The 144179-nt window shown below is 46.0% G+C and overlaps 2 protein-coding genes across 2 annotated transcripts; both read left to right on the top strand.

The window, feature by feature from the left end:
• The first annotated feature begins 3233 nt into the window (after positions 1 to 3233).
• On the top strand, positions 3234 to 97845 carry LOC138666220 (vomeronasal type-2 receptor 26-like). Its single transcript, XM_069754457.1, has 6 exons — positions 3234 to 3548; positions 21413 to 22204; positions 32635 to 32847; positions 38732 to 38855; positions 91765 to 92650; positions 97734 to 97845. The coding sequence occupies exons 1-6, from the start codon at positions 3234 to 3236 to the stop codon at positions 97843 to 97845; spliced, it is 2442 nt and encodes an 813-aa protein (XP_069610558.1).
• Positions 97846 to 102023: 4178 nt separating this feature from the next.
• LOC138667158 (olfactory receptor 6C1-like) lies at positions 102024 to 103571 on the top strand. Its single transcript, XM_069755454.1, has one exon. It carries the CDS (start codon positions 102181 to 102183, stop codon positions 103057 to 103059), a length of 879 nt encoding a protein of 292 aa, XP_069611555.1. The 5' UTR covers positions 102024 to 102180; the 3' UTR covers positions 103060 to 103571.
• Positions 103572 to 144179: the final 40608 nt, after the last annotated feature.

Raw genomic sequence — 144179 nt, forward strand, 5'->3', positions numbered from 1 at the left:
CAGACCCTGTAGTATAAGACAGCACCCCCATATGCAGACTCTGTAATCTAAGGCAGCACCCCATAGGCAGACCCTGTAGTATAAGGCAGCACCCCTATAGGCAGACTCTGTGGGATAAGGCAGCACCCCTATAGGCAGACCCTGTAGTATAAGGCAACACCCCTATAAGCAGACCCTGTAGTATAAGGCAGCACCCCTATAGGCAGACTCTGTAGTATAAGGCAGCACCCCTATAGGCAGACCCTGTGGCATAAGGCAGCATCCCTATAGGCAGACCCTGTAGTATAAGGCAGCACCCTATAGGCAGACTGTGTAGTATAAGGCAGCACCCCTGTAGGCAGACCCTGTAGTATAATGCATCACCCCTATAGGCAGACTCTGTGGTATAAGGCAGCACCTCTATAGGCAGACTCTGTAGTATAAGGCAGCACCCCTATAAGCAGACTCTGTAGTATAAGGCAGCACCCCTATAGGCAGACTCTGTAGTATAAGGCAGCACCCCTATAGGCAGACCCTGTAGTATAATGCAGCATCCTTATAGGCAGACCTGTGGTATAAGGTAGCACCCCTATAAGCAGACCCTGTAGTATAAGGCAGCACCCCTATAGGCAGACTCTGTAGTATAAGGCAGCACCCCTATAGGCAGACCCTGTAGCATAAGGCAGCATCCCTATAGGCAGACCCTGTAGTATAAGGCAGCACCCTATAGGCAGACTCTGTAGTATAAGGCAGCACCACTATAGGCAGACCATGTAGTATAAGGCATCACCCCTATAGGCAGACTATGTGGTATAAGGCAGCACCTCTATAGGCACACTCTGTAGTAAAGGGCAACACCCATATAAGCAGACTCTGTAGTATAAGGCAGCACCCCTATAGGCAGACTCTGTAGTATAAGGCAGCACCCCTATAGGCAGACCCTGTAGTATAAGCAAGTACCCCTATATGCAGACCCTGTAGTGTAAGGCAGCACCACTATAGGCAGACTCTATAGTATAAGGCAGCACCCCTATAGGCAGACCCTGTAGTGTAAGGCAGCACTCCTATAGGCAGACTCTGTAGTATAAGGCAGCACCCCTATAGGCAGACCCTGTAGTATAAGCCAGCACCCCTATAGGCAGACCCTGTAGTATAAGGCAGCACCCCCATAGGCAGACCCTGTAGTATAAGCAAGTACCCCTATAGGCAGGCTCTGGAATATAAGGCAGCACCCTATAGGCAGACCATGTAGTATAAGGCAGCACCCCTATAGGCAGACTTTGTAGTATAAAGCAGCACGCCTATAGGCAGACCCTGTAGTGTAAGGCAGCACCCCTATAGGCAGACTCTGTAGTATAAGGCAGCACCCCTATAGGCAGACCCTGTAGTATAAGGCAGCCCCCATAAAAAATAAATACTCACCTCTCTTCTTCCTGGTTCCTCCGCAGCTCTGAGCGCCCACTCATCTCCTGACAGCGGGCACCAGTTAGTGACGTCATCGTGCCCGCTGTCAGTGTCGGCGTCGGTAACATCACACGCTGACAGGGGGATGATGGGAGAAGGAGCATAGCGCAGCGCTCCTCCCATCAATGCGATCAGCTGTATCGGCTAAATGCCATTACAGCTGACCTTGCGATGGCGGGCAGCAGAGCAGGGAGATCGCTGCACTCTGATACAGTTACAGTAGCGTAGTGCGGGGTGGGCCCCCTCAAAGTGCGGGGCCCTGGGAACCCGCCCCCTCTGCGCCCCAGTAGCTACGCTACTGGCACAGACCCTAGATAATGACTCCTCTGCAGGCCTAAGTCTTCAGGTCCAGTAGTTGACAAAAAGTGTGGCTGCCCTAACCAAAAATGTGCATGGGCAAGTGTCCCCAAAGGAGAAGATCCAGCTGGCCTACAGTCCAGATGACGTCCCGTGTGGAGGGCAGAGGATAATCTCACCAACCAGAGAGAGAGACAACGATCACTATGACCAGGATGGATGGCCCATCTGTCTCCTCTACCACAAGGCGGGGCACATCACAAAATTCTGTAATTTAAACAAGCAACCCCTGGGGCAGAGGGCCAACCCACAGGAGTAAGACGACTGGGCCCACAAAGCTGGCGAGACAAGTACGTGGGAGGACGGCCCACGTCCTTCACTTCCCCGGAGGAACCACTGCAAGAATATTGAATACTTGCTCCTGGGTACACCTACACAACGCAGCTGGTCATTTGAGGTCAAGTCAGGCGCCATGTTGTGATCAGAAAGGGTGGGTATACATTCTAACCTTATCTAAGTAATTAGTAGAATTAAAAGGGATTTTTCCATTTTCAGACAAGCTTTGTCCCCCATCTGGAATTTGTGTTGTTTTTTTTTTTTAAACAAAACTTTTCTTTAACCACCTTTCTTGGGTCTAGCATTGAGTCTCACTGGTGCTCTAGTGTCTGTAATTGTTTGTAATGCTGACCTCACATTAACCACTCTGCAGCCAATCAGTGAGCTCAGTAGACACCACAAACTGCTGAACTCACTGATTGGCAGCAGCGTTATTCACATAACATCAGTGCTGCAGACAACAACGGAGACAGGGATCAATGACGGAAACTCAGCATCGGACCGAGGGTGGGTGAGTAAAGCTGAGAAACTAAGTTAAGGTTTAGTTTAGAAGTTCTTCACTTCATTTATAAATGTCCTCATAGATAATCTGTTGTCTACTCTGTAGAGAAAAGCCAATGAAAGCGGTTTTGACTCTGATCCTGCTGTGTGTGCTTTGGAGTGAAAGTGCAGAAAACAAGAGCGTTCCGTGTACTTTGAAAATATATGGAAACCAAAATCGATACGTGAAGGACGGTGACTTGATCCTGGGTGGAGTGTTTCAGTTGTTCCAGTTTACATATGGAAGATATCAGCAAATGGCTCCAATATCGCCGCTGTGCTACATGTAAGTGAATGAACTGTCAAGAGTTTACATACAACTTCTGATAAGATGAATACTATACTAGGCATTTAAATTAAACGTTCAGCTTCTGTGCTTATTCAGGGGCTCAGTAGGAAGGGAGTCTTTTGAAAACAGCTTGGTACTGTCTATTAAACAGCATGTAAAGGAGTCAGCTAATTAATTTCATAGCTCACAATTAGTGGCGAACAGTTACGTGTTTTACGCAGCAGTACAAGAAACACATCAAATAATTTGTATTTTATATCATTTTGAACATTTTTTTATTTAAATTTTCTTTTTCAAATTTTACTTTTAACTTAGGGTTCAGATTTTAATGAATACCCCTTTTTTTTCCAGACCATCTCCTCGCTTTCTAAGACATTTCCTTGCCGTTGACTTTGCCATTGAAGAAATTAACCAAAATATCAATATTTTACCAAACATCTCTTTAGGATATGATATTTTTGATTCCTGTTTTTTTGAGCAAACTGCTGTCGAAGGTACGCTGAAAATTTTATCTGGAGGTACAGATTTATATCCCAATTATGATTGCCGCAAAAAGAACACAGTGGTAGCTTTCATTGGACACTTACTTTCTTCATCATCCCAAGCCATCGCATACCTCCTTAACATTTATGGCTACTCCCAGGTAAGTTAGACGTTTCCCTGTTTAAAGCAATTTAAACATTTGTCATTTATTTTTTATTTTTCTTTCCTAAATGATAATGTGTGTTTGGGTGTCCTCATTCTACCACAATGACAGATAAGAGGTAAAAGAAGGGTTAGAGTTATGTCGGATTTCAAGAAGTGTCTGCGACCTACAATAATCCCCTCTTCCTAGCTAAATCAAGCTTGCATGTCTATGGGATGGTCTAAAGGATGGGGGTTCATTTAATTTTTAAACTACATAGGGGAAAGCCAAAATGAAGTAATAATATAATCTACTCCCTGTTCCACCATTGCGGCTCCCACAGTCTCCAATAGACCAGAAACGATGGCATCTTGATCACCAGTCAGATGACCCTGCAGCCAATCAATGCTCATGAGGTTGTCACTTCTGTTCTAGAGGTGGCCGTGGTAAGTATGTCCCGTTTGGTCTTTTTACAGACTTTCTTTGCTCTGTGAAGTGTACCACATAAAAATAAATTAATGTGGCACTGTGGTTTGGAGAAATAGTTTAATAATGTTGAGAGTGAGTGCACACACTCACCTTGGGAGCTGGAGATAGAATCAAATGGTGGGTAGTAGGGTTGAGCGACCTTGACCTTTTTAGAGTCGAGCCGTGTTTCGCGAAACCCGACTATCTTAAAAGTCGAGTCGAGTGGAATCGGCCAATTATCGCGAAAAGTCGGGTATCGTCCGAAACACGAAACCCAATGCAAGTCAATGGGGGAGCATAGTCGGCAGTGAGTGGAGGCCAGGAAAACACCTACACTGCCCATTTTAATGGCAAAAACATCCATTCTTGTTACAGAAGCTTGTCAATCGTAATTTAGCTTATAATAATTGGAAGGCATTTGAAATTGGGGGTCATTTGGCTAAAGTTGTGGGTGGTAGGGCTGGTTCAAGTAATTAGTGGGCCCAGTAAATCTGGACCACGTCACGGCAGTGGAGCAGGGAGAGGTAAGTATTTCAACTTTGCAAGTGCTGTGATCCAGAACAAGCAGGGGGGCCCACTCGTTGGCATTGGCACTGGCACAGGGCCCCTCAAAGTACAGCGGTGTGTTTGCACGGCGGGGGCGCCTCCCACCGACAGCAACACTTTTGCGTACTATGAGAGGCCCTGTGCCAGTGACGTCGCCAACTAGTATTCCTCCCCCCACCTGATGAAGGAACCTGCACCTTCATCTGCACCTTCCTCTATGTCCCCGTGTAAGGTGGTATGGTATGCGGGAAGAGCAACCTGACTTTCAGCAGGGTCACAATCTTGCATGGGGAATGTTGCGTTACGGGTCAGTGTACCAGCAGACTCATCTATCACTGGCTGGGCAATGGGCAGGATGAGGAGGAAACTCAGATATAGGCCCAAAGAATAAAGTGGGCTAAATGCAGTTCAAAATTGGTAACAGGACTAACCAGGGGGCATTGTTTTGTTCAGTGGAGGACAACTGGAATGAGAGGCTGACACAGAGAGTAGGCCCAAATCAATAAGTATTCTAAATGCAGTTCAAAATTGGCAACAGTAGTAAACCGGCGGCACAGCTTTGTTCAGTGGAGGAGAACAGCAAGGAGTGGCAGACACCGATAGTAGGCCCCAACCCAACTAGTAGGCCAAATGCAGTCTAACATTAACAACTACGAGAGCCTGAAAATGGAATTTCAGGACAGGAAACCAGGAGAACAGCAAGGAGCGGCAGACACTGTTAGTAGGCCCCAAACCAACTAGTACGCCAAATGCAGTTGTTCCATTTTACCACTATTTAACAAGAGCCTGAAGATAGAAGCTCAGGAAAGGCAACCTGGAGAACACCTTGGAGCGGAGGACACCGTCTCTACAACCCAGACCCAACTTGTAGGCCTAATGCAGTGTAGTTTGCAACAACTACTAAACGAGAGTAGGAAGATCGAAGCAATGTGGACGAAACCTGGGGAACACCTTGGAGTGTAACACACCCTCTCTCTACACCCCATACCCAATTTGCAGGCCTAATGCAGTGTAGTTTCCAACAACTACTAAACGAAAGTCGGAAGACCGAAGCAATGGCGAGGAAACCTGGGGAACACCTTGGAGTGGAACACACCGTCTCTCTACACCCCATACCCAATTTGTAGGCCTAATGCAGTGTAGTTTCCAACAACTACTAAACGAGAGTCGGAAGACCGAAGCAATGGCGAGGAAACCTGGGGAACACCTTGGAGTGGAACACACCGTCTCTCTACACCCCATACCCAATTTGTAGGCCTAATGCAGTGTAGTTTCCAACAACTACTAAACGAGAGTCGGAAGACCGAAGCAATGGCGAGGAAACCTGGGGAACACCTTGGAGTGGAACACACCGTCTCTCTACACCCCATACCCAATTTGTAGGCCTAATGCAGTGTAGTTTGCAACAACTACTAAACGAGAGTAGGAAGATCGAAGCAATGGAGAGGAAACCTGGGGCACACCTTGGGGCGGCAGACACCGTTAGTAGGCCCTACCAAAGTAGTAGCCCCAATGCAGTTTTAAAATTCCTAGAGGCTGAAAACAAGACTATTGACACTCTGCTTTTTTCAAAGGAGGACAGCTGTATTGAGTGGCGCAGACAGACACAGGTAGTAGGCCTTAAACCAAAAATGTGGCTCACTGCAGTTTAAAAAAGGTTACAGGGGTACACAGGCAGCATTGCTCTGGGCAGCGGAGGACAATTTCAATAGTGGACAGCAGACAGACTTTGTACGCCTACTATTAAAAAAAGGATGCTCTATGCAATTAAAAATAGGTTCCAGGGGTACACGGGCAGCAGTGGTGTGGTCAGTGGACGAGTATTGGAATGAAGGACCGCAGACAGGCGTAGTAGGCCTAACATAACAAAATTAGGTTGTAGGCACTTTAAAATTGGTTCCAGGGGTACACGGGCAGCAGTAGGCAGGTCAGTGGAGGCCTAGTGGAAGGAGGGACCGCAGACAGGCTTCGAAGGCCTAACATAAAAAAATTGTTCTGTAGGCACTTTTAAATAGGTTCCAGGGGTACACGGGCAGCAGTGGTCTGGTCAGTGGAGGAGTAGTAGGAAGAACGGGCCGCAGACAGTCTTCTAAGGCCTAACATAATAAAATTGGGCTGTAGGCACTTTATAATTGGTTCCAGGGGTACACGGGCAGCAGTAGACAGGTCAGTGGAGGCCTAGTGGAAGGAGGGACCGCAGACAGGCTTCGAAGGCCTAACATAAAAAAAATTGGGCTGTAGGCACTTTTAAATAGGTTCCAGGGGTACACGGGCAGCAGTAGACAGGTCAGTGGAGGCCTAGTGGAGGGAGGGACCGCAGACAGGCTTCGAAGGCCTAACATAAAAAAATTGGGCTGTAGGCACTTTTAAATAGGTTCCAGGGGTACACGGGCAGCAGTGGTCTGGTCAGTGGAGGAGTAGTAGAAAGAACGGACCGCAGACAGGCTTCGAAGGCCTAACATAAAAAAATTGGGCTGTAGGCACTTTTAAATAGGTTCCAGGGGTACACGGGCAGCAGTGGTCTGGTCAGTGGAGGAGTAGTAGAAAGAACGGGCCGCAGACAGGCTTCTAAGGCCTAACATAATAAAATTGGGCTGTAGGCACTTTATAATTGGTTCCAGGTGTACACGGGCAGCAGTAGACAGGTCAGTGGAGGCCTAGTGGAAGGAGGGACCGCAGACAGGCTTCGAAGGCCTAACATAAAAAAATTGGGCTGTAGGCACTTTTAAATAGGTTCCAGGGGTACACGGGCAGCAGTGGTCTGGTCAGTGGAGGAGTAGTAGAAAGAACGGACCGCAGACAGGCTTCGAAGGCCTAACATAATAAAATTGGGCTGTAGACACTTGGAATTCTCTTGCAGGGGTACACAGCCCGCATTGGTGTTGTCAGCGGAGGCCGATAGTAATGAGTGTCTGCCAGTTAGTAGTCCAAAACAATACATAAATGTGAATGTCTCGCATTAAAACACAACGAAAACACTAAAGGGTGCAATCATTAGGTACAGGGGTGGATCCTCTGCGTAGTTTCTGACCTACTAATTTGGCGCCAAGTATTTACTTGGGTAAATAGAGGACATTGCCCCTGACTATGTTAAGTACCATCATACATGTCAACACAATGGTATTGTCAGTGGCAGGAATGGAAGGATGTCAGCGCATAGCCTAAACATTGGTGGAAGTGTGAGAGATAATTGTGGAAGTGGTAGAGCAATGTTTGACCTGGGGGTGGGTGAACTCTCTTGTGGCTGACGGTACAGGCCCAGGGCCCCTCATGTTACAACAGTGTGTCTGACGTTGGGTGCACACCACCACCGACAGAGACACTTTATTGTACTATGAGGGACCGAGTGGCAGTGCTGTCGACCAAAAACGGGCACACCCACCTCTTCAGACAAACAGCACTCTCACGGGTGCTTGCGCCAAGTCGCAATACCACGGCCCCGTGTGGGGAGTTTGGCCATTTAGGGAGGTGTAAACATGTCGTATGCTGGACAATCAGCTGCTGCAAATTAAGACATTTGAAAAGTCATTCAAAGTAGTCCACAGGCAAGAGCTTTTCATAGGAAAGCTAGGTGTCGGACGGGCAAGGTTGGGCAAAAGAATTCGAAATCCAGTTGTGGTTCATTTTAATGAATGTTAGATCATCAACATTTTGTGTAGCCAGACGAGTCCTTTTTTCGGTTAATATTGAACCTGCAGCACTGAATACTCTTTCTGATAGGACACTAGCTGCCGGGCAAGCAAGCTCCTGCAATGCATATTCAGCCAATTCTGGCCAGGTGTCTAATTTGGATGCCCAGTAATCAAATGGGAATGACGGTTGAGGGAGAACATCGATAAGGGATGAAAAATAGTTTGTAACCATACTGGACAAATGTTGTCTCATGTCACTTTGAATTGATGCAGCAGTACCTGTCCTGTCTGCGGTCATAGCAAAATCACTCCACAACCTCGTCAGAAAACCCCTCTGTCCAACGCCACTTCTGATGCCTGCACCCCTAACACTCCTGGTCTGTTGCCCCCTGCAGCTCGTGTGAGAACGATCACGGGCGCTGTGTGCTGGGAATGCCTGAAGAAAACAGTCAACAAGAGTTGATTGTTTGATTGCTAATATTAGTTCCAAGTTCTCATGTGGCATAATATTTTGCAATTTGCCTTTATAGCGAGGATCAAGGAGGCAGGCCAACCAGTAATCGTCATCGTTCATCATTTTAGTAATGCGTGTGTCCCTTTGGAGGATATGTAAGGCATAATCTGCCATGTGGGCCAAAGTTCCAGTTGTAAAATTTGCGGTTGTGATTGGTTGAGGTGCAGTTTCAGGCAAATCTACGTCACTTGTGTCCCTCAAAAAACCAGAACCCGGCCTTGCCACGCCACCAATTTCCACTGCCCCCGGGAAAGCTTCCTCATTAAAAATATACTCATCCCCATCATCCTCCTCATCCTCCACCTCCTCTTCGCCCGCTACCTCGTCCTGTACACTGCCCTGACCAGACAATGGCTGACTGTCATCAAGGCTTTCCTCTTCCTCTGGTGCTGACGCCTGATCCTTTATGTGCATCAAACTTTGTATCAGCAGACGCATTAGGGGGATGCTCATGCTTATTATGGCGTTGTCTGCACTAACCAGCCGTGTGCATTCCTCAAAACACTGAAGGACTTGACACATGTCTTGTATCTTCGACCACTGCACACCTGACAACTCCATGTCTGCCATCCTACTGCCTGCCCGTGTATGTGTATCCTCCCACAAAAACATAACAGCCCGCCTCTGTTCGCACAGTCTCTGAAGCATGTGCAGTGTTGAGTTCCACCTTGTTGCAACGTCTATGATTAGGCGATGCTGGGGAAGGTTCAAAGACCGCTGATAGGTCTGCATACGGCTGGAGTGTACAGGCGAACGGCGGATATGTGAGCAAAGTCCACACACTTTGAGGAGCAGGTCGGAGAACCCAGGATAAGTTTTCAAGAAGCACTGCACCACCAGGTTTAAGGTGTGAGCCAGGCAAGGAATGTGTTTCAGTTGGGAAAGGGAGATGGCAGCCATGAAATTCCTTCCGTTATCACTCACTACCTTGCCTGCCTCAAGATCTACTGTGCCCAGCCACGACTGCGTTTCTTTCTGCAAGAACTCGGACAGAACTTCCGCGGTGTGTCTGTTGTCGCCCAAACACTTCATAGCCAATACAGCCTGCTGACGCTTGCCAGTAGCTGCCCCACAATGGGACAACTGGTGTGCAACAGTGACAGCTGCTGATGGAGTGGTTGGGCAACTGCGGTCTGTGGAAGAGCTCTCGCTTCTGCAGGAGGACGAGGAGGAGGAAGGGGTGCGAACGCCTACAGGCAACTGTTTCCTAGACCGTGGGCTAGGCACAACTGTCCCGAAATTGCTGTCCCCTGTGGACCCTGCATCCACCACATTGACCCAGTGTGTCGTGATGGACACGTAACGTCCCTGGCCATGCCTACTGGTCCATGCATCTGTAGTCAGGTGCACCTTTGTACTCACAGATTGCCTGAGTGCATGGACGATGCGCTGTTTAACATGCTGGTGCAGGGCTGGGATGGCTTTTCTCGAAAAGAAGTGTCGACTGGGTAGCTCGTAGCGTGGTTCAGCGTACTCCATCAGGGCTTTGAAAGCTTCGCTTTCAACTAACCGGTAGGGCATCATCTCTAACGAGATTAGTCTAGCTATATGGGCGTTCAAACCCTGTGTACGCGGATGCAAGGATAAGTACTTCCTTTTTCTAACCAGAGTCTCATGTAGGGTGAGCTGGACTGGAGAGCTGGAGATCGTGGAACTAGCGGGTGTGCCGGTGGACATGGCAGACTGAGAGACGGTTGGAGACGGTATTGTTTCCGCCTGTGCCCTAGATGCAGTGTTTCCTACTACGAAACTGGTGATTCCCTGACCCTGACTGCTTTGGCCTGGCAAAGAAACCTGCACAGATACTGCAGGTGGTGCGGAAAATGGTGGCCTTACAGTGACGGCAGGGATGTAGCATTGGTGAGTAGCTTCATTGGCCGAGGGTGCTACAACCTTAAGGGACGTTTGGTAGTTAGTCCAGGCTTGCAAATGCATGGTGGTTAAATGTCTATGCATGCAACTTGTATTCAGACTTTTCAGATTCTGACCTCTGCTTAAGGTAGTTGAACATTTTTGACAGATGACTTTGTGCGGATCAATTGGATGTTGTTTAAAAAAATGCCAGACTGCACTCTTTCGAGCCTCGGATCCCTTTTCAGCCATTGCAGACTGAGCTTTAACCGGATGGACACGCTGTCCTCCAACAGTTTTTGGCTTTGCCACGTGTTTTGGGCAAGATACGGGCCCGGCAGATGGAACCTGTTGCGATGTTGATGCCTGCTGCGGCCCCTCCTCCTCCGCTTCAGAACTACTGCCGCCTGCACCCTGTTCCCCCAATGGCTGCCAATCGGGGTCAACAACTGGGTCATCTATAACCTCCTCTTCTAGCTCGTGCACAACTTCGTCTGTGTCACCGTGTAAGTCGGTGCTAGAGCGTTCGTGACGGGGCAACATAGTCTCATCAAGGTCTGATTCTGGATCAGTACCCTGCGAGGGCAATGTTGCAGTCTGAGTCAAAGGACCAGCATAGTAGTCTGGCTGTGGCTGTGCATCAGTGCACTCCATGTCAGATTCAACTTGTAATGGCCATGGCCTGTTAACTGCTTCACTTTCTAAGCCAGGGACGGTATGTGTAAAGAGCTCCATGGAGTAACCCGTTGTGTCGCCTGCTGCATCCTTCCCTGTTGTTGTTTTTGCTGAAGAGGACAAGGAAGCGACTTGTCCCTGACCATGAACATCCACTAATGACGCGCTGCTTTTACATTTACCAGTTTCAAAAGAGGAGGCAAAAGAGCTAGAGGCTGAGTCAGCAAGGTAAGCCAAAACTTGCTCTTGCTGCTCCGGCTTTAAAAGCGGTTTTCCTACTCCCAGAAAAGGGAGCGTTCGAGGCCTTCTGTAGCCAGACGACGAACCTGGCTCCACAGCTCCAGACTTAGGTGCAATATTTTTTTTCCCACTACCACCTGATGCTCCACTACCACTACCATCATTACCAGCTGACAATGAACGCCCACGGCCACCACCTCTTCCACCAGACTTCCTCATTGTTTTAAAAACGTAACCAAAGTAACTTTATTTGTTGCTGTCAAACAACTTACACGGTGAGCTATAACTTCAGTATGATTTAGATATCCCTTTACAGGTGGGTGAGACCGCAAGGAAAATCAGGCACAATGTTACACACTCTGTTTTCGGTGGCACCAAATGAGAGAGATGCCACACACGCAGGACTGTCACTCAAGCAGAAATTTCAATATTGATCTCCCACTTTTTTTTTTGATTTGTTCAGGGAGAATTTAGAAACCAAATAAAAAAAAAATAGGCTTTCTATGGCCCACTATTTGAGAGAGAGAGATGGCACACCCAGGAGACAAGACTGGCACCCAAGCAGAACGGGCAATATTAATCTCCCACTGTTTTTTTTTTTTTTTTTTTTCAGGGAGACTTTAGAAACAAAATAAAATAAAATGATTTTTTCAGGAAGAATTTAGAAACCAAATAAAATAAAATGATTTTTTCAGGGAGAATTTAGAAACCAAATAAAAAAAAATAGCCTTTCTATGGCCCAGTGCCCACTATTTGAGAGAGAGAGATGGCACACCCAGGAGTCAAGACTGGCACACAAGCAGAAAGGGCAATATTAATCTCCCACTGATTTTTTTTTTTTCAGGGAGACTTTAGAAACAAAATAAAATAAAATGATTTTTTCAGGAAGAATTTAGAAACCAAATAAAATAAAATGATTTTTTTCAGGGAGAATTTAGAAACCAAATAAAAAAAATAGGCTTTCTATGGCCCACTATTTGAGAGAGAGATATGGCACACCCAGGAGTCAAGACTGGCACACAAGCAGAAAGGGCAATATTAATCTCCCACTGTTTTTTTTTTTTTTTTTCAGGGAAACTTTAGAAACAAAATAAAATAAAATGATTTTTTCAGGAAGAATTTAGAAACCAAATAAAATAAAATGATTTTTTCAGGGAGACTTTAGAAACCAAAAAAAAAAATAGGCTTTCTATGGCCCACTATTTGAGAGAGAGATGGCACACCCAGGAGTCAAGACTGGCACACAAGCAGAAAGGGCAATATTAACCTCCCACTGTTTTTTTTTCAGGGAGACTTTAAAAACAAAATAAAATAAAATGATTTTTTCAGGAAGAATTTAGAAACCAAATAAAATAAAATGATTTTTTTTCAGGGAGAATTTAGAAACCAAATTAAAAAAAAATAGGCTTTCTATGGCCCAGTGCCCACTATTTGAGAGAGAGAGATGGCACACCCAGGAGTCAAGACTGGCACACAAGCAGAAAGGGCAATATTAATCTCCCACTGATTTTTTTTTTTTTCAGGGAGACTTTAGAAGCAAAATAAAATAAAATGATTTTTTCAGGAAGAATTTAGAAACCAAATAAAATAAAATGATTTTTTCAGTGAGAATTTAGAAACCAAATAAAAAAAAATATAGGCTTTCTATGGCCCACTATTTGAGAGAGAGAGATGGCACACCCAGGAGTCAAGACTGGCACACAAGCAGAAAGGGCAATATTAATCTCCCACTGTTTTTTTTTCTTTTCAGGGAGACTTTAGAAACAAAACAAAATAAAATGATTTTTTCAGGAAGAATTTAGAAACCAAATAAAATAAAATGATTTTTTCAGGGAGAATTTAGAAACCAAATAAAAAAAAAAATAGGCTTTCTATGGCCCACTATTTGAGAGAGAGAGATGGCACACCCAGGAGTCAAGACTGGCACACAAGCAGAAAGGGCAATATTAATCTCCCACTGTTTTGTTTTTTTTTCAGGGAGACTTTAGAAACAAAATAAAATAAAATGATTTTTTCAGGAAGAATTTAGAAACCAAATAAAATAAAATGATTTTTTTTTCAGGGAGAATTTAGAAACCAAATAAAAAAAAATAGGCTTTCTATGGCCCAGTGCCCACTATTTGAGAGAGAGAGATGGCACACCCAGGAGTCAAGACTGGCACACAAGCAGAAAGGGCAATATTAATTTCCCACTGATTTCTTTTTGTTTTTTTCAGGGAGAATTTAGAAACCAAATAAAAAAAATAGGCTTTCTATGGCCCAGTGCCCACTATTTGAAAGAGAGAGATGGCACACCCAGGAGTCAGGAGTGGCACACAAGCAGAAAGGGCAATATTAATCTCCCACTGATTTCTTTTTGATTTTTTCAGGGAGAATTTAGAAACACAATAAAAAAAAATATGCTTTCTATGGCCCACTAGTTGAGAGAGATATGGCACACCCAGGAGTCAGGAGTGGCACACAAGCAGAAAGGGCAATATTAATCTCCCACTGATTTTTTTTAATTTTTTCAGTGAGAATTTAGAAACCAAATAAAAAAAAATATAGGCTTTCTATGGCCCACTATTTGAGAGAGAGAGATGGTACACCCAGGAGTCAAGACTAGCACACAAGCAGAAAGGGCAATATTAATCTCCCACTGTTTTTTTTTTTTTTCAGGGAGACTTTAGAAACAAAATAAAATAAAATGATTTTTTCAGGAAGAATTTAGAAACCAAATAAAATAAAATGATTTTTTCAGGGAGAATTTAGAAACCAAATAAAAAAAAATAGGCTTTCTATGGCCCAGTGCCCACTATTTGAGAGAGAGAGATGGCACACCCAGGAGTCAAGACTGGCACACAAGCAGAAAGGGCAATATTAATTTCCCACTGATTTCTTTTTGTTTTTTCAGGGAGAATTTAGAAACCAAATAAAAAAAATAGGCTTTCTATGGCCCAGTGCCCACTATTTGAAAGAGAGAGATGGCACACCCAGGAGTCAGGAGTGGCACACAAGCAGAAAGGGCAATATTAATCTCCCACTGATTTCTTTTTGATTTTTTCAGGGAGAATTTAGAAACACAATAAAAAAAAATAGGCTTTCTATGGCCCACTAGTTGAGAGAGAGATGGCACACCCAGGAGTCAGGAGTGGCACACAAGCAGAAAGGGCAATATTAATCTCCCACTGATTTTTTTTTATTTTTTCAGGGAGAATTTAGAAACCCAATAAAAAAAAAAAAATTAATAGGCTTTCTATGGCCCACTATTTGAGAGAGAGATGGCACACCCAGGACTGGCACAGAAGCCCAAAGGCCAATATTAATCTCCCACTGTATTTTTGTTATCAGGGAGAATTTATAAACCCCACAAAAAAAAACTGAAAAATGTAAAGGCTTTCTATGGCCCACTATGTGAGAGAGATGGCACACACAGGGATGGCACTCTAGCAGAAATGCCAATCTTAATCTCCCACGAAAAAAAAAAAAACAGGGACTGTCCTACAATTACTATCTCCCTGCAGTAATCTCAGCCAGGTATGGCAGGCAGCAATAAGGAGTGGACTGATGCACAAATGAAATAAAAAGTGTGGACAAACAAAAAAGATAGCTGTGCAGAAAGGAAGGAACAAGAGGATTTGTGCTTTGAAAAAAGCAGTTGGTTTGCACAGCGGCGTACACACAGCAATGCAGCTATCAGGGAGCCTTCTAGGGCAGCCCAATGAGCTACAGCCCTGAGGAAAAAAAATGTAGCTTCCACTGTCCCTGCAAACCGAAGGTGGTGTTGGACAGTGGAAATCGCTACAGCACAAGCGGTTTGGTGGTTAATGGACCCTGCCTAACGCTATCCCTGCTTCTGACGAAGCGGCAGCAACCTCTCCCTAGGCTCAGATCAGCAGCAGTAAGATGGCGGTCGGCGGGAACGCCCCTTTATAGCCCCTGTGACGCCGCAGACAGCAAGCCAATCACTGCAATGCCCTTCTCTAAGATGGTGGGGACCAGGACCTATGTCATTACGCTGTCCACACTCTGCGTCCACCTTCATTGGCTGAGAAATGGCGCTTTTCGCGTCATTGAAATGCGACTTTGGCGCGAAAGTTGCGTACCGCATGGCCAACCCCACACAGGGGTCGGGTTTCATGAAACCCGACTTTGCCAAAAGTCGGCAACTTTTAAAAATGAACGATCCGTTTCGCTCAACCCTAGTGGGTAGTGTGGCGTGCACTCTTGCCTTGAGAGTTCCGAGGTGCTGGTGAAGTGGAATGGCTATCCCCATAGTAGAGTAATGTTCAATCACTGCACACTCTTGATAGATGCTTGTGAGAATTTTATTGTTCATATACAGATGCAGAAATAACACAATTCAGGTGCAGGGATAAAGAAAATGGTGAGGCGACAAGAACATAACGTTTCGACCCTCACAGGGTCTTATTCATATAGTCGCTGTTTGCAAGGTTCACTGAATGGTATAAAGGATATTCTGATTGCAAAGGAAAGAAATATATCTTGGTACCGTGTTAGCGAGTAGATACATTTTTGTCTTCCAAATCATAACATTATTGACATGAATTTACTTGTGTTAAAAGGTAGCTTCAAATCTCAGAGAGACAGAAGAGTCTGGGAATATAAACTGATGACAACCTTTGACACTCTCACTGCAGGAATAAATGTGTCGCACGGATTTATGTCTTTTTACATCAACTAAGGAACTTGCCCCTCAGACTATGAGGGGTCATCACAACAGAGACCCTAATCACAGGACAATAAAACAATCCTTATCTAAGAGGCGGCCCAATATTTATGAACATAACTGTTTATCACTCATGGTAATTCTGCTTCATGTCACCTGTCTTATCCATGTTTTTTTGTTTTTGTTTTTTTTTCTGTGCTATGTTGTGCATAAATATGTGATTCTTCAGAATTTGTTTTAGTCTTTGCCTGATGAAGAGACCTGTGTAGTCTCAAAAGCTTGCAATTTGTTACCATCTTTTCAGTTGGCCATTAAAAGGTATCAACCACTGAGCACTCTCAATTCTAAATATTTTTCTGATTGCAAAGGACACCTGGGTCCAGGGAAAGTCCGGCGCACCTGCGCCTTGGATTATAAGCTGTAATGCCTTGAAGATAGCATCAGGTCAAGATTCAGAATATATTGTAAGCAGAAGAATGATGAATTAAAGACAATTTTAAGGAAAATGAATATATATATCTATATATATATATATAATTATATTTAACTAGATGGCAGCCCGATTCTAAAGAATCGGGAGTCTAGAATCCATATATACTTTATTTATTCAAATGTAAGAATAATACAATTAATAAATAATAGTAAGAAAGAACAAAAATAATAGGCAGTATATGGAGAAAACACCAAACAAAAGTTCAAAATTGGTGTGAAAATGTCACTGAACCACTTCACAACTAAATATATATAGTTTTGGTAAATGGTATTATCATTTTTTTGACGAAATTCGGCAGGAGCTTGAAGAGCAACGTCACTGGGCCCGCCTCCATGCAGTAGAAACTTGCTGTGAGGTAAAAATTCAAAAATCACACCAAAATGGCGGGCGGAGTGTGTCACAGTACGGCACGTTTCTGATTGGTCGCTCGCAGCAGGCGGCAACCAATCAGACACTGGACACTGTTGACGTCACTTATCTCCGGACATTAGCTCCGGACATTAGCTCCGGACATTAGCTCCGGACATTATCTCCGCACATTAGCTCCGGACATTAGCTCCGGACATTAGCTCCGGACAAAGCCACGGAAGTTGGCACAAATTGCAGGAAGTAGTATTCTAGACAATTAATCTCCGGACATTAGCTCCGGACATTAGCTCCGGACAAAGCCACGGAAGTTGGCACAAATTGCAGGAAGTAGTATTCTAGACAATTAATCTCCGGACATTAGCTCCGGACATTAGCTCCGGACAAAGCCACGGAAGTTGGCACAAATTGCAGGAAGTAGTATTCTAGGCAATTACATATTAGATATATATTTTAAAAAGTTCCAACTGTCAATGTCTGGGAAGAAAAACCTGTAGTCTACCCATGACTTTTTTCTGTTTACTCATTACTATAGCATTATGACCTTCCTAGATTCTGATGACTAGGGCCCCTTCTTGCATAACTCCCGAATCATGAGGCACGCAAAGCAAAGTTTGACCATGTCTACAGTCTCGCCTCAATCCATGACCATTTACCATTTTTTTTACCTTGGCAGGAGGAATTGTCAGAGGGGTGGTAACAGTGTGGAACATTCAGCAGATGCCCAGCACTGCAGTGCATAGACCTATATCCGAGATTGTCCACAGTATCCATGACAGTTGATGAGCAAATCGATTTACGGGACTCAGGTCTACGGTCCAGGTCTAGAGAGGCTGAGAATCTCTTGCCTTTAGGTGTCCCCAGCGCTGCTTTTGATTAGCCAGGTGTGACGGCTAGGGCATCATGCTCATCTCTAGTTGGGACCCATGGATTTATTTTTTGTTCATTCATTCATAGTCGTAGCAGCCAGATATTTCTCATCTTTATGTAGCTGCACTGTCACAATGGTGTTGGGACTATGGGTGCTAACTAGGTCCCTAAAACTAGGGGCGCCCTAGTTTATCCCTGTTCCTCAGATTACTTCTGAAGGTAAAGACACTGAAGCCTCACAATGTTGATCAATTGTTATGTGTCATCTTGGTCTCATGATGTCAAATTGTGAACAGCATAATGTGGAGGTTTGTATAAAAAAACAATTCTAATCAAACCCCAAAATGTACTGGTCGATTCATGAATAAAAAAAACCTGTGGTGAATTTTGCCATTAATCTACTTGTTAGCGAACATTACGTTGTGCAAAAAGTACTGAATTATTGAACAGTTGGACACGTGCACTCAAAAGTTTAGAGATGGTCACATTAAAGTTCATCTGAAAAGTTTGAGTGCATTTTAGGCTCATCCTAAAATTTCTCCAGAAAGTCAAATATCCCTGTTTGTGAGTAATGTATATCTTTATATAAGATTGCTTTAATAGCTTGGTAAACTAGATTTACATTACACAGAGTATTATAGTATGTAAAAGATGGTGGTAAAACCGCATTGCGTGCGGATTGCATAGCAAATCATACGGAATGCCATACGCATGACACTTGTCCAACTTTTCGGCATGAACGATTTTTTATTTGCAGATGTGAGCGAACCCTTATGCTGCTGTCAGTCTCTGACAGTGGCATTTAGTTGTTACAATCCAGGGTGATGGAAAAACAAGTTCCACATAGCTCCATCGATGAAAAAAAAAAGGAGTTATAATTCTCAGAAAATGGTGACATCAACAAAATGTGTTGGTTTTTTTTTTTTTTACAAACCCCTGAAAATGTTTCTCTACTAATATGTAAAATAATTATGAAGGCTTCTTATTGGATTTCTTTAATTTAAATCATCGTGTATCAAATAGAAAAGTACCAAGCTAATTTTTAGTGAATCACCGAATTAAGTACCCAGTCTTGCAAATAAATCATATAAAACATAATCTTTATTTTGAATGTTAAAAGATCAGTCAAGTTCAGAAATAAGGTCACCTACATCTGGGTCTGTTTTTAATATAATCCAATACTTTTGTATAATCTGTCACACTTCTCCTGATCTTTTGTCAAAGGTACCTATAATTCTAACTCGAGATTCTGGGTCCTCCTGCTCCCTTTTCCTCAATAGTGATGTACTATCCCTCGCCCTAGCTCATTCAATATATCCAAGGGGTAAACTTTGTCAACAAATCTATCTCTCAAATCCCAGACCTGACAGTGGAACTTCGAGACTGATGAACAGGGCCATTTAGGGTGAGGGAAGGATAGCCGCCGATGAGTGGGGTTGCCACTCCACAGGTCTAGGGTGCCTGCAGACAGGTATAGAGAAATCAGTAGCATATTAGGGTATGTTTCCACATGCCGGATTACATCAGGATTTGCTGCGGGTTGGACGTTGCATACAGCCGCAGTGTCCAATCCGAAGTGTCCAGATGTTACAGCATAGTGGAGGGGATTTTATGAAGTCATGTCTCCACTATGTGCATGACGCGCCCACAGGGCCATGGGGTACTCTGTACCGGGTCATGTGGTTCACAGGGGGATGTCACGGTGGCGACCCGGTCCGTGGCCCTGGGCATCAACGTAAAAGGGAAAGGTCTTTAAAGGGAATAAAGTTTATGTTTGTGATGCCAAATGTGGTGTTCGGTCAATGGGGACCGGCGCTGCTTTAAGGGGTCCTCTAGGGTGATGTTATGGCAGCTAGATGGTATAACTTCCCACAAGGGAAGTGTATACCCAGGGCTCCTCTGGTGTAGATGGAAGATGGTGGAAGGTGCAGTAAAGAACAAGGACACAGGTTTGCAGTCTCTATACCTTGTTTACTGAAGACTTCAGCATTCACAGTCCAGAGCACCAGATCACAGGGCAGGCAGGGTCTGGCTGGCTTGACGGAAAGTTAGGAGTCCCCTTACCCAGGTGGAAATCAAAAGCCTTCCTCTAGCGCTGTGGTGGTTTAGTCTCTTACTGCTTAAAGCTTCACATAATGTCCTCACAGATGTTATCTCTCTCTCTCTGTCCCCCGGATAGGATAGGACATAACCCATATGACTGGTGGCTTGAGGCTGTTTATAGAGACTCTAGCACACCCGGCCTCTGAGGGGTGCCACCGTGCCTCCTGGGTATTCAGTCGGACAGGTAACGTAGATTTCAGCTGTCCTGCCGGTCTCTGATGTAAGTCGTAGAGGTCCTTACAACCTCGGTGTTCCAGCTACCGGTCTCTGAGCCTCAGAAGGAGGCAGCCTGCTCGGGGCTGGTCTCCCCCTGATGTCCTCTCCTGTGCTTTGGTCTCCTGCACGTTCGCTGCAATCAATTCGGCATTCTAAATGTCTCTTTCCAGGAATTGCTGCACTGCGGCTGCACAGCTCCGTAAAACCTTCCTCTGCCTCAGACTGATCTAGTCTGTTTCCTGGCAAGACTGAACTAACTTTTACTACAGACTACCAGTTATATATATATATATATATATATATATATATATATATATATGGGGAGTCACCTAGCAAGTAGGATCAAAAGCCCCCCCTGGTGGCCTGGAGTGTGAATGTGTTGCATGTTTGTCGTATCTGGTTGCAGTTATCCCTTCTTGCCTTCAAGCATAACATCACTCTCCCCATGAGGAAGGCAATGCTACTGTGATGACCAGGACCCTGGGGCGCCACATGCGCGTCCGCATCCGGCGGCCCTGCGTATCCGGACATGCGGCGCTTTTTTACCGACCGCAGCACGTCTATTTATCTTGAGGAGACGCTCCATCTCCGCAAGATAAATAACCCGGTTTATGAATATGATACGGTGATTCCACATGTGTTCAATGAACACATCCGGAATCACCGCGCGTACAATGGGGGTGGCGCTTTGAGCGGAGCGGGTTATCCGCTGTGTCCAAAGCGCTAGGTTTCATGAACATGGAAACATACCCATAGGGTGATTCCCCCCTCCAATACATACAAAAATGTAGGATTGGAGTCACGATAATTTTTTCATATACATTGAAAAATACACATGATAATTGATCTTTTAACATTCTACATAATGTTTTATATGATTTATTTGCAAGACTGGGTACTTAAGTCACCACAAAAACAACAGAGGGGATCTGTGTGTTTTTCATCATTTCACCCCAATTGGATTTTTATTCTCATTTTTGCATTCATTATATCATAAAGTGCATGATGACGTTGAAACCTAAAACTTGTCCTTTAAAAAAAGCAAGCTCTCATATGGCTATGGGGATGGGAAAAAAACGCCTCTTAGGTCATCTTGATATGTACTTGTTTCCAGCATGTGTGGCATCATTTTTTTCACGAATTTTACACATACGCATTATAACTGATGGTTATCTTCACATGTTCATGTTTTCATTTTCCAAACTTGATAGCCTATTTTAATTTGATTTCGATTTCTAGGTGAGCTACGGTGCCACAGATCCCGTTTTCAGTGATAGAGTACTCTTTCCATTTTTCTTCCGTACTGTTCCCAATAAACAAGTTATGAACAGAGCTTTGGTGAAGTTACTGAAGCATTTTGGATGGACGTGGGTTGGAATTGTCTATTCGGCTGATGACAGTAATCAAAAAGCGACAGAAGAACTGATACCCCTCATACTAAAGAATGATGGCTGTGTGGCCTTTGCAGTGAAGATATACCAGGATGAAAGTTTGGCTTTTGAAAAGGCTATTGGTGTAATCCAGAACTCTTCCGCTAATGTAATCATAGTATTCAGTCCATTGGAACATCTGCTTGTTATGGTGGGCCATTTAGACAAATATGATCAACTTTCTGGAAAGGTCTGGATTTTATCCCATTTTCCATCAGATGAGCATCTTGAAGTTAAAAAGTACATACACGTCTTCAATGGTTCCCTGGTCATCTCACCTTATAGAGGTGAAATTCCAAATTTTAAAGCATTTCTATACGATGCAAACCCGTACAAGTATTCTAACAGGTTAATGAATCGGTTATGGCAGCAAACATTTAATTGTGAAGTTCCATTACCAAATACGTTTTATTTTAATTCTCAATTGTGCAAGAGAAACCAGTCTCTTAGAACTTTACCTTCCTGGAAATATGATGTAGACAATTTCCGACTGACCTACAGTGTATATATAGCTGTGTATGCAGTGGCTCATGCCCTTCATAAAATGTACCTCTTTCATCTTCAGAAGAAACCAGCTCTCATATTCCACTATCCTGGAAAGGTAATGTCCAGCAAGTTATCCAAAATCCATATAATAGCATAATAGAATTAGAGACACAAACATCCTTCTTATATTCCCTGTATAAACAGTACAATAGATTGTGAGTGTGTGCATTTGTGATTAAATGGGCTATCCAGGACTAGCATTTAAGAAGGACAGGTCATTAAAATTGGCGCATTAGTGATCCGACACTCAGCACCTTTACCTGTCAACTGTTATCTGATTTGTTGGTGGCTGGATGCAAAATAAAATAAATGAAGCCAATGCAATGGGGCTCCATGTATGATTTATCGGATGGTTCTGGGCACTGCAACTAATTTAAGTGAATGCAACATAAGGTACTAAACAATGTACAGAGCTTCGCTATTCCGGCTTAGTACATTGTTTACACCCAGCCACCACCGGAGAAAATAAGAGCTGATGACCATGAGTGGAAGGTGTTCGCTTTAAAAGAAACTGGTTCTTAGGCGCCGTTCAGTGCCCGATTGCTGTTATCCCCTCCAATAAAGGATGATTCTAGGTCCCCTTTAGTGTCAGAAGTAACAATTTATCATTATTTGTCATAAAACTGTCAATAATCTATTAGAGATTACTGGATCACTTCGTTCCATCATTTTCCAGGTCAGTGCTCTCTGCATGAATTTCTGACCTTCCAGGATTCCAGTCTTGCCTTATGATTTGCTGATTTAGTATGGTGTCACCTGTGTGCCATACAGCACATGTAAGGGGGCGACCAGACAGCAGGTACCTGCGTGCCGGGTCTGGAACTGAAGAGGCTGCATCCCCTGTTCCCTGGGGGAAGCTTGAGTGAGGCAGACCTTACTCCTGACCGAAGGGGGCGAGGGAATGAAAGGGAAAAGCGCACGCAGCAGGGGAGTTTGGCGCAACAGAGGTCAGTGCGCAGTCAGGCAGCCAGCGCACTCCACTTCCCCTACCCACTGAGTACCGGCACTGCAACAGGGCCCCACCGTTCTCAGAGGGACTGCTGCAAGGAGAGAAGCCGGGCGTGATGCAGCAGTCGAGAGAGAGGGACCGCTGTGCTGAGGGAAGCTGGGGGCATCCGCAGCAGCCAGGGAGAGAAGTGCTCCATCTTGGAAGCATTATTATTATTATTATTATTATTATACATTTTTATAGCGCCATTTATTCCATGGCGCTTTACATGTGAATACGGGGCAAATATAGACAAATACATTAAACATGAGCAGATAACAAGGCACACGAGTACATAAGGAGGGAGGACCCTGCCCGCGAGGGCTCACAGTCTGCAGGGGGTGGGTGAGGATACACTAGGAGAGGGAAGAGCTGGCTGTACGGCTGTTCAGTAGGTTGAGGATCACTGCAGGCTGTAGGCTTGTCGGAAGAGATGAGTCTTCAGGTTCTTTTTGAATGTTTCTATGGTAGGCGCAAGTCTGATGTGTTGGGGTAGAGAGTTCCAGAGTATGGGGGAAGCACGGGAGAAGTCTTGGATGCGGTTATGGGAAGAAGAGATGAGAGGGGAGTAGAGAAGGAGGTCTTGGGAGGATCGGAGGTCGCGTGTAGGTAGGTACCGGGAGACCATGTCACAGATGTATGGAGGAGACAGGTTGTGGATGGCTTTGTATGTCAGTGTGAGGGTTTTGAACTGGAGTCTCTGGGCGATAGGAAGCCAGTGAAGGGCTTGACACAGGGGAGAGGCTGGGGAATAGCGGGGGGACAGGTGGATTAGTCGGGCAGCAGAGTGTAGGATGGATAGGAGCGGTGCCAGAGTGCTAGAGGGGAGTCCAGAGAGTAGGAGGTTGCAGTAGTCGAGGCGGGAGATGATAAGGGCATGCACTAGCGTTTTTGCAGTGTTGCGGTCAAGGAAAGCACGGATCCGGGAAATATTTTTGAGTTTGAGACGACAGGAGGAGGCAAGGGCTTGGATATGTGGCTTGAAAGAGAGGGCAGAGTCGAGGATCACCCCGAGGCACCGGGCGTGTGGGACTGGGGATAGTGAGCAGCCATTGACATTGATGGATAGGTCTGGTGGAGGGGTAGAGTGAGATGGGGGAAAGATGATGAATTCTGTTTTGTCCATGTTCAGTTGTAGAAAGCGAGCAGAAAAGAAGGCTGAAATGGCAGACAGACAGTGCGGGATTTTGGTAAGCAAGGAGGAGAGGTCAGGTCCGGAGAGGTAGATCTGCGTGTCGTCAGCGTAGAGATGGTACTGCATACCGTGGGATTCTATGAGCTGTCCCAGGCCGAAAGTGTAGATGGAGAAGAGTAGGGGTCCTAGAACAGAGCCTTGAGGAACACCGACTGACAAGGGGCGAAGTGAGGAGGTGGTGTGGGGGAGGGAGACACTGAATGTTCGGTCTGTCAGATATGACGAGATCCAGGAAAGGGCCAAGTCTGTGATGCCAAGGGATGAGAGGATTTGTAGCAAAAGGGAGTGATCTACAGTGTCAAAGGCAGAAGACAAGTCCAGGAGAAGGAGGACAGAGTAGTGTCGCTTGCTCCTGGCAGTTAGTAGGTCATTGGTGACTTTAGTTAGGGCAGTTTCAGTTGAGTGATGGGAACGGAAGCCTGATTGTAACCGATCAAAGAGGGAGCAGGAGGAGAAGTGGGAGGACAGTTCAAGATGGACGTGTTGCTCCAGCAATTTGGAGGCATAAGGGAGAAGAGATATTGGGCGATAGCTAGACACAGAGGATGGGTCGAGGGAGGGCTTTTTGAGGATGGGTGTGATCTTGGCATGCTTGAAGGATGAGGGAAAGACACCTGTTGTGAGTGAGAGGTTGAAGAGGTGCTTTAGGGTTGGGATGAAGACCGTGGAAAGGTTAGGGATGAGGTGGGATGGGAGCGGGTCAAGCGTGCAGGTGGTGAGGTGTGATCTTGACAGGAGGGTGGAGAGCTGATCTTCTGTCATGGTGGAGAAGCTGGTTTTGGAGGAGCAGGGTTGAGCAGCTAAGAGGGGTAGTGGGCGCTGTGGGCCAAAGCTTTCTCTGATCGTATCGATCTTCTGTTTAAAGAAAGAGGCGAAGTCATCAGCAGAAATGAGGGGGGAGGGAGGAGGTGCGGGGGGACGGAGTAGAGAATTGAAAGTGTTGAAAAGCTGTTTAGGGTTGTGGGACAGGGAGGATATGAGGGATGAGAAGTAAGTTTGTTTTGCGGCAGTGAGCGCAGACTTGAAGCTGGCGAGGGACTGCTTGTATGCAGTGAAGTGGTCGGCAGAGTGGGATCGCTTCCATCTCCGCTCAGCAATCCTGGAAGCCCGTCTCAATTCTTTGGTCAGGCTGGTCAGCCAGGGCTGCCTGTTAATTGTACGAGTTTTACTATGCATGAGTGGGGCGGCCGAATCGAGTGTTGTTGTTATTGTGGTGTTATAAAAAGTGGCAGCAGCATCTGTGTCATGAAGGGAAGCTATGTCTGTGAGAGGGAGAAGGGACTCAGAGAGTGATTGTAAGTTGAGATGTTTGAGATTTCTGCGAGGGTGAGTGAGTTTGTGGAGTGGGGGTTGCACACTAGGAGAGGAGAGGGACGAGAATGTCAGTAGGTTGTGGTCAGACAGGGGGAGGGGTGTGTTAGTGAGGTTAGTAAGGGAGCAGAGGCGGGTGAAGATGAGGTCCAGCGTGTGGCCATCTTTGTGAGTGGCCTCAGAGGACCATTGAGTGAGGCCAAAGGAGGCAGTCAGTGATAAAAGTTTAGAGGTAGCTGAGGTGAAAGTGTCAATGGGGACATTGAAATCACCCATGATGATAGTGGGGATGTCAACAGAGAGGAAATGAAGTAGCCAGGTGGTGAAGTGGTCGAGAAAGGTGGAGATGGCTAGTTCTGGGGGGCGGTAGATGACAGCCAGCTGGAGGTTGGAGGGGGAATAGATGCGGACAGAGTGCACCTCAAACGAGGGAAGAGTAGCGGAGGGTGGTAGCGGGATTGGAGTAAAGGAGCAGGTGTCGGACAGGAGCAAGCCAACTCCTCCACCGCGTTTGTTGCTGGGGCGAGGGGCATCAGCATTGTGCAGGCCAGGGTCCACAGTGGGGATCTGAAGAAGAGAGGGATGTACAGTGTGTGCCCAGTGACTACAGAGAACAAAGGTGCCAAACGCTTTGGGCCCGTGAGTATAGCGCATGTGCCACATTAAAGGGACTAAGTACGGGACTGACACTTGTGCCCTGAGTTTTGCAAGTTTATATTTGCTGAGCCACGTTGGGCTTGTACAGTACTGTGGCCCGCACCCTTATCAGCCACTGTAACATATGGACTAGGCTCAGTGGAAGATACCGGACACAGACCACTACCGCCAGAAGACGGGGCAATGATGCCCACAAGACCTTATTGGACACTACGCAAGACGTTGCTGGGGCCATTGACTTCCGAGCAGGAGTCACAGTTTGTGGAACTTCTGATACAAGACTTTCATCAGAACTGCCATTATCTGAATTGTTGTTCTTCAACTCACAATATCCTTTGCCATTTGAACTGTTTAATTCCCTGTTTAACCCTTTACCTCCCTGCGTGGAATATTCCCCGTTATTACACTTGTTAACCCTTGCTCTGCATCCTGTCCGTCACTGCATCCCGCAACTTGCTTATGTAACACCCCTGGTTCCTGGTTGTTACAGTGACATTGCTCCTACAGGGAGAGTGATGTCATGCTTGAAAGCGAGGAAGGATCCCGTTTGGCAGGTAATTACAAACAACCCCTGGACGAAGCATTTCATTGCGAAACGCGCGTCGGGTGTGGTGGACTCCTGGCTCTTTCTCCATTACTCGGTAAATATGTGTTAGTGGGCAAAGTAACATTTTGATAGCAGGCGGTGGTTTTTGGATAATCTGCATGTGTTTATACATGGCACATTTGGCCTTTGATATTTAGATTACATGCCTATTTCTAAGTATAATGTTTCTATAACCATTTCCTGCTAATGTACCATGCTCTATATATATATATATAGCTGTTAAAAGCTCACTATGCGCCCCCTTGTTTTTGTAATGTAAGTTATTTGGACACACTAGTGTGCATATGTATGGATAACTTTTTGTAACTTGTGCCAGTTGTCTACCCTTTTTTTTTTTCTTGCGTCTGTTATCCCTCACCTGTTGCCTATTTAGGCTATTTTATGACCATTCTTGGTCTTTTTTTGATATTAATAAAGTGGTTTTTATTATCAATGTGTGGTGCCTCTTTTTGTAGGTGGATATCTGTTGTGAGGCTAACCACCGTAGGGTACATTATAGGTGTTGAGGTAATTACAAACATGCAACATTTTCTTACTCCAGGCCAGAAGGGGGAGCTCTGATCCAGTTTGTGGGTGGCTCCCCTATATATATTCTGGCTGGAGGGAAAGTAGAGTCAGTCAGTCTGTGAGAGAGTCTGAGAGAGGAAAGGGGCCATGCAGATGACAAGATCTGCAGCTTCTGAGAGGAAAGCAGGGGCCGTGCAGACTGAGTTCTGTAGCTCCTGGAAGGAAAGAAAGGAAAGCAGAATAAGTTGTAGAGCGCATGATGGAAAAAAAGAAGCACATGAGAAGTAAGGAGCTGGAGGGGAGCTGCGAGTGGGCTCTCTCCAAGCTGAAGCGCAGATACCTGTAGCCAGAAGACCGAGGTTGTACAGTACTTTATGTCTCACAGCAGAAACCGGCGGACAGCTGGATTTCAAGTCACCTGTCCACCATTACACCCGATGACACAGTAGCACAGAGAGCCAGGGTCATGATAGAGATCCTGTAAAAAGGCTCGCGCTACCTGTCATGCGGGTTAGTGTCCTACTTAAAGGGGGACAGAAAGAAAACATGAGGAAATTGTGAGAGGCCTAAGGCAGCAAGGGACTACAACACCATGCTAGAAGGAAGGCTTCCAACTCCACCTGGTAAGGGGGATTCCCAACTCGCTTCCAAGCCAGCCAAACCACACCTGCACCCATGATCTGGTACCCTGGACAGTCACTGCCTGAATTCTACAGTAAAAAGGTAAAGAGACTACAACCCTGTGTCCTCTGCTTCTTGCTACACCATCTACCATCTTTATCTATATATTGGGAGCCCTGGGGACCCAGCTTCACTTGTGGGAGGCTATACCATCCCTGCTGCCACAGCATTACCCCAGAGGACCCTTTTAAGCAGCGTCAGTCATCCCTGACCGAATATCACAGGTGGCATCCCAAACAATCTTTATTTCCCATTTCAAATCCTCTTTTACTTGGACGCCCAGGGCCACGGACCGGGTCACTGCCACCGTGAAACATCCCTTTAAGAACTGGCCCGGTAATGATTTCCACACGGCACTGGCGGGCGTTCCACTTACACTTGGCGTAGTCGGCAGGATGCATCCCACGGGAGCAGAGGTGGCAGACCAAGCAGGTGCCCCAAGAGTAAGTATACAGCTGGGGGCAATGTTGAGCAACCTCCCAAAATTTACAGGGAGCAACACTCTGTTGTGGGACTGGACTGAGTGAGTCAGGGGTATGATGAGGATGCACCCCATGAACCCCGCAGTGGAGGCGGATGTTGCCCTGATGGTACTGGATGGAGAAGCAAGGTACTCCGTCATGCTACGGCTCCACCACGAGCAAGACACCTTTACCAAGGTGTTACAAATTCTAGAAGTGATGCATGCGGACCCCCACAGACGTTGGAGAATTGCGCATTTGCTTGTTTAGGTGTGTCCAAAGGGAGGGGGAGACTGTGACCCAATATATGAACGCGCTGCAGGAGATTCACACTGCGATCGCTAAGCCAGTTGACGTAGGCGTAGGGCCTCCTGATATAATTCTGCGAGACCAGCTAGTGACAGGCTGTAGAGATTCGCTGCTTAAGCAAGCCTTGCATGAGCGTCTGTAAGCTAACCCGCACATGACTTTCTCAGAGATGGGGGCGCGAAAAAAGAGAACAGGAGCAGGAGACCGCAGCCCTGGCAGGGATGGTCTGGAGCTACGAAGTGCCCACCCCGAACGAGGAAGAGCCAGAGTGGTCCCGGGAATTATGGCAGGGAATGCTGAAAAATGAGGGCAGAAATCGAGAGCCTGAAGGAAGCCCTTGCTGCTGCCTTGGAGTCCAACCCCATACCCCGGGGAAACTTATGGCAACAAATGAAAGAAGCTAGAAGAGATATGTGAAGCATCCGAAAAACTTCAGCAGCAGCCCCAAGACTTAATCCCATATTGTGGGGTGAAGAGCGATTGAAGAGGGGGTATTCCTCCCATGGAGGACGGCGATGCACAAATTAGCACCCACCACATAGGCGCAGAAGTGAGTGCTGGACGTGTGGAAGAATGGGACACCTGTCAAGAGGTTGCCCTACAAGAGACAGCCGATGGCAAAGATTGGCTCACCATTCCGAAGGTCATGGCAACTGGAGAGAGCGCTGCCCCTAGAAGAAATGGTACGGTGAGAGGAGGGGAACTGCACCCAGACGAAAAACAAAGCCACGACATTGGACGCCGAGAAGGGAGGTAGAAGATGTCGATTGTCTATAGTGAGGTGCAAGGCCGGACTGGCCATTGGACAATTCTGGCAAATGCCAGAAGGGCCTGTCTGGTCGTGGGCCGCATTGTCTGCTATGTTGTTAACAGAATCTGTGTTCTCAAGACACCCATACTGTTAAGAGGTGTGACAAAGCACAAAGTGCCAGCAGGCCATAGAGAACATTAGAAATATTGGTCTTGTAGTAGATCTTGCTTCCTCCACCCAGGGTAATCTTACTAATATATCTCATCTGGTGTTTGGGGATGGGGACCGCATGGGCCTGTGTGATTTCAAATGCCAGGGCTGAATTTCAGCCCCAGTCCGTAGCTGGTGAGGTGGCTGTGCTGCTCCGTCACGTGGAGGCGAATCGGGTGGAACGCCAAATTAGATCCAAGGGTCCTGTCTTTGAAGATCAATCCGAAGGAGGGGGAAGTGTCAAGTGTCCCTGAAACGCTCACTCCCATGGTTCCCAATGGTGATGAGAAAGAATCTCTTGCCTCGTTCTCTGAAGTGTATAGTTTGCCTCCCGCCAGTCCAAGGGAAGTACATAGGCCTGAAACTCCAAGAAAGCTGCTTCGTTGAACCTGGACATACTCCCGTTTCCTGTGACCCAACCTGACTCTACCACTCAACCCGAAGTTCCGAGTACCCCTATTGAACAAATTCAAGAGGAGCTTCAAGGGACCATGCTGTGACCATGCTGGTGATTCGCCCCTGTGGAATGCACAGAGCAATATCTTTTGGCAGAATGTGGTGGAAGAGAGGCAGTAATGGATGCGAAAATTGTGGGCATCTGTCCCACCTCCGAAGAACATAAAGGAGCCCAAAGAGTTCTCGCCCATGGAATGGAGAGCTAAAGGAGAGGGGGAGTGTAAAGGGGATGACCAGACCACGGGTACCTGCGTGTCGGGTCCATCACTGAAAAGGCTGCATCCCCTGTTCCCTGGGGGAAGCTTAAGTGAGGCAGACCTTCCTCTTGACTAAGGGGAGCAGGGGAATAAAAGGGAAAAGCGCACACTGCAGCAGAGTTTGGCGCAAACAGAGGGCAGCGCAAGTCAGGCGGCCAGCGTGCACTGCTTCCCCTACCCACTGAGTACCGGCTCTGCAACAGGGCCCCATCATCTGCAGAGGGAACGCTGCCAGGAGAGAAGCCGGGCGTGCTGCAGCAGTCGAGAGAGGGACTGCTGCACTGAGGAAAGCTGGGAGCATCCACAGCAGCCAGGAAGAGAAGTGCTCCATCTTGGGAGCATCAGCATTGTGCAGGCTAGCATCCATCATCTCACGCCACCAACAGTGGGGATCTGATGGAGAGAGGGACGTACAGTGTGTGCCCGGTGACTACAGAGAGAGGTGCAGTGTGCCGCTGACTACAGAGAACAAAGGTGCCAAACGCTTTGGGCCTGTGAGTATAGCGCACGGGCCACATTAGAGGGACTGAGTACGGGACTGACACTTGTGCCCTGAGTTTTGCCAGTTTATATTTGCTGAGCCATGTTAGGCTCATATAGTACTGTGGGACGCACCCTTATCAGCCACTGTAGCATATGGACTAGGCTCATCGGAAGGTACCGGATGCTGACCGCTGCCGCCAGAAGACAGGCATTGACGCCCACGGGACCCTATTGGAAAAGACACTGCGCCAGCCGTTGCTGGCACCATTGACTTCCCAGCGGGAGTCACAGTTTGAGGAACTTCTGATACAAGACTTTCATCAGAACTTCCATTATCTGAACAATTATTCTTCAACTCATAATATCCTTCGCCCTTTTAACTGTTTAATCCCCTGTTTAACCCTTTACCTCCCTGCATGGAGTATTCCCCTGTCATACCTGCTTGCACACACATGTGATGTCCCACGATGTCCCATATGCCGCACTGAGAAACCTGGAAGGTCAGGAAATTTTCACAGCTCCTGTCCAAGGCCAGAAAGCACTGACCCGGATCATGGACTGGATTGTGAGATGGGATCCTCTCCTCACAAGTCAGTAGGATAGATAGTAATGCCTACATCCCAAGGCCTGTGCTACTGTGCCTGGATAAGCATTGGAAAAAATGTGGTCCGTTCCCCTGTGGTGGGGTTACTGCATACAGACTCTCACCAATTAAAACAAACCCCTACCTAATAAAACAGCACTCCTACTTTGACCGACCTGGCTTCTTCATACTTTACACACTCATTACTTAATTCAAATGGAAACATGCAAGGACATTAAAGGGAATCTGTCACCTCATTTTTCACATATAAGCTGCGGCCACCGCCATTACGGGCTTATCTACAGCATTCTGCACTGCTATAGACAAGCCCCCGATGTAACCTGAAAGATAAAAAAAACAAGTTAGATTATACTCACCCAGGGGCAGTCCGGTGCGGTCCTGGTCCGATGGGCGTTGCAGGTCCAGGTCGGGGCTTCCCATCTACATACGATGTCATCATCCTCCTTGCTTTGAGTCACAGGCGTACTGATTTGCCCTGTTGAGGGCAGAGTAAAGTACTGCAGTGCGCAGGCGCTGGGCCTTTCTGAGCTTTCCCGGCACCAGCGCACTGCAGTACTTTGGTCTGCCCTCAGCAGGGCAGAGAATTACACCTGCGCATGAGCTGCGACAGAAGCAAGGAAGAGGACGTCATCGCATGAAGATGGGAGGCGCCGGACCCGGACCTGTGATGCCCATTGGACCCGGACCGCCCCAGACCGTCCATGAGTATCATCGAACTTGTTTTTCTTATCTTTCAGGTTACATCGGGGGCTTATCTACAGCATTACAGAATGCTGTAGATAAGCCCCTAATGATGGTGGTCACAGCTTATATACGAAAAATGAGGTGACAGATTCCCTTTAATGGTCAGACATAGATAACCCCAGCGAGTTTGGAACAGACAAGCACCAGATGCATAACATTTCATGTATTGGTATTTTCTTTTGAAACCCCCACTATATTTTATCCACTATATTTTATGCAATGCTGTAATTTAACAGTAAAACATTTATTCTTTATTTCCTTTAGTTGGTTCGTTTTCTAAGACACGTCTCTTTTGAAACTAACACGGGAGATAAAATATATTTTAATGAAAACGGCGAGACAACAGGCCATCTAGATTTCCTAAATTGGCTAATATTTCCAAATGAAGCTATGGAAAGTGTGAACGTTGGAAGATACTTTTCTGAGCAACTCACTCTCAACGACAGCAGCTTCCAATGGCCACCAAGCAGTTCTGTTGTAAGTTTGTACATAAAGTTTGATTTTTTACTACTTTAAATCTAACGAGTCTTTAAGGATATGCTCATTTTTACAATATGCTTGTATTACTCCAATGCATCTAAAACAAGAAAATGGAACAACTTTGCAAATAGACTTGATAGCAATTCCCTACCAATTTGTGCTTGCAGCTCCTATGTGCAGTGGTGGAAATTGAAGCTTGTTGGCCCCAATGCAAATTCTCCAACAGGACCTCCAACTATCAAAGTTCTTCATGTCACTCTCCATAAGGAGAAATGTTGCCTCTTAGACCCCAGTCCAGAGCCTCTCATCTAGCCAAATTAGTTCTTATGCTTCGTACTGACGAGGGCCAACAGCCCGAAACACCGTGTCTGCGAATTGAGATACTGATTTGGCTTTTATCCTAAGTCATATTGCACGACTCGTTAAAGGGTTGATTGTGACTTGTAGGATCGCTACTTCCAACAGGTGGCGCTATAGAGTTTAAGTCCTCTTTTTCTCAGAAGAGGCAATTTGCATATTATATTTCCCAGAGGAGCATTGAATGGCGAATAAACCTCCTTACCTTGACAAGCCAGTGGTATGTCACTCTCCACAAGTAGAAACGATACCCCTTAGACCCCAGTCCAGAGCCTCTCACCTAGCCAAATCAGTTCTCATGCTTCGCACTGACGAGAACCAACAGCCCGAAACACCGTGTTTGCGAATTGAGACAATGATTTCGCTTTTAACCCAAGTGATATTGCACGACTCGTTAAAGGGTTGATTGTGACTTGTAGGATCGCTACTTCTAGCAGGTGGCACTATAGAGTTTAAGTCCTCTTTTTCTCTGAAGAGTCAATTTGCATATTCTTCACTAATAGTCATTCCATTTTGAATGGCTCCAGTATGCTAAATAAAATAGGATAAAGTCATACAGCTGAGACGGGTTTTAGCCTCCATAGATATGTCAGACAGAACCATGTAGGCTACAGCCCATCAGGCCCAACTTTGAAGACTGTATCCCATTAGAAACTGCAGTGAACGCTGCAGTCCATCTGACTGATATTCTGTAGTTCTCATGTGACATAAGCAATGTTATGAATCACCAGGTGACACAACACTTGGAGAGGAGTGGCGCCAAACAGATAAGTATGCTTTTAACTTATTTAGAACACTAAGGCCATCCAAAATGGCTTGTTTGATTGTAGACAACCCATTTGACCCCTTCATGACCCAGCCTATTTTGACCTTAATGACCTGGCCATTTTTTTTCAATTCTGACCAGTGTCCTTTTATAAGGTAATAACTCAGGAACGCTTCAACAGATCCTAGCGATTCTGAGAATGTTTTTTCGAGACATATTGGGCTTCATATTAGTGGTAAATTTAGGTCGATAATTTTTGCATTTATTTGTGAAAAAATTGGAAATTTGGCGAAACTTTTGAAAATTTTGCAATTTTCAAATTTTTTATTTTTATTCTGTTAAACCAGAGAGTTATGTGACACAAAAGTTAATAGTTAATAAATAACATTACCCACATGTCTACTTTACATCAGCACAATTTTGGAAACAACTTTTTTTTGTTAGGAAGTTATAAGGGTTAAAAGTTGACCAGCAATTTCTCATTTTTACAACAAAATTTACAAAACCATTTTTTTAGGGACCATCTCACATTTGAAGTCAGTTTGAGGGGTCTATATGGCTGAAAATACCCAACAGTGACACTATTCTGAAAACTGCACCCCTCAAGGTGCTCAAAACCACATTCAAGAAGTTTATTAACCCTTCAGGTGTTTCATAACAGCAGATGCAACATGGCAGGGAAAAATGAACATTTCACTTTTTAGTCACAAAATTTTCTTTTAGCAACAACAATTTTTTATTTTCCCAAGGGTAAAAGGAGAAATTGGCCCCCAAATGTTGTTGTCCAATTTGTCCTGAGTACGCTGAAACCCCATATATGGGGGGAAACCGCTGTTTGGGCACACGACAGGGCTCAGAAGGGAAGGAGCGCCATTTGACTTTTTGAATGAAAAATTAGCTCCAATAGTTAGCACCATGTCACGTTTGGAGAGCCCTTGTGTGCCTAAACATTGGAGCTCCCCACAAGAAAAGACCCCATTTTGGAAACTAGACCCCCCAAGGACCCCCCCAGGTGCTTCACAAATTGATCCGTAAAAATGAAAAAGTACTTTTTTTTCACAAAAATTTTCTTTTATCCTCAATTGTTTTCATTTTCACATGGGCAACAGGATAAAATGTATCCTAAAATTTGTTGGGCTATTTCTCCTGAGTACACTGATACCTCATATGTGGGGGTAAACCACTGCTTGGGCGCACAGCAGAGCTTGGAAGGGAAGGAGCGCCATTTGACTTTTTGAATGGAAAATTAGCTCCAATCATTAGGGAACACCATGTCACATTTGGAGAGCCCCTGTGTGCCTAAACATTAGAGCAACCACACAAGTGACCCCATTTTGGAAACTAGACCTCCCATGGAACTTATCTAGATGTGTGGTGACGAGCACTTTGGACCCCCAAGTGCTTCACAGAAGTTTATAATGCAGAGCCGTGAAAATAAAAAATCTTTTTATTTCTCAAAAATGATCTTTTAGCCCGCACTTTTTTATTTTCACAAGGGTAACAGGAGAAATTGGACCCCAAAAGTTGTTGTCCAGTTTTTCCTGAGTACGATGGTACCCCATATGGGGGGAAAACCACTGTTTGGGCACACGTCGGGGCTCGGAAGGGAAGTAGTGACGTTTTGGAATGCAGACTTTGATGGAATGGTCCATGAGCGTCATGTCGCGTTTGGAGAGCCCATAATGTGCCTAAGCAGTGGAAACTCCCCAATTCTAACTCCAACCCTAACTCCAACACACCCGTAACCCTAATCCCAACCCTACCCATAACCCTACCCTTAATCCCAAGCCTAACTTTAGCCCCAATCCTAACCCTAACTTTAGTCCCAACCCTAACTTTAGCCCCAACCCTAACCCTAATTTTAGCCCTAACCCTAATTTTAGCCCCAACCCTAACCCTAACTTTAACCCAACTCACTTTAGCCTAACTCTAACCCTAATGGCAATGGAGGGGGTGATCAATGGGGCAAGGGGGTGATCACCGGGGCAAAGGGCAATCACCGAGGCAGGGGGGAAATCAGCGGGGCAGGGGAAAGATCAGCAGGGGGGGAGATCACCGGGGCAGGGGGGCTGTCAGGCACGGGAGGCTGAGGAGATGCAGGAGCCGGCAGCAGCAAAAGGGGTGATCAGCGAGGCATGGGGGCGATCAGCAGGGCATGGGGGCAATCAGTGGGGCATGGGGCAATCAGCGGGGCACGGGGGCAATCAGCGGGCATGGGGGCAATCAGTGGGGCACGGGGACAATCAGTGGGGCATGTGGGAGATCACTGGGGCAGGGAGGCGATCACCGGGCATGGGGGGCTGACGAGATGCAGGAGCCAGCAGCAGGGGGGTGATCAGGGGGGCAGGGGGTGATCAGGGGGTGTTCAGGGTGATCACTGGGGTGGGGGGTGATCACTGGGGGCAGGAGGGGGCTGTCAGGAGAGGGGGGCAGGAGGGGGCTGAGGAGATGTAGGAGCCTGCAGCAGCAGGGAAGGGTGATCACTGGGGCAGGGGGATAATTACTGGGGCGGGGAGAGGTAGCGGAGGTCAGGGGGATCGGACAGCGGGGGGCAGCAGAGGGGAGTACCAGATGGCAGACAGGCGGCAGTGGTCAGGCTGTGGCAGCAGCGGTGGCAGCAGGCAGAAACCTCACTCTCCAGCTTCCACGGACAGGAAGCTGTCACCCAACCCAATATAACGAAAAATGGAGACACTACGGTTATATGAAAATGGTGCAATTTTTTTTTTTTTTAACAAATTTTTTATTTTTTTTCATCACTTAAATAAAAAAGAACCTAGACATGTTTGGTGTCTGTGAACTCGTAATGACCTGGAGAATCATAATGTCAGGTTAGTTTTAACATTTATTAAACATGGTGAAAAGAACCCCAAAAAATAACTGTGGGATTGAACTTTTTTGCAATTTCACTGCACTTGGATTTTTTTTCCCGTTTTCGAGTACACGACATGGTAAAACCAATGGTGTGGTTCAATAGTACAACTTGTCCCACAAAAAAACAAGCCCTCACATGGCTATTTTGATCAAAAAAATAAAAACTTTATGGCTCTGGGAAGAAGGGGAGCAAAAGATGAAAATGTAGAACCAAAAATACCTCTGGTCGTTAAGGGGTTAAGAGGATAAAAACTTTAATGGGAGTGCTCCTTTAAGGGAATGGATAAACTGCAATGCTATGATCATCCAAGATCATCTCAAGAAAACCACATCTATGGGCATGTTGATCTTTGAAAGCTATGTTTTAATTTATATATGCAAATTATAAATTAAGTGGTCTGGCATGACAGAGCTCTTCACATGCCTCTGTAGGGGATGTGATAGTTTGATGCCTTGTTCCCCTCTCTCTTAACCCACTGTCCAGATGTCATGTGATACTGCTACATTATTCAATGTATTATCAGTTATTTATGTATGGTACTGCTACACATTTAAAGTGTATTACCATGGTTGCGTACAGGTATTGCTACACCCTAGGTGTATTACCTTAAAGACTCTAAATGTATAATATGTTGTCATGGTATTACATGTTTGCACATATACTGTTAGGGAAAGTAAGTGCCCCCGCCAAGTTAGTCTTAGGGGAGTAGTATCCCTAGGTGGCCACTAGATGGAGGCATTATGGCAAATAGTTAGAATAGGAGGGGCATGGTGGGAATAAGTTAGTAAGAGCTTCCTGCTTTAGTTCACTTGGGGCATGGGTGCCCGTGTAGCTCACAGGGCTGGCTAGCCCAGGGCACATTGTGCCCCGTAATGTTCTTCTAGGAAGAGTGGGCTCAGCGGTAGTATACAGGGGGCCAGAATTAAGAACAGAAAGTACAGCAACTACAGGAACAGCAGTGCAGTAATAGTGGGACTACAGCTGCTGGAGAGAAGAAGGCTGAGCAAAGTGGGAGAAAGTGCACCAAGATGTAGAAGGATTTTGCATGGGCCGCCATTCTCAGGACCGGAGCGAAACGGCAGGGAATGCCCCCATGAAAGGCAGAAATACTGGACATTGAGGACACTGTGGGACCGTATAGTACGGACCATCCCGAACGCAGGCTTAGTGACAAGCAAGGGTCAGAGACATTGACGCCCAATGCTGTAACAGTGTGTGCCCTGGATGACAAGTTGCTGAGTAAACATGTTGATGTTGAAGTGAAACCGGACTGTGACTCTCTATTTTTGGAATCGTCTGCAGAAGTAACAGCCCTGTACTGGGAAAACTCTGATGGCACAGAGGAGCAGCACCGAGGTACTTTAAAGGGATGGGGCCAGTGGGTGATACAGGGATAATTGTCCGCCACGAGTACTGCCCTGGCCCCTGACCCTTACACCTCTACCTCCCATGGTTGCTTCATCACTCAGCTCCAGCTTCTTCAGTTTGATTGACAGCTGACTGATTTGTTTGCCTTGTACTTGACATGACACTGACAAACAGGAAATCCCTGCATGGGTTGCAGTTTTCTAACAGCCGCGAGACCTGCAGCCTTGGGGACTCGAACATATTTTTCTAGCACGATGAAGACACTTGGTTAGCACATGAGCATGCTCGGACAAAACCTTTTTTGAGCATGTTTGCTCATCATTAGTGTCGATGAATTTACCTTTCAAAAACCAACATGCCCATATGTGTTGTATAGCAGTTAAGAGGGTTTTATCTGAATATGACAATTTTTTATATTAAGGGAAAAGTAATCAAATATCAGTTTAAAAAATACATTAAACATAATAGTACACATTATCCCCCAAAAATATGCTTTTTGTGTCTTAACCTTGCAGATCCCTCGGTCAGTATGCACAGATAGCTGTCCATCAGGATTTCGAAAATCCGGTCGAGAAGGAGAAGCGATCTGCTGCTACAACTGTGTTCCCTGTTCAGCAGGAGAAATCTCAAATACCACTGGTGGGTAGAAATAGACTACTGTTGTGAGTTCTGTTTTTGGGCTCCCTCTGGTGGTTACTGATGGTACTGGGTGACTTGTCTTTCCTGGGTCTCTGGGTTCCACCTGTTCCATCAGGATATGGGAGTTTCCTATTTAACCTGGCTTTGCTGGCATTTCCTCGCCGGTTATCAATGTATCCAGTGTGTCTTGTTACCTCTGCTCCCTGCTCCTAGAACCTTCTGGTCAAGCTAAGTTTGGATTTTCCTGTTTTGGTGTTTTGCTTTATTTGGTTTTTAGTCCAGCCTGCAGATATGTGATTCTTGCTGCTGGTTGCTCTAGTGGGCTGAAATTGCTCCTCATGTACCATGAGTTGGCACATGAGTTCAAGTAATTTCAGGATGGTTTTTTGAAGGGTTTTTCGCTGACCGCGCATTTCACTTTTGTATCCTCTGCTATCTAGCTTTAGCGGGCCTCATTTTGCTGAAACTGTTTTCATACTGCGTATGTGCTTTCCTCTCACTTCACCGTCATTATATGTGGGGGGCTGCTATTTCTGTGGGGAATTTCTCTGGAGGCAAGAGAGGTCTGTGTTTCTTCTAATAGGGGAAGTTAGATCTTCGGCTGGAGCGAGACGTCTAGGATCATCGTAGGCACGTTCCCCGGCTACTTTTATTTGTGTGTTAGGTTCAGGGTCGCGGTCAGCTCAGGTTCCATCGCCCTAGAGCTTGTTTGTATTTGTGCTTGTCCTTAAGTGATCCGCTGCCATTGGGATCATGACAGACCACATTGAGAAAATGACCCTCCTAATAGTTTTTATTTAAAAAGTGAGTCTAGTTATGTGACAGGGTCACTGGTGCCATATGTTAGGGGAGATATGTGTCACAAAAGCTTATTATCCTTCTTGATTTGAAAGCCATAAGTTTTCCTTCAGCATGATATATGTGGAGAGTAAATCAGTCATTTAAAGGGACTGGCTTTCATGATGAGTAGGTCAGAGATGGGCGGGATGCCTATTCACCATATCTCCACTCAAGGATGTGGTTGGAGGGAGTTAACTCCTTAAGCCCCAAGGGTGGTTTGCACGTTAATGACCGGGCCAATTTTTACAATTCTGACCACTGTCCCTTTATGAGGTTATAACTCTGGAACGCTTCAACGGATCCCAGTGATTCTGACATTGTTTTCTCGGGACATATTGTACTTCATGATAGTGGTAAAATTTCTTTGATAATACCTATGTTTATTTGTGAAAAAAACGGAAATTTGGCGAAAATTTTGAAAATTTCGCAATTTTCCAAATTTGAATTTTTATGCAATTAAATCACAGAGATATGTCACACAAAATACTTAATAAGTAACATTTCCTACATGTCTACTTTACATCAGCACAATTTTGGAACCAAAATTTTTTTTTGTTAGGGAGTTATAAGGGTTAAAAGTTGACCAGCAATTTCTCGTTTTTACAACACCATTTTTTTTTAGCGACCACATCTCATTTGAAGTCATTTTGAGGGGTCTATATGATAGAAAATACCCAAGTGTGATACCATTCTAAAAACTGCACCCCTCAAGGTGCTCAAAACCATATTCAAGAAGTTTATTAACCCTTCTGGTGCTTCACAGGAATTTTTGGAATGTTTAAATAAAAATGAACATTTAACTTTTTTTCACAAAAAATTTACTTCAGCTCCAATTTGTTTTATTTTACCAAGGGTAACAGGAGAAAATGGACCCCAAAAGTTGTTGTACAATTTGTTCTGAGTACGCTGATACCACATATGTGGGGATAAACCACTGTTTAGGCGCATCGGAGACCTCGGAAGGGAAGGAGCGCCGTTTGACCTTTCAATGCAAAATTGACAGGAATTGAGATGGGACGCCATGTTGCGTTTGGAGAGCCACTGATGTGCCTAAACATTGAAACCCCCCACAAGTGACACCATTTTGGAAAGTAGGCCCCATAAGGAACTTATCTAGAGGTGTGGTGAGCACTTTGACCCACCAAGTGCTTCACAGAAGTTTATAATGCAGAACCGTAAAAATAAAAAAATCATGTTTTTTCACAAAAATTATCTTTTCGCCCCCAATTTTTTATTTTTCCAAGGGTAAGAGAAGAAATTGGACCCCAAACGTTGTTGTACAATTTGTCCTGAGTACGCTGATACCCCATATGTGGGGGTAAACCACTGTTTGGGTGCATGGGAGAGCTCGGAAGGGAAGTAGCGCCATTTGACTTTTCAATGCAAAATTGACAGGAATTGAGATGGGACCCCATGTTGCGTTTGGAGAGCCACTGATGTGCCTAAACATTGAAACCCCCCACAAGTGACACCATTTTGGAAAGTAGACCCCCTAAGGAACTTATCTAGATGTGTTTTGAGCGCTTTGACCCACCAAGGGCTTCACAGAAGTTTATAATGCAGAGCCGTAAAAATAAAACAAAAATTTTTTCCCACAAAAATTATTTTTTTAGCCCCCAGTTTTGTATTTTCCCGAGGGTAGCAGGAGAAATTGGACCCCAAAAGTTGTTGTCCAATTTGTCCTGAGTGCGCTGATACCCCATATGTGGGGGGGAACCACCGTTTGGACGCATGGAAGGGCTCGGAAGGGAAGGAGCGCCATTTGGAATACAGACTTAGATGGAATGGTCTGCAGGCGTCACATTGCGTTTGCAGAACCCCTAATGTACCTAAACAGTAGAAACCCCCCACAAGTGACACCATTTTGGAAAGTAGACCCCCTAAGGAATTTATCTAGATGTGTTTTGAGCGCTTTGACCCACCAAGGGCTTCACAGAAGTTTATAATGCAGAGCCGTAAATATAAAACAAAAATTTTTTCCCACAAAAATTTTTTTTTAGCCCCCAGTTTTGTATTTTCCCGAGGGTAAGAAGAGAAATTGGACCCCAAAAGTTGTTGTCCAATTTGTCCTGAGTGTGCTGATACCCCATATGTGGGGGGGAACCACTGTTTGGCCGCATGGGAGGGCTCGAAAGGGAAGGAGCGCCATTTGGAATGCATACTTAAATGGAATGGTCTGCAGGTGTCACATTGCGTTTGCAGAGCCCCTAATGTACCTAAACAGTAGAAACCCCCCACAAGTGACACCATTTTGGAAAGTAGACCCCTTAAGGAACTCATCTAGATGTGATGTGAGAGCTTTGAACCCCCAAGTGTTTCACTACAGTTTGTAATGCAGAGCCGTGAAAATTAAAAAAAAAATTTTCCCCCCAAAATTATTTTTAGCCCCCAGTTTTGTATTTTCCCAAGGGTAAGAGGAGAAATTCGACCCCAAAAGTTGTTGTCCAATTTGTCCTGAGTGCGCTAATACCCCATATGTGGGGGGGAACCAATGTTTGGCTGCATGGGAGGGCTCGGAAGGGAAGGAGCGCCATTTGGAATGCAGACTTAGATGGAATGGTCTGCAGGTGTCACATTGCATTTGCAGAGCCCCTAATGTGTTAGGGCTAGCGGAACGCACCAAATAATAAGACTGATCGTGTACGGTGCGTTCGTAGCCCGGGGTCCACCGTGCAGAGATGGAACCTGCTGCTGAGTAATGACGGACTATATGGCGGTACTCATAAGTATACTCGCATGGGTTAAACTTCACCCAACGTGAAGGAAGCGATCCTGTTGCGTCACAGGATCGCGGTACCGCACATAGAAGGCGAGCAAGCAGTCAGCGAACTTAACCCCAACTAGGATTGAAGTCCGATTAGACCACTTGCTGGCACAACACCGCAACAGGGTGTGTTAGGCAACTCTTATAATTAGAGCACCGAAGTGCGAACTGTGCCGTGCTGGCAGGCACCACTAAGCACCCAGACGTGGGTCAGGAAGCGCACTACTGGCGCGTGGCGCCGCACTGGCGGTCACAGCAATAGACGCTGATACGTGTGTGATACGTTGAGTGATTTGTCGGGCGCTAGATAGCAGCCATACTCCATACGCGAACAGTCATACAATAGGGTAGGGGTATTTAACGAACGACTTGCACTCACAACAAACACACGTATTCAATTGTACACTAGCGCATGGCCGTGCGGTCATGCGCAGTTTATATAATTGCAGGACAGGAAGTGGCCACAGAAACTTTGCCCTTCCAGGGCCTGCCAAGAGGACCAATGGAATGCGCTGCAGAGCCAGAGCACATGACCCTCGATCTCCAACGGGAGATCTTGCTCTGGGCATGCTCAGTGTGCGCAAACAAGGACTTAGTCCCAGGGAAGTCCGCTCGCCGCTGACCAGCACTGACTTTAATGGCAGGAGCTGAAGAAGCAGCAGTAACTCTCTGTACAGAGTGAGAGCGAGCAAGACACTGGGAGCGACGTCCCTGCTGAGCAGACTCCACTGCGGCTGGAGGAGAATGGGAGACCGCAGCGGAGACGGATCGAGATTCCCCCTGTGCAGCAGAGGAAACTCGACTCCTAACACTAATGTACCTAAACAGTAGAAACCCCCCACAAGTGACCCCATATTGGAAACTAGACCCCCCAGGGAACTCATCTAGATGTGTTGTGAGAGCTTTGAACCCCCAAGTGTTTCACTACAGTTTATAACGCAGAGCCTTGAAAATAAAAAAATCTTTTTTTTCCCACAAAAAATATTTTTTATCTCCCAGTTTTGTATTTTCCCAAGGGTAACAGGAGAAATTGGATCCCAAAAGTTGTTGTCCTATTTGTCCTGAGTATGCTGATACCCCATATGTTGGGGAAAACCCCTGTTTGGGCACACGGGAGAGCTCGGAAGAGAAGGATCACTGTTTTACTTTTTCAACGCAGAATTGGCTGGAATTGAGATCGGACGCCATGTCGCGTTTGGAGAGCCCCTGATGTGCCTAAACAGTGGAAACCCCTCAATTATAACTGAAACCCTAATCCAAACACACCCCTATCCCTAATCCCAACAGTAACCCTAACCACACCTCTAACCCTGACACACCAATAACCCTAATCCCAACTGTAAATGTAATCTAAACCCTAACCGTAACTTTAGCCCCAACCCTAACCCTAACTTTAGCCCCAACCCTAACTGTGGCCCCAACCCTAACCCTAGCCCTAACCCTAGCCCTAACCCTAGCCCTAACCCTAGCCCTAACCCTAACCCTAACCCTAGCCCTAACCCTAGCCCTAACCCTAACCCTAGCCCTAACCCTAACCCTAGCCCTAGCCCTAACCCTAGCCCTAACCCTAACCCTAGCCCTAGCCCTAGCCCTAACCCTAGCCCTAACCCTAGCCCTAACCCTAACCCTAGCCCTAACCCTAACCCTAGCCCTAGCCCTAACCCTAGCCCTAACCCTAACCCTAGCCCTAGCCCTAACCCTAGCCATAGCCCTAACCCTAACGGGAAAATGGAAATAAATACATTTTTTTAATTTTTCCCTAACTAAGGGGGTGATGAAGGGGGGTTTGATTTACTTTTATAGCGGGTTTTTTAGCGGATTTTTATGATTGGCAGCCGTCACACACTGAAAGACGCTTTTGATTGCAAAAAATATTTTTTGCGTTACCACATTTTGAGAGCTATAATTTTTCCATATTTTGGTCCACAGAGTCATGTGAGGTCTTGTTTTTTGCGCGACGAGTTGACATTTTTATTGGTAACATTTTCGGGCACGTGACATTTTTAGATCGCTTTTTATTACGATTTTTGTGAGGCAGAATGACCAAAAACCAGCTATTCATGAATTTCTTTTGGGGGAGGCGTTTATACCGTTCCGCGTTTGGTAAAATTGATAAAGCAGTTTTATTCTTTGGGTCAGTACGATTACAGTGATACCTCATTTAAATCATTTTTTATGTTTTGGCGCTTTTATACGATAAAAACTATTTTATAGAAAAAATTATTATTTTTGCATCGCTTTATTCTCAGGACTATAACTTTTTTATTTTTTTGCTGATGATGCTGTATGGCGGCTCATTTTTTGCGGGACAAGATGACGCTTTCAGCGGTACCATGGTTATTTATATCTATCTTTTTGATCGCGTGTTATTCCACTTTTTGTTCGGCGGTATGATAATAAAGCGTTTTTTGCCTCGTTTTTTTTTTTTCTTACGGTGTTTACTGAAGGGGTTAACTAGTGGGCCAGTTTTATAGGTTGGGTCACGGCGATACTAAATATGTGTACTTTTATTGTTTTTTTTATTATTATTTAGATAAAGAAATGTATTTATGGGAATAATATATTTTTTTTTTTTTTCATTATTTAGGAATTTTTTTTTTTTTTTTTTACACATTTGGAAATTTTTTTTTTAACTTTTTTACTTTGTCCCAGGGGGGGACAATACAGATCGGTGATCTGCCAGTTTGCACAGCACTCTGACAGATCACCGATCTGTCTGAGAGCAGTGCAGCGTTACCAAGTGCCTGCTCTGAGCAGGCACTTGGTAAGCCACCCTTGGTAAGCCACCCGCGGCCATCTTGGATCCGGGTGCAGCAAGGAGGAAGGAGGTGGGAGACCCCCGGAGCAACGCGATCACATCGCGTTGCTGCGGGGGGCTCAGGGAAGCACGCAGGGACCCCCCTCCCTGCGCGATGCTTCCCTGCACCGCCGGCACATCGCGATCATGTTTGATCGCGGTGTGCCGGGGGTTAATGTGCCGGGGGCGGTCCGTGACCACTCCTGGCACATAGTGCCAGATTTCAGCTGCGACGTACCGACGTACTATACCGTCGGTGGGAATTAAAGCCCACCCCACCTCGACGGTATAGTACGTCATATGGGATAAAGGGGTTAAATGTCCAGTGTTTTTTTTTCTGTCGGTAATGTCTTGAGCCTGTCCCACACGTCCAGATAATTCCGGTACCGGAAAAATTGGTACCGGAGTTATCCGTGTCCGTGTGTCCATGTGCTCACGTGGCACATCAGTGTGGCACATGTGCGGCAGCCGTGTGCTGTCCGTGTGCCGACTGGGTACCACATGGCACCATTGAAGCTCTAAAAAACTATAGGGAGAAAAATACTTTATCTAAAAAACTAATTAAAGCTGCCAAAAAGGAAACAGAGAAGCACATTGCTAAGGAGAGTAAAACTAATCCCAAACTGTTCTTCAACTATATCAATAGTAAAAGAATAAAAACTGAAAATGTAGGCCCCTTAAAAAATAGTGAGGAAAGAATGGTTGTAGATGACGAGGAAAAAGCTAACATATTAAACACCTTCTTCTCCACAGTATTCACGGTGGAAAATGAAATGCTAGGTGAAATCCCAAGAAACAATGAAAACCCTATATTAAGGGTCACCAATCTAACCCAAGAAGAGGTGCGAAACCGGCTAAATAAGATTAAAATAGATAAATCTCCGGGTCCGGATGGCATACACCCACGAGTACTAAGAGAACTAAGTAATGTAATAGATAAACCATTATTTCTTATTTTTAGTGACTCTATAGCGACAGGGTCTGTTCCGCAGGACTGGCGCATAGCAAATGTGGTGCCAATATTCAAAAAGGGCTCTAAAAGTGAACCTGGAAATTATAGGCCAGTAAGTCTAACCTCTATTGTTGGTAAAATATTTGAAGGGTTTCTGAGGGATGTTATTCTGGATTATCTCAATGAGAATAACTGTTTAACTCCATATCAGCATGGGTTTATGAGAAATCGCTCCTGTCAAACCAATCTAATCAGTTTTTATGAAGAGGTAAGCTATAGGCTGGACCACGGTGAGTCATTGGACGTGGTATATCTCGATTTTTCCAAAGCGTTTGATACCGTGCCGCACAAGAGGTTGGTACACAAAATGAGAATGCTTGGTCTGGGGGAAAATGTGTGTAAATGGGTTAGTAACTGGCTTAGTGATAGAAAGCAGAGGGTGGTTATAAATGGTATAGTCTCTAACTGGGTCGCTGTGACCAGTGGGGTACCGCAGGGGTCAGTATTGGGACCTGTTCTCTTCAACATATTCATTAATGATCTGGTAGAAGGTTTACACAGTAAAATATCGATATTTGCAGATGATACAAAACTATGTAAAGCAGTTAATACAAGAGAAGATAGTATTCTGCTACAGATGGATCTGGATAAGTTGGAAACTTGGGCTGAAAGGTGGCAGATGAGGTTTAACAATGATAAATGTAAGGTTATACACATGGGAAGAGGGAATCAATATCACCATTACACACTGAACGGGAAACCACTGGGTAAATCTGACAGGGAGAAGGACTTGGGGATCCTAGTTAATGATAAACTTACCTGGAGCAGCCAGTGCCAGGCAGCAGCTGCCAAGGCAAACAGGATCATGGGGTGCATTAAAAGAGGTCTGGATACACATGATGAGAGCATTATACTGCCTCTGTACAAATCCCTAGTTAGACCGCACATGGAGTACTGTGTCCAGTTTTGGGCACCGGTGCTCAGGAAGGATATAATGGAACTAGAGAGAGTACAAAGGAGGGCAACAAAATTAATAAAGGGGATGGGAGAACTACAATACCCAGATAGATTAGCGAAATTAGGATTATTTAGTCTAGAAAAAAGACGACTGAGGGGCGATCTAATAACCATGTATAAGTATATAAGGGGACAATACAAATATCTCGCTGAGGATCTGTTTATACCAAGGAAGGTGACGGGCACAAGGGGGCATTCTTTGCGTCTGGAGGAGAGAAGGTTTTTCCACCAACATAGAAGAGGATTCTTTACTGTTAGGGCAGTGAGAATCTGGAATTGCTTGCCTGAGGAGGTGGTGATGGCGAACTCAGTCGAGGGGTTCAAGAGAGGCCTGGATGTCTTCCTGGAGCAGAACAATATTGTATCATACAATTATTAGGTTCTGTAGAAGGACGTAGATCTGGGTATTTATTATGATGGAATATAGGCTGAACTGGATGGACAAATGTCTTTTTTCGGCCTTACTAACTATGTTACTATGTTACATGCACCGTGCAGGAGACAGCGCTAGAGTTAAGCGCTGTCCCCTGCGTTGGGTGCTGAATCCAGAATTGATTCCTCCTTCCCAGCAGCGTTCGCTGGAGAGAAGGAATGAAAAATCATTTTTTTAAAAAAACAAATTGTTGTTAAAATAAAGTTCCCGGTAATCTCCCCCCTCCCTCCCCTGTGCGCCCGCCCACTGGCATTTAAATACTTACCCAGCTCCCTCGAAGCTTCCTCTCAGCGTCGCAGCTCTTCCTGTATGAGCGGTCACGTGGTGCCGCTTATTACAGTGATGAATATGCGGCTCCACTCCTATGGGAGGTGGAGCCGCATATTCATCACTGTAATGTGCGGCACCACGTGACCGCTCACACAGGAAGAGCTGTGACGCTGAGAGGATGGAAGCATCGAGGGAGCTGGGTAAGTATTTTAATGACAGCGGGCGGGCGCACAGAGGGTGGGAGGGGGGAGATTACCGGGAACTTTATTTTAACAACAAAAAAAGATTTTTCATTCCTTCTCTCCAGCGAATGCTGCTGGAGAGAAGAAATGAATGAGGCTTCAGCACCACAAGCTGGGGGGACAGCGCTTACTGTAGTGCTGTCTCCTGCACGGCACACGGACTGCACACGGACAGCATCCGTGTGCGGTACTTGTTTTACATGGACCCATTGACTTTAATGGGTCCGTGTGATCCATGCGTTCCCACGAACACTGACATGTCTCCGTGTTTTCCAAGCGGACACACGGTCCGTGAAAACACGCTGACATGTGCAGAGACACATTGATTTTAATATGTGTACGTGAGTCAGTGTCTCCGGTACGTGAGGAAACTGTCACCTCACGTACCGGAGCCACTGACGTGTGAAACCGGCCTTGGAGGAAGGAAGCTTCCAGTTTGAAGCTCCAGAAAGAGCTGCTGTGCATCTTTGTCCCAGAAGGCTGGAGCCATACTGGGAAGGACTTTGTATGGACTTTTTATTATCATTTGTACCAGAAAGGCTTTTTTTGTTATGATTTTAGGCTTTATGGTTTATAAAGTAATAAACCACCCAGAGACACTAACCTAAAATTGTTCCCGTGTCTGCCTCGGGGTGCAGCTAAGTGAGCTGACCTTCCAAAGATTTTATTAATTTTTATAATAAAATTACATTTTTTATTCCATTACTGAGCTAGCATTTCACAAGACTTTTTCATGACCTAATTTATTTTCGTTTGTCATATCCAAAATATTTCCCGGCTTGCCAACTTCCACAATATTCAGCTCATCATACATGACACTAGACAGAGATTAAATAGCAGAATGAATGTGCAATGTGCAGCATTGATTAGTATCATGAAACTTAGTCCTTTATGCCTTGGTCAGTAAAACATACCATATATACTCGTGTATAATCCGAGTTTTTCAGCACATTTTTTTGCGCTGAAAACTCCCCCTATGGCTTATACATGAGTCATTGTCCCAGAAAGATGGCAGGTGAGGGGGAGCGGTGGAGCAGCGGGTCACAGAGGCAGAAGCCGGCGGCTGCGGCTGTAACTGTGCCCGCTGCTAAAGAAAAATGAATATTCACTGCGATGGCACAGCGTGCACAGTTAAAGCCACAGCCGCCGGCTTCAAGCACACATCCTACTTACCTTCCCTGCGCTCACTCGCTGCATCTCCTTCCGGTGCTAGTTTTCCAGCCGAGCGATCACGTGTCCCCCGCTCATTAAGGTAATGAATATTCGCCCCTCTCCACTCCCATAGGCGTGGAGTGATTATTCATTACTTTAATGAGCAGAGAAACATGATCGCTCGGCCGGAAGAGCTGCTGGTGCCAGAACGAGATGCAGCGAGGGCGTGCAGTGAAGGTAAGTAGGATGTGTTTTTTTTATAGGAATCATGCATACAAGGATAGGGGATAAGGAGCCATGCATACAAGGACAGGGATAAGGAGCCATGCATACAGGGACAAGGAGCCATGCATACAAGGACAGGGACAAGGAGCCATGCAAACAAGGACAGGGAGCCATGCAAACAGTGACGGGAACGGGGAGCCATGCATACAAGGATGGAGATGGGGAGCCATGCATACCAGGATAGGGATGAGGGGACAATGCATACCTGGCTTATTCTCGAGTCAATAAGGTTTCCTATTTTTTTGTGGCAAAATTAGGTGCCTTGGCTTATACTTGGCTTATACTTGGGTCAACTTATACTCGAGTATATACGGTAGGTGTTTTTTCAGAGCAGGTGGTTCCGCAGGAGAGGGCCTTTTCATGTTATTGCGCTCTTTTACTACCATGAGTAGGGGCATAATTACTGCAGTTGCAGCGGTCTCGAAAGCAACCCGGCCCATACAGGTGTGGGGCCCAGGAGGGTGAAGGGCCAGCTGATGCCAGCGCAAACTTCACCTGGATGTGCGTCTTCAAAAGCACATTCAGCTGAAGTGTATTGCAGAGGAGAGACCAGTCTGGTCCATGAGAGCATTACACCCTACCGGCCATTCAGAGGCCAGACATCAGCGTGCACATGACTGGAGGCGCATGAGAGTAATGTCATGTGCTCCTGTCTCTAGCAAACTGAAGTCAGCTGCCAGCTTCAGAAGAGGACATTGAATGATGGGGGAGCAGATAGAAGGTGAGTATAATTGTTTATTTTTCTTCTACAGAAGAGAAGTGGTTACATTTTATTATGTAATATATAAAATAATTAAAAACTCTGAAAAGATGCTGAAAATTGAGGTACACAGGAAAGTCTACTGTATAATTTATTTATTTTGCTCACTTATATAATGCCTTTAATTCCACAGAGCTTTACAGACATTACCAGCACTGTCCCCAATGGGACGCACATCTAAGTTCCCTATCAGTTTGTCTTTGGAGTATGGGAGGAAACCCACACAATCAAAGGGAGAAGATGTAAACTTCTTGCCAATGTTGTCCTTGGTTGGATTTGAACCCAAGCGCAGCAAGGCTGCAGTGCTAACCACTGAGCCACCGTGCTGCTGTATAATGTAAATAATAACATTAATTTATAGTATTACAATACCAGTGCAATTCACTAAATTATAGGATTTTTTCCTTGCAGCTAAAACAATTATAATATATATGGGAGACATGCATCTATGGTATTGCAGTATGAGGACAGTATATCTTGTCATTGGAACTAGAGATGAGCAAATATGTTTGGAAAACGATCGCCAAACATAAATTCGGTACGAATATGGCACATTCAGATTCGTGATCTGTAACACAAGCATTTTTTCTTAAAATCGGAAAAAATATGTAAAATTTGGTAAAAGTGCGGGTAAATAATTGAGTTGCCATGTTTGGTTACTGCCCTTCCAGGTTCAGCCATTATAACCAGTACTGTTCAGCGGCGAGCAAGCTCTCCTGGAACTAAGTCCTGCTTTTCTCCTTCTGAGCATGTCTAAGGGAAGACCTCTCATTGGAGGTCGGGGGTCACACGCTCAGGTCCCATAGCAGCTCCTATTGGTCCACTAGGAAGGTCCTGGAGAGCTACAACTATAAAAGGTTTGCATGGCGGCACGGCCATGCACTAGTATCATTTGTGTTTGGCTTTTGTCAGTGAATACTCTACCACTCTGTTTTTATGTGGTGTGAGTCTGTTTAGCTTTGGGGTTGCACACTCAGGCAGACAACTAGCATCAGTGGGGGCAATTAGCCTTGGCTTAGCATCTGGTTCCTTCATGTGTGCGGTTAGGATAGAAGAGTTCCAGAGCAAGCACAACCCTAGTTAGGGTATTATTTTCAGTGTATAGTGCGACTCTGTGAGGCAACAGAGATCGCTTCCATTTCACACGGGGTGAAGTTTAACCCACGTGTGAGCTCAATGTCCATCCGCCATTACTTTGCAGCAGGTATCTCTGCACGGTGGACCCCGGGCTGCGAATGCACCTCATATCAATCTCTTTATTACTTGGTGTGTTCCGCTAGCCCTAACACATGCCATATGTCACCTTGTCATTTAGTGGCAGTCAAATTCAGCTGTATGCATTGCTCATGCAGAGTAAAAAAATATTTTTTCTTCAGCTGTTAACGTCATTCAGCACGCCAAATGTCACCTTGTCATTTAGCGGAGGTGAAATTGAGATGTATGCAGAGTAAAAAAAATTTTTTTTTTAGTTGCTAACGTATTCAACAAGGCATATTTCACCTTGCAATTTTTCGGCAGGAAATTCAGCTGTATACAGAATAACTTTTTTTTATCAGGTGCTAACGTGATTCAGCATGCCATGTCACCCTGTCATTTAGTGGCAGTCAAATTCAGCTTTATGCAGAGTAAAAAAGCCTTTTTTTTGGTTGCTAACATGATTCATCACATCATATGTCACCTTGTCATTTAGTGGCGATGAAATTTAGATGTATGCAGAGTAAGAAAAAATATTTTTCTCAGTTGGTAGCGTGATTCAACAAGGAATATCTCACCTTGCAATTTTGTGGCGGTGAAACTCAGCTGTATGCTGAGTAAAAAAAACTATTTATTTCAGTTGCTAAGATGATTCATTATATGTCACCTTGTCTTTTAGTGGCAGTCAAATTCTGTTGTATGCATTACTCATGCAGACAAAAAATAAAAATAAATTCAGTTGCTAACGTCATTCAGCACGCCATATATCTCCTTGTCAATTAGTGGCAGTGAAATTCAGCTATATGGAGAGTAAAAAAAGCCTTTTTTTCGGTTGCTAACATGATTCAGCACACCATATGTCACCTTGTCATTTAGTGGTGATGAAATTCAGCTGTATGCAGAGTAAAAAATAATATTTTTCTCAGTTGCCAACGTGATTCAACAAGGTACTGTATTTCTCACCTTGTAATTTTGTGGCCGTGAAATTCAGCTGAATACAAAATGATTTTTTTATCAGGGGCTAACGTGATTCAGCATGCCATGTCACACTGTCATTTAGTGGCAGTCAAATTCAGCTGTATGCAGAGCTCATGCAGAGTAAAAAAATCTATTTTTTTCTGTGACAAACGTGATACAGCATGCCATATCCCATCTTGTCATTTTGTGGCAGTGAAATTCAGCCATGTGCAGAGTGAAAAAGCATATTACAATTAGATGATCTTGTTGAAACTGCTTCACACCTGTTACCTATTCATCACATGCACTGTGTTGTGCACACGCTGCAGCTGGCAATAAGAAATAGTCTGCAAGAGGGACATGCTGGGACTCTGATTAGAAAAGTGAGGAAATTGGCTATTGCTGCCAGAACCTCTAAAATTGATTCCATCTTGAAGAGATATGCTTGAAAAGGGGTAATTATGGAAGCCACTCGGTGGGGCAGCACCTATCTAATGATTGAGTTATTGCTTGTGCTGAAACCCTTCCTTGTAGATATGGCCAACCCTCAGGTAAAACTACATGAAGGTCAATGGACACAGGTGGCTGAATTGAAGAAATTGCTTCATCACCCATTTACAATGACTAAAAAGTTACAAGCTGAGGATTTAACTCCAGACATTTTTATAAAGGAGTGGAAGAACTTGTTGTTTTGCCTGTCCCAAGGAGGAGGTTTAATCACAGATGGCATTGCTGCTTCAATGAAACGGAGAGAGACACTGCTATTAGAAAATAAAATTCTTCTGGCAGCTGTTTATGTGGACCCGAGTCATCGTATATTGCTGGATGATCAACAGCTTACTAAAGGAAAAGAGGTTTGATTGAGGTAGCAGTTAGGATAAGTGGGCTACAGGATAGCCAAGAGCAAGAGGACTCAGGTCCTGCCAGTGCTGCTGCCGTTCCTTCATCCTCATCAGATGAGGAGTTTAATTTCAACAAGTATTTGGACGATATGGATCAGGCAAGGCGTCGCCGCAGGGAAAAAGATTGACCATATTTCAGCAAAATTTTTCACTTGCTCTCAAAGAAGTAGAAGAGTTCAATCGTTCATCAAAACTGACTGTGCACACGGCAATTCCTTTATACCCTGAAATTGTTAGAGATGTTGTCCATATGGTTACTGCTTTGCCACCAACCCAAGTTAGTGTATAGAGGTTGTTCTCTAGCCTTAAAATAATGAGGTCTGATTTGAAGTCATCTATAAAGAAGGATCTGATGGAGGCGATACTATTTCTCAGAACAAATTCATAGACTGCACAAATGTTATTCAGTATGTTTTGCTGAAAACTGTTTTTTTTCCACTTACTGCAGAGTGTATAATAAATTGTAAATATGCAAAGTTTTTTTGTTCTAAAGTTGTATTCCAATAAATATATTATATGTTCTATCTAAATGGCTTGATTATTGTATCATAATAATGATTAAAAACCTGATGTTGCCATTTTACTACAGTAAATTTATCACTTAAACATGAGCCATGTATGAGGGAGTCGGAGTCATGGAGTCGGTGTCATGGGAATTGAGGAGTTGGAGTTGGAGTCGGAGGATTGGCTTACCGACTCCACAGCCCTGTTTCCTACACATGCCAAAGCAATCTGTTACGTGACCACAATTATGGGTTGCTGCTGTGCTGAGAGAGGGTGAAGTAGGGTGAACACAACAAGCTGCTGAACTATGAGAGAGGTGAAAGTGGATTGAGAAAGATGGGGTTTGCTCGGTATATGAGATCAGTTGAAAACTGCAGGCATGTTCACTTCTGTAACAGCTGACGGGCTTTCACCCCAACTGTAGCAGGAAAAAAAGTGGAGGTTCTGCAGCCGGAGAAATGTGCTAGAACACTTGCCACGGTGAGAGAGGAGGAAGAAGCATAAGATCGGGTTGATGGGTCAGACAGTGGTTGGCGGGCCCCACTAGTCTGCATTTTAGCACAGTGAGATTCACAGATTAACGCATGTTGATTGCGCATGTGCCAATTCATGCATGTAGTAGTCAAACTATTGTATTTTTTAACACAAAAATAGAAAAACGGCTAAAAAGCCATAGCCAGCTCACCAACTAGACCGACAGGCACAGAGCACGGGAGTTCGTCCTGACCTGGACATCGAGCAGCAGCAAATCCAAACAAACGTGGGTACTCCAGCTTTGATAATATTAGTAAAGTCTTTATTAATCCAAAATGGTTAAAACATAATCCTTATGGACCAAGCAGGTGCTTGTAGTAATTATGGCAACGCGTTTCAACCTATATCAGTCTTACTCATGCCTTTTTCTCATTACAAATGAGAGCTACACATATAGTGCTCATAAGTTCAAAGTCCCGCCCCCTGTGAATCACATGATTTAGTACAAAGGTCCTGCGAACACATATGTCACACTTGCTTAAAATACAGAATAAAATAATAATACTAAACAATTAGCAATAGTGATACAATATTTTGTTTCTTTTGTTCAAACCTACAGGAAAACGAGTGTTGAGGTTATAAATCCAAAAAGCCTCTCTTGTGAGTAGGCGTCTCTTCATATCTCCCCCTCGGTTGGGAAGGTGAATTTTTTCAATGCTATGCACTTTGAAAGCTGTAATGTCCCCATTATGTACTGTAACAAAATGTTTTGCTGCCATTGAGACATTTCTATTTGTTGTATTATAATGATTTACAGCCCTAAAGTGCTCCGTTGTGCGTGTTTTCAGTTTTCACGACATGCATCCTACATAGGATATCTGACATATTGTGCAATCTATTTTGTAAACCACATTTTTAGTGTGGCAATTAATAAAACTATTTATATTGTAATTTTTAGTTTTCTCAGAATCCCAAAAAGTATTTCCCAGCTGCGCAGGAGCACACGTACTACAGGCTGCAGTACAACATTTGTAAAAACCTCTACAATTTAACCAGGTGATGGACTTAGATCCGGTTTTGGGCAAAACTGAATTAGGGGCAATTATGTCTCCAATGGTTTGTGCCCTCCTTGCTACTACATTAACTCCATCTTTTAATATGTGCAATAATGTATTATCCTCATAGAGAATAGGTACCGTATATACTCGAGTATAAGCCGACCCGAGTATAAGCCGACCCCCCTAATTTTGCCACAAAAAACTGGGAAAACTTATTGACTCGAGTATAAGCCTAGGGTGGAAATGCAGCATTTACCGGTGAATTTCAAAAATAAAAATAGATCATTATTTCCCCATAGCTGTGCCATATAGTGCTCTGCTTGTTCATTATTTCCCCATAGCTGTGCCATATAGTGCTCTGCACCGTTCATTATTGTCCCATAGCTGTGCCATATAGTGCTCTGCACCGTTCATTATTATCCCATAGCTGTGCCCCATATAGTGCTCTGCACCGTTCATTATTTCCCCATAGCTGTGCCATATAGTGCTCTGCACCGTTCATTATTGTCCCATAGCTGTGCCCCATATAGTGCTCTGCACCGTTCATTATTGTCCCATAGCTGTGCCATATAGTGCTCTGCACCGTTCATATCTCCCCATAGCTGTGCCATATAGTGCTCTGCACCGTTCATTATTGTCCCATAGCTGTGCCATATAGTGCTCTGCACCGTTCATTATTTCCCCATAGCTGTGCCATATAGTGCTCTGCACCGTTCATTATTGTCCCACAGCTGTGCCATATAGTGCTCTGCACCATTCATTATTGTCCCATAGCTGTGCCATATAGTGCTCTGCACCGTTCATTATTTCCCCATAGCTGTGCCATATAGTGCTCTGCACCGTTCATTATTGTCCCATAGCTGTGCCCCATATAGTGCTCTGCACCGTTCATTATTGTCCCATAGCTGTGCCATATAGTGCTCTGCACCGTTCATATCTCCCCATAGCTGTGCCATATAGTGCTCTGCACTGTTCATTATTGTCCCATAGCTGTGCCATATCGTGCTCTGCACCGTTCATTATTGTCCCATAGCTGTGCCCCATATAGTGCTCTGCACCGTTCATTATTGTCCCATAGCTGTGCCATATAGTGCTCTGCACCGTTCATTATTATCCCATAGCTGTGCCATATAGTGCTCTGCACCGTTCATATCTCCCCATAGCTGTGCCATATAGAGCTCTGCACCGTTCATTATTGTCCCATAGCTGCCATATAGTGCTCTGCACCGTTCATTATTTCCCCATAGCTGTGCCATATAGTGCAATGCACCGTTCATATCTCCCCATAGCTGCCATATAGTGCTCTGCACCGTTCATATCTCCCCATAGCTGCCATATAGTGCTCTGCACCGTCCATTATTTCCACATAGCTGTGCCATACAGTGCTCTGCACCGTTCATATCTCCCCATAGCTGCCATATAGTGCTCTGCACCGTTCATATCTCCCCATAGCTGCCATATAGTGCTCTGCACCGTTCATATCTCCCCATAGCTGCCATATAGTGCTCTGCACCGTTCATATCTCCCCATAGCTGCCATATAGTGCTCTGCACCGTTCATATCTCCCCATAGCTGCCATATAGTGCTCTGCACCGTTCATATCTCCCCATAGCTGCCATATAGTGCTCTGTGCCGTTTATATCTCCCCATAGCTGTGCCCCATATAGTGCTCTGTGCCGTTCATATCTCCCCATAGTTGTGCCCCATATAGTGCTCTGCACCGTTCATATTGCCCCATAGATGCTCCATTGAAAGCTGTGCCATTGCTGCTGCTGCAATAAAAAAAAAAAAACACATACTCACCTCTCTTGCTTGCAGCTCCCAGCGTCCGGTCCCGGCATATCTCCGCTCTGACTGATCAGGCAGAGGGCGCCGCGCACACTATATGCGTCATCACGCCCTCTGACCTGCACAGTCAGTGCAGATAGACGCCGGGAAGATGGAGCGGAGCCCGGCGTGTGGAACGGGGACAGGTGAATATGCAATACTCATCTGGTCCCGGCGTCCGGCTCCTTCTCCCGCACAGCTGTCTTCGGTGCCGCAAGCCTCTTCCTCTATCAGCGGTCACCGTTACCGCTGATTAGAGAAATGAATAGGTGGCTCCACCCCTATGGGAGGTGGAGCCGCCTATTCATTTCTCTAATGAGCTGTCCCACGTGACCGCTGAAGAGGGGAAGAAGCTGCAGCACAGAAGACCGTGGGACAGGCGGGGAGCGCCAGGATCGCTGGAAGCAGGTAAGTATGCCTCAGCGCCCTCTCCCCCTCACCCGCCGACCCTGCCACCCACCGTGACTCGAGTATAAGCCGAGAGGGGCACTTTCATCCCAAAAATTTGGGCTGAAAATCTCGGCTTATACTCGAGTATATACGGTAATCTCTTATTAATGATTTTTTTATTTTATTAAATTGGGGAGAAAATTGTAAGCATAAATGTAAATTGTTAGCAAGTTTTTTATTCTTATTTGCGGAGCTGTTTGATGTAATAGATGCCAATAGATCCTCTCTCTCCGTTTTTTCCCCACTATGTTGGTAGCCCTATCTAATGTCCAATTTGGATAATTTCGGGCTTTAAATTTCTTTTTTAACTCATGAAATTCTTTTAATTTGTCCTCTTCCTTGCTACAATTTCGCTTCAACCTAGTAAACTCACCCCACTGGTATAGATTTAATAGTGTGGGCTGGGTGACTGCTATCTGCATGTACGATCGTATTCCCACTGATTGGTTTTGTGTGAGTTCGACTAATGATATGTTCACCGGCAATGCCACATAATTCTAGATCTAAAAAAGAGATACTCTTTTGATCATGAACATATGTAAATTTTATGCCAAAAGTATTGGAATTGATGTATCCCACAAATCCCGGTATGGCAGACACATCACCCCCCCAAATAATGAGGGTGTCATCAATGTATCTGCCATACCAGGAGATGTGGTCCACATAGGGATTCACAACAGAATATATGAATTCTTGTTCCCAGTATGCCATTGTCAATTTAGCTAAAGACGGTGTTAGGACTGGCGGAACGCACCAAGACAGATGATAAAGGTGAGTTCGCAGTCCGGGGTCCACCGTGCAGGTGAGAACCTGCTGCTAGCAATTAGCAGACAATATGGCGGTACACTAAAGTATACACGCGTGGGTTAAACCTCACCCAGCGTGAAGAAAGCGATCCTGTTAATTCACAGGACCGCAGTACCGCACTAGTGCGCGAGCAAGTGGTCAGCGGACTTAACCCCAGAAGGGATTGGAGCCCGATTAGACCCTTGCTGGCGTAACACCGCAACTGGGTGTGTAGAGAACCTTAAGAAATCTATGTGCACAAGAGTGCGAGCGATGCCGCACTAACGGACGCCACTAACCACCCAGACCCGGGTATGGAAAGCGCAAGGCAGGCGCACGGCGCCGTACTGGCAGGCACAGCTACAGGACGCTGTGATGTGTGTTTAGTGCTGTAGGCTAAGTCGGGCGCTAGGTAGCAGCCATACACCTTCCGCGAACAGACATTCAATAGGGTAGGGGTTTCCAAGGACGACTTGCACTCACAACATACACACATAAGCAATTGTAAGACAATACTAGCGCATGGCCGTGCGGTCATGCGCAGTTTATATAGCAGCAGCACAGGAAGTGGCCACAGCACTTTTGCCCTTCTAGGACCTGCCAAGAGGACCAATGGAATGTGCTGAAGAGCCTGAGCACATGACCCTCGATCTCCAACGGGAGACCTTACGCTGGGCATGCTCAGTACATGCAGACAAGGACTTAGTCCCAGAGAAGTCCGCTCGCTGCTGACCAGCACTGACTTTAATGGCAGAGACTGGAGAAGCAGCACTAACTCTCAGAACAGAGTGAGAATGAGCAAGACGCTGGGACCGACGTCCTTGCTGAGCAGGCTCCACTGTGGCTGGACAAGAATGGGAGACCGCAGCGGAAGTGGCTCGAGATTCCCCCTGTGCAGAAGCGGGAACTCGACCCCTAACATTACCCCCCCTCCTAGGGCCCCCCCTCCTTGGGCCTCGCTACGTTCGAAGGCAGCAATGAGCTGCGGAGCCCGAATGTGCTCAACAGGCTCCCAGGACCTGTCCTCGGGGCCATAACCCTTCCAGTCCACCAAATAAAATTTTTTACCACGCACCACCTTGCACCCCAAAATAGCGTTCACCTCATAATCGTCCGTAGACGAACCCGATGTCCCAGCAGATGACTCGGAAAAGCGGGACATATACACGGGTTTCAAGAGGGACACATGAAAGGTGTCGGTGATACCCAGGCGTGGCGGAAGGGCCAAGCGATAGACCACAGGATTAACCTGCTCGAGGACCTTGAATGGACCCAAGTAGCGAGGAGCAAATTTAGTGGACTCAACTCGCAGCCTGATGTTACGGGCGGAGAGCCACACCAAGTCGCCAGGAGCAAAGGGCAGGGCGGGGCGCCGATGAGCATCAGCGGAGGACCTCATTCTCTCCTTAGAGGCCCGAATGGCATCCTGAGTGCGGTCCCAAATATCCCGTGCCTCCACAGCCCAGTCTGCCACCCTGGAGTCGGCGGAAGACACGGGCATAGGCACAGGTACCCGTGGATGCTGACCATAGTTGAGGAGGAATGGGGTTTGTCCAGTGGAGTCGGCAACGGCGTTGTTCAGTGCAAACTCTGCCCATGATAGCAAGGATGCCCAGTCATCCTGCCTGGCTGAAACAAAATGTCGCAGGTATGTGACCAAGGTCTGGTTGGCCCTCTCTACCAACCCATTCGTCTCGGGATGATAAGCGGAAGAGAGATTCAACTCAATACTGAGAAGATGACAGAGCTCTCTCCAGAACCGAGACGCAAACTGGGGACCCCGGTCACTGACAATTTTGTCTGGCATACCATGTAGGCGGAAGATATGTCTGATGAACAACGCTGCCAAGGCCCGTGCAGAAGGTAACCGCGGCAGCGGCACCAAATGCACCATTTTTGAGAAATGATCGGTGATGACCCAAATGATGGTACAGCCGCGAGACTTGGGCAAACCCACAACAAAGTCCATCCCGACCATCTCCCAGGGCCTATCTGCCACCGGCAAGGGATAGAGCAAACCAGCTGGCCTTTGACGCGGAGATTTATTTTTGGCGCAGGAGACACACGCCAGAACATAATCCCTGACATCCCGGACCATATGCGGCCACCAGTACGTCCTCGCCAGTAGCTCAGATTTCCTCTTTGTCCCAAAGTGTCCACCCACCCTGGACGAATGAGCCCAAGAGAGAACCTCCGGTCGCAAATTAATGGGCACAAAAGTCTTGCCCGGAGGCACAGACTCTAGCGAAACCGGCGCCACGGTTCTCAGGCTCTCGGAAGGGACAATAAGCCGAGGCTCCTCTTCCTCCTCCTCAGTTGACATAAGGGAGCGAGAGAGAGCGTCAGCACGGATATTCTTCTCCCCGGCGAGATAATGAAGGGAAAAGTGGAACCGGGAGAAGAACAGGGACCATCTGGCCTGGCGAGAATTTAGCCGCTGGGCTGTCTGCAAATAGACCAAATTTTTGTGGTCCGTGTAAACTTGGAAGGGAAACCGCGCACCTTCCAGAAGGTGTCTCCACTCCGAAAAGGCCAACTTCATTGCTAGCAACTCCCTGTCCCCGATGGAGTAGTTCCTCTCCGCTGGCGTGAAGGTCTTGGAGAAGAAGAAGCATGGATGCTTCCGACCTTGAGCATCCTTTTGGTAGAGGACTGCTCCAGCACCAACGAACGAGGCATCCACCTCCAGTAGGAATGGCTTATCCACATCGGGACGATGTAAGATGGGAGCGCTAGCAAAGTGGGACTTAATAGAAGTGAAGGCCTTGGAGACCCCTTCCGACCACAATTTGGGATTCGCTCCCTTCTTGGTGAGGGCTACCAAGGGAGCTACCAGAGTTGAGAAGTGGGGAATGAACTGGCGGTAATAGTTTATGAACCCCATAAAGCGCTGCACCGCTTTAAGAGAATGGGGCTCTTGCCAGTCCATCACCGCCTGTAGTTTGGCAGGATCCATAGCCAATCCCTGGGCGGAGATGATATAGCCCAGGAAAGGTAAGGACTCCTGCTCAAACACACACTTCTCCAACTTTGCGTAAAGAGAGTTTGCCCGTAGGAGGTCGAAGACTCTGCCAACATCTCTCCGGTGGGAGTCAATATCTGGAGAAAAGATGAGAATATCATCCAGATAGACTACAACCGAGGTGGAAAGCATATCCCGGAAGATGTCGTTGACAAAGTCTTGAAAAACGGCAGGTGCATTACAGAGCCCGAAGGGCATCACCAGATACTCATAATGCCCATCTCTGGTGTTAAATGCCGTTTTCCACTCGTCCCCCTCACGGATGCGAATCAGGTTGTAAGCACCCCGCAGATCTAGTTTCGTAAACACTCTAGCTCCCCGAAGTGTATAGAAAAGCTCAGATATCAACGGCAAAGGGTACTTGTTCTTAACTGTGATAGCATTAAGACCCCTGTAGTCTATGCATGGACGTAGTTCTCCATTCTTCTTCTGCACGAAGAAGAACCCTGCCCCAGCAGGTGACACTGACTTCCTAATGAACCCTCTTGCCAGATTCTCTTGTATGTACTGAGACATTGCCTCCGTTTCCGGGAGAGATAATGGATAGACTCGACCCCGGGGAGGCTCAGCACCAGGCAAGAGATCGATAGGACAGTCATAGGGGCGATGGGGCGGAAGGGTCTCCGCCGCCTTCTTGGAGAACACGTCTGCATAAGACCAATATTGCTTGGGAAGAGCGGATAGATCTGCGGGTACCTCAGTAGTAGCAACCTGAACGCACTCTCGGTGACACCTACCCCCACATGATTCACCCCATCCCAGAATTCTGCCTGAGGACCACTCGATGTGAGGAGAGTGGTACCGTAGCCAAGGTATCCCCAACAGGACCTCATCAATACCCTCAGGAATGACGAGCAGAGAAATAATCTCCTGATGGGATGGCGACAGGGACAGAGTAACAGGGATGGTCTGATGTGTTATCTGTGCGGGGAGTGTCGACCCATTGACCACTCGTACCGTTACTGGTTGGGATAGCATAACCAGGGGTATTGCGTGACGTTGGGCGAAGGCAGAAGACATAAAATTGCCCTCCGCCCCAGAATCCACGCAGAGGTCTACCGAGTGGGAGGATGAGCCAAAGGTAATTGTCCCCTTAAAGGACAATTTGGAGGCAAACGTCGCAGTGTCTAGTGCACCTCCACCTACTACCACTAGACGCTGACGTTTCCTCGACCGCTGATGACATCTGGTGGCAAGATGTCCTGACTGTTGGCAAACATGGCAACCCTGGAGTGCACGAGCAGTCTGGGACTTAGATCCCGCTCGTGACACCACCTTAGGTCCCTGGAACTCAGGAGCCTGAACTGGAGATTCCAAAGGTTTGGCGAAGGTGGGAGCCAGCCGAAACCTCTGCCTACACTGGGCTCGCTCTAACCTCCGCTCGTGAAAACGGAGGTCAATGCGAGTAGATACTGCTATTAACTCCTCCAGTGTGGCGGGAATCTCCCTAGTGGCCAGAGCGTCCTTAACGTGGTCAGCCAGCCCCCTCCAAAATATAGGGATAAGGGCTTTATCCGACCACTCCAGCTCAGATGCCAGAGTGCGGAAATGGACGGCAAAAAGGCTGACCAAGGACGAGCCCTGAGTCAGTGCCAACAGTTGGAGCGCCGTGTCATGGGTGACACGAGGTCCTAGAAAGACCTGTTTCAGAGTGCTCAGGAATAACGGAGCACTCTGCACCACATGATCGCCACGCTCCCACAGCGGCGTAGCCCACTGCAACGCCCTGTCCGACAATAAAGAAATTATAAAGCCCACCTTAGCCCGCTCTGTAGGGAAACGAGAGGCCAGAAGCTCGAGATGTATTGAGCACTGACTCACGAAACCCCTACAGGATTTACTGTCACCAGAAAATTTCTCTGGTAGCGGGAGGCGAGATAGCGTCGGTACAGGAGCGGCAGTGGACAAGGTAGCTGCAGCCACACTTGCAGCCTGAACAGCGACAGCAGTAACATCCACAGCTGAGGTTGAACGCTCAAAAGCCGCCAACCTTCCCTCTAACTGCTGGATGTACCGCTGTAAACGCTGATCGTCCGCCATTTTACTAGCCAGACCCTGGCGCTAGTATTCTGTTAGGACTGGCGGAACGCACCAAGACAGATGATAAAGGTGCGTTCGCAGTCCGGGGTCCACCGTGCAGGTGAGAACCTGCTGCTAGCAATTAGCAGACAATATGGCGGTACACTAAAGTATACACGCGTGGGTTAAACCTCACCCAGCGTGAAGAAAGCGATCCTGTTAATTCACAGGACCGCAGTACCGCACTAGTGCGCGAGCAAGTGGTCAGCGGACTTAACCCCAGAAGGGATTGGAGCCCGATTAGACCCTTGCTGGCGTAACACCGCAACTGGGTGTGTAGAGAACCTTAAGAAATCTATGTGCACAAGAGTGCGAGCGATGCCGCACTAACGGACGCCACTAACCACCCAGACCCGGGTATGGAAAGCGCAAGGCAGGCGCACGGCGCCGTACTGGCAGGCACAGCTACAGGACGCTGTGATGTGTGTTTAGTGCTGTAGGCTAAGTCGGGCGCTAGGTAGCAGCCATACACCTTCCGCGAACAGACATTCAATAGGGTAGGGGTTTCCAAGGACGACTTGCACTCACAACATACACACATAAGCAATTGTAAGACAATACTAGCGCATGGCCGTGCGGTCATGCGCAGTTTATATAGTAGCAGCACAGGAAGTGGCCACAGCACTTTTGCCCTTCTAGGACCTGCCAAGAGGACCAATGGAATGTGCTGCAGAGCCTGAGCACATGACCCTCGATCTCCAACGGGAGACCTTACGCTGGGCATGCTCAGTACATGCAGACAAGGACTTAGTCCCAGAGAAGTCCGCTCGCTGCTGACCAGCACTGACTTTAATGGCAGAGACTGGAGAAGCAGCACTAACTCTCAGAACAGAGTGAGAATGAGCAAGACGCTGGGACCGACGTCCTTGCTGAGCAGGCTCCACTGCGGCTGGACAAGAATGGGAGACCGCAGCGGAAGTGGCTCGAGATTCCCCCTGTGCAGAAGCGGGAACTCGACCCCTAACAGACGGTGAGTATTTTGCCCCCATAGGGACTCCCGACTTTTGAGCATACATTTCACCATCAAATGAAAAAATGCTATGTTTCATGAGAAAAAAATGTTACTTTTAATACAAAATCAATAAGATCTTGAGAATATTGACCATAATCCTTTAAATGGAACTCCAATGCTTTCATTGCTATGTCATGGGGTATACTTGTATATAGCGATATAAAATCACAACTTAGCCAGGTATAGTTCTCTTCCCATTTCCAATTTTTAAATGTTTTTAAAATTTCTCTGGAATCCATTACATATCCCGGCATTTTTATGACCATGGGCTGTAATAGCGAGTCCACCCACTCACATAGATATTCTGACATGGAACCAATACCCGATACTATCGGACATAGCAATGAAAGCATTGGAGTTCCATTTAAAGGATTATGGTCAATATTCTCAAGATCTTATTGATTTTGTATTAAAAGTAACATTTTTTTCTCATGAAACATAACATTTTTTCATTTGATGGTGAAATGTATGCTCAAAAGTTGGGAGTCCCTATGGGGGCAAAATACTCACCGTCTTTAGCTAATTTGACAATGGCATTCTGGGAACAAGAATTCATATATTCTGTTGTGAATCCCTATGTGGACCACATCTCCTGGTATGGCAGATACATTGATGACACCCTCATTATTTGGGGGGGTGATGTGTCTGCCATACCGGGATTTGTGGGATACATCAATTCCAATACTTTTGGCATAAAATTTACATATGTTCATGATCAAAAGAGTATCTCTTTTTTAGATCTAGAATTATGTGGCATTGCCGGTGAACATATTATTAGTCGCACTCACACAAAACCAATCAGTGGGAATACGATCGTACATGCAGATAGCAGTCACCCAGCCCACACTATTAAATCTATACCAGTGGGGGAGTTTATTAGGTTGAAGCGAAATTGTAGCAAGGAAGAGGACAAATTAAAAGAATTTCATGAGTTAAAAAAGAAATTTAAAGCCCGAAATTATCCAACTTGGACATTAGATGGGGCTACCAACATAGTGGGGAAAAAACGGAGAGAGAGGATCTATTGGCATCTATTACATCAAACAGCTCCGCTAATAAGAATAAAAAACTTGCTAACAATTTACATTTATGCTTACAATTTTCTCCTCAATTTAATCAAATAAAAAAATCATTAACAAGAGATGACCTATTCTCTATGAGGATAATACATTATTGCACATATTAAAAGATGGAGTTAATGTAGTAGCAAGGAGGGCACAAACCATTGGAGACATAATTGCCCCTAATTCAGTTTTGCCCAAAACCGGATCTAAGTCCATCACCTGGTTAAATTGTAGAGGTTTTTACAAATGTTGTACTGCAGCCTGTAGTACGTGTGCTCATGCGCAGCTGAGAAATACTTTTTGGAATTCTGAAAAAACTAAAAATTACAATATAAATAGTTTTATTTATTGCCACACTAAAAATGTGGTTTACAAAATAGATTGAACAATATGTCAGATATCCTATGTGGGATGCATGTCGTGAAAACTGAAAACACGCATAACGGAGCACCTTAGGGCTGTAAATCATTGTAATACAACAAATAGAAATGTCTCAATGGCAGCAAAACATTTTGTTACAGTACATAATGGGGACATTACAGCTTTCAAAGTGCATAGCATTGAAAAAATTCACCTTCCCAACCGAGGGGGAGATATGAAGAGACGCCTACTCACAAGAGAGGCTTTTTGGATTTATAACCTCAACACTCGTTTTCCTGTAGGTTTGAACAAAAGAAACGAAATATTGTATCACTATTGCTAATTGTTTAGTATTATTATTTTATTCTATATTTTAAGCACTGCGAACAAGTGTGACATATGTGTTCGCAGGACCTTTGTATTAAATCATGTGATTCACAGGGGGCGGGACTTTGATCTTACAAGCACTATATGTGTAGCTCTCATTTGTAATGAGAAAAAGGCATGAGTAAGACCGATATAGGTCGAAACGCATTGCCATAATTACTACAAGCACCTGTTTGGTCCACCGGCTGTAAGGATTATGTTTTAACCATTTTGGATTAATAAAGACTTTACTAATTTTATCGGAGCAGGAGTACCCACGTTTGTTTGGATTTGCTATTTTATTTTTTAACTCTACTCTGTTGTTTTTACAACGTTGGCAGATAACGTGAGTTGTGTCTTTTTTTGCGGTCGGAAAAAAGACCCAAGTGGGATTTTATTACCTCATCGTCATCCTCTCTGTTCTCCCACTCTTTACCCTGAGAGTCATCCTCTTTCTCTTCCTGCCGTGACAGCACAGTACAGTCTCTGTGCACCTTAAGTATCTGAGTCTCATCAAGATCACCAGCACTCCCAGGGATTAACGTCTGGTGACGAGGGTTTGGAGTCTGCTTGGATCCTACTTCGTATGGCCCTCGATCAAACAGAAAGAGATTTTGGGCATCAGTGCAGAAGATTTCCTCCTCTTGACTCTGCAACTTTGGAGCACACTTCTGATGTCCATGGTGAACAGCTCTGAAGACTTAGGCATCCGTAGTTCCCTACAATCAGTTGGGCAGTTGGAGAGTGGTGACGCGGGGAAAACAAGGGTAATTGGTGTGCCACCTCTGAGGACTGTACTGTGGGTGATGTTAAGGTGGAGGAAGAGGAGCAGAGGCCACTTGATGCAGCGCTTGCAAACTACTAGAGCAGATGTTCTTTCTGGCCCTCATCTACAAAGCATACCGCTGTGCAGCTGTCAAAAAAAAAGGAGTGGAGTAGTCCATCCAATAACAGAAGTTGTCAAAATGCTGTGCAATTGCTCACTGAAGCAAAACAAACCTACTTCTCATCTCTCATATCATACTTGTCTCACAACCCTAAACATCTAATCAGTACTTTCAATTCTCTCATCGGTCCATCAGCTCCCCCTCCCTTTTTCCTTCATCTCAGCTGAAGACTTTGCCCAATTCTTCAAGCAGAAGCAGAGGCGTAGCTAGGGTTTTGGTTCAGGGGGGGGGGGGCAAAGCTTCTGAGTGGACTCCTAACCAGGTAACCTTGATTACAACTGGGTGACGCACCCTAATAGTAGAGGAGAACCTCAGCAGATGACCGCGCTGTTACTGAAGATAATCTGTATATACAGACCAACACTGATATTACTGCCATATGGTCAGTGGTAGATACCAGTCATACAGAACATATAAGAGATCACAGCACAGTTACAGATAATGACTTACTGCTGACGTTCTTTCTGATGACGATTGTTTATTTTTCCCTTCTTTTCCATCTTTCCCAGACCGACACAACTTCTTCCAGCCAGGATTCGTCTGCAGAGATTACAACAAAGACACATTTCACTTCTCACATTGCAGCCCTATCACCATCTATTTCCAACCTGCACAACCTCCTCATCCTACTGATATCCCAATACTGAGCCGCTGCTGCCGTATGTGTCCCTATTACTGCACCTGCTGTGTGGTTCTCTGTGCCCTCTAAATTCTAAGCAACCCTCTATAATATAGTAATGCTGGGTGCAAGTGCCCTAGAAAACAGAGCCCGCATTTTGCCCCCTAGAAAGTAATAATGCCCTGTGTGCCCCTTTGATAGTCACAGTAACCTGAGTTCCCCTATAACAATAAGTGCCCACTTTACATTTAATAATGTCCCGAGTCTCCCCCCTTTACAGCTCCCCTATACACAGTATAATACCCCCTCACTGTATAGTACCACCCACACACTATACTGACTGCTTAGTAGCCCCCAAACTGTTTGATGGCTCCAACAATGTATGATGAACCCCACACTGTAATCTCCATACTGTATGATGGCCCTTAGACAGCCTCCATATAGCATAATGTACAAAATAGTCCACCATATAGTATAATGCACTCCCCATAGGACTCTATATAGTATAATGCACCCCCATAGGCAGACTCTATAGCATAAGGCAGCCCCCATAGGCAGACTCTATAGCATAAGGCAGCCCCCATAGGCAGACACTGTAATAAGGCAGCACCCCCATAGGCAGACCATGTAATAAGGCAGTACCCACATAGGCAGACTCTGTAGTATAAGGCAGCACCCCCATAGGCAGATCCTGTAATAATGCAGCACCCCCATAGGCAGACCCTGTAATAAGGCAGCACCACCATAGGCAGACCCTGTAATAAGGCAGCACCCCCATAGTCAGACTCTGTAATAAGGCAGCCCCCATAGTCAGACTCTGTAATAAGGCAGCACCCCCATAGTCAGACCCTGTAAGAAGGCAGCCCCCATAGTCAGACCCTGTAATAAGGCAGCACCCTTATAGGCAAACCCTGTAATAAGGCAGTACCCCCCCATAGTCAGACCATGTAGTAATGCAGCACCCCTATAGGCAGACCCTGTAATAAGGCAGCAACCCTATAGGCAGACCCTGTAATAAGGCAGCACCCCTATAGGCAGATCCTGTAGTAAGGCAGCAACCCTATAGGCAGACCCTGTAATATGGCAGCCCTCATAGTCAGACCCTGTAATAATGCAGCCCCCATAGTCACACCCTGTAATAAGGCAGCACCCCATAGTCAGACCCTATAATAAGGCAGCATCCCTATAGGTAGACCCTGTAATAAAGCAGCACCCCCATAGTCAGACCTTGTAATAAGGCAGCCCCCATAGTCAGACCCTGTAATAAGGCAGCCCCCATAGTCAGACCATGTAATAAGGCAGCACCCCTATAGGCAGACCCTGTAAAAAGGTTGCCCCATAGTGAGACCCTGTAATAAGGCAGCCCCCATAGTCAGACCCTGTAATAAGGCCGCACCCCTATAGGCAGCCCCCATAGTCAGACCCTGTAAAAAGGCAGCACCCATAAAAAAATAAATAAATAAATACTCACCTCTCTTCTTCCTGGTTCCTGCGCTGCTCCCGCTGATCTCCGGACTTCAGGCGCCGGGCAGTGACGTCATCGCACCCACTGTCAGTGTCGTCGACATCAGATGCTGACACTGAAGGGGCGATGATGGGAGAAGGAACGTAACGCTCCTTCTCCCATCAATGCGGTCAGCTGTAGGGTCATGTAGCCCCTACAGCTGAACCAGCAATGATGGGCGGGGGCCCCCGGCAGAGCCCCCTGCCTGCTCAGGGCCAGTAGCGGCCGGGCAGAAGAGCAGGGAGATTGATTCTCCCTGCTCTGCCACAGAATGTACCTGTATCGGCGTGCTGTGCAGTAGTGTTACAGTAGCGTAGCTCCGGGTGGGCCCCCTCTGAGAACCGAGCCCGGGGTGCCCACACCCTCTGCCCCCCTGGTAGCTACGCTACTGAGCAGAAGATTTACATAATAAGGCAAAGCTTTTACTTAAAGTCCCCACAGCCCCTCCTTATAACTACTCAACTCTCCTCCTCCAAAACCAGCTTCTCCGCCATCATAGAAGATCATTTTTACTCTCTAAATCACCTCTCACCACCTGTGAACTTGACCCAATAAAGTCCCACCTCATTCCAAACTGAACCACAGTCTTCATCCCAAGCCTAACCCCCCTCTCCAACCTTTCACCAAAAACTGGTGTCTTCCCCTCATGAATCAAGCATATCTCGACCACAACCATCCTCAAAAAGCCCTCGGTTGACCCATCCTCTGTGTCTAGCTTTTGCCCCATCTCACTTCTCCCCATTCCTCCAAACAACTGGAACAACACATCCATTTTGAACTGTCCTCCCACCTCTCCCCTTGCTCCCTTTTTGGCCAATTACAATCTGCCTTCCAAATGCACCATTCCACTGAAACTGCCCTGACTAAAGTCACCAACAACCTACTAACCTACCATGGAAATCTTCAAAAGAAAGCTGAAGACCCACTTCTTCGACAAGCGTACAACCTGCAGTAACCCTTGCTCCACCATACCGCTGCACAACTAGCTGTACCCTCACCTACTGTATCCTTACCCATCCATTGTAGCTTGTTTGTGCACCCTCGTGGGCAGGGTCCTCTCTCCTCTTGTACCAGTCGGTGACCCATTTTCACATGTAAAGCGCAATGGAATAAACGGCGCTAGAATAATAAATAATAATAATTATACTACTTGTACTATGGGTCAATTGATGCCACTTTCCTGGTGTCTGTCCCTAATTTTTTTTAATTTGAATACTTCTGATTGGGTCTCTCCACCTGCTGGGTTGGCTGTAGTGGAAGAGGTATTGGTGCCCATTATACTAGTTGTACTGTACTGAAATTGATGCCGCTTTGGTCGTGTCTGACGCTAATTTTGGTAAATGTGGAGTATCCTGATTGGGTATCCATCTGCTGGTTTGGCTGTAGTGGAGGAGGTATCAGTCCCCATTATACTAGTTTTACTATTGCCCATCTGTCAAATACCTGGTACAGTTTGTACCTGCCAGTGCTCCTCTGTGTAAAACCCAGTCCAACCTACACTTGCCAGTGCCCATCTGTTAAACACAGTTTGCACCTGCCAGTGCCCATCTAACACCCGGTCCAGTCCTCACCTGCCAGTGCTCTCCTGTTACTAAGCAGGTCCAGCCCCCACCTGCCAGTGCTCATCTGTCTAACTGCTGGTCTAGCTTGCACCTGCCAGTGATTATCTGTCTAACAGCTCGTCCAATCCTCACCTGCCAGTGCTTTTCTGCTCCTCAGCTGGTCCCACCTGCACCTGTGGCTCCAGTGTCCCTACAGTGCCTGCCTGCATTCTGTGTCCTTCCTTCGGGTCATACTAGTCAGGCCGTACCAGACACTAGGAGGTCAGCTGCCACCCTCTGTAGATCAGCCCTGGAGTAGCACCTGGGGCCACCTCCTTCTTCCTCTTTAAGTTGCGTTGTCGCCTGCTGCTTATCTGAGGTTGGATTTGTTAGGCCACCTAGTTACACCCCTCCAGGCTTTCTGAGGGCTACGGCACAGTGGTTCCACCACCTTGCTCTTTACAGTCTCCATCTGCTGGGTTGGCTGTAGTGGAAGACTTTTTGTCCCAATTATACTAGTTCTACTCAAGTGAAATGGATGCCACTTTGTTGGTGTCTGACATTAATTTTTGTAAATGTGTAGACTCCTGGTTGGGTCTCCTTCATGTGTGTTGCCTGTAGGAGTAAGCCTCCGAAACCGTCAGGACTCCACTTACTTTCAGTCAACTACCTGTGTTACTATTCTTATATTTTTCTGACAATTGTAGTCTGCAAAACTGATGTTTTTGCTGCCTGAGTGTGGCTGAGCAGAAGAGCAGGTTAAGCTGTTGCACATGCTATCAGGGCTCCCAAAATAGCAGGCCTACACGAATGCTCACCCACCTCATCGTAATTTGAAGTTCAGTTCAAAGCTGTAAATGCTGTCCCAGACCCTGTGTTATGGTGCGCTAAGAAGCAAGATGAGTGGACCCTCTGGACCGTGGGAGAGACGAACCTCCAGGCGAGCTAACCAAATGGAACCGACCCCTATACAGGGACCGTCAGGCGCAGACCCAGAGGAGTCAAACCCACAGTGGCCGTACCAAGAGGGGCGGCTCAAGAGCGGAGAAAAACAAGAACAAAAGAGCAAGGGGGATAGGTGAGAGGAGAGCCAAAGGACAAACCGGGATGACTGGAGCGAAGCACTGGACCAGGGAGACGGAGGTCAGAACGAAGAGCCAGGACAGGAAATACCTGCAGGAGAGAAGGACACATTGAGGAACTAAAACACGGAAAGACTAACGACACAGGAGAAGGCAGGTGGGGAGACGATAACGGGCACAGACAACAAGGAACACGAGAAACAGCGAGCACTGGCAGAGCGAACGGGCCGGAAGCACTTAGCAAAAGCCAAATGACAATCAGGCACAGCTAAGCAGGAGGACCGACCTTAAATACAGGAAGTCCTATACAGATTGGCTGTCATGGGGAAGGAGGAGCAGCAGAGGAACGCATGCGTCCCTTGATGATTCCAGGGCGCCTGTGCCAGCACCGGACGCCCTTGGCAGAGCGAGGAACCGGAAGTGAAGGAACTCCTATCCGGAAACGAGCACGCCGTGACCAGGAAGAGGAGCGGCGGGGGCGCGCAGTGGGAGGAGGAGGAGACGCTGCGCTAAGAGAGGGACCAACACGCTGGAGCCTGGAGGAGGAGCGACGGCGGCGCGCAGGGACGACAGGAGCAGGAGCGGTAACAGTACCCCCTCCCTTACTACTCCCCTTACCCTGACTAGAAAGGAATTTGCTTAAAATACGAGGAGCATTGATATTCTCGATAGGTTCCCAAGACCTCTCCTCTGGACCAAAACCCTTCCAATCAGGAAAAAATCTCTACCACGAATCTCTTTTTGAGCAATAATATCCTTAACCTCAAAGACGTTGTTATCTACACTGACGGGTGGAGAAGAGGTACAAGAGGAAGGATGAAAGCGGTTGAAAACAGCGGGTTTAAGTAGAGACACATGGAAGGTATTGGGAATACGGAGCGCGGCAGGCAACTTCAGCTTGTACGCAACTTCGTTGACCCGACTCAGAATCTCAAAGGGACCAATGTAGCGAGGACCAAGCTTGTAGGACGGTATTTTGAGTCTGATGAATCTCGATGAAAGCCAGACTTTGTCACCAGGCTTAAAAGGAGGAGAATCCAAACGCCTCTTGTCGGCGTGGCTCTTCATCTTCAAAGCTGCTTTATTGAGTGCTTCTCTTACTTCAGCCCAAATTGTGGAAAAACTCAAAGACAACTAGTCGGCTGCTGGCACGCCAGAGGCGGGAGAGACCGGAAGAGGGATACCTGGGTGTTGTCCAAAGACAATGAAGAATGGAGATCTTGTAGATGCCTCACTGGAGTGATTATTATAAGCGAACTCCGCCCATGGAAGCAGAGAGACCCAGTCGTCCTGATGGGCATTGATGAAGTGTCGTAGATAAGCAGCCAAAATTTGATTAGTCCTCTCAGCTTGCCCATTAGTTTGCGGATGATACGCAGAAGAAAAGTCCAAAGAGACCTTCAAGAGTTTGCATAAAGCTCTCCAAAAACGGGATGTAAACTGGACTCCTCTGTCGGATACGATGTGCTGAGGGAAGCCATGGAGCTTGAAGATGTTAGAGATAAAAACTGAAGCCAACTCAAATGCAGAAGGTAAGCCGGGTAGAGGTATGAAATGAGCCATTTTGGAGAACCGGTCAACCACCACAAGGACGACTGTACATCCAGAAGAACTTGGTAGGTCGGTAATGAAATCCATGGCAATATGCTGCCACGGCGTGGAGGGAACTGGAAGAGGAAGCAGAGGTCCAAAAGGAAACCGTCTAGGAACTTTGTTCTTCGCGCAGGAAGGACAAGATGCAACAAAGTCTTTGACGTCCGGACGTAACTTAGGCCACCAATAAAAGCGAGAGATGAGAAGAAAAGTCTTATTGAATCCCGCGTGACCAGCCAACTTAGAAGAATGTCCCCAACGTAACACCCTCTCTCTGTTACACTCCGGTACAAGAGTTTTACCTGGTGGGGGACAAATCATCCTTACGGGAGCCACAGCAATAACTTTGGAAGGATCCAGGATGTATGCTGATTCCTCCTCAGAATCCAACGGCTGAAAAGACCTTGACAGCACGTCTGCTTTGACATTCTTCTTACCCGGTCGGAAACGTAACTCAAACTCAAAACGGGCAAAAAACAGAGACCATCTGGCTTGCCGAGGATTAAGTCTTTGTGCAGTTTGAAGATAGGCTAGGTTCTTATGGTCGGAGTATATAACAAACGGATGTACAGAACCCTCTAGCAGATACCTCCATTCCTCTAAAGCCAATTTAATGGCTAGCAATTCTCGATCTCCGATAGTGTAATTACGTTCGGATGTAGAAAACGCTTTGGAGAAGAAGCCACAGGGAACCATTCGACCAACAGCCGATCGTTGAGAGAGCACAGCTCCTGCCCCTGTAGAGGATGCGTCCACCTCCAAAATGAAAGGTTTGTTAATCTCTGGATGATGCAAGACTGGAGCGGAGGAAAAAGACTGCTTGAGAGATTCGAAGGCTCTCTCCGCCTCTGGAGTCCAACTCTTCGAGTCGGAACCTTTTCGGGTGAGAGAGGACAGAGGCTGGATCATGGAGGAAAAATGAGATATAAATTGCCTATAATAATTGGCGAATCCAAGAAATCGTTGGATGGCCTTCACCCCGCAAGGTCGTGGCCAATTGACGATAGCATTCACCTTCTCGGGATCCATCTTGAGACCAGAATCAGAGACTATGTATCCGAGAAAAGGCAAAGAGGTCTGCTCAAAAAGACATTTTTCATATTTGGCGTAGAGGTGATTCTCTCTTAGATGTTGAAGAACCATGCGGACACCTCTTCGATGAGACGGTAGATCAGTCAAGAATACTAGGATATCATCCAGGTATACCACTACGCAGGAGTAGAGGAGGTCTCGAAAGATATCGTTAACAAATTCCTGGAATACTGCAGGGGCATTGCAGAGGCCGAAAGGCATGACCAAGTACTCATAATGACCATCCCGGGTATTGAAAGCGGTCTTCCACTCGTCACCCGGGCGGATACGAACCAAGTTGTAGGCACCACGCAGGTCAAGTTTGGTGAAAATACGAGCTCCTCTAAGTCGATCAAAAAGCTCCGGGATGAGAGGAAGAGGATATTTGTTCTTGACAGTAATGTTATTCAACCCACGGTAATCAATACAAGGGCGAAGGGTACCGTCTTTCTTCTTTACAAAGAAAAACCCTGCTCCAGCAGGAGAAGAAGATTTCCGAATGAATCCCTTGGCAAGATTTTCTTGGATGTAGTCGGACATCGCCTGTGTCTCAGCAGGAGAAAGTGGGTAAATTCTACCTCTAGGTGGTGTACTGCCTGGGAGAAGCTCAATCGGGCAGTCGCAAGGACGATGAGGAGGAAGGTTCTCTGCCTCTTGTTTGTTGAAGACGTCAGTAAAAGACCAATAAGGAGGAGGTAATCCTGCGGGAACAGTGGCCGGCAGAGAAGAAACGACTGGACAAACGGAAATTAAACACTGTTCCTGGCAAGTAGATCCCCAGCGAAGAACATCACCTGAACGCCAATCTAGAGTAGGCTCATGTGTACGGAGCCACGGCAACCCGAGTAATAGAGCATGGGAAAGATGAGGTAGGACATAGAACGCAATCTTCTCATGATGAAGAGCTCCGACTTGTAACTCAATCTCTTCTGTAACCAAGGTGACGGGCTCTTGCAATGGTCTGCCGTCCACTGATGCAATAAGACGAGGAGTAGCCAGAGTGAGAACTGGAATGCGAAGCCTCCGAACCGCTTCAAGACTGACAAAATTACCTGCCGCGCCCGAATCCACATACGCGACCTCGGAAAAACGTTTGTGGTTGAGAACTAATAAAACAGAAAGGGTTAAAGGTAGAGAGGAAACAGGAACACCTAGGGAGGCCTCTCTTACCTGTCCTAGGCTGAGGAGTTTTCCGGCCTCTCAGGGCAAGCACGCAGCAAATGGGAAGCACTACCGCAGTAGAAGCAGAGACCCTGGGTACGTCTCTCCTTACGACGCTGCTCCGCCATCTTAACGCGATCTACTTGCATGGGTTCAGGTGGTGGAGGAGTAGGAGAGGCAGGAAGTCGAGGACTACTGGACTGACGAAAAGGATGCATGGAAATATTAGATCTCTTCTCCCTAGTAGCTTCACGAGATCGCTCTTGAAAGCGAAGGTCGATGCGTGTGGCTAAGGAAATAAGATCCTCCAAGGTAGAGGGGGTATCACGACCTGCAAGCTCATCCTTGATTCGACTCGACAGACCTCGCCAGAAAGCGCCAACCAGAGCCTCGTTGTTCCACCCTAGTTCAGAGGCTAAAGTACGGAACCGAATGGCGTATTGGCCTACCGACAGAGACCCCTGATGAAGGTTAAAGAGGGACTCTGTTGTAGAGGCCAGACGTCCAGGTTCGTCAAAGATCTTACGAAAAGTCCCAAGAAAGTCCTCTAAGTGGGAGATTAAAGGATCGTCACGCTCCCACAAGGGATTAATCCAAGCCAAAGCCTCCCCCTCGAGATGAGACACAAGAAAAGCCACCTTAGCCCGATCAGTGGGGTACTGTTGAGGAAGAAGCTCAAAGTGGAGACGGCACTGATTTAAGAAGCCTCTACAGAGTTTGGGATCCCCACTAAACCTGGGAGGCTTTCCAAGGCGAGGAGGAGGGTGAGGGATGGAAGATGGACTAGAATCGAGAGAAGGGACCTGAACGGAAGCTGAGGACTACAAACTAAATAGGCGATCATCGATAGAGGCCATATAACTCAGCATGCGAGCCTGAGTATCTCGCTGTTGAGTAAGCTCCTGCTGAAGGTTAGCTAATTGAGCGGCGTTAACCGGATCAGCAGCCTGTAACGAAGACAAGCGAGACTCCATAGTCTTCAAAAAGGACATAATGCGCTGCTGATTCTCGCGCAAGATAGCTAACTCCTTCTGGGCCGAGAATGGGGTACCAGCGGGGTCCATGGCCTGATTGTACTGTTATGGTGCGCTAAGAAGCAAGATGAGTGAACCCTCTGGACCGTGGGAGAGACGAACCTCCGGGCGAGCTAACCAAATGGAACCGACCCCTATACAGGGACCGTCAGGCGCAGACCCAGAGGAGTCAAACCCACAGTGGCCGTACCAAGAGGGGCGGCTCAAGAGCGGAGAAAAACAAGAACAAAAGAGCAAGGGGGATAGGTGAGAGGAGAGCCAAAGGACAAACCGGGATGACTAGAGCGAAGCACTGGACCAGGGAGACGGAGGTCAGAACGAAGAGCCAGGACAGGAAATACCTGCAGGAGAGAAGGACACAGTGAGGAACTAAAACACGGAAAGACTAACGACACAGGAGAAGGCAGGCGGGGAGACGATAACGGGCACAGACAACAAGGAACACGAGAAACAGCGAGCACTGGCAGAGCGAACGGGCCGGAAGCACTTAGCAAAAGCCAAATGACAATCAGGCACAGCTAAGCAGGAGGACCGACCTTAAATACAGGAAGTCCTATACAGATTGGCTGTCATGGGGAAGGAGGAGCAGCAGAGGAACGCATGCGTCCCTTGATGATTCCAGGGCGCCTGTGCCAGCACCGGACGCCCTTGGCAGAGCGAGGAACCGGAAGTGAAGGAACTCCTATCCGGACACGAGCGCGCCGTGACCAGGTAGAGGAGCGGCGGGGGCGCGCAGCGGGAGGAGGAAGAGACGCTGCGCTAAGAGAGGGACCAGCACGCTGGAGCCTGGAGGAGGAGTGACGGCGGCGCGCAGGGACGACAGGAGCAGGAGCGGTAACACCCTGATACCTCATGCATGGCTGATTGCTGCCGTGCCATTCTAAAATGTGTACTGTGGGTGAATTGAATCCACTTTTGATGTTTTTTGGCAGCTTTTGGTCCCATTTGAAGGTGTTATGTATGCATTTGTTTTTCCCTCACATTGACTCCAATGGTGTTCAACTGTGTTCGGAGCATATTCAATGAATAATTCAGCGAATATTGCAAAATTGCGATCATAATCTGAAACATTGAAATATTCCCTCATCTCTAATTGTAACCTATAAATATTATTATTATTTATTTATATAGCACCATTGATTCCATGGTGCTGTACATGAGAAGCGGTTACATACAAATTACAGATATCACTTACAGTAAACAAACTAACAATCACAGACTGATACAGAGGGGCGAGGACCCTGCCCTTGCAGGCTTACATTCTACAGGATGGTGGGGAAGGAGACAGTAAGTTAGGGGGTTGCAGCAGCTCCGGTGTTGGTAAGGCGGTTGCTCCAGTAGTGGTGAGGAGTCAGCGGGGTCATTGCAGGCTGTAAGCTTCCTTGGAGAGGTGGGTTTTCAGGTTCCCTCTGAAGGATCCAAATGTGGTTGATAGTCGAATGTGTTGGGGCAAAGAATTCCAGAGGATGGGGGATATTCAGGAGAAGTCTTGGAGGCGGTTTTAAGAGGAGCGAATAAGTGTGCAGGAGAGAAGGAGGTCTTGGGAGGACCGGAGATTACGTGAGGGAAGATATCGGGAGATTAATTCAGAAATATATGGAGGAGACAAGTTATAGATGGCCTTGTAGGTCGGTATTAGAAATTTGAACTGGATACGCTGAGGGAATGGGAGCCAGTGAAGAGCTTTGCAGAGGGGAGAAGCGGAGGAGTAGCGAGGAGAGAGATGAATTACTCGGGCGGCAGAGTTAAGGATGGACTGGAGAGGTGCGAGGGTGTTAACAGGGAGGCCACAGAAAAGAATGTTGCAATAGTCGAGGTGGGAGATGATGAGGGCATGCACAAGCATTTTAGTAGATTAAGGGGTGAGGAAAGGACAGATTCTGGAAATATTTTTGAGTTGGAAGTGACAGGAAGTGGAAAGAGCTTGGATGTGCTGTTTGAAGGACAGGGCAGAGTCAAGAGTAACTCAGAGGCAGTGGACTTACGGTACAGGGGAAAGCGTGATATCAGTAATTGTGATAGATAGGTCAGGTAAGGAAGATCTGTGAGATGGAGGAAAGATGATGAGTTCAGATTTGTCCACATTAAGGTTGAGGAAGCGAGAGGAGAAGAAGGAGTATATGGCTGATAGATACTCCGGGATTCTGGACAGCAGAGAGGTGACGTCTGGGCCAGAGAGGTAGTAGAATCCATGGGTCTTTATGAGTTGCCCCAGGCCAAGTGTATAGATTGAGAAGAGTAGGGGTCCTAGGACAGAGCCTTGGGGGACTCCAACAGAGAGAGGGTGGGATGAGGAGGTAGTGTGGGAGTGGGAGACGCTGAATGTGCGGTTGGAAAGGTATGAGGAGATCCAGGATAGGGCGAGGTCTTTGATGTCAAAGGAGGAGAGGATTTTTAGTAGGAGGCAGTGGTCAACTGTGTCGAAAGCAGAGGACAGGTCTAGAAGGAGAAGTATAGAGTATTGTCCATTAGCTTTGGCTGTAAGTAGATCGTTAGTAATTTTGGTCAGGGCTGTCTTAGTGGAGTGATGGGGGCAGAAACCAGATTGCAGATTGTCAAAGAGCAAGTTAGATGAGAGGTGGGAGGAAAGTTCAGCGTGGACGTGCTGCTCCTTGAGTTTGGAAGCGAATGGGAGCAGCGATATTGGGCAATAGCTGGACATAGCGGTTTGGTCAAGGGTTGTCTTTTTAAGGATAGGCGTGATTGTGGCATGTTTGAAAGCAGAAGGGAAGGTCCAGAAGTTAGTGATAGGTTGAAGAGGTGGGTTAGGGATGGAATAAGAGTGGTGGTGAGGTTTGGGAGGAGGTGGGATGGGATGGGGTTGAGCGCAAAGGTGGTGAGGTGTGATTTGGAGAGGAGACAATTAAGCTCCCCTTCAGTGATGTTGGAGAGGGTAGTTATGGGGTTTGGGTATTTGTCTGGTATACAAAGGGATTGTGGTGGTTGAACAATGAAGACTTGCCTTGTTTGGTCGATCTTATTTTTGAAGTGTGTGGCAAAGTCCTCAGCAGAGATGAGGGAGGTTGGAGGGGCAGTGGTGGACGGAGGAGGGAGTTAAAAGTTTTGAATAACTGTTTGGGGTTGTAGGATAGGTAAGATACAAGGGTTATGAAGTAGGCCTGTTTAGCAGAGGTGAGGGCAGATTTGATAGCGAGGGCCATATGTGTCATACTGTAATCAGTTTGTTTTAGCCAAGATCTAACATTTACCTGCCACTGAATATCTGATTGTAATGTTGGGATTAGGGTTGAGCGAAACGGGTCGAACATTTTCAAAAGTCGCCGACTTTTGGCTAAGTCGGGGTTTCATGAAACCCGATCCGACCCCTGTGCGGGGTCGGCCATGCGGTACGCGACTTTCGCGCCAAAGTCGCGTTTCAATGACGCGAAAAGCGCCATTTCTCAGCCAATGAAGGTAAACGCAGAGTGTGGGCAGCGTGATGACATAGGTCCTGGTCCCCACCATCTTAGAGAAGGGCATTGCAGTGATTGGCTTGCTGTCTGCGACGTCACAGGGGCTATAAAGAGGCGTTCCCGCCGACCGCCATCTTACTGCTGCTGATCTGAGCTTAGGGAGAGGTTGCTGCCGCTTTGTCAGAAGCAGGGATAGCGTTAGGCAGGGTCCATTAACCACAAAACCGCTTGTGCTGCAGCGATTTGCACTGTCCAACACCACCCTCGGTGTGCAGGGACAGTGGAAGTTTTTTTTTTTTTTTTTTTCCCCTCAGCGCTGTAGCTCATTGGGCTGCCCTAGAAGGCTCCCTGATAGCTGCATTGCTGTGTGTACGCCGCTGTGCAAACCAACTGCTTTTTTCAAAGCACAAATCCTCTTGTTCCTTCCTTTCTGCACAGCTATCTTTTTTGTTTGTCCACACTTTTTATTTCATTTGTGCATCAGTCCACTCCTTATTGCTGCCTGCCATACCTGGCTGAGATTACTGCAGGCAGGGAGATAGTAGCTGCCTGCCATACCTGGCTGAGATTACTGCAGGCAGGGAGATAGTAATTGTAGGACATTCCCTGTTTTGTTTTTTTTTTTTTTTTTGGTGGGAGATTAAGATTGGCAATTTGGCATTTCTGCTAGAGTTCCATCCCTGTGTGTGCCATCTCTCTCACATAGTGGGCCATAGAAAGCCTTTTCATTTTTCTGTATTTTTTTTTGTGGGGTGTATAAATTCTCCCTGATAAAAATACAGTGGGAGATTAATATTGGCCTTTGGGCTTGTGTGCCAGTCCTGAGTGTGCCATCTCTCTCACAAATAGTGGGCCATAGAAAGCCTATTTTATTTTTTTTTGGGTTTTATAAATTCTCCCTGAAAAAAGGGAGATTAATATTGGCCTCTGGGCTTGTGTGCCAGTTGTGAGCGTGCCATCTCTCTCACAAATAGTGGGCCATAGAAAGCCTATTTAATTTTTTTTTTGGTTTTATAAATTTTCCCTGAAAAAAGGGAGATTAATATTGGCCTCTGGGCTTGTGTGCCAGTTGTGAGCGTGCCATCTGTGCCAGCCCTGAGCGTGCCATCTCTCTCACAAATAGTGGGCCATAGAAAGCCTATTTAATTTTTTTTTTTGGTTTTATAAATTCTCCCTGAAAAAAAGGGAGATTAATATTGGCCTCTGGGGTTGTGTGCCAGTTGTGAGCGTGCCATCTGTGCCAGTCCTGAGCGTGCCATCTCTCTCACAAATAGTGGGCCATAGAAAGCCTATTTAATTTTTTTTTTGGTTTTATAAATTTTCCCTGAAAAAAGGGAGATTAATATTGGCCTCTGGGCTTGTGTGCCAGTTGTGAGCGTGCCATCTGTGCCAGTCCTGAGCGTGCCATCTCTCTCACAAATAGTGGGCCATAGAAAGCCTATTTAATTTTTTTTTTGGTTTTATAAATTTTCCCTGAAAAAAGGGAGATTAATATTGGCCTCTGGGCTTGTGTGCCAGTTGTGAGCGTGCCATCTGTGCCAGCCCTGAGCGTGCCATCTCTCTCACAAATAGTGGGCCATAGAAAGCCTATTTAATTTTTTTTTTTGGTTTTCATAAATTCTCCCTGAAAAAAAGGGAGATTAATATTGGCCTCTGGGGTTGTGTGCCAGTTGTGAGCGTGCCATCTGTGCCAGTCCTGAGCGTGCCATCTCTCTCACAAATAGTGGGCCATAGAAAGCCTATTTAATTTTTTTTTTGGTTTTCATAAATTTTCCCTGAAAAAAGGGAGATTAATATTGGCCTCTGGGCTTGTGTGCCAGTTGTGAGCGTGCCATCTGTGCCAGTCCTGAGCGTGCCATCTCTCTCACAAATAGTGGGCCATAGAAAGCCTATTTAATTTTTTTTTTGGTTTTATAAATTTTCCCTGAAAAAAGGGAGATTAATATTGGCCTCTGGGCTTGTGTGCCAGTTGTGAGCGTGCCATCTGTGCCAGTCCTGAGCGTGCCATCTCTCTCACAAATAGTGGGCCATAGAAAGCCTATTTAAATATTTTTTGGGTTTTATAAATTCTCCCAGAAAAAAAGGGAGATTAATATTGGCCTCTGGGCTTCTGTGCCAGTCCTGAGCGTGCCATCTGTGCCAGTCCTGAGCGTCCCATCTCTCTCACAAATAGTGGGCCATAGAAAGCCTATTTTTTTTTTTTTTTTGGGTTTTAGAAATTCTCCCTGAAAAAAAAAGGGAGATTAATATTGCCCTTTGGGCTTGTGTGCCAGTACTAAGCGTTCCATCTCTCTCTCTCTCTCAGTCAGTGGGCCATAGAACGCCTATTTTTGGTTTTATTTGTTTTCTAAATTCTCCCTGAAAAAATCATTTTATTTTATTTGGTTTCTAAATTCTTCCTGATAAAATCATATTTTTTTTATTATTTTTTTTTCTAAAGTCTCCCTGAAAAAAAAAAAAAAAAAACAACCAAAAAAAACAGTGGGAGATTAATATTGGCCTTTCTGCTTGTGTGCCAGTCTTGACTCCTGGGTGTGCCATCTGTCTCTCTCTCTCTCTCTCTCTCTCTCCAATTGTGGTCCATAGAAAGCCTATATTTTTTTTCCTTGATTTGGGTTCAAAAATCTACCAGAGAAAATAACTACATCAATCATTGGTAGAAAAATATTGGCCTCTGGGCTTGTGTGCCACTCCTGACTCCTGTGTGCGTCATCTCTCAGTCAGTGGGCCATAGAACGCCTATTTTTGTTTTTATTTGTTTTATAAATTCTCCCTGAAAAAATCATTTTATTTTATTTGGTTTCTAAATTCTTCCTGATAAAATCATATTTTTTTTATTATTTTTTTTCCTAAAGTCTCCCTGAAAAAAAAAAAAAAAAAACAAACCCAAAAAAAAATTGGGAGATTAATATTGGCCTTTCTGCTTGTGTGCCAGTCTTGACTCCTGGGTGTGCCATCTCTCTCTCTCTCTCTCTCTCTCTCTCTCTCTCTCTCTCCAATTGTGGTCCATAGAAAGCCTATATTTTTTTTCCTTGATTTGGGTTCAAAAATCTACCAGAGAAAATAACTCCATCAATCATTGGTAGAAAAATATTGGCCTCTGGGCTTGTGTGCCACTCCTGATTCCTGTGTGCGTCATCTCTCACTCAGTGGCCCATAGAAAGCATATAGTTTGTTACATTTGTTTTCTAAATTCTCCCTGCAAAAATCTATTTTATTTTTTTTTTGCGGTTTCTAAAGTGTTCCTGAAAAAAATAAAAATAAAAAAAAAATAATAGTGTGACATTAATATTAACATTTGTGCTTCAGTGACAGTCCTGCGTGTGGGGCATCTCTCTAATTTGCAGCCACCAAAAAAAGAGTGTGTAACATTGGCCCTGATTTTCGCTGTGGTCTCACCAACCTGTAAAGGGGTAGCTAAATCATACTGAAGTTATAGCTCACCGTGTAAGTTGTGTGACTGCAACAAATAACGTTAGTTTGGTTACGTTTTTAAAACAATGAGGAAGTCTAGTGGAAGAGGTCGTGGCCGGGGGCGTTCATTGTCAGCTGGTAATGAGGGTAGTGGTAGTGGTGGAGCATCAGGTGGTCATGGGGAAAAAAATATTGCACCTAAGTCTGGAGCTGTGGAGCCAGGTTCGTCGTCCGGCTACACAAGGCCTCGAACGCTCCCTTTTCTGGGATTAGGAAAACCGCTTTTAAAGCCGGAGCAGCAAGAGCAAGTTTTGGCTTATCTTGCTGACTCAGCCTCTAGCTCTTTTGCCTCCTCTCGTGAAACTGGTAAAAGTAAAAGCAGCGCGTCGTTAGTGGATGTTCACGGTCAGGGACAAGTCACTTCCTTGTCCTCTTCAGCAAAAACAACAACAGAGAAGAATGCAGCAGGCGACACAACGGGTTACTCCATGGAGCTCTTTACACATACCGTCCCTGGCTTAGAAAGTGAAGCAGTTAACAGTCCATGCCCATTACAAATTGAATCTGACATGGAGTGCACTGACGCACAGCCACAGCCAGACTACTATGCTGGTCCTTTGACTCAGACCACAACATTGCCCTCGCAGGGTGGTGATCAAGAATCAGACCCTGATGAGACTATGTTGCCCCATCACGAACGCTATACCACCGAACGACACGGTGACACAGACGAAGTTGCGCAGGAGGTACAAGAAGAGTTATTAGATGACCCAGTTCTTGACCCCGATTGGCAGCCATTGGGGGAACAGGGTGCAGGCGGCAGCAGTTCTGAAGCAGAGGAGGAGGAGGGGCCGCAGCAGGCATCAACATCGCCACAGGTTCCATCTGCCGGGCCCGTATCTTGCCCAAAACGCGTGGCAAAGCCAAAACCTGGTGGAGGACAGCGTGGCCATCCGGTTAAAGCTCAGTCTGCAATGCCTGAAAAGGTATCCGATGCTAGAAAGAGTGCAGTCTGGCATTTTTTTAAACAACATCCAATTGATCAGCGCAAAGTCATCTGTCAAAAATGTTCTACTTCCTTAAGCAGAGGTCAGAATCTGAAAAGTCTCAATACTAGTTGCATGCATAGACATTTAACCACCATGCATTTGAAAGCTTGGACTAACTACCAAACGTCCCTTAAGGTTGTTGCACCCTCGGCCAATGAAGCTAGTCATCAACGCAACATCCCTTCCGGCAGTGTAGGACCACCATTTAGCGCACCACCTGCTGTATCTGTGCAGGTATCTTTGCCAGGCCAAAGCAGTCAGGGTCAGGGAATCACCAGTTTCGTAGTAGGAAACACTGCATCTAGGGCACCGGCGGCAACAATACCATCTCCCACCGTCTCTCAGTCTGCCATGTCCACCGGCACCCCCGCTAGTTCCACGATCTCCAGCTCTCCAGTCCAGCTCACCCTACATGAGACTATGGTTAGAAAAAGGAAATACTTAGCCTCGCATCCGCGTACACAGGGTTTGAACGCCCACATAGCTAGACTAATCTCGTTAGAGATGATGCCCTACCGGTTAGTTGAAAGCGAAGCTTTCAAAGACCTGATGGACTACGCTGTACCACGCTACGAGCTACCCAGTCGACACTTTTTTTCCAGAAAAGCCATCCCAGCCCTCCACCAGCATGTTAAAGAGCGCATCGTCCATGCACTCAGGCAATCTGTGAGCACAAAGGTGCACCTGACAACAGATGCATGGACCAGTAGGCATGGCCAGGGACGTTACGTGTCCATCACGGCACACTGGGTAAATGTGGTGGATTCAGGGTCCACAGGGGACAGCAAGTTTGGGACAGTTCTGCCTAGCCCACGGTCTAGTAAACAGTTGTCTGTAGCCGTTCGCACCCCCTCCTCCTCCTCCTCCTCCTCGTCCTCCTGCAGAAGCAAGAGCTCGTCCACAGACCGCAGTCGCACAAACACTCCATCCGCACCTGCCACAGTTGCACACCAGGTCTCCCATTATGGGGCAGCTACTGGCATACGTCAGCAGGCTGTATTGGCTATGAAGTGTTTGGGCGACAATAGACACACCGCGGAAGTTCTGTCCGAGTTCTTGCAGCAAGAAACGCAGTCGTGGCTGGGCACTGTAGATCTTGAGGCAGGCAAGGTAGTGAGTGATAACGGAAGGAATTTCATGGCTGCCATCTCCCTTTCCCAACTGAAACACATTCCTTGCCTGGCTCACACCTTAAACCTGGTGGTGCAGTGCTTCCTGAAAAGTTATCCGGGGTTATCCGACCTGCTCCTCAAAGTGCGTGGACTTTGCGCACATATCCGCCGTTCGCCTGTACACTCCAGCCGTATGCAGACCTATCAGCGTTCTTTGAACCTGCCCCAGCATCGCCTAATCATAGACGTTGCAACAAGGTGGATTATGCCTTGCGTATCCTCAAAAGGGACACACGCATTACAAAAATGATGAACGATGACGATTACTGGTTGGCCTGCCTCCTTGATCCTCGCTATAAAGGCAAATTGCAAAATATTATGCCACATGAGAACTTGGAACTAATATTAGCAACAAAACAATCAACTCTTGTTGACCGTTTGCTTCTGGCATTCCCTGCACACAGCGCCCGTGATCGTTCTCACACGAGCTCCAGGGGCCAGCAGACCAGAGGTGTTAGAGGGGCAGAAATCAGAAGTGGCGTTGGCCAGAGGGTTTTCTGACCAGGTTGTGGAGTGATTTTTCTATGACCGCAGACAGGACAGGTACTGCAGCATCAATTCAAAGTGACAGGAGACAACATTTGTCCAGTATGGTTACAAACTATTTTTCATCCCTTATCGACGTTCTCCCTCAACCGTCATTCCCATTTGATTACTGGGCATCCAAATTAGACACCTGGCCAGAATTGGCAGAATATGCATTGCAGGAGCTTGCTTGCCCGGCAGCTAGTGTCCTATCAGAAAGAGTATTCAGTGCTGCAGGTTCAATACTAACCGAAAAAAGGACTCGTCTGGCTACCCAAAATGTAGATGATCTAACCTTCATTAAAATGAACCACAACTGGATTTCAAAATCTTTTGCCCCACCCTGCCCGGCTGACACCTAGCTTTCCTATGAAAAGGTCTTGCCTGTGGACTATTCTGAATGACTTTTCCAATCTCGTAATTTTCTTCACCTGATTGTCCAGCATACGACATGTTTCCACCTCACGAAATGGCCAAACTCCCCACACGGGGCCGTGCTATCGACACTTTGCGCTTGGACCCTTGAGAGTGCTGTTTGTCTGAAGAGGTGGGTGTGGCCGCTTTTGGTCGACGGCACTGCCACTGGGTCCCTCATAGTACAATAAAGTGTCTCTGGCGGTGGTGGTGCGCACCCAACGTCAGACACACCGTTGTAATATGAGGGGCCCTGTGCCTGTACCGCCGGCCACAAGACAGTTCCCCCCCCCCAGCTCAAACAGTGCTCTACCACTAGCAAAATTATCTCTCACAGCTTCACCAATGTGTAGTCTAGGCGCTGACATCCTTCAATGCCTGGCACTGACAATACCATTGTTTTGACATTTTTGTTATGTTAGGCCTTCGAAGCCTGTCTGCGGTCCCTTCTTTCTACAACTACTACACTAACCAGGCCACTGCTGGCCGTGTTACCCTGGAACCAATTTAAAAGTGCCTACAGTCAGCCCAATTTTGTTATGTTAGGCCTTGGAAGCCTGTCTGCGGTCACTCCTTCCACTAGACTTCCACTGACCAGACCACTGCTGCCCGTGTACCCCTGGAACCAATTTAAAAGTGCCTACAGCCAGCCCAAGTTTGTTATGTTAGGCCTTGGAAGCCTGTCTGCGGTCACTCCTTCCACTAGACTTCCACTGACCAGACCACTGCTGCCCATGTACCCCTGGAACCAATTTAAAAGTGCCTCCAGCCAGCACAAGTTTGTTATGTTAGGCCTTGGAAGCCTGTCTGCGGTCACTCCTTCCACTAGACTTCCACTGACCAGACCACTGCTGCCCATGTACCCCTGGAACCAATTTAAAAGTGCCTACAGCCAGCCCAAGTTTGTTATGTTAGGCCTTGGAAGCCTGTCTGCGGTCACTCCTTCCACTAGACTTCCACTGACCAGACCACTGCTGCCCGTGTACCCCTGGAACCAATTTAAAAGTGCCTACAGCCAGCCCAAGTTTGTTATGTTAGGCCTTGGAAGCCTGTCTGCGGTCACTCCTTCCACTAGACTTCCACTGACCAGACCACTGCTGCCCATGTACCCCTGGAACCAATTTAAAAGTGCCTACAGCCAGCACAAGTTTGTTATGTTAGGCCTTGGAAGCCTGTCTGCGGTCACTCCTTCCACTAGACTTCCACTGACCAGACCACTGCTGCCCATGTACCCCTGGAACCAATTTAAAAGTGCCTACAGCCAGCCCAAGTTTGTTATGTTAGGCCTTGGAAGCCTGTCTGCGGTCACTCCTTCCACTAGACTTCCACTGACCAGACCACTGCTGCCCGTGTACCCCTGGAACCAATTTAAAAGTGCCTACAGCCAGCCCAAGTTTGTTATGTTAGGCCTTCGAAGCCTGTCTGCGTCCCGTTCTTTCAACTACAACTACACTGACCAGGCCACTGATGGCCGTGTTCCCCTGGAACCAATTTTAACTTGCCTACAGCCAGCCCTATGTTATTATGTTAGGCCTTCGAAGCCTGTCTGCGTCCCGTTCTTTCAACTACAACTACACTGACCAGGCCACTGATGGCCGTGTTCCCCTGGAACCAATTTTAACTTGCCTACAGCCAGCCCAATGTTAGGCCTTTGATGCCTGTCTGCCGTCACTCCTTCCACTAGGCCTCCACTGACCTGTCTATTGCTGCCCGTGTACCCCTTGAACCAACCTAATCAAATATTTTAAAAATTAATTTGATTATAAAAAATAAGATCGTGTTGAGATTTCAAATGCAGACATTTTAACAATCAAAACAAACACACAACAAATATCTGGAACTGTACTACAAAGGTCCAACAGCTACAATTTCTTTCTCCTGCAAGAAGTTAACTGAAAGTTTTTTGGAGTTGTTAACACAGATATGGCATCCACCGAGTGTTGTCCTGTCGCGTCTCCTTTAAATTATTTCCAATAAGATGTTAAACTATTAATTTAATAAAATCAATAATTAAAAAATTAATTGAGTAAGTCAAAAGCACATTGCAAATAAACATTAATTACAAATCAAGAAGCATGGCGCGTCCGAGGGTGAGTAGATACCGAATAAGAATATAATCACCCTCGGACGCGCAATGCTTATTTAAAACAGCCTTCCTTCCTAAGAATCAGCCCTTCCGTGGTGTAGAGAGAGGTTGTGTTACACTCCAAGGTGTTCCCCAGGTTGCCTTTCCTGAGCTTCGATCTTCCGGCTCTCGTTTAGTAGCTGTTGGAAACTACGCTGCATTAGGCCTAGTAATTGTGTATGGGTGAAACAGTGGCGCATCTGCGGTCCCTCCTTCCACTAGGCCTCCTCTGACCTGTCTACTGCGGCCCGTGTACCCCTTGAACCAACCTAATAAAATATTTTAAAAATTAATTTGATTATAAAAAATAAGATCGTGTTGAGATCTCAAATGCAGACATTTTAACAATCAAAACAAACACACAACAAATATCTGGAACTGTACTACAAAGGTCCAACAGCTACAATTTCTTTCTCCTGCAAGAAGTTAACTGAAAGTTTTTTGGAGTTGTTAACACAGATATGGCATCCACCGAGTGTTGTCCTGTCGCGTCTCCTTTAAATTATTTCCAATAAGATGTTAAACTATTAATTTAATAAAATCAATAATTAAAAAATTAATTGAGTAAGTCAAAAGCACATTGCAAATAAACATTAATTACAAATCAAGAAGCATGGCACGTCCAAGGGTGAGTAGATACCGAATAAGAATATAATCACCCTCGGACGCGCAATGCTTATTTACAACAGCCTTCCTTCCTAAGAATCAGCCCTTTCGTGGTGTAGAGAGAGGTTGTGTTACACTAAGGTGTTCCCCGGGTTGCCTTTCATGAGCTTCGATCTTCCGGCTCTCGTTTAGTAGTTGGTGGAAACTACGCTGCATTAGGCCTACAAATTTGGTATGGGGTGTAGAGACAGGTTGTGTTACACTCCAAGGTTTTCACCAGGTTGCCTTTCCTGAGCTTCGATCTTCATGCTCTCGTTTAGTAGTTGTAGAAAAGTACGCTGCATTAGGCCTACAAAATGGGTATGGGGTGGAGAGAGATGGTGTGTTACACTCCAAGGTGTTCCCCAGGTTGCCTTTCCTGAGCTTCGATCTTCATGCTCTCGTTTAGTAGGTGTCGGAAAGTAGGCTGCATTAGGCCTAAAAAATGGGGAATGGGGTGGAAAGAGATGGTGTGTTACACTCCAAGGTGTTCCCCAGGTTTCCTTGCCATTGCTTCGGTCTTCCGACTCTCGTTTAGTAGTTGTAGAAAAGTACACTGCATTAGGCCTAAAAAATGGGTATGGGGTGGAGAGAGATGGTGTGTTACACTCCAAGGTGTTCCCCAGGTTGCCTTTCCTGAGCTTCTATCTTCAGGCTCTCATTAAATTGTGGTTAAATGGAACAACTGCATTTGGCGTACTAGTTGGTTTGGGGCCTACTATCGGTGTCTGCCACTCCTTGCTGTTCTCCTGGTTTCCTGTCCTGAAATTCCATTTTCAGCCTCTCGTTAAGTAGTTGTTAATGTTAGACTGCATTTGGCCTACTTGTTGGGTTGGGGCCTACTATCGGTGTCTGCCACTCCTTGCTGTTCTCCTCCACTGAACAAAGCTGTGCCGCCTGTTTACTACGGTTGCCAATTTTGAACTGCATTTCGACTACTTACTGATTTGGCCCTACTCTCTGTGTCAGCCTCTCATTCCAGTTGTCCTCCACTGCAATGCCCCCTGGTTATTCCTGTGTTACCAATTTTGAACTGCATTTAGCCCACTTTCTTCTTTGGGCCTATATCTGTGTTTCCACTTCATCGTGCCCATTGCCCAGCCAGTGATAGATGAGTCTGCTGGTACATTGACCCATAACGCAACATTCCCCGTGCACGCTACACAACAACATTGTGACCCTGCTGAAAGTCAGGTTGCTCTTCCCGCATACCATACCACCTTACACGGGGACAAAGAGGAAGGTGCAGATGAAAGTGCAGGTTCCTTCATCAGGTGGGGGGAGGAATACTAGTTGGCGACGTCACTGGCACAGGGCCTCTCATAGTACGCAAAAGTGTTGCTGCCGGTGGGAGGCGCCCCCGCCGTGCAAACACACCGCTGTACTTTGAGGGGCCCTGTGCCAGTGCCAATGCCAACGAGTGGGCCCCCCCTGCTTGCTCAGGTTCACAGCACTTGCAAAGTTGAAATACTTACCTCTCCCTGCTCCACTGCCGTGACGTGGTCCAGATTTCCTGGGCCCACTAATTACTTGAACCAGCCCTACCCCCCACAACTTTAGCCAAATGACCCCCAATTTCAAATGCCTTCCAATTATTATAAGGTAAATTACGCTTGACAAGCTTCATTAAGAAGAATGGATGGTATTGACATTAAAATGTGTACTCTAGGTGTTTTCCTGGCCCCCACTCACTGCCGACTATGCTGCCCCATTGACTTGCATTGGGTTTCGTGTTTCGGTCGATCCCGACTTTACGTCATAATCGGCCGATTTCACTCGACCCGACTTTGGACATAGTCGGGTTTCGCAAAACCCGGCTCGACTCTAAAAAGGTCAAGGTCGCTCAACTCTAGTTGGGATGAATTAGGACCACGTCTCTCAACCCCAACATGTATTTTGCCCCGCATCTCTCCCCCTGTGTACAGTAAAACTTGTATAATGTTAAAAAATGTTATAAATATTTTTTTGCATAAATCATTTCTAAAGTGGGAATTGTGTAAACATTTCAAAAATTTCTCTTTTTTGCTTCTTAGATATGGATAATTGTATTGTCTGCCCTGAAGATAAATGGCCCAATATAAAGAGAAATGAATGCATTTCAAAAACTGTAATTTTTCTATCATTCCCGGATCCTTTAGGAGTAACACTGACAACATCTTCTGCAATTTGCTTTATTATTGCAGTAGTAGTTCTAGGAATATTTACAGTATATAGGGAAACCCCCATAGTCAAGGCCAGTAACCGAGACCTGAGTTACATTCTGCTCTTATCACTGATGATCTCCTTTTTGTGCACTCTGATGTTCATTGGCCGACCAACAAGGTTGAACTGCATCTCGAGACAAGTGACTTTTTGTATTGTCTTCACTCTATCTGTTTCCTCGACTCTGGCCAAGAATATTGCAATTTTAGCGGTGTTCAAATCCACCAATCCTGAAAACAAATTGTGGCCAAAGTTTCTATTCCCTAAAGTCATCATATTACTCTGCTGTCTAAACCAAGTTACAATCTGTGCTATTTGGTTGAGTGGATGGCCACCTTTTCCAGAATCAGATACAAATACCGAATTAGGTAAGATAATATTACAGTGTAATGAAGGATCAACCTTGGCGTTCTACATGGCTCTTGGATACATTGGTCTTCTGGCGTTCTTCAGTTTTATACTGGCCTTCTGTGTTAGGAAGCTGCCTGACCGATATAATGAAGCTCATCATATAACTTTTAGCATGTTCGTCTTCTGTGTTGTCTGGATCACCTTCATACCAGTGTACCTTAGGACCAAAGGCAAATACTTGGTGGCCCTTGAGATGTTTGCTATCTTGGCATCAAGTTTTGGTCTTTTGGTCTGTATCTTTATTCCGAAATGCTATACAATTATTTTGAAGCCAGAAATGAACATTCGAGATAAAATACATATTAGGTTATGTTAGAATTCATAAATACTTGGATAATTATATTTTTAGCATTAAAAGAATGAACCTCTTGAAGTTTCATTTAAGGTGAGTGATGTTATTGGAGATATTGTCGGAAGTGTTGACTTGGCAATATTTTTGTGTAAGAAATAAAGGGTCTGAATCTTTTAGAATTGAGAACACTAATTAGATGGAAGCTTACTGTTTTTCCCATCTTGAACATTTGTAATAAGTAAGTTAATGCTTTGAAACCCAATGTATTCATAGGGGTGGCATGGTGCCATGTTCTCGAGGTAAATGTAGACCCCACTGGTAAGACCTGCATCTATAGGACATTTGTTTCATATCTTCTGTCCAGTTGGTACAACCTTTTTAAAGACTGTTCATATGTGGTTTTACAAGAGCAAATAACCTTTTAAGGACACCACCTAAAGTGGCACTCAAAGGGATTTTCATGGACTTTTGTAATTTACAATGAATAACAAAATTGTATTTAAAATCCAATGTATTTATGTGTTCATAGTAAAGTAGTGTCGTCTCTTTTTACTAATTGTCACTAATTGTCCCTATGAAATCACTGAGTCTCCGGAGACTTAAGGTACCGTCACACTAGACGATATCGCTAGCGATCCGAGACGTTGCAGCGTCCTGGCTAGCGATATCGTCCAGTGTGACAGGCAGCAGCAATCAGGATCCTGCTGTGCTGTCGCTGGTCGGGGAAGAAAGTCCAGAACTTTGTTTCGTCGCTGGACTCCCCGCAGACATCGCTGAATCGGCGTGTATGACACCGATTCAGCGATGTCTTCGCTGGTAACCAGGGTAAACATCGGGTTACTAAGCGCAGGGCCGCGCTTAGTAACCCGATGTTTACCCTGGTTACCATCGTTAAAGTAAAAAAAACAACCGCTACATACTTACCTACCGCTGCCTGTCCTCGGCGCTCTGCTTCTCTGTTCTGGCTGTGAAAGCAGAGCGGCCGGAAAGCAGAGCGGTGACGTCAACATTGCGCGACGTCATTTCCGGTTCTTCGGGGCTACTTCCGGTCGGCGCCACCATACACCTTTCCCTATATAAACGCTACCATTACCTTACGCTTATGCAGCACAGCAGGGCACGGGAGCGCCGCTCTACACTCTCCTATCCACAGGTAATATTGCAGAATTATGCAGTTCTATATACACTTTATCTTACAGTTTACCAGGATTTCTTATGTCATATTCATGCCCGCAGGTACCACTATCTAGCGTCAGCTAGCCTCCATCTAGATGCTTTCTACATCAGCTCTAGGTATTTGTATACACTTTTTTGGCACACATCCATATTTAGTTTCCTTCCTAATTATCACACTATTCCCCACAGCATAATTGTGCAGTTCATTAGTCCATCCCGGCTGGGATACTCTCAGTGCTCTTTGTTACATACCATTTTAAGGTAAATCCTTACTTCCCTTGTCCCACTCTGGTGTGACTCTGTACATATCTTAATATGTTCTTTCAGCACGATTGGTGATGCTATATCCCTCTTTTATTGGGACTGTTCTTCATTCAGAATTATTATTGTCCTTGGGGCTATCTCTTCGGGCTCTGTGCCTTTGGTGTACGTTTCTGTTTTGACGCTGCTATAGTCATTTTATTTTTGTATGTTTGTTATGATTTATGTATTTGTATTTTTCATTTTTCCACAGCGTTTTATGATTAAGAACCCGGTTGGGTTCGAAACATCATCTGTATGCACGCTTTTCTACTGCATTTATATTGGCATTGCTGTCTATTCAATGTGTATGTACACCAATAAATTGTTTATAGTTCACTTGCAAAATATTCCATCCGTGAGTGCGGTGTTTTTTCCTATTTCTGCTATTAAGGACTACTTTGTCCGTTACACCAGCACCCTCCTCTGGTATAGCAAGAGTGCAGAGTGCAGACTAATTTCTCTTTGATGTGGAAAGTAAGATATGCCTAAACAGTGGGAACTCCCCTAAAGTGGTGCCATTTTGAAAACTAGACCCCTCAAGGAATGTAGCAAGTTATGTAATGAATGAGCATCATGAACCCCCAAATGCTTCACAAAAATTTATACTGCTACCTGTGAAAATAAAAAAATCACATTTTTTACCACAAAAATGTTATTTTACCCCTAATTTTTTTTTATTTTCACAATAATAACAGGAGAAATTGCACCATACAATTTGTTGTTCAATTTCTCCTTAGTAAGCGAATACCTGATATGTGGGTGAAAACTACTGTTTGGGTGCATGACAGAGCTGAGAAGGGAAGTAGCGCCAAATTACTTTTTGAACTCAAAATTTGCTGGAATCATTAGTGGAAGCCATGTCGAATTTGGAGAGCCCTTGATGTGCTTGATTGTCAGTAGGAAAAATGGGTGAAAATGGCACCAAAATTTGTCTCTAGAATAATCTGCGGACTCAACTAGGGCACCCCTAGCTTAATAGGGTATTTAGTGTATTTAAGAAACATTGGAGTGTCTTGCTAGCTGACCTGAATCTTATCACACTTGTCCCACCAACACCCAGGGTGATCTACCGGAGTGGATGGTCTATAGCGGATCAACTAACACACAGCCTATACTCCAAACCACAGACAACAGGCTCGTGGTTGGACAGGAAAATATGTGGCTCATACAGGTGTCGTAATTGTTGTAACTGTAAATGGATGAATCCATGTAAGACCTTTACCAGTTCAGCATCTGGGAAAATCTTCTCTATAAGAGATTTTGGAAACTGCAAATCATCAGGCCTGGTATGTAAGGCCACATGTACCTACCCCTTAAACTATATAGGGAACACCATAAGAGAGTTGAGGAGATGGGTGGGCAGGCTCGGACTGGCCCACCGGAGAACCGGAGGATTCTCCGGTGGGCCCAAGCACTGACACCTGCTGTGTGAGCCCCCACTGCTCCAGGGTGGGGAAGGAGGGGGTGCTGTCACACACATGGGTGGGGTCTGTGGGGAAGGAGGGGTTGCTGTCACACACATGGGGGGTCTGAAGGAGGACATAAGCCGGCGCGCCATGCAAGATGGGAGCGGGGGGTGGAGAGATAAGCCATGCATACAGGGGGGGGGGATAAGATTCATGCATTCGGGGGGGGAATACGAGCCATGCATTCAGGGGGGAATATGAGCCAAGCATAGAGGGGGAATATGAGCCATGCATTCGGGGGGGGAATATGAGCCATGCATTCGGGGGGGGAATATGAGCCATGCATACAGGAGGGGGAATATGAGCCATGCATACAGGAGGGGGATATGAGCCATGCATACAGGGGGGGTCATTATACAGTATTGAGCATCATGTGGGATCATTATACAGTATGGAGAACTGTGTGTGCCCATTATACAGTATTGAGCATCATGTGTGGCCATTATACAGTATTGAGCATCATGTGTGGCCATTATACAGTGTTGAGCATCATGTGTGGCCGTTATACAGTATGGAGCATCATGTGTGGCCAATGGACATTATACAGTATGGAGCATCATGTGTGGCCGTTATACAGTATGGAGCATCATGTGTGGCCGTTATACAGTATGGAGCATCATGTGTGGCCATTATACAGTATGGAGCATCATGTGTGGCCATTATACAGTGTTGAGCATCATGTGGGGCTATTATACAGTATTGAGCATCATGTGTGGCCGTTATACAGTATGGAGCATCATGTGTAGCCAATGGACATTATACAGTATGGAGCATCATGTGTGGCCGTTATACAGTATGGAGCATCATGTGTGGCCGTTATACAGTATGGAGCATCATGTGTGGCCGTTATACAGTATGGAGCATCATGTGTGGCCGTTATACAGTATGGAGCATCATGTGTGGCCGTTATACAGTATGGAGCATCATGTGTGGCCGTTATACAGTATGGAGCATCATGTGTGGCCGTTATACAGTATGGAGCATCATGTGTGGCCATTATACAATATGGAGAACTGTGTGTGGCCGTTATACAGTATGGAGCACTATGTGTGGCCATTATACAGTATGGAGTGCTATGTGTGGCCATTATACAGTATGGAGCACTGTGTGGCCATTATACAGTATGGAGCATCATGTTTGTGGCCATTATACAGTATTGAGCATTATGTGTGGCCATATTTTTTTTTGTTTATAATTATTGTATATAAAACAGTGTCATCAGCAGTGCTAAATGGGTGTGGTTGGGACGTGGATATGGGTGTGACTAGTTGTGAAATGGGTGTGGTAAGAGGCGTGGCCTAAAATTTGCCGCGGCACACTACGCGCGCTGCAAACTTTATTCCTCCTTCCTTTCTTCAAAAGTTGGGAGGTATTGTACCACATTTGCCAGATCACGGCAAGTGCCACAAATCCCATCGGGAATGAATGAGGTCAAACGCAGTATTGCTGTAAGTGATCCGTTACTCGGCAGATGCAGAAAAACTGCCGGATCTACGGCAAAAGGCGACTTTCACATCAGCGATTCTTGCCAAAGTCTATGCCGATAGTGTCAAACTCACCAATGGGGGAGGCAGGACTAAAAGTGCCTAGGGCAGCAGAAACTCTAAATACGGCCCATGGGGGCTACATTATATTCTGTGGGGGGACTGCATTCTACTCAGGGTACTACATTATATTATGGGGGGCTACATCATACTATATGAGGGGGCTACAGTATACTCTATGGGGGGGACTGTGTCATACCTGAAGGGGTTGCATTATATTTTGTGGGGTGCTGCATTATATTCTATGAGAGGGGACCGCATTATATTTTATGAGGGGGCTACATTATATTCTGTGAGGGGGCTACCTCAACCCTTGCTACATTATTAAGACGTGAACTACCTTATATTATACCCTGATATTAGCGATTTTTACCGCACAATTGGTGGTCTTGTATCTATTTCTATGTAGCTACATAGTGGGCCCCAAGAATGATTTTCTCTGGTGGGCCCAAGGTGCTCCAGTCCGACGCTGTGGGTGGGTGAACATCTAGGGGACATCCGGAATAAATGGGACACTGCAATAGCAAGACATATAAACAATGTATGTGATGGCCGTCTTAATTACATTTCTTTCTGTATGGTGGAGCTCATTAAACTATCGATCAGAGGGGGAATTTGGACAGGAGAATTCTTCAAAAGGAAGCCAAATGGATCTTTAAGATTCAATCTTTGAGCCCCAAGGGGCTTAATGAACCAGTCCTATATACATGCTTCCTGTAAACAGTATGCCTCCCTTGTGCCCTCTACCCAACATGTTGTCGGTTTTGGCCATACTCTATGAAGCTGGGTTGTATCACCTTGTATGATATCTCTATTATGAGCTCTTTATCTTTTCTAACTCTGTTCTACATTAAATAGTGGCATCACTAGTAACAACTGTTAGGAAACCTCTGTCCCATTTATTAATTCCCCTCTTCTGTGTACCAATATACTAGATCTACCTGTTTGATAGCACCAATCCAATTACTCTACTCTCACAACGGAGTGCATTGGAGAAATCTTTTTATTGGGCTACATTATTGGGGCACTTCTAGGCTGTTGTTTATGTATCTCAATCTCAGCCAGGGATGTAGTATTATATCTCGTCCATATTTGCAGGTCTGTGTTGCGCTTACGCACCTTCAGGGAATAGCACAGTCTTCCTCGGTATCTCCAGCTCCGCTCTCTCATACATACGCGTCTAATGCTTATGCATTCGAGTGTGGAATGCAAGCACTTCCGGCCCCGGTGGAAGTGTTGTTATCTTGCGTGTGCGATATCTAGCACCTATGCATTCCAACGTGGAAAACGAGTACTTCCGGTATCCGGCAGAAGCATCGCGCCGGCATCCAGTTGGGATCAGAGCAATGCTACAATAAACACTCACTCGATACTCTGAATGGACATATACAAATGAGATGTATGAGCTGCTCTACACGGTGACTACTCGGGATTCCTGGTTTGGGGAGAAAATGACAAAAAAGGGGTAAGGGAGGGGCTACTCATCTAAACCCACCCTGGCCACACCAAACTGACCAATGTTAGAACTTTTCTTTAGCGCTGCTGGTGGTATTCTGACGGATAGGTGAATCCAGCTGTCCCCTGAATTGTAGACCGCCAAACATTCATCAAGATGAACAAGTCATGGATCTCCAATGACCTTTGAACCCCAGTCGCAGACTGGTAAGACTAGGCAATGGTGTCATTGTTAGCGCGCTGCATTTATCTCTTCTTATTGCAAAAGGAGGGAGGATGTGTCAAATAACATTGGTCTTAAGGGAATCTCCAGGTGAGGAATAATACACAGAAAACAGCTGAAATAAGAGAGAAATGGTTACAGGAACACGACACAAGCAAAGACTCATGGTGGGAGAAACATTATCGTTCATGAATCCAGCCAATTGGTTTGAGGGTCTAAGTGGGTGGCTCTTAGGGCTTCTACAAACCTATATGCAACAATAATTGTTTTTTTCAGCTTCTTGTAATCAGGTCAATGTGTAAGGGAAACCTTGCAAATAACCCTTTGTTGTTTATTGTGAACCTAAAATGGGAGGAGATCCATTGTTGTGATACATTTCAGATAGGGAACCGAGATGACGCAATTAGGAAAGTCCAAAGAATGTGAGTAGTGCGCTCCTATATACCTCCTAAAATACTTGGTCACATGAGAGGGGAATGTGAGAGAACAGACTCTATTTTGCCTAATAGCTGAATTAGTGTATACATTTTGTCTCATAACTCATGTATCATGGTGATCAAATAACACTGCTGACCCTTAGTTTCCATTGGTCACATCTTTCAACGGGAACTTTCCTTTGTTTGTGACACTATTTAAACTTGAGCTGTACATCAAGAAACCAGAAATCCTGCTTAGTACACTATGCTAAGGTTGTGCTGTTTGATTTCCTAAAGCTCATAAAACATATCTTATTATTTGGGGTTCAAAAGGCATAGAAGTGAGTGGATTTCATTCACACCAGGAAACTTGATACAGCTTAGCTAAAGATGTGGAAAGCATCAGAAGAAATGGAGGAAAAAAATACAAGTGTAAAAGTGAAAAAATAAAAGTGTAAAAATAAAATTAAGTCTCATTGGGAAGGGGTTAAAGTGGATCAGTCAGCATATTTCATGGTATTGTAAGGTACTAGCAGGAATGAGGGGTGTAGTGACAAGCAGGAGACAGAGCAAGAGTTAACGGATTCTTTATATTTAACTAAAACAGAAGTAATTCTTCACACAGGGAGCATAGGGGAACAATATGTGAGTAACACTAAAATGTTAACGACAACAGGGTAATTAGCAGAGGGTCAAGTGGCAAGTTAACTTATCAGCCTCTGGTTCCTGGACAGTGGAGGCTGGAAAATCCCATGATGGCGCCGTAGGTGACGCGAGAAGTCTCTAAGCCGGTCCTGGAGGCAAGTAAAGCACTGTCTCTGTGCGGCTGCAAAGTATCCAGGTCTTCCTGCAGATGGTCTCCTTATCTTGGTATTGAATGCTGTCCGCGTGCAAACACGTAGCACCGCATGTGTGATACACTGTCCGGGGAAGCAGGCCACAGTCTCCCTCCTGCACTCAGCTTGCACCCCAGGATCAGTACTGCGCAGTGCACCCACAGATGTCAGCGGTATAGTCTGGTAAGCGGTATTGGGGTCAGCGGGAAGCATGGGAAAGTTCCCTACAGAAGCAGAGTCTGTCTGAATGGGGACCATAGTCAGTTCACGTGGCCCTGTCAATAGTCGTTGATCAGCAGAGAGGGAGACAACCTTGTCCTGTTGCACATGCTGGGTACTCGCCAAAAGCCGCGTCTTCCCACGCTCAGTCCCTTTTATATCCGACCCACCCCCATCAGTCAGGTGAAAAGGTCTGCTCCAGTCAGAAAGTCTTTCCCCCACCAACAATGGTGGCAGCCCCAACAATTCCAACCTAGCCTGGTCCATCTTCCTACAGTACTAACTGTAAAAATTATCTATAAGTAGATCTCTTTGACCTGATTTCCTTTTATTCGACATTTCAAAAGGTTGCAATCCATTAGTTGCATAGCGAAACCCCACACACATATTTCACCAACTTTTTAAAATTGTGGACAGCTATGCCATTTTTCTAGGCACATTTGTGAAAATCTGAGGATGACTTAAAAAGTATCATGAATAAAATGGGGGTGAATCATTGAGACTGGTGTAGCGCATGCAAGTCTTAAAGAAATTATTTCTAGAGTACAAAGAGCTGATTCATTAAGTGACTTGTGCTGTATATTGAATCAGGTGTGTCTGATACCCAACATGCGCCTTTTCCACCGACTACCGTACATTTCTGGAGTAAATAATGGCACTTTAATGACAGCTTGGTCACATTCATCATTAAAGTTTGACCACACCCTGCCCCAGTGCTGGAACACCCATATTGATGTATCTTCCCAGGACTTTTGTGTAAATGTCAAAAGTTGTAATAGTTTTGTGTAACTGCTGAGTTGCGCAAACATTTGTGACTTATAAAGCTGTTTATGCCAGGTTTCTGGCATAAGCAACTTAATGAATCGGCCCCAATAAATTTATTGTACAGTACATATTATCTCTGGTGGGTAAACTTCTCCCATAACTTTTTTTCTTTATTTATCAGAATTTGTATTATGTGTCCTTTGGGTTTCTACCATTGAAGTCATTAATCCGTTCAGCTTTTATTGACACAAGGGAAATCCTCAAATTCTATTTGTTGCCTATTTAAATCCATGCTTCTATTATGACCATGCACATACATTCGTGCACAATATCTCCAACGCAACCATTCTTTCATTTAATCCCCTAATTCCATCACTATCAGTTTCCCAAGATTTATGGTCATTACTACGGACACTTTCCTCTTCTCTTTGCTGGATATATAGCTTACATGTGTCATGTTTGACATGAGGCAAATAAAAGGCTTCCATTTCTAGTATGTACATATGACAGGTAATACTGAGAATCTTTTCCACTATTCATATTGTAATAAATTCCTTATAGAAATCATTTTCAGATAGAAAATCTGTGCAACTGGCCAACATTTACCAAAATAGAGTAACTTACACCAAATCTTTAGTGTATTAACTTAACTCTGCCACTTCCTTATCAAAGTCAGCAACTTAATGATAGATTTACAGGGAACTTTTTAAGCATAGAAGTACTCTTTCACATTGTTATATAAGAGCCTCAGACCAATATGTCAAATATTGCCAGTGTTTTTCAAATTTTGACTTTTCATGCAAGGAAAAAATCTTGCAACATAAATTTGTTCCACACAGTTTTTAATACAGTTATGTCCTGCCTGGAATATACAGCTTTTTGGATGCTTCTATATAGAAAACCAATTACAAATATGTTATACTTCATGCTATTTGAATTAACAACTCTTTTTCTTATCATTTTTATCTTTTGCTGCAGGTACTAAAAATTAGTATGTTGAATTTATTAATGTCTCAATTTGTGCAAATAATTTGGCGCACATGTAACGATAATTGTCACTCATTGAGTTTTTTCAACATTGATTTTTGTATCTATTTTACTGTGGTCCTGAAATTTTGAATTGATTTATTTCATAAATGTAATGGATCCAAGAAATGTGAGCATAATGACCTTTTTCATTATTACCGGGATCCCAGATGAGCCTTTAATGCAATTTCTTGTTTTCCTCCTGATCCTGCTGATTTATCTCATCACTCTAGGAGGTAATTTAACTATCTTCCTCCTTGTGTGTCTGGATCACCACCTCCATACTCCCATGTACTTTTTCTTGGCCAACTTGTCCATCTTGGACATTAGTTGTTCCACAATAATGCTTCATAAAATTATTTTTTCTTTCATATGGGGAGATAACATTGTCTCTGTTCTCGAATGTTTTGTGCAGATTTTTTTCTTTTTAGCATTCACTTCTGATGAGCTATTGATTTTGACAGCTATGAGTTATGATCGCTATGTTGCTATCTGTAACCCTTTACGTTATCATTCTGTCATGAACTCTAAACTGTGTTCCCTTTTGGCCTTTTTATGTTGGCTTTTTGGTTTTCTTGAAAGTATTCCTACTTTTATGGAGATCCTTAAATTAACATGTTTTAAATCCGTTAAGATGGACCATTTCTTCTGTGACATTATGCCTGTCCTGAAGTTGACATGCAGTGACACATCTTTCCTTCAGCTCTATATTCCCACTGTAGGGGGGGTCCTTATTGGTTTTACTCCCTTTGCCCTTACAGTTATCTCCTTTATCTTTATAATTGGCACCATCTTGTCTATGAATTCTAGCAACAGTAGACGTAAAGCTTTCTACACGTGCTCTTCGCATCTTACGGTGGTCACCTGTCTTTATGTTTCTCTTGTCTTGCAATATCTGAGGCCAACTTCATCCATGAATTTAGGTTCCAATAAATATTTCTCTTTGTTTAATGCAGTTGCCATCCCTATACTGAACCCCCTGATCTACAGCTGAAAGAATAAAGACGTAAAAGCTGCTGTTAGGAGAAGAATAAGATTTGTAGCAGTTTCATCCAATGATTAAACCTATGAGTGAGAAATCTAAAACTCTCATTTTCAGTGCTCATTAAATGAATGCAATTTCTTTGTGAAATCAAAGAACAAGGAAAGAAAAGGAAAAACCTAGATAAAATTGTAACGACTTTGCTTTAATATCTCATAGAAATTTTGAGAACTGAAATAAGTCAGTACATAGTTAAGGCTCGATTTTCCTGTGTCAGAAAACATCGACATCGGCTGCAGACTCTTCACCGGCTGGTGCAAACTAAGTTTCAGGAACTCCAACACCATGAAACGATGCCCATTCGAGGGATGGCTCTCATGGCTGGAGATCAAGTGTTGGTCCGAGACAAGCGGCCTTGGGGCAATTTGGAGCATCGATGGGAAAAAAAACCCTACCAAGTGAAATGCTGAGTTGGGTCCGATGGGCCAGTGTATGAAGTTCAATTTAACAAGTGGACTTGTGCACAGCCTAATTTAGAGGTGCCAAGGTAGGTTCCAAAACCCTAATAATATGTAAGAAAGACCAGGCACTCAACTCATATGCAAGCGGTTTATTGTTCAAGTAACAAAAAACGCTTCAGTCACACAATACGACCTTCATCAGTTACTGTAAACACAATATAAAAACTCAGTGTAAAAAACGAAAAATAAAGTATATACATAAGGCTACGTTCACACTAGCGTTGCGCCGCCCTGCGTCGGCGACGCAACGCGCGACGCACGAAAAAACGCACGCAAATGCGCGCAAAAACGCGCGCGTTTTGCGACGCGTGCGTCGTTTTTTGACCAAAATCGGACGCACAGAAAATGCAACTTGTTGCATTTTCTTGCGTCCGACGCTAGCGTCGGAAACGACGCAAGTGTCGAAAAACGCCACCCTAAAAACGCACGCGTCCCCTATGTTAAACATAGGGGCGCGTCGCCGCTGCGTCGCCGGCGCAACAGCGACGCACATTGGCGGAACGCCAATGTGAACGTAGCCTAATTCAATTCCAAGCAAGAGGATAATGTGGCATGGTATTAAAAGAATAATATTGTACATGGGAATAAGAAGAAACCGATCTTGGCACAATACTAGTAGAAACAGAGTGGAATAATGGTAAAGGGGTCACATACCGTTTTTTAGATGGTGATAAAGAGAGTGTGCCAGAATGGGCAAGCAGTGAGATGCTTCTGTAATATAAAGGATATATCCTATAAGTGAGAAGCCAGATGGCGTGGTGCTGTGTATATGAACTCACATACCCTTGGTTTGGAGGAAGGGGTATAACGTGGATGATATTGCAGCCTGAATAAATGAAAATACATTGGTGGTTCAGTGCATGTGCCTCATGGTGAATCAGAGTGCGGATCCGATGGTGTCTTACCTATTGTGCGACGTTGTAGACGCGGTGTCCACCGCTTATCTGGTGTCCTATGTGAGACCGCTTGTATTTGAGCGCTGAAAGGCAGCAGGAAGTGGCAGGTTGCGCCGACCAGAAGTGGGCAGGTCCCGACGTGACTCTATGGTGGATGGGACAGGAGGTGATGTCAAAAAGATGGTGGTGCGTTCCAAAGGGCAACGCTTGCGTTCCACCCATGTAAACACTGTGTGGCTGCTGTGTGCTTTGTTTGGTAGTGAAAGCGCCATCTTTAGTACCCATATGGAACACAGTACGTGGGCTGAGGTGGAGAAAAAGATAATGGTGCAAATGATGGTATGTGTACATCGACAGGACCCCTGTAAATAGAGAAAAAAAAAAGATGGTACAGATGGTACTGGTACTGCATTGCTGAATGCGTGCAGGGGGATTACATGAGCAATATCGAAGTGCAGATGTGGTGAGACAACAAGGAATAGTGAGTGGCAGTAGGTAGACTGAGTCTGGAGATCAGTATAGACGACTCTAAAGGGATAGAGAAGACATCATTAGAAATTAGGCATGACAAATAACCACATCACTATGACACTTTAAATTAAAGCTAGTAGATCATACTCTCTGTTTAACCCCTTTGAGGCAAAGGTCTCCAAGGTATATCCAGGTAATTTCAGCATACAACACCTTTCCTGACTCAAGACCAGAAGGGGGAGCTCTAACCCAGTTTTCAGGGGAACTTCCCTATAAATTATGGCTTGGAGGGGGGGGGGTTAGTCAGTTCAGTGTGAGACAGCAGACAGTGAAGGAGGAAGAGGCAAGAAGTGAGGAGAATCTGGGAGATAGGAGCTGCGACTGAGCTCACCCCAGGACTAAGCGCCGAAGACTGGACACCGGAGTCCATGTTTGTATGGGAATTTCAGGCCCAGCAATCAAATCCAGAGGACAGGAGATTGCAGGTCTCCTGACCCCAGCTGACACTCCAAGGCACAGCAGGATACGAGAACCCAAAGTCACCACGAGGGAGTGACACCTGGAACAAGCTCAAGCTGCCTGCCATGCAGGTAGTGTTTCACTTAGTGGACAGACTGAGAGAGGGACTTGAGGAGAACTAAAAGCACCAAGCACCCAGGGAACAGGTCAGTAGGAAGGCCTCCAACCCCACCTGACTAGGGGGACTCTGAATTTCTTCCAGGCTGCCTGGATCTCCATCACAAGCTGTGACTTGTGGCTCAGACTGCACCTTCAACCTGGGATTAAAGGTAAAGAAACTGCAACCCGTGTGTCCTCTAGTTATTCCCGCACCCTCAGTCCTGGACCCTCAGTTCTGTACCCCAACTTCCACAAGTCACTTACAGAACTGCATCCCAATGGGCCCCAGCGGTCTCCTTATGCAGCGTCGGCCATTTATAGCTGAACACCATAGGTGATGTCACGAACAATCCCCCTTTTCCCTATACAAACTTTATTCCGATTTCCACCATCATCCATTTTCCATTCTCCATCCCTTTAATTATGCGCCCAGGGCCACGGAATGGGTCATGGCTGCCGTGATCACCCCTTTAAGAGCCGTGCGACCCGGTTCCGAGTACCCCACGGCCCTAGCAGGTGTTGCACATGCATGAGGTATCTGAGTCTGGCACAGCATTTGCAGCTCGGAATTGAAGTTTTAATGAGGACCTGGTGGTTAAGGGAGTGGTATAAGCCTTAAGCTGTGAGATGGCATACCTCATGCAACACCTCAGATTTTTTTTATTATTATTTTAGCCACAATCATCAGTTCCATAGACTACTATTGATAGAAAAATGTAAGAATAGCAACACAAGTAGCACACATGATTTGGAGTAGCTAACGGTAGAGTTGAGCGACCTTGACCTTTTTAGAGTCGAGCCGGGTTTCGCGAAACCCGACTATCTCAAAAGTCGGGTCGAGTGAAATCGGCCGATTATGACGTAAAGTCGGGATCGACCGAAACACGAAACCCAATGCAAGTCAATGGGGCAGCATAGTCGGCAGTGAGTGGGGGCCAGGAAAACACCTAGAGTGCCCATTTTAATCCATCCATTCTTCTTAATGAAGCTTGTCAAGCGTAATTTACCTTATAATAATTGGAAGGCATTTGAAATTGGGGGTCATTTGGCTAAAGTTGTGGTGGGTAGGGCTGGTTCAAGTAATTAGTGGGCCCAGGAAATCTGGACCACGTCACGGCAGTGGAGCAGGGAGAGGTAAGTATTTCAACTTGTGCTGTGAACCTGAGCAAGCAGGGGGGGCCCACTCGTTGGCATTGGCACTGGCACAGGGCCCCTCAAAGTACAGCGGTGTGTTTGCACGGCGGGGGCGCCTCCCACCGGCAGCAACACTTTTGCGTACTATGAGAGGCCCTGTGCCAGTGACGTCGCCAACTAGTATTCCTCCACCCACCTGATGAAGGAACCTGCACTTTCATCTGCACCTTCCTCTTTGTCCCCGTGTAAGGTGGTATGGTATGCGGGAAGAGCAACCTGACTTTCAGCAGGGTCACAATGTTGTTGTGTAGCGTGCACGGGGAATGTTGCGTTATGGGTCAATGTACCAGCAGACTCATCTATCACTGGCTGGGCAATGGGCAGGATGAGGAGGAAACACAGATATAGGCCCAAAGAATAAAGTTGGCTAAATGCAGTTCAAAATTGGTAACACAGGAATAACCAGGGGGCATTGCAGTGGAGGACAACTGGAATGAGAGGCTGACACAGAGAGTAGGCCCAAATCAGTAAGTAGTCGAAATGCAGTTCAAAATTGGCAACCGTAGTAAACAGGCGGCACAGCTTTGTTCAGTGGAGGAGAACAGCAAGGAGTGGCAGACACCGATAGTAGGCCCCAACCCAACTAGTAGGCCAAATGCAGTCTAACATTAACAACTACTTAACGAGCGCCTGAAAACGGAATTTCAGGACAGGAAACCAGGAGAACAGCAAGGAGTGGCAGACACCGATAGTAGGCCCCAAACCAACTAGTACGCCAAATGCAGTTGTTCCGTTTAACCACAATTTAATGAGAGCCTGAAGATAGAAGTTCAGGAAAGGCAACCTGGAGAACACCTTGGAGTGGAACACACCATCTCTCTACACCCCATACCCAATTTGTAGGCCTAATGCAGTGTAGTTTCCAAGAACTACTAAACGAGAGCCGGAAGATCGAAGCTCAGGAAAGGCAACCTGGAGAACACCTTGGAGTGGAACACACCATCTCTCTACACCCCATACCCAATTTGTAGGCCTAATGCAGTGTAGTTTCCAACAACTACTAAACGAGAGCCGGAAGATCGAAGCTCAGGAAAGGCAACCTGGAGAACACCTTGGAGTGGAACACACCATCTCTCTACACCCCATACCCAATTTGTAGGCCTAATGCAGCGTAGTTTCCAACAACTACTAAACGAGAGCATGAAGATCGAAGCATTGGCGAGGAAACCTGGGGAACACCTTGGAGTGGAACACACCATCTCTCTACACCCCATACCCAATTTGTAGGCCTAATGCAGCGTAGTTTCCAACAACTACTAAACGAGAGCCGGAAGATCGAAGCTCAGGAAAGGCAACCTGGAGAACACCTTGGAGTGGAAAACACCATCTCTCTACACCCCATACCCAATTTGTAGGCCTAATGCAGTGTAGTTTCCAAGAACTACTAAACGAGAGCTGGAAGATCGAAGCTCAGGAAAGGCAACCTGGAGAACACCTTGGAGTGGAACACACCATCTCTCTACACCCCATACCCAATTTGTAGGCCTAATGCAGTGTAGTTTCCAAGAACTACTAAACGAGAGCCGGAAGATCGAAGCTCAGGAAAGGCAACCTGGAGAACACCTTGGAGTGGAACACACCATCTCTCTACACCCCATACCCAATTTGTAGGCCTAATGCAGTGTAGTTTCCAAGAACTACTAAACGAGAGCCGGAAGATCGAAGCTCAGGAAAGGCAACCTGGAGAACACCTTGGAGTGGAACACACCATCTCTCTACACCCCATACCCAATTTGTAGGCCTACTGCAGTGTAGTTTCCAAGAACTACTAAACGAGAGCCGGAAGATCGAAGCTCAGGAAAGGCAACCTGGAGAACACCTTGGAGTGGAACACACCATCTCTCTACACCCCATACCCAATTTGTAGGCCTAATGCAGTGTAGTTTCCAAGAACTACTAAACGAGAGCCGTAAGATCGAAGCTCAGGAAAGGCAACCTGAAGAACACCTTGGAGTGGAACACACCATCTCTCTACACCCCATACCCAATTTGTAGGCCTAATGCAGCGTAGTTTCCAACAACTACTAAACGAGAGCATGAAGATCGAAGCATTGGCGAGGAAACCTGGGGAACACCTTGGAGTGGAACACACCATCTCTCTACACCCCATACCCAATTTGTAGGCCTAATGCAGCGTAGTTTCCAACAACTACTAAACGAGAGCCGGAAGATCGAAGCTCAGGAAAGGCAACCTGGAGAACACCTTGGAGTGGAACACACCATCTCTCTACACCCCATACCCAATTTGTAGGCCTAATGCAGTGTAGTTTCCAAGAACTACTAAACGAGAGCTGGAAGATCGAAGCTCAGGAAAGGCAACCTGGAGAACACCTTGGAGTGGAACACACCATCTCTCTACACCCCATACCCAATTTGTAGGCCTAATGCAGTGTAGTTTCCAACAACTACTAAACGAGAGCCGGAAGATCGAAGCTCAGGAAAGGCAACCTGGAGAACACCTTGGAGTGGAACACACCATCTCTCTACACCCCATACCCAATTTGTAGGCCTAATGCAGTGTAGTTTCCAAGAACTACTAAACGAGAGCCGGAAGATCGAAGCTCAGGAAAGGCAACCTGGAGAACACCTTGGAGTGGAACACACCATCTCTCTACACCCCATACCCAATTTGTAGGCCTAATGCAGTGTAGTTTCCAAGAACTACTAAACGAGAGCCGGAAGATCGAAACTCAGGAAAGGCAACCTGGAGAACACCTTGGAGTTGAACACACCATCTCTCTACACCCCATACCCAATTTGTAGGCCTAATGCAGTGTAGTTTCCAAGAACTACTAAACGAGAGCCGGAAGATCGAAGCTCAGGAAAGGCAACCTGGAGAACACCTTGGAGTGGAACACACCATCTCTCTACACCCCATACCCAATTTGTAGGCCTAATGCAGTGTAGTTTCCAAGAACTACTAAACGAGAGCCGGAAGATCGAAGCTCAGGAAAGGCAACCTGGAGAACACCTTGGAGTGGAACACACCATCTCTCTACACCCCATACCCAATTTGTAGGCCTAATGCAGTGTAGTTTCCAAGAACTACTAAACGAGAGCCGGAAGATCGAAGCTCAGGAAAGGCAACCTGGAGAACACCTTGGAGTGGAACACACCATCTCTCTACACCCCATACCCAATTTGTAGGCCTAATGCAGTGTAGTTTCCAAGAACTACTAAACGAGAGCCGGAAGATCGAAGCTCAGGAAAGGCAACCTGGAGAACACCTTGGAGTGGAACACACCATCTCTCTACACCCCATACCCAATTTGTAGGCCTAATGCAGTGTAGTTTCCAAGAACTACTAAACGAGAGCCGGAAGATCGAAGCTCAGGAAAGGCAACCTGGAGAACACCTTGGAGTGGAACACACCATCTCTCTACACCCCATACCCAATTTGTAGGCCTAATGCAGTGTAGTTTCCAACAACTACTAAACGAGAGCCGGAAGATCGAAGCTCAGGAAAGGCAACCTGGGGAACACCTTGGAGTGTAACACACCATCTCTCTCCACCCGATACCCATTTTTTAGGCCTAATGCAGTGTAGTTTTCTACAACTACTAAACGAGAGTCGGAAGACCGAAGCAATGGCAAGGAAACCTGGGGAACACCTTGGAGTGTAACACACCATCTCTCTCCACCCCATACCCAATTTGTAGGCCTAATGCAGCCTAATTTCCGACAACTACTAAACGAGAGCATGAAGATCGAAGCTCAGGAAAGGCAACCTGGGGAACACCTTGGAGTGTAACAAACCCTCTCTCTACACCATGGATGGGCTGATTCTTAGGAAGGAAGGCTGTCGGAAAGAAGCAGGGCGCGTCCGAGGGTGATTATATTCTTATTAGGTATATACTCACCCTCGGACGCGCCCTGCTTCTTTATTTGTAATGAATGTTTATTTGCAATGTGGTTTTGACTTACTCTATTTTTTTGGTAAATAATGATTTTATTATTTTCATTGTTTTGCATCTTCTTGGCAATAATATAAAGAAGACGTGACAGGACAACACTCGGTGGATGCCATATCTGTGTTTTAAATTGAAAAAAACTTTCAGTTAACTACTTGCAGGAGAAAGTTATTGTAGCTGGTGGCCATTTTTAGTACTGTACCAGATTTTTTGTTGTATGTGTTTGTTTTTAATGTTAAAATGTCTGCATTTGATATCTCTCCAGTATTTTCTTTTTTATAAGCAAAATACTTATTTTTATATTTTCTGATGTTGGTTCCAGGGGTACACGGGCAGCAGTGGTGTGGTCAGTGGAGGCCTAGTGGAAGGAGTGACCGCAGACAGGCATCGAAGGCCTAAAGTAAAAAAATTGGGCTGGCTGTAGGCAATTTTAAATTGGTTCCAGGGGTACACGGGCAGCAGTGGTGTGGCCAGTGGAGGCCTAGTGGAAGGAGTGACCGCAGACAGGCATCGAAGGCCTAAAATAATAACACATGGCTGTAGGCAATTGTAAATTGGTTCCAGGGGTACACGGGCAGCAGTGGCCTGGTCAGTGTAGTAGTAGTAGAAAGAATGGACCGCAGACAGGCATCGAAGGCCTAAAATAAAAAAATTGGGCTGGCTGTAGGCAATTTTAAATTGGCTCCAGGGGTACACGGGCAGCAGTGGTGTGGTCAGTGGAGGCGTAGTGGAAGGAGTGACCGCATACAGGCATCGAAGGCCTAAAATAATAACACATGGCTGTAGGCAATTTTAAATTGGTTCCAGGGGTACACGGCCAGCAGTGGTGTGGTCAGTGGAGGCATATTGTAAGGAGTGACCGCAGACAGGCATCGAAGGCCTAAAATAATAACACATGGCTGTAGGCAATTTTAAATTGGTTCCAGGGGTACACGGGCAGCAGTGGCCTGGTCAGTGTAGTAGTAGTGGAAAGATTGGACCGCAGACAGGCATCGAAGGCCTAAAATAAAAAAATTGGGCTGGCTGTAGGCAATTTTAAATTGGTTCCAGGGGTACACGGGCAGCAGTGGTGTGGTCAGTGGAGGCGTAGTGGAAGGAGTGACCGCAGACAGGCATCGAAGGCCTAAAATAATAACACATGGCTGTAGGCAATTTTAAATTGGTTCCAGGGGTACACGGGCAGCAGTGGTGTGGTCAGTAGAGGCATATTGTAAGGAGTGACCGCAGACAGGCATCGAAGGCCTAAAATAATAACACATGGCTGTAGGCAATTTTAAATTGGTTCCAGGGGTACACGGGCAGCAGTGGCCTGGTCAGTGTAGTAGTAGTGGAAAGAATGGACCGCAGACAGTGTTGTGAATTCTGTGACTGAGTTCACTTCTGTGGTCACAAGTGGTATTGCAGTCTCTGGGCTTCCTCCCTCAGGTGTTTTGGTGAGCTCGTTGGCTGCCTTGCTATTTAGCTCCACCTGAGTCTGTCTTCCTTGCTCCTTGTCAATGTTCCAGTGTTGGATCTGAGCTACTGCATCTTTCCTTGGGCCTGCTGCTCTGCTAGATAAGTGCTTCTAGTTTGTTTTCTGTTTTTTCTGTCCAGCTTGCTATTAACTTTTGCTGGAAGCTCTGAGAAGCAAAGGGGTGCACCGCCGTGCTGTTAGTTCGGCACGGTGGGTCTTTTTGCCCCTTTGCGTGGTTTTCGTTTTAGGGTTTTTGTAGACTGCATAGTTCTCTTTGCTATCCTCGCTCTGTCTAGAATATCGGGCCTCACTTTGCTGAATCTATTTCATTCCTACGTTTGTCTTTTCATCTTGCTAACAGTCATTATATGTGGGGGGCTGCCTATTCCTTTGGGGTATTTCTCTGAGGTAAGTCAGGCTTGTATTTCTATCTTCAGGCTAGTCAGCTCCTCAGGCAGTGCCGAGTTGCATAGGTAGTGATAGGCGCAATCCACTGCTGCTTATAGTTGTGTGAGGATAGATCAGGTACTGCAGTCTACAGAGATTCCACGTCTCAGAGCTCGTCCTATTGTTTTTGGTTATTGCCAGATCTCTGTATGTGCGCTGATTACTGCACGCTGTGTTGCCTGATTGCCAGCCATAACAGTACAAGGAGCCACACCAATGATTCCCAATAGAGGGAAAAAAGAAATCCTGACATCATTTTTTTTTCTTAGCTCTGTCTTCAGTCTTTTTTTTCCCCTAGACATTAGAGTGCTTCAGGACACAGCTGTGGACATGGATATTCAGGCTCTGTGCTCCTCAATGGATAATCTCGTTGTAAATGTACAAAAGATTCAAGATACTATTGATCAGAAATCGATGCTAGAACCAAGAATTCCGATTCCTGATTTGTTTTTTGGTGACAGAACTAAGTTCCTGAGCTTCAGAAATAATTGTAAGCTATTTTTGGCCTTGAAACCTCATTCTTCTGGTAATCCTATTAGGATTATTTAGTCTAGAAAAAAGACGACTGAGGGGCGATCTAATAACCATGTATAAGTATATAAGGGGACAATACAAATATCTCGCTGAGGATCTGTTTATACCAAGGAAGGTGACGGGCACAAGGGGGCATTCTTTGCGTCTGGAGGAGAGAAGGATTTTCCATCAACATAGAAGAGGATTCTTTACTGTTAGGGCAGTGAGAATCTGGAATTGCTTGCCTGAGGAGGTGGTGATGGCGAACTCAGTCGAGGGGTTCAAGAGAGGCCTGGATGTCTTCCTGGAGCAGAACAATATTGTATCATACAATTATTAGGTTCTGTAGAAGGACGTAGATCTGGGTATTTATTATGATGGAATATAGGCTGAACTGGATGGACAAATGTCTTTTTTCGGCCTTACTAACTATGTTACTATGTTACTATGTTACTATTCAACAGGTTTTGATCATTATTTCTTTTTTGCGCGGCGACCCACAGGACTGGGCGTTTTCTCTTGCACCAGGAGATTCTGCATTGAGTAATGTTGATGCATTTTTCCAGGCGCTGGGATTGCTTTACGATGAGCCTAATTCAGTGGATCAGGCTGAGAAAAATCTGCTGGCTTTATGCCAGGGTCAGGATGATGTAGAAGTATATTGTCAGAAATTTAGGAAGTGGTCAGTACTCACTCTGTGGAATGAATCTGCACTAGCGGCTTTGTTCAGAAAGGGTCTCTCTGAAGCTCTTAAGGATGTAATGGTGGGATTTCCTATGCCTGCTGGGTTGAATGAGTCTATGTCCTTGGCCATTCAGATCGGTCGTCGCTTGCGCGAGCGTAAATCTGTGCACCATCTGGCGGTATTGTCTGAGAGTAAACCTGAGCCTATGCAGTGCGACAGGACTATGACTAAAGTAGAACGGCAAGAACACAGACGTCTGAACAGACTGTGTTTCTATTGTGGTGATTCTACTCATGCTATTTCTAATTGTCCTAAACGCACTAGGCGGTTCGATAGCTCTGCCGTTATTGGTACTGTACAGTCCAAATTCCTTTTGTCCATTACCTTAATGTGCTCTTTGTCATCGTATTCTGTCATGGCGTTTGTGGATTCAGGCGCTGCCCTGAATCTGATGGATTTGGATTATGCTAAACGTTGTGGATTTTTCTTGGAGCCTTTGCAGTGTCCTATTCCGTTGAGAGGAATTGATGCTACACCTTTGGCCAAGAATAAGCCTCAGTACTGGGCCCAGCTGACCATGTGCATGGCTCCTGCACATCAGGAAGTTATTCGCTTTCTGGTACTGCATAATTTGCATGATGTGGTCGTGTTGGGGTTGCCATGGCTACAAACCCATAATCCAGTATTGGATTGGAACTCTATGTCGGTAACCAGCTGGGGTTGTCAGGGAGTACATGGTGATGTTCCATTTTTGTCTATTTCGTCATCCATTCCTTCTGACATCCCAGAGTTCTTGTCGGACTTTCAGGATGTATTTGAAGAGTCCAAGTCTGATGCCCTACCTCCGCATAGGAATTGTGATTGTGCTATCGATTTGATTCCTGGTAGTAAATTCCCTAAGGGTCGTTTATTTAATTTGTCCGTACCTGAACACACCGCTATGCGCAGTTATGTGAAGGAGTCCCTGGAGAAGGGACATATTCGCCCATCGTCGTCACCATTGGGAGCAGGGTTCTTTTTTGTAGCCAAGAAGGATGGTTCGCTAAGACCTTGTATAGATTACCGCCTTCTTAATAAGATCACTGTTAAGTTTCAGTATCCCTTGCCATTGATTTCTGACTTGTTTGCTCGGATTAAGGGAGCTAGTTGGTTTACTAAGATTGATCTTCGTGGTGCGTATAATCTGGTGAGAATCAGGCAGGGAGATGAATGGAAAACGGCATTTAATACGCCCGAGGGTCATTTTGAGTATCTGGTGATGCCGTTCGGACTTGCCAATGCTCCATCTGTGTTTCAGTCTTTAATGCATGACATTTTCCGTGAGTATCTGGATAAATTCTTGATTGTTTACTTGGATGACATTTTGATCTTCTCAGATGATTGGGAGTCTCATGTGAAGCAAGTCAGAATGGTTTTCCAGGTACTGCGTGCTAATTTCTTGTTCGTGAAGGGATCAAAGTGTCTCTTCGGTGTGCAGAAAGTTTCATTTTTGGGGTTCATCTTTTCCCCTTCTACTATGGAGATGGATCCGGTTAAGGTTCAGGCCATCCAGGATTGGACTCAGCCGACATCTCTAAAAAGTCTGCAGAAATTCCTGGGCTTTGCTAATTTTTATCGTCGCTTCATCTGTAATTTTTCTAGCATTGCCAGACCATTGACCGATTTGACCAAGAAGGGTGCTGATTTGGTTAATTGGTCTTCTGCTGCCGTGGAAGCTTTTCAGGAGTTGAAGCGTCGTTTTTGCTGTGCCCCTGTGTTGTGTCAACCTGATGTTTCTCTTCCGTTCCAGGTCGAGGTTGATGCTTCTGAGATTGGTGCAGGGGCGGTTTTGTCACAGAGAGGTTCTGGTTGCTCAGTGTTCAAACCATGTGCTTTCTTTTCCAGGAAATTTTCTGCTGCTGAGCGTAATTATGATGTGGGCAACCGAGAGTTGCTGGCCATGAAGTGGGCATTCGAGGAGTGGCGTCATTGGCTTGAGGGTGCTAAGCATCGCGTGGTGGTTTTGACTGATCATAAGAACCTTACTTATCTTGAGTCTGCCAAGCGCTTGAATCCTAGAAAGGCCCGTTGGTCATTATTTTTTGCTCGTTTTGATTTTGTGATTTCATACCTTCCGGGCTCTAAAAATGTGAAGGCGGATGCTCTGTCTAGGAGTTTTGTGCCCGACTCTCCGGGGTTATCTGAGCCGGCGAGTATCCTCAAGGAAGGAGTCATTGTGTCTGCCATCTCCCCTGATTTGCGGAGAGTGTTGCAGAAATTTCAGGCTAATAAACCTGATCGTTGTCCGGCCGAGAAACTGTTCGTCCCTGATAGGTGGACTAGTAAAGTTATCTCTGAACTTCATTGTTCGGTGCTGGCCGGTCATCCAGGAATCTTTGGTACCAGGGAGTTGGTTGCTAGATCCTTCTGGTGGCCATCTCTGTCACGGGATGTGCGTGCTTTTGTGCAGTCCTGTGGAATTTGTGCTAGGGCTAAGCCCTGCTGTTCACGTGCCAGTGGGTTGCTTTTGCCCTTGCCGGTCCCGAAGAGGCCTTGGACACATATTTCGATGGATTTCATTTCTGACCTTCCTGTTTCTCAAAAAATGTCGGTCATTTGGGTGGTCTGTGATCGCTTTTCTAAAATGGTCCATCTGGTGCCCTTGGTTAAATTGCCTTCCTCCTCTGATTTGGTGCCTTTGTTCTTCCAGCATGTGGTTCGTTTACATGGCATTCCTGAGAATATTGTTTCTGACAGAGGTTCCCAGTTTGTCTCGAGGTTCTGGCGAGCCTTTTGTGGTAGGATGGGCATTGACCTATCTTTCTCCTCGGCCTTCCATCCTCAGACTAATGGCCAGACCGAACGAACCAATCAGACCTTGGAAACATATCTGAGATGTTTTGTTTCCGCTGACCAGGATGATTGGGTGTCATTTTTGCCGTTGGCTGAGTTCGCCCTTAATAATCGGGCCAGCTCGGCTACCTTGGTCTCTCCATTTTTCTGCAATTCTGGGTTCCATCCTCGTTTCTCCTCAGGACAGGTTGAGTCTTCGGACTGTCCTGGTGTGGATTCTGTGGTGGACTGGTTGCAGCAGATCTGGACTCAGGTAGTGGACAATTTGACCTTGTCCCAGGAGAAGGCTCAGCTTTTCGCTAATCGCAGACGCCGTGTGGGACCCCGACTTCGTGTTGGGGATCTGGTTTGGTTATCTTCTCGTCATATTCCTATGAAGGTTTCCTCTCCTAAATTTAAACCTCGTTTTATTGGTCCGTATAGGATTTCTGAGATTCTCAATCCGGTGTCTTTTCGTTTGACCCTCCCAGACTCCTTTTCCATACATAATGTATTCCATAGGTCGTTGTTGAGGAGATACGTGGCACCTATGGTTCCATCTGTGGAGCCTCCTGCCCCTGTTTTGGTGGAGGGGGAATTGGAGTATATTGTGGAGAAGATTTTGGATTCTCGTGTCTCTAGACGGAAACTCCAGTATCTGGTCAAATGGAAGGGTTATGCTCAGGAAGATAATTCCTGGGTTTTTGCCTCTGATGTCCATGCCCCAGATCTTGTTCGTGCCTTTCATGTGGCTCATCCTGGTCGGCCTGGGGGTTCTGGTGAGGGTTCGGTGACCCCTCCTCAAGGGGGGGGTACTGTTGTGAATTCTGTGACTGAGTTCACTTCTGTGGTCACAAGTAGTATTGCAGTCTCTGGGCTTCCTCCCTCAGGTTTTTTGGTGAGCTCGTTGGCTGCCTTGCTATTTAGCTCCACCTGAGTCTGTCTTCCTTGCTCCTTGTCAATGTTCCAGTGTTGGATCTGAGCTACTGCATCTTTCCTTGGGCCTGCTGCTCTGCTAGATAAGTGCTTCTAGTTTGTTTTCTGTTTTTTCTGTCCAGCTTGCTATTAACTTTTGCTGGAAGCTCTGAGAAGCAAAGGGGTGCACCGCCGTGCTGTTAGTTCGGCACGGTGGGTCTTTTTGCCCCTTTGCGTGGTTTTCGTTTTAAGGTTTTTGTAGACTGCATAGTTCTCTTTGCTATCCTCGCTCTGTCTAGAATATCGGGCCTCACTTTGCTGAATCTATTTCATTCCTACGTTTGTCTTTTCATCTTGCTAACAGTCATTATATGTGGGGGGCTGCCTATTCCTTTGGGGTATTTCTCTGAGGTAAGTCAGGCTTGTATTTCTATCTTCAGGCTAGTCAGCTCCTCAGGCAGTGCCGAGTTGCATAGGTAGTGATAGGCGCAATCCACTGCTGCTTATAGTTGTGTGAGGATAGATCAGGTACTGCAGTCTACAGAGATTCCACGTCTCAGAGCTCGTCCTATTGTTTTTGGTTATTGCCAGATCTCTGTATGTGCGCTGATTACTGCACGCTGTGTTGCCTGATTGCCAGCCATAACAAGACAGGCATCGAAGGCCTAGAATAAAAAAATTGGGCTGGCTGTAGGCAATTTTAAATTGGTTCCAGGGGTACACGGGCAGCAGTGGTGTGGTCAGTGGAGGCATATTGTAAGGAGTGACCGCAGACAGGCATCGAAGGCCTAAAATAATAACACATGGCTGTAGGCAATTTTAAATTGGTTCCAGGGGTACACGGGCAGCAGTGGCCTGGTCAGTGTAGTAGTAGTAGAAAGAACGGACCGCAGACAGGCATCGAAGGCCTAAAATAAAAAAATTGGGCTGGCTGTAGGCAATTTTAAATTGGTTCCAGGGGTACACGGGCAGCAGTGGTGTGGTCAGTGGAGGCATAGTGGAAGGAGTGACCGCAGACAGGCTTCGAAGGCCTAACATAACAAAAATGTCAATACAATGGTATTGTCAGTGGCAGGCATTGAAGGATGTCAGCGCATAGACTAAACATTGGTGGAGCTGTGAGATAATTTTGCAAGTAGTAGAGCACTGTTTGAGCTGGGGGGGGGAACTGTCTTGTGGCCGGCGGTACAGGCCCAGGGCCCCTCATATTACAACGGTGTGTCTGACGTTGGGTGCGCACCACCACCGCCAGAGACACTTTATTGTACTAGGAGGGACCCAGTGGCAGTGCCGTCGACCAAAAGCGGGCACACCCACCTCTTCAGACAAACAGCACTCTCACGGGTGCTGTCGCCAAGTGTCGATACCACGGCCCCGTGTGGGGAGTTTGGCCATTTAGTGAGGTGTAAACATGTCGTATGCTGGACAATCAGGTGCAGAAAATTACGAGATTGGAAAAGGCATTCAGAATAGTCCACAGGCATGACCTTTTCATAGGAAAGCTAGGTGTCGGCCGGGCAAGGTGGGGCAAAAGATTTCGAAATCCAGTTGTGGTTCATTTTAATGAAGGTTAGATCATCTACATTTTGGGTAGCCAGACGAGTTCTTTTTTCTGTTAGTATTGAACCTGCAGCACTGAATACTCTTTCTGATAGGACACTAGCTGCCGGGCAAGCAAGCTCCTGCAATGCATATTCTGCCAATTCTGGCCAGGTGTCTAATTTTGATGCCCAGTAATCAAATGGGAATGACGGTTGAGGGAGAACATCGATAAGGGATGAAAAATAGTTTGTAACCATACTGGACAAATGTTGTCTCCTGTCACTTTGAATTGATGCTGCAGTACCTGTCCTGTCTGCGGTCATAGCAAAATCACTCCACAACCTGGTCAGAAAAGCCCTCTGGCCAACACCACTTCTGATTTCTGCCCCTCTAACTCCTCTGGTCTACTGGCCCCTGCAGCTCGTGTGAGAACGATCACGGGCGCTGTGTGCAGGGAATGCCAGAAGCAAACGGTCAACAAGAGTTGATTGTTTGGTTGCTAATATTAGTTCCAAGTTCTCATGTGGCATTATATTTTGCAATTTGCCTTTATAGCAAGGATCAAGGAGGCAGGCCAACCAGTAATCGTCATCGTTCATCATTTTAGTTATGCGTGTGTCCCTTTTGAGGATACGTAAGGCATAATCTGCCATGTGGGCCAAAGTTCCAGTTCTCAAATCTGCGGTTGTGCTTGGTTGAGGGGCAGTTTCAGGCAAATCCACGTCACTTGTGTCCCTCCAAAAACCAGAACCCGGCCTTGCCGCGCCACCAATTTCCAGTGGCCCCGGAAAAGCTTCCGCATTAAAAATATAATCATCCCCATCATCCTGCTCGTCCTCCTCCTCCTCTTCGCCCGCTAACTCGTCCTGTACACTGCCCTGGCCAGACAATGGCTGACTGTCATCAAGGCTTTCCTCTTCCTCAGCTGCAGACGCCTGATCCTTTATGTGCGTCAAACTTTGCATCAGCAGACGCATTAGGGGGATGCTCATGCTTATTATGGCGTTGTCTGCACTAACCAGCCGTGTGCATTCCTCAAAACACTGAAGGACTTGACACATGTCTTGAATCTTCGACCACTGCACACCTGACAACTCCATGTCTGCCATCCTACTGCCTGCCCGTGTATGTGTATCCTCCCACAAAAACATAACAGCCCGCCTCTGTTCGCACAGTCTCTGAAGCATGTGCAGTGTTGAGTTCCACCTTGTTGCAACGTCTATGATTAGGCGATGCTGGGGAAGGTTCAAAGAACGCTGATAGGTCTGCATACGGCTGGAGTGTATGGGCGAACGGCGGATATGTGAGCAAAGTCCACGCACTTTGAGGAGCAGGTCGGATAACCCCGGATAACTTTTCAGGAAGCACTGCACCACCAGGTTTAAGGTGTGAGCCAGGCAAGGAATGTGTTTCAGTTGGGAAAGGGAGATGGCAGCCATGAAATTCCTTCCGTTATCACTCACTACCTTGCCTGCCTCAAGATCTACAGTGCCCAGCCACAACTGCGTTTCTTTCTGCAAGAACTCGGACAGAACTTCCGCGGTGTGTCTGTTGTCGCCCAAACACTTCATAGCCAATACAGCCTGCTGACGTTTGCCAGTAGCTGCCCCATAATGGGAGACCTGGTGTGCAACAGTGGCAGCTGCGGATGGAGTGGTTGTGCGACTGCGGTCTGTGGACGAGCTCTCGCTTCTGCAGGAGGACGAAGAGGAGGAGGAGGGGGTGCGAACGGCTACAGCCAACTGTTTCCTAGACCGTGGGCTAGGCAGAACTGTCCCAAACTTGCTGTCCCCTGTGGACCCTGCATCCACCACATTTACCCAGTGTGCCGTGATGGACACGTAACGTCCCTGGCCATGCCTACTGGTCCATGCATCTGTTGTCAGGTGCACCTTTGTGCTCACAGATTGCCTGAGTGCATGGACGATGCGCTCTTTAACATGCTGGTGGAGGGCTGGGATGGCTTTTCTGGAAAAAAAGTGTCGACTGGGTAGCTCGTAGCGTGGTACAGCGTAGTCCATCAGGGCTTTGAAAGCTTCGCTTTCAACTAACCGGTAGGGCATCATCTCTAACGAGATTAGTCTAGCTATGTGGGTGTTCAAACCCTGTGTACGCGGATGCGAGGCTAAGTACTTCCTTTTTTTAACCATAGTCTCATGTAGGGTGAGCTGGACTGGAGAGCTGGAGATCGTGGAACTAGCGGGGGTGCCGGTGGACATGGCAGACTGAGAGACGGTGGGAGATGGTATTGTTGCCGCCGGTGCCCTAGATGCAGTGTTTCCTACTACAAAACTGGTGATTCCCTGACCCTGACTGCTTTGGCCTGGCAAAGAAACCTGCACAGATACTGCAGGTGGTGCGGAAAATGGTGGCCCTACACTGCCGGAAGGGATGTTGCGTTGCTGACTAGCTTCATTGGCCGAGGGTGCTACAACCTTAAGGGACGTTTGGTAGTTAGTCCAGGCTTGCAAATGCATGGTGGTTAAATGTCTATGCATGCAACTTGTATTGAGACTTTTCAGATTCTGTCCTCTGCTTAAGGTAGTTGAACATTTTTGACAGATGACTTTGCGCTGATCAATTGGATGTTGTTTAAAAAAATGCCAGACTGCACTCTTTCTAGCATCCGATACCTTTTCAGGCATTGCAGACTGAGCTTTAACCGGATGGCCATGCTGTCCTCCAACAGGTTTTGGCTTTGCCACGCGTTTTGGGCAAGATACGGGCCCGGCCGATGGAACCTGTTGCGATGTTGATGCCTGCTGCGGCCCCTCCTCCTCCGCTTCAGAACTGCTGCCACCTGCACCCTGTTCCCCCAATGGCTGCCAATCGGGGTCAAGAACTGGGTCATCTATTACCTCTTCTTGTAGCTTGTGTGCAACTTCGTCTGTGTCACCGTGTCGGTCGGAGGTATAGCGTTCGTGATGGGGCAACATAGTCTCATCAGGGTCTGATTCTTGATCATTACCCTGCGAGGGCAATGTTGTGGTCTGAGTCAAAGGACCAGCATAGTAGTCTGGCTGTGGCTGTGCATCAGTGCACTCCATGTCAGATTCAACTTGTAATGGGCATGGACTGTTAACTGCTTCACTTTCTAAGCCAGGGACGGTATGTGTAAAGAGCTCCATGGAGTAACCCGTTGTGTCGCCTGCTGCATTCTTCTCTGTTGTTGTTTTTGCTGAAGAGGACAAGGAAGTGACTTGTCCCTGACCGTGAACATCCACTAACGACGCGCTGCTTTGACATTTACCAGTTTCACGAGAGGAGGCAAAAGAGCTAGAGGCTGAGTCAGCAAGATAAGCCAAAACTTGCTCTTGCTGCTCCGGCTTTAAAAGCGGTTTTCCTACTCCCAGAAAAGGGAGCGTTCGAGGCCTTGTGTAGCCAGATGACGAACCTGGCTCCACAGCTCCAGACTTAGGTGCAATATTTTTTTTCCCACGACCAGCTGATGCTCCACCACTACCACTACCCTCATTACCAGCTGACAATGAACGCCCCCGGCCACAACCTCTTCCACCAGACTTCCTCATTGTTTTAAAAACGTAAACAAACTAACGGTATTTGTTGCTGTCACACAAATTACACGGTGAGCTATAACTTCAGTATGATTTAGCTACCCCTTTACAGGTGAGTGAGACCACAACGAAAATCAGGCACAATGTTACACACTCTGTTGTTGGTGGCAACAAATGAGAGAGATGCCACACACGCAGGACTGTCACTGAAGCACAAATGTAAATATTAATCTCCCACTGATTTGATTTTTTTTTTTTTTTCAGGGAGACTTTAGGAAAAAAAAATAATAGAATAAAATGATTTTTTCAGGAAGAATTTAGAAACCAAATAAAATAAAATGATTTTTTCAGGGAGAATTTAGAAAACAAATAAAACAAAAAAAGGCTTTCTATGGCCCACTGAGTGAGAGATGACGCACACAGGAGTCAGGAGTGGCACACAAGCCCAGAGGCCAATATTTATCTCCCACTGATTGATGTAGTGATTTTTTCAGGTAGATTTTGGAACCCAAATCAAGCTAAAAAAAATAATAGGCTTTCTATGGCCCACAATTGAAGAGAGAGAGAGAGATGGCACACCCAGGAGTCAAGACTGGCACACAAGCCGAAAGGGCAATATTAATCTCCCACTGATTTGTTTTTTTGTTTTTTTTCAGGGAGACTTTAGGAAAAAAAATAATAGAATAAAATGATTTTTTCAGGAAGAATTTAGAAACCAAATAAAATAAAATGATTTTTTCAGGGAGAATTTAGAAAACAAATAAAACAAAAAATGGCTTTCTATGGCCCACTGAGTGAGAGATGACGCACACAGGAGTCAGGAGTGGCACACAAGCCCAGAGGCCAATATTTATCTCCCACTGATTGATGTAGTGATTTTTTCAGGTAGATTTTGGAACCCAAATCAAGCTAAAAAAATAATAGGCTTTCTATGGCCCACAATTGGAGAGAGAGAGAGAGATGGCACACCCAGGAGTCAAGACTGGCACACAAGCAGAAAGGGCAATATTAATCTCCCACTGATTTGTTTTTTTGTTTTTTTTTCAGGGAGACTTTAGGAAAAAAAATAATAGAATAAAATGATTTTTTCAGGAAGAATTTAGAAACCAAATAAAATAAAATGATTTTTTCAGGGAGAATTTAGAAAACAAATAAAACAAAAAAAGGCTTTCTATGGCCCACTGAGTGAGAGATGACGCACACAGGAGTCAGGAGTGGCACACATGCCCAGAGGCCAATATTTATCTCCCACTGATTGATGTAGTGATTTTTTCAGGTAGATTTTGGAACCCAAATCAAGCTAAAAAAATAATAGGCTTTCTATGGCCCACAATTGGAGAGAGAGAGAGAGATGGCACACCCAGGAGTCAAGACTGGCACACAAGCAGAAAGGGCAATATTAATCTCCCACTGATTTGTTTTTTTGTTTTTTTTTCAGGGAGACTTTAGGAAAAAAAATAATAGAATAAAATGATTTTTTCAGGAAGAATTTAGAAACCAAATAAAATAAAATGATTTTTTCAGGGAGAATTTAGAAAACAAATAAAACAAAAAAAGGCTTTCTATGGCCCACTGAGTGAGTGATGATGCACACTGGAGTCAGGAGTGGCACACAAGCCCTGAGGCCAATATTTTTCTCCCACTGATTGATGTAGTGATTTTTTCAGGTAGATTTTAGAACCCAAATCAAGCAAAAAAATAAATAGGCTTTCTATGGCCCACTATTTGTGAGAGAGATGGCACGCTCAGGACTGGCACACAAGCCCAGAGGCCAATATTAATCTCCCACTTTTTTTTTTTTTGTTCCAGGGAAAATTTATAAACCCAATAAAAAAAATAATAAATAGGCTTTCTATGGCCCACTATCTGAGAGAGAGAGATGGCACGCTTAGGACTGGCACACAAGCCCTGAGGCCAATATTTTTCTCCCACTGATTGATGTAGTGATTTTTTCAGGTAGATTTTATAACCCAAATCAAGCAAAAAAATTAATAGGCTTTCTATGGCCCACTGACTGAGAGATGGCACACACAGGGATGGCACTCTAGCAGAAATGTCAATCTTAATCTCCCACAAAAAAAAAAAAAAAAACAGGGAGTGTCCTTCAATTACTATCTCCCTGCAGTAATCTCAGCCAGGTATGGCAGGCAGCAATAAGGAGTGGACTGATGCACAAATTAAATAAAAAGTGTGTACAAACAAAAAAGATAGCTGTGCAGAAAGGAAGGAACAAGAGGATTTGTGCTTTGAAAAAAGCAGTTGGTTTGCACAGCGGCGTACACACAGCAATGCAGCTATCAGGGAGCCTTCTAGGGCAGCCCAATGAGCTACAGCGCTGAGGGGAAAAAAAAAAAATGTAGCTTCCACTGTCCCTGCACACCGAAGGTGGTGTTGGGCAGTGGAAATTGATACAGCACAAGCGGTTTGGTGGTTAATGGACCCTGCCTAACGCTATCCCTGCTTCTGACGAAGCGGCAGCAACCTCTCCCTAAGCTCAGATCAGCAGCAGTAAGATGGCGGTCGGCGGGAACGCCCCTTTATAGCCCCTGTGACGCCGCAGACAGCAAGCCAATCACTGCAATGCCCTTCTCTAAGATGGTGGGGACCAGGACCTATGTCATCACGCTGCCCACACTCTGCGTTTACCTTCATTGGCTGAGAAATGGCGCTTTTCACGTCATTGAAACGCGACTTTGGCGCGAAAGTCGCGTACCGCATGGCCGACCCCGCACAGGGGTCGGATCGGGTTTCATGAAACCCGACTTTGCCAAAAGTCGGCGACTTTTGAAAATGAACGACCCGTTTCACTCAACCCTAGCTAACGGGGCTTCCAGAGACTGCCATACAGTTTTTGCACAATCTACTTGTTAGGTGTCGAGTTCCTGCCTCTGCACAGGGGGAATCTCGAACCGTCTCTCCTGCGGTCTCTCATTCTTCTCCAGCTGCAATGGAGTCTGCTCAGCGGAGACGTCGGTCCCAGCGTCTTGCTCACTCCCACTCTGTACAAAGAGTTACGGCTGCTTTTCCTGCTTCTGCCATTGAAGCCAGTGGTGGGCAGCGGCGAGCAGACGCTTCTGGGACTAAGTCCTGCTTTTCTCGTTCTGAGCAAGCCCAGAGTGAGATCTCTCAGTGGAAATCAAGGGTCACATGGTCAGATACTGCAGCTAAGTCCATTGGTCCTTTCAGGAAGGTCCTGTAGGTGCTAGGACTAAGTCTTGCTTTGCACACACTGAGCATGCCCTGGGCAAGATCTCTCAGTGGAGATCTAGGGTCACATGCTCAGGTATGGCAGTCTCTCATTGGTCCTTCTAGGAAGGTCTTTTACTTGCTGCAGCTCTATAAGGCTTGCATGGCCGCACGGCCATGCGCTAGTGTACATTTGTAAACGTGTGTGTTGTGAGTGAAAGTCGTTCTTTAAAATCCCCTCCCTATTGGATGACTGCTCACAGAATGTGGATGATTGCTATCTAGCGCCCGACTTAGCCACCAGCACGTAACACACCATACAGCGTCTAATTGCTGTGACCGCCAGTGCGGCGCCGTGCGCTTTCACAGCGCTTTCCTGACCCAAGCGTGGGTGGTTAGTGGCGTCCGCCAGTGCGGCACCGAATGCACTCTCATGCATCTTTTATTATTATTTTGGTTACGCTGACACTCCATTAGCGGTGTCGAGCGCAAGTAGTCTAGACGGACTCGGATCCCGAGTCTTTGGACTGAGCTCGGTGACTCCTTGCTTGCGCTCTTGTGTGCGGTACCGCGGCCCTGTGACTTAACAGGATTCGCTTCCTTCACACAGGGTGAAGTTAACCCGTGTGTGTATTCACATTGTACCGCCATATAGTCCGTCATTACTTGGCAGCAGGTTCCATCTCTGCACGGTGGACCCCGGGCTGCGAACGCACCTTATTCTTCCTTTCTTAATATTTGGTGCATTCCACTAGCCCTAACACTACTTCGATGCTGGAAGATCAATTTCAAACAGGACACGTTCACTTTCAGCAGAACCAGCACTTGTATAGGAGCGACCTTTCCGCACTAAGACACTGAGAAAATGGCGCCAGCAAAACAAGATGTCCGCTTTTTATATGGCCAGAGACATGTGATTCCGGCAACCATGCACAGAAGACCTTGTGTCATGACATTGTGGATGGTTTCTGCGTTCTGATTGGTTGCCGGAATCAACACACATAAAGTTAAGTGGCAAAAAGCGCGCAACGCTCCTGTAATCTCTTCAGAAGCTCCTTTAACCTCTCCACACCCCCTCCACTCATCAAACACATCTCACCATTCCCTACGCTCATGATACAGCACCACTATTCTAGCCAAACTAATGCAAAAGCATTTATGGCAACGCGATGATTTACCGAACTGTGACAGACTTTTGCTGAATTTGAGTAAAAATGATCCTGGAAACAACAAATCCAAATGTGCTACATTCATGCCGAATTTGAGATTGGCGAATGTTTTCCAACCACATTTGCTCATTTCTAATCCAGAGGAGGCATGGGAGAAGGTCACGTGGTCAAATGAGACCAAAATAGAACTTTTTGGTACCAACTCCACTTGCCGTTTTTGGAGGAAGAAGAAGAATGAGTACCAACCATAAAGCATGGTGGGGAAACATCATACTTTGGAGGTGCTTTTCTGCAAAGGGGACAGAACTAGCAAATATTTCAATATTTGGTTGGGATTACGATTGCCGTATTTGCAATATTTGGCGGACATAGCCGAACGCCATTGGAGTCAATAGGAGTAGAGATGAGCAAATATGTTTGGAAACAATTGTCAAACATAAATTCGTCATGGATATGGCACATTCGGACTCGATGATTGTTTTCCGAACATATTCGCTCATCTCTAGACAGGACGACTGCACCTAATTAAAGGAAGGATGGGTGGGGTCATGTATTGCGAGATTTTGGCCAACAACCTCCTTTTCTCAGTAAGAATATTAAAGATGGGTCATGGCTGGGTCTTCCAGCATGACAATGACCCGAAACACACAGCCAAGTCAACTAAGGAGTGGCTGTGTAAGAAGCATTTCAAGGTCCTGGAGTGGCCGAGTAAGTCTCCAGACCTGAACCCAATCGAAAATCTTTGGAGAGAGTTGAAACTCAATGTTGCCCAGCGACAGCTACAAAACCTGAAAGATCTGGAGATGATCTGTATGTAGGCGTGGGACAAAATGCCTGCTGCAGCGTGTGCAGACTTAGTCAAGAACTACAGGAAACGTCTGACCTCTTTTGTTACAAACAAAGGTTTCTCTACCAAATATTAAATTCTGTTTTTCTATTGAATCAAATATTTATTTCACGCAATAAAATGCATATTAATTGAGTAAAAATCATACAACGTGATATTCTGGATTTTTTTATATTCTGTCTCTCACTGTTGAAGTGTACCTATGATAAAAATGACACCCCTCTTCATGATGGCCGTCTTAATTACATTTCTTTCCGTATGGTGGAGCTCATTAAACTATCAATCAGAGGGGGAATTTGGACAGGAAATGGATCTTTAAGATTCAATCTTTGAGCCCCAAGGGGCTCAATGAACCAGTTCTATATACATGCTTCCTGTAAACAGTATGCCTCCCTTGTGCCCTCTACCCAACATGTTATCGGTTTTGGCCATACTCTATGAAGCTGGGTTGTATCACCTTGTGTGATATCTCTATTATGAGCTCTTTATCTTTATCTAACTCTGTTCTACAATAAATAGTGGCATCACTAGTAACCACTGTTATGAAACCTCTGTCCCATTTATTAAACCTTTCACGACCTTGTCCTTTTCTGTTTTTGCGTTCTAGTTTTTCGCTTTCCTCCTTCCCAGAGCCATAACGTTTTTATTTTTCCGTAAATATGGCCATGTGAGGGCTTGCTTTTTGCAAGACAATTTGTACTTTTCAACGACATCATTGGTTTTAGCATGTTGTGTACTAGAAAACGGGAAAATAATTCCAAGTGCCGTGAAATTCCAAAAAAGTGCAATCCCACATTTCTTTTTTGTTTGGCTTTTTTGCTAGGTTCACTAAATGCTAAAACTGACCTGCCATTTTGATTCTCCAGGTCATTACGAGTTCATAGACACCAAACATGTCTAGGTTAAGTTTTATCTAAGTGGTAAAAAAAAATTCCAAACTTTGCTAAAAAAAAAATAAAAATGCTCAGTTTTCCAATGCCCGTGGCGTCTCCATTTTTCGTGATCTTGGGTCGGGTGAGGGCTTATTTTTTGCGTGCCGAGTGGGCATTTTTAATGATACCATTTTGGTGCAGATACGTTCTTTTGATCGCCCATTATTACATTTTAATGCAATGTCGCGGCGACCAAAAAAACGTAATTCTGGCGTTTCTAATTTTTTTCTCACTAGGCTGTTTAGCGATCAGGTTAATCCTTTTTTTATTGATAGATCAGGTGATTCGGAACGTGGCGATACCATATGTGTAGGTTTGATTTTTTTATTGTTTTATTTTGAATGAGGTGAAAGGGGGGTGATTTAACTTTTATATTTTTTTATTTTTTTCATTATCTTTTTAAACTTATTTATTTAACTTTTGCCATGCTTCAATAGCCTCCATGGGAGACTAGAAGCTGGCACAACTCGATCGGCTCTGCTACATAGCAGCGATCATCAGATCACCCCTATGTAGTAGATTTACTGCATTGCTATGAGCGCCGACCACAAGGTGGCACTCATAGCAATCCGGCATCAGCAACCATAGAGGTCTCAAGGAGACCTCTGGTTGATATGCCAATGCATTACTGACCCCCGATCATGTGACGGGGGTCGGCGATGAGCTCATTTCCAGCCGCGCGGCCTCCACAGTAATAGTATGGCGGAGGTCGGTAAGGGTTAATACCCCTCTTCTGCGTACCAATATACTAGATCTACCTGTTTGATAGCACCAATCCAATTACTCTACTCTCACAACGGAGTGCATTGGAGAAATCTTTTTATTGGGCTACATTACTGGGGCACTTCAAGGCTGTTATTTATGTATCTCAATCTCAGCCAGGGATGTAGTATTATATCTCGTCCATATTTGCAGGTCTGTGTTGCGCTTACGCACCTTCAGGGAATAGCACAGTCTTCCTCGGTATCTCCAGCTCCGCTCTCTCATACATACGCGTCTAATGCTTATGCATTCGAGTGTGGAATGCAAGCACTTCCGGCCCCGGTGGAATTGTTGTTATCTTCCGTGTGCGATATCTAGCACCTATGCGTTCCAACGTGGAATGCGAGTACTTCCGGTATCCGGCAGAAGCATCACGCCAGCATCCAGTTGGGATCAGAGCAATGCTACAATAAACACTCACTCGATACTCTGTATGGACATATACAAATTAGATAAATGAGCTGCTCTACACGGTGACTACTCGGGATTCCTGGTTTGGGGAGAAAATGACAAAAAAGGGGTAAGGGAGTGGCTACTCATCTAAACCCACCCTGGCCACACCAAACTGACCAATGTTAGAACTTAGCACTGCTGGTGGTATTCTGATGGATAGGCACATCCAGCTGTCCCCTGAATTGTAGACCGCCAAACTTTCATCAAGATGAACAAGTCTTGGATCTCCAATAACCTTTGCACCCCAGTCGCAGACTGGTCAGACTAGGCAATGGTGTCATTGTTAGTGCACTGCATTTATCTCTTCTTATTGCAAAAGGAGGGAGGCTGTGTCAAATAACATTGGTCTTAAGGGAATCTCCAGGTGAGGAATAATACACAGAAAACAGCTGAAATAAGAGAAACATGGTTACAGGAACACGACACAAGCAAAGACTCATGGTGGGAGAAACGTTATCGTTCATGAATCCAGCCAATTGGTTTGAGGGTCTAAGTGGGTGGCTCTTAGGGCTTCTACAAACCTATATGCAACTATAATTGTTTTTTTCTGCTTCTTGTAATCAGGTCAATGTGTAAGGGAAGCCTTGCAAAGAACCCTTTGTTGTTTATTGTGAACCTAACATGGGAGGAGATCCATTGTTCTGATACATTTCAGATAGGGAACCGAGATGAAGCAATTAGGAAAGTCCAAAGAATGTGAGTAGTGTGCTCCTATATACCTCCTAAAATACTTGGTCACATGAGAGGGGAATGTGAGAGAACAGACTCTATTTTGCCTAATAGCGGAATTAGTGTATACATTTTGTCTCATAACTCATGTATCATGGTGATCAAATAACACTGCTGAGCAGAAAAGTTTCACATTTCTATTCATGACCCTTAGTTTCTATTGGTCACATCTTTCGACGGGAACTTTCCTTTGTTTGTGACACTGTTTAAACTTGAGCTGTGCATCAAGAAACCCGAAACCTTGCTTAGTACACTATGCTAAGGTTGTGCTGTTCAATTTCCTAAGGCTCATAAACCATATCTTATTATTTGGGGTTCAAAAGGCATATAAGTGAGTGGATTTCGTTAATACCAGGAAACTTGATACAGCTTAGCTAAAGATGTGGAAAGCATCAGAAGAAATGGAGGAAAAAATAAAAGTGTAAAAATAAAATTAAGTCTCATTGGGAAGGGGTTAAAGTGGATCAGTTAGCATATTTCATGGTATTGTAAGGTACAAGCAGGAATTTGGGATATAGTGACAAGCAGGAGACAGAGGAAGAGTTAACGGATTCTTTATTTTTAACTAAAACAGAAGTAATTCTCCACACAGGGCGTATGGGGGAAACAATATGTGAGTAAGGCTACGTTCACATTAGCGTTGCGCGCCGGTGCGTCGGCGACGCAACGCTCGACGCACAAAAAACGCGCGCAAAAACGCTGCGTTTTGCGACGCGTGCGTCGTTTTTTGACGAAAATCGGACGCACGAAAAATGCAACTTGTTGCATTTTCTTGCGTCCGACGCTAGCGTCAGAAACGACGCACGTGTCGAAAAACGCAACCAAAAAAACGCACGCGTCCCCTATGTTAAACATAGGGGCGCATCGCCGCTGCGTCGCCGCTGCGTCGCCGACGCAACAGCGTCGCACATTAGCGTAACGCTAATGTGAACGTAGCCTAACACTAAAATGTTAACGACAACAGGGTAATAGCAGAGGGTCAAGTAACAAGTTAACTTATCAGCCTCTGGTTCCTGGACAGTGGAGGCTGGAAAATCCCATGATGGCGCCGTAGGTGACGCGAGAAGTCTCTAAGCCAGTCCTGGAGGCAAGTAAAGCACTGTCTCTGTGCAGCTGAGAAGTTTCCAGGTCCTCCTGCACATGGTCTCCTGATCTTGGTATGGGATGCTGTCCGCGAGCAAGCACGTAGCACCGCAGGTGGAATACACTGTCCGGGAAAGCAGGCCACAGTCTCCCTCCTGCACTCAGCTTGCACCCCAGGATCAGTACTGTGCAGTGCATCCACAGATGTCAGCGGTACCATCTCGTAAGCGGTATTGGGGTCAGCGGGAAGCATGGGAAAGTTCCCTACAGATGCAGAGTCTGTCTGAGCGGGGACCATAGTCAGTTCACGCGGCCCTGTCAATAGGCGTTGATCAGCAGAGAGGGAGACAACCTTGTCCTGTCGCACATGCTGGGTACTCGCCAAAAGCTGCGTCTTCCCGCGCTCAGTCCCTTTTATATCCGACCCACCCCCATCAGTCAGGTGCAAAGGTCTTCTCCAGTCAGAAAGTCTTTCCCCCGGCAACAATGGTGGCAGCCCCAACAATTCCCGCCTAGCCTGGTCCATTTTCCTACAGTACTAACTGTAAAAATTATCTATAAGTAGATCTCTTTGACCTGATTTCTTTTTATTCGACATTTCAAAAGGTTGCAATTCATTAGTTGCATAGCTAAACCCCACACACATATTTCACCAACTTTTTTAAATTGTGGACAGCTATGCCTTTTTTCTCGGCACATTTGTGAAAATCTGAGGATGACTTAAAAAGTATCATGAATAAAATGGGGGTGAATCATTGAGACTGATGTAGCGCATGCAAGTCTTAAAGAAATTCTTTCTAGAGTACAAAGACCTGATTCATTAAGTGACTTGTGCTGTATATTGAATCAGGTGTGTCTGATACCCAACATGCGCCTTTTCCACCGACTACCGTACATTTCTGGAGTAAATAATGGCACTTTAATGACAGCTTGGTCACATCCATCACTAAAGTTTGACTGGAAATTGACCACACCCTGCCCCAGTGCTGGAACACCCATATTGATGTATCTTCCCAGGACTTTTGTGTAAATGCCAAAAGTTGTAATAGTTTCGTGTAACTGCTGAGTTACGCAAACATTTGTGACTTATTAAGCTGTTTATGCCAGATTTCTGGTGTTAGCGCTAGCGGAACGCACCGAGTAAATAGAAATGTTTATTATAAATGGTGCGTTCGCAGCCCGGGGTCCACCGTGCAGGAGGAACCTGCTGCTAGCGAATGGCGGCACTGTTTGGCAGTACAGACTAGCTCTGTTACTCCATAGAGTAGCCGTGAAAGGGAAGCACTGCGCCCTGTTAGCCTCACAGGAGCACAAGCTTACTGCCAAGCTGATAGCAGTCAGTGGTTATGCAACATGCAATCTCCTCACCGGAGAAGCCGGTATTCTAGGGGCTTATTTCAGCCGGGTCCCTGAACACACTCATAAAATCTCCTCACCGGAGGTGCCGGTATTCTAGGGGCTTATTTCAGCCGGGTCCCTGAACACACCCATGCATAACCACACTGGCGCAAAGCACATATATGAATTGATACTAGCGCATGGCCGTGCGGCCATGCGAGCCTTATATAGCTGCAGCAAGTAAAAGACCTTCCTAGAAGGACCAATGAGAGACTGCCATACCTGAGCATGTGACCCTAAATCTCCACTAAGAGATCTTGCCCTGGGCATGCTCAGTGTGTGCAAAGCAGGACTTAGTCCTAGCACCCACAGGACCTTCCTGAAAGGACCAATGGACTTAGCTGCAGTATCTGACCATGTGACCCTCGATCTCCACTGAGAGATCCTACTCAGGGCATGCTCAGAACGAGAAAAGCAGGACTTAGTCCCAGAAGCATCTGCTCGCCACTGCCCAGCACTGACTTCAATGGCAGAAGCAGGAAAAGCAGCAGTAACTCTTTGTACAGAGTGGGAGTGAGCAAGACGCTGGGACCAACGTCTCCGCTGAGCAGGCTCCACTGCGGCAGGAGAAGAATGGGAGACCGCAGCGGAGATGGCCCGAGATTCCTCCTGTGCAGAGGCGGGGACTCGACCCCTAACATTACCCCCCTCCTAGGGCCCCCCCCCCTTGGGCCTTGCTACGCTCGAAGGCGGCAATGAGCGGCGGAGCCCAAATGTGCTCAGCAGGCTCCCAGGACCTGTCCTCAGGACCATAACCCTTCCAATCCACCAAATAAAATTTTTTGCCACGTACCACCTTGCATCCCAAAATAGCGTTCACCTTGTAATTGTCCGTAGACGAACCCGATGTCCCAGCAGATGACTCAGAAAACCGGGACATGTATACGGGTTTCAAGAGGGACACATGAAAGGTGTCGGTGATACCCAGGCATGGCGGAAGGGCCAAATGATAGACCACAGGATTAACCTGTTCAAGGACTTTGAAGGGACCCAAGTAGCGAGGTGCAAACTTAGTGGACTCAACTCGCAGCCTGATGTTACGGGCGGAGAGCCACACCAAGTCGCCAGGAGCAAAGGTCGGAGCGGGGCGCCGATGTGCATCGGTGGAGGACCTCATTCTCTCCTTGGAGGCCCGAATGGCATCCTGAGTGCGGTCCCAAATATCCCGTGCCTCCACAGCCCAGTCTGCCACCCTGAAGTCGGCGGAAGACACGGCCATAGGCACAGGTACCCGCGGATGCTGACCATAGTTGAGGAGGAATGAGGTTTGTCCAGTGGAGTTGGCTACAGCGTTGTTCAGTGCAAACTCTGCCCACGATAGCAAGGATGCCCAGTCATCCTCCCTGGCTGAGACAAAATGTCGCAGATTTGTGACCAAGGTCTGGTTGGCCCTCTCTATCAACCCATTCGTCTCGCGATGATATGCGGAAGAGAGATTTAACTCATTGCTAAGAAGATGACAAAGCTCTCTCCAGAACCGAGACGCAAACTGAGGACCCCGGTCACTGACAATTTTGTCTGGCATACCGTGTAGGTGGAAGATGTGTTTTATGAATAACACTGCCAAGGCCCGTGCAGAAGGTAACCGTGGTAGCGGCACCAAATGCACCATTTTCGAGAAATGATCGGTGATGACCCAAATGATGGTACAGCCGCGAGACTTGGGTAAACCCACAACAAAGTCCATCCCGACCATCTCCCAAGGGCCTGTCTGCCACCGGCAAGGGATAGAGTAACCCAGCTGGCCATTGACGAGGAGATTTATTTTTGGCGCAGGAGACACACACCTGAATATAATCTCTGACATCCCGGACCATATGTGGCCACCAGTACGTCCTCGCCAGCAGCTCAGATGTCCTCTTTGTCCCAAAGTGTCCACCACCCTGGACGAATGAGCCCAAGAGAGAACCTCCGGTCACAAATTAATGGGCACAAAAGTCTTGCCCGGAGGCACAGACTCTAGCAAAACCGGCGCTACGGTTCTCAGGCTCTCTGAAGGGACAATAAGCCGAGGCTCCCCTTCCTCCTCCTCAGATGACACAACAGAGCGAGAGAGAGCGTCAGCACGAATGTTCTTCTCCCCAGCGAGATAATGAAGGGTGAAGTGGAGCCGGGAGAAGAACAAGGACCATCTAGCCTGGCGAGAATTTATCCGCTGGGCTGTTTGCAGATATAACAAATTTTTGTGGTCCGTGAAGACTTGAAAGGGAAAATGAGCCCCCTGCAAGAGATGTCTCCATTCCGAGAAAGCCAGCTTCATCTCTAGCAACTCCCTGTCCCCAATGGAATAATTCCTCTCTGCAGGTGTGAAGGTCTTGGAGAAGAAGAAGCAAGGATGCTTTCGACCTTGAGCATCCTTTTGGAAGAGGACTGCTCCTGCACCAACGGATGAGGCATCCACCTCCATTATGAACGGCTTATCAACATCGGGACGATGTAGGATGGGAGCGCTAGCAAAATGAGACTTAATAGAAGAAAAGGCCTTGGAGACCTCTTCAGACCACAATTTGGGATTTGCTCCCTTCTTGGTGAGGGCTACCAAGGGAGCTACCAAAGTTGAGAAGTGGGGAATGAACTGGCGGTAATAATTAATGAACCCCATAAAGCGCTGCACCGCTTTAAGAGAAAGGGGTTCTTGCCAGTCCATCACAGCCTGTAGTTTGGCAGGATCCATAGCCAATCCCTGGGCAGAGATGATATAGCCCAGGAAAGGTAAAGACTCCTGCTCAAACATACACTTCTCCAACTTTGCATAGAGAGAATTTGCCCGTAAGAGGTCGAAGACTCTGCCAACATCTCTCCGGTGGGAGTCAATATCTGGAGAAAAGATGAGAATATCATCCAGATAGACTACGACCGAGGTGGAAAGCATATCCCGGAAGATGTAGTTGACAAAGTCTTGGAAAACGGCTGGGGCATTACAGAGCCCGAAGGTCATCACCAGATACTCATAGTGCCCATCTCTGGTGTTAAACGCCGTCTTCCATTTGTCCTCCTCACGGATGCGAATCAGGTTATAGGCACCCCGCAGATCTAATTTGGTAAATACCTTAGCTCCCCGTAGCCTATCAAAAAGCTCAGAAATCAGGGGCAGCGGGTACTTATTCTTAATGGTGATGGCGTTAAGACCCCTGTAATCTATGCAAGGACGTAATTCTGCATTCTTCTTCTGCACGAAGAAGAACCCTGCCCCTGCTGGTGACACTGACATCCTAATGAATCCTCTTGCCAAATTCTCCTGGATGTATTGGGACATGGCCTCTGTTTCCGGAACAGAGAGGGGATAGACACGTCCCCGAGGAGGTTCTGCTCCAGGCAAGAGATCTATAGGACAGTCATAGGGACGGTGAGGCAGAAGGGTCTTCGCAGCCTTTTTGGAGAAGACATCTGCATAGGACCAATAATATTTGGGTAGAGAAGAGAGATTTGCGGGTATCTCAGTGGTGGAAACCTGAACGCACTCTTTCACACATCTGCCCTTACAGGATTCACTCCAACCCAAAATCCTCCCAGAGGATTAACTCAATATGTGGGGAGTGGAAACGGAGCCAGGGTATTCCCAGGGAAGGACAAGAAGGGAAATTATCTCCTGGTGGGATGGGGACATAGCTAACGTGAAAGGGACAGTCTGGTGTGTGATATGAGATGGAAGTGTTGACCCATTCACTACTCTAACAGTCACCGGTTTGGCGAGCATCACCAGAGGTATTGCATGGCGCAGAGCAAAAGCCGAGGACATGAAATTCCCCTCTGCTCCGGAGTCCACACAAAGCACGACTGTTAGAGAGTAAGAGCCTAATATGATTGTCCCCTTGAAGGACCGCTTGAAGGAAAATGCCGCTGTGTCTAGAGAACCTCCTCCAATGGTTACTAGACGCGATCGTTTACCCAACCGCCATGGACATTTATTGGCATAATGTCCTTCTTGTTGGCAATTTCTGCAAACCACAGGTACTCGAGCGGTCCGAGACTTAGGTCCCGCTCGAGAAACCTCCATGGCCTCATGGGAGTCGGACGCCTGAACGGAAGATTCTAGAGGTCTGGCAAAGGTGGGAGCCAGCCAAAACCTCTGCCTACACTGGGCCCGCTCCAACCTCCACTCGTTAAAACGGAGGTCGATGCAGGTAGATATAGAAATAAGCTCCTCCAGTGCGGCGGGAATCTCCCTGGTGGCCAAGGCATCCTTCACATGGTCTGCCAGTCCTCTCCAGAACACCGGAATAAGGACTTTATCCGGCCACTCCAGCTCAGAGACCAGAGTCTGGAATTGGACGGCGAACTGACTGACCATGGACAAACCCTGGGGTTGTTGCCAACAATTGGAGCGCGGTATCGTGGGTGACACGAGGTCCCAAAAAGACCTGTTTCAGAGCGTCCAGGAAGAGAGTAGCACTCTGCACTAGGGTTGAGCGACTTTTACTTTTTTAGGGTCGAGTCAGGTTTTGCGAAACACGACTATCTCTAAAGTCGAGTCGAGTGAAATCGGCCGATTATGGCGAAAAGTCGGGGATCGACCGAAACACGAAACCCAATGAAAAGTCAATGGGTCTTTTTTTTTTTTTTCTCTCTCTCTCTCATACGAAACGCGACTTTGGCGTGAAAGTCGCGTACCGCATGGCCGACCCCACACAGGGATCGGGTCGGGTTTCATGAAATCCGACTTTGCCAAAAGTCGGCGACTTTAGAAGATGAACGATCCGTTTCGCTCAACCCTACTCTGCACCACACGATCATAGCGCTCCCATAGCAGCATTGCCCACTTCAACACCCTGCCCGACAAAAGGGATAAAATAAATCCCACTTTCGCCCGTTCCGTAGGAAAACGTGAAGCCAGAAGCTCAAGATGTATGGAGCACTAACTTATGAATCCCTGACATTGCTTACTGTCACCAGCAAACTTGTCTGGAAGCGGGAGATGGGATAAAGTCAGAGCAGGGGTGGCAGAGAACAAACTTGCTGCAGCTACACTTGCAGCCTGAACAGCGACTGCGGTAACATCCACAGCTGAGGTTGTGCGCTCGAGAGCCGCCAACCTACCCTCCAGCTGCTGGATGTACCGCTGTAAATGCTGATCGTCCATCATTTACTAGCCAGACCCTGGCGCTAGTATACTGTTAGGGCTAGCAGAATGCACCGAGTAAATAGAGATGTTTATTATAAATGGTGCGTTCGCAGCCCGGGGTCCACCGTGCAGGAGGAACCTGCTGCTAGCGAATGGCGGCACTGTTTGGTGGTACAGACTAGCTCTGTAACTCCACAGAGTAGCCGTGAAAAGGAAGCACTGCGCCCTGTTAGCCTCACAGGAGCACAAGCTTACTGCCAAGCTGATAGCAGCTAGTGGTTATGCAACATGCAATCTCCTCACAGGAGAAGCCCGTATTCTAGGGGCTTATTTCAACCGGGTCCCTGAACACACTCATACAATCTCCTCACCAGAGGTGCCGGTATTCTAGGGGCTTATTTCAGCCGGGTCCCTGAACATACTCATGCATAACCACACTGGTGCAAAGCACATACAGTATATGAATTGATACTAGCGCATGGCCATGCGGCCATGCAAGCCTTATATAGCTGCAGCAAGTAAAAGACCTTCCTAGAAGGACCAATGAGAGACTGCCATACCTGAGCATGTGACCTTAAATCTCCACTAAGAGATCTTGCCCTGGGCATGCTCAGTGTGTGCAAAGCACCTACAGGACCTTCCTGAAAGGACCAATGGACTTAGCTGCAGTATCTGACCATGTGACCCTCGATCTCCACTGAGAGATCTTACTCAGAGCATGCTCAGAACGAGAAAAGCAGGACTTAGTTCCAGAAGCGTCTGCTCGCCGCTGCCCAGCACTGACTTCAATGGCAGAAGCAGGAAAAGCAGCAGTAACTCTTTGTACAGAGTGGGACTGAGCAAGACGCTGGGACCGATGTCTCCGCTGAGCAGGCTCCACTGCGGCAGGAGAAGAATGGGAGACCGCAGCGGAGATGGCCCGAGATTCCCCCTGTGCAGAGTCGGGAACTCGACCCCTAACATTTGGCATAAGCAACTTAATGAATGGCCACAATAAATAATTAAAATAATGGCCACAATAAACTTATTGTACAGTACATCTTATCTCTGGTTGGTAAACCTCTCCCATAATTTTTTTTCTTTATTTATCAGAATTTGTATTATGTGTCCTTTGGGTTTCTACCATTGAAGTCATTAATCCGTTCAGCTTTTATTGACACAAGGGAAATCCTCAAATTCTATCAATTGCCTATTTAAATCCATGCTTCCATTATGACCATGCACATACATTCGTGCACAATAACTCCAACACAACCATTTGTTCATTTAATCCCCTGAGTCCATCAATATTAGTTTCCAAAGATTTATGGTCATTACAACGGACACTTTCCTCATCTTTGCTGGATATATAGCTTATATGTGTCATGTTTGACATGAGGCAAAGAAAAGGCTTCCATTTCTAGTATGTACATATGGCAGGTAATACTGAGAATCCTTTCCACTATCCAAATTGTAATAAATTCCTTATAGAAATTATTTTCAGATAGAAAATCTGTGCAATTGGCCAACATTTACCAAAATAGAGTAACTTACACCAAATCTTTAGTGTATTAACTTAACTCTGCCACTTCCTTATCAAAGTCAGCAACTTAATGATAGATTTACAGGGAACTTTTTAAGCATAGAAGTACTCTTTCACATTGTTATATAAGAGCCTCAGACCAATATGTCAAATATTGCCAGTGTTTTTCAAATTTTGACTTTTCATGCAAGGAAAAAATCTTGCAGCATAAATTTGTTCCACACAGTTTTTAATACAGTTATGTCCTGCCTGGAATATACAGCTTTTTGGATGCTTCTATATAGAATACCAATTACAAATATGTCATACTTCATGCTATTTGAATTAACAACTCTTTTTCTTATCATTTTTATCTTTTGCTGCAAGTACTAAAAATTAGTATGTTGAATTTATTAATGTCTCAATTTGTGCAAATATTTTGGCGCACATGTAATGATAATTGTCACTCATTGAGTTTTTTCAACATTGATTTTTGTATTTTACTGTGGTCCTGAAATTTTGAATTGATTTATTTCATAAATTTAATGGATCTAAGAAATGTGAACATAACGACCTTTTTCATTATTACCGGGATCCCAGATGAGCCTTTAATGCAATTTTTTGTTTTCCTCCTGATCCTGCTGATTTATCTCATCACTCTAGGAGGTAATTTAACTATCTTCCTCCTTGTGTGTCTGGATCACCACCTCCATACTCCCATGTACTTTTTCTTGGCCAACTTGTCCATCTTGGACATTAGTTGTTCCACAATAATGCTTCATAAAATTATTTTTTCTTTCATATGGGGAGATAACATTGTTTCTGTTCTTGACTGTTTTGTGCAGATTTTTTTCTTTTTAGCATTCACTTCTGATGAGCTATTGATTTTGACAGCTATGAGTTATGATCGCTATGTTGCTATCTGTAACCCTTTACGTTATCATTCTGTCATGAACTCTAAACTGTGTTCCCTTTTGGCCTTTTTATGTTGGCGTTTTGGTTTTCTTGAAAGTATTCCTACTTTTATGGAGATCCTTAAATTAACATGTTTTAAATCCGTTAAGATGGACCATTTCTTCTGTGACATTATGCCTGTCCTGAAGTTGACATGCAGTGACACATCTTTCCTTCAGCTCTATATTCCCACTGTAGGGGGGGTCCTTATTGGTTTTACTCCCTTTGCCCTTACATTCATCTCCTATATCTTTATAATTGGCACCATCTTTTCTATGAATTCTAGCAACAGTAGACGTAAAGCTTTCTACACGTGCTCCTCGCATCTTACGGTGGTCACCTGTCTTTATGTTTCTCTTGTCTTGCAATATCTGAGGCCAACTTCATCCATCAATTTAGGTTCCAATAAATATTTCTCTTTGTTTAATGCAGCTGCCATCCCTATACTGAACCCCCTGATCTACAGCCTAAAGAATAAAGACGTAAAAGCTGCTGTTAGGAGAAGAATAAGATTTGTAGCAGTTTCATCCAATACTTAGGCTATATTCACACTTAGCGGTTTTTACCGCGGAACCGCCGCGATTTTGATGCTGCGGGTCCGCAGCAGTTTCCATAGCGTTTACAGTAACATGTAAACCCTATGGAAACCGCAAACCGCTGTGCACATGCTGCGGGAAAAACCGCGCGGGAACGCAGCGGTTTACAACCCACAGCATGTCACTTCTTTGTGCAGAATCGCTGCGATTCTGCACCCATAGGAATACATTGAACCGCTTACTTCCCGCATGGGGCTGTGCCCACGTTGCGGGAAGTAAGCGGATAATGTGCGGGTGGTACCCGGGGTGGAGGAGAGGAGACTCTCCTCCAGGCCCTGGGAACCATATTTGGGGTTAAAAAATAAAAAATCTGGTTATACTCACCCTCTGATGTCCGGAGCTCCTGGGCGCTGCACGCGGCCATCCGGTCAGAGTTGCTGTGCGACCAGGACCTGCGGTGACGTCGCGGTCACATGACCGTGACGTCACGAAGGGTCCTTCTCCCACAGCATCTTAGGAACTGGACCGCCGGGTGCAGCGCCCAGGAGATCCGGACATCAGAGGGTGAGTATAACCAATTTTTATTATTTTTAACATTACTATTGATGCTGCATATTGCTGCATATGCAGCATCAATAGTATAGGCGGAAACCCGCAGCGGAAAACGCGGAACAAACCGCGATAAATCTGCAGGGAGAACCGCAGTTGTTTTGCCCTGCAGATTTATCAAATCCGCTGCGGGAGAACCCGCAGGGACCCGACGCAAGGTGTGAACATAGCCTTAAACCTATGAGTGAGAAATCTAAAACTCTAATTTTCAGTGCTCGTTAAATGAATGCAATTTCTTTGTGAAATCAAAGAACGAGGAAAGAAAACTAAAAACCTAGATAAAATTGTAACAACTTTGCTTTAATATCTCCAACACTATGAAACGACACCCATTCGAGGGACAGCACTCATGGCTGGAGATCGAGTGTTGGTCTGAGACAAGGGGCCTTGGGGCAAGTTGGAGCATCAATGGGAAAAAAAACCCTACTAAGTGAAATGCTGAGTTGGATTCGATGGGCCAGTGTATGAAGTCCAGCCTGAACAGGAAGAAGGAGCGCCTACCCGGATAGTCCAAGGAGTCAATATTTACTGCACACTCTAACAGCATACTTTGCAAAAAGTGTTCAATTTATTGTAGATACATAAGTGGGAGCAATAAGCTTCAAAAAATAATGGCTGAGCGATTAAAACAAATCAAATGACGTTTCTACCCCTCCAGGGTCTTAATCATAGAGTCGCTGAAAAACAAGAAGAAATATATCAATCTAACATAGTAGACCTGTTAAATATTAATTATTCTTATTTTTATCCTGTACTGAGCACTTTGCTTATTGCTGACACTATCTAAAGCTATTTCTGTGTATGTAGCTCAGAGTATAAGTTAACTCCATATACAGAGGACATGTGCTCAGTGTTGGACATATATAAACGTCTCTTAGGAGGGTGTGGGGGGCTTTTTGTCACGTGGGACGGTCACCTCCCTTCCTACATTTCATTCTCCATGGACGTCCAACAAGGAAGGAACAACAGCTGATAGCGGAAGCCATGATGACCTTCGAACTTCACACAGACAGATGACTTTTATCATTCAGGACCTTGGGAAAGATGAATAACAAGACAAGCGCTGATATTTACACATGGACACTCTGTTCGTAACTGTTTCATCTACTTTTATGTTTTTGCTGCAATGGTGGATAATTCAATAAACCACTATACTTTCGTCAGAATATCATGACATTTTTCTTTTAAGAATAACGCACCTAGTTAAGTCTTGATTAAATATTTTTGCGCAATAACCATTTTTAACAAGACCTAATGCATATAATGATGCATACAATAAAGAAATAATAAAATAAATGACATCCCAAGGAATAGTGCGAGATTAGAATTCTGCAACTTATATAGAATCAGAGGATTACAAAGTGAACCGAAATATAAGCAAAATTTACACAGCACAAAAAGAGAGGGGGATATAGTATTAAGAAACCACGATGAGCGGTTTAGCAGCAGTTTGACAGCCATGGTGGAACAGAGGCTACAGTGAAGGCCATAACAGTACGGGGATGCAGGTGGCTCTAGCATGTAGCAGCTTACTGCATGGGCAGATGCCCTTAGACCCGTAGCGAAATGGACGAGGGAACCCCTAAGTGTGGTGAGTCTGAAAAGGGAGGACGCTGCGTTACTGCAAGAGGCGGTAGGACCTGGGCACGTACTGAAGGCCGTAGGAAGAAGTGCAGGGAAAGTGGAGAATGTGAACTGTAAGGATCCCTATGCTGATGTTGTATCTAATGAGGATGTTCTGTGAAAAAAAAACAGTAAAGTTCTACATTTAATGTTACATCTGGACTGTGCCTCTGTCTGTGTGCAAACGTATGGAGAAGGCCCACAGCAACTCAGAGGGGATCCAGAAGGTGCGGAGGACAGAGAGGCAAGTACTCTGATAACGGGACATTGTTTTCATGTGACGGGAGACCAGGGCGTGTGTAAACAGATATTCTCAGCCACAGCTACAGCCCTGGCACTCCCTCACACTTGCATGAGGTATCTGGGTCTTGCACTGCATTTACAGCTTGGAATTGAAGTTTTAATGAGGACCTGGTGAATAAGGGAGCAAGCTTTCTTAGCTGGGAGACCCCACACCTCATGTAACACCTACATTTTTTTATTCCAGCCACACTCAGGTGGCACAAACATCAGTTTCATAGACTACTATTGATAGAAAAATGTAAGAACAGTAACACCGGTAGATAACTGATCAATTGACCCATAGTAGAACCTAACATAATGGCACACAAGTGGTCAGCCATGTGCCATACATGAAGCATTTGGGTCTGGCCCTGCATTTATAGCCTGGAATTGAAGTTTTAATGAGGACCTGGTGGTTAAGGGAGCAGTGTAAGCTTTCTTAGCTGGGAGACCTCACACCTTATGCAACACCTCCTTTTTTTATTCCAGCCACTCTCAGATGGCACAAACATCA

Source organism: Ranitomeya imitator, chromosome 2 (genome assembly GCF_032444005.1).
Source record: "Ranitomeya imitator isolate aRanImi1 chromosome 2, aRanImi1.pri, whole genome shotgun sequence".
Lineage (NCBI taxonomy): Eukaryota > Metazoa > Chordata > Amphibia > Anura > Dendrobatidae > Ranitomeya > Ranitomeya imitator.

Excerpts from the sequence above, each read along its gene's own strand:
- LOC138666220 (XM_069754457.1), top strand. The coding sequence starts at position 3,234 with ATGAATACCCCTTTTTTTTCCAGACCATCTCCTCGCTTTCTAAGACAT. Across the intron at positions 3,549-21,412 it reads ACATTTATGGCTACTCCCAG|GTGAGCTACGGTGCCACAGA; the intron begins GTAAGTTAGACG and ends TTCGATTTCTAG. Across the intron at positions 22,205-32,634 it reads TATTCCACTATCCTGGAAAG|TTGGTTCGTTTTCTAAGACA; the intron begins GTAATGTCCAGC and ends TATTTCCTTTAG.
- LOC138667158 (XM_069755454.1), top strand. The coding sequence starts at position 102,181 with ATGGATCCAAGAAATGTGAGCATAATGACCTTTTTCATTATTACCGGG.